General features: G+C 43.5%; 1 protein-coding gene and 1 long non-coding RNA gene across 2 annotated transcripts; one reads left to right on the top strand and one right to left on the bottom strand.

The window, feature by feature from the left end:
* Positions 1 to 1,021: 1,021 nt before the first annotated feature.
* LOC309836266 lies at positions 1,022 to 23,188 on the bottom strand. The gene is made up of 3 exons (XR_014298135.1): positions 23,171 to 23,188; positions 5,605 to 5,665; positions 1,022 to 1,183 (listed from the first exon to the last, which is right to left on the bottom strand). It is a non-coding gene; the product is annotated as an uncharacterized lncRNA (long non-coding RNA).
* A 20,618-nt stretch (positions 23,189 to 43,806) lies between these two features.
* On the top strand, positions 43,807 to 92,052 carry N4BP1 (NEDD4 binding protein 1). The gene is made up of 7 exons (XM_082676259.1): positions 43,807 to 44,203; positions 70,666 to 72,359; positions 79,625 to 79,755; positions 81,325 to 81,421; positions 83,560 to 83,667; positions 85,339 to 85,446; positions 87,273 to 92,052. Exons 1-7 carry the CDS (start codon positions 44,006 to 44,008, stop codon positions 87,628 to 87,630), a joined length of 2,694 nt encoding a protein of 897 aa, XP_082532385.1. The 5' UTR covers positions 43,807 to 44,005; the 3' UTR covers positions 87,631 to 92,052.
* The last annotated feature ends 52,127 nt before the right edge of the window (positions 92,053 to 144,179 follow it).

Genomic DNA, 144,179 nt, shown 5'->3' with positions numbered 1-144,179 from the left:
TTTCCCACGTCACCATATAACTACCATATACCTAGATAAAGGAACGACCGAAGAGACACTGAGCCACTGAGTACCCACCACAAGACAAGCACAGTGCCAGGAGTTCAGAAATATTAGGGAACAACAGAGAAAAAGATTTCTGCCTTATGGAGCTTCCGTTCATGTGTGTAGCCATGGGAAGCAAACTACAGATGTAAGGTGAATTCTCAAAGCCCACCATGAAATCTGCCTCTTTATCCTGCCACTGCAGCATTTCAGGCCTTGTACATAATTATTAAATACACACACATGCAGCCTTATTTATTTATACACATAATTGCTATGACTGTGAGTTAGGTGAGCCACTTCACCACTCTGAACTCCAGTCATCCTACCTACAGAATGGAGTGCAGTAACATCCACGTCTTTTGGTTTGCTATGAGAATTCAGTGGTGTGCTGCACTTAGCACTGTGACTGACACACAGTAAACACTGAATAAGCAATACCCAACTGCTGTCCTATCATCATCGTTGTTGTTACCTCTGAACTCCAGTGGGTGACAGCCAAGCAGATTTAATTTTGAAAATATGCAGATTTTATTAGGAAAATAAAAAGCGTGGCCTGTTATGTCATTAGTATTTCCTATTTGCCCCCAGTTCTGATATGGCAACTGTGAGGAATGTTTGACCCATGTGAGATGTTCATTGCAATTTTTAATTTAATTAATTAATATGTTGCCTTGAATTAATTAATCAATATTCAAGGTCCCTTTCCCCATGCCACCTTCTTCCTCACTTGCCCAGGAAGAAGGAATCTCCATGGACTGGTCAGATCTGTGAACACTAATGGGCTGAAGGGTAGAGACACCCTGTAGTAGGAGGTGAGAGGGGTAAGGAGACTGGAGCTGAGATCCAGCCCCTCTCCTCACCTCCTGCCTCCTCTCCCACATGGCACCAGCCCTGGTACAGGACTAAGCCAGCCTGGTACCAGGCACTGTCTTTCTACACCAGATCTTCTTGTAAGTCTTCTGGCTCTGGAGGGATGGAATGAATCAGCCTTCCTTCTCGACGATAAGAACTCAGCCTTCAGTCTTCACACTGAGGGACCACGTAGGCAAAGCAGGACCCATACTCCACTCCATTTCCATAGTAGTCTGTGTAAAAGGGTTGGTCCACGTTGCCCAGGTCAGCTTGCCAGAGTGTTCTGCATTGGGAGACAAGGGTCAATTCCCATTTACCACTGCTCATTTCCCTCAGGGTTCTGGTGGGAAAAAACAGGCAGAATTTGGTTTTCCTCACTTCTTGGCCAAACTTCACCTTCACACTATCTCTCACTAGGATGTCTCACAGAATGAACAAATAGATGAATATGCATTTATTTATCACAGTCCCTACCTCAGGGAACTTATGCTCTGCTTACGGGAGCAGAGCTGGCTTCTACAACACTCTCCAGTGCTCTCTTTTCCCTTAGAGACTGAGAGGACCATGGGGTCCAGGTGATGCCGCTACAAGAAGATGGTCACTCTGGTTCCCTGAGTGTCTATGTGGAGAAGAGCCCCTTGCCAGCCCACATGGCCCAGGGCTGTTTGTTAACACAGCATAACTTAAACCATCCCGACTCTGTGGTTTAGGTGTGAACTGCAGCATGGCTTAATTTCAAAGACATGCTGCAGGTTGAGTATCAATAAAATCTCCTGAGAATCTGTCTAGTCTGTCTTAATTTCTTAAATTATATTATTCCAGGATCCTAGGGGCCATGGTGAAGAGACAGGTCCTAGTAATCAATACAAAGCAGCCAGGAGGGAAAAAAAAAAAAAGTCACCAAAACAGCAACATAATGAAAGTCACCAGAAAAGCAACATAATGAAAATTACATTCTTGGAAGACCCTCTTGTTCTGGTACAAAGATATATCGGTGGAGGTAGGGACTAGAGGGGTATAGAACAAATTCAGCTAGGAATGATAAAGATACAGGAAAAAACAGGCCATAAAATGATGCTAGAGGAACCATGAGAATCATGGAAGATGGTGGGAAGAGGGGCCTGGAGACTCCAGGCAGCCATGTGAACTTTGATCCTTCCTTTGCCCATACTCCTAGAGTCCCCAAATCATTTAGCTTCTCTGTATCTGCCCTTTCCTTGCCATCCCCACAAACATGACCAAGCCTAATCATTTTAGGCAAAGCACTATCTTCCTCAGCTGATAAAACAAACTTGCAACTCATCATAGCTGCTACTATCCACATGGTCTTGGATCATATCTCCTTTTCTTTATTGGAGATTCCGAGAGCTTTCAACTTTCTGTTTTGGCAGATTCTGCTAACAGAGGTGAACAATAGTAGCAAAGGAAAGCTTCCTTCTGAGGAGAAAATTTCCAACATAGAAAAATACCTGTCCATTCCCCCATTTTTCCTTGTACCCAGGTGGGAATAATATATTGAGTCTGCATAATAGGTCTAGCTAACTTCAATAAAGAGAAGAGGACTTTTAGAATTGAAGCCATTTGTTAGGATGGTGGAGGAAAAGGGGGTAAGGAGTGGTTCCCTCATGACTTTGTGAAGCCTGCATGTTTACCTTCAGATTTAATTTACATAAGAAAGAAATTTCTACCTGTTCAAAATATTCTTATCTTGGGTTTTCAGTTGTACATGGTTAAATCTAATTCCTACTGGTACCATGGGGCTTCCTACTTCCTCCATTCTTTATTGGAGAAGGAAGTAAAATATATGCACTGACCTTTCATATCACAGCTAGTAGGCAGCAAAAAAGCGCCAACCAAGATCTCTCTGACTCTGAAAACTAAGCTTTCCAGAGTTGCCACAGAGCTGCTCTGACTAGCATTTTGATAAGCAAAGAATGGCACACCTGATGTCAGCACAAAGTACCAAAAGCAAGGAAAGGTACCAAAAGTGAGTAGCTTTCCTAAAGCTACATTTTATTATATAAACAAAGGGGAACTGTCTTAAACAGAATTCTTTCAGATGTAAAAGAATCTCCACTCAAACTAGATTAAACAAGGAAAAATTTAATTAGTTCAAAGAACTGGGAAGTATGCGGATTTGCTATCTTCATGCACATATGAATCAAGGGACTTAATGTTGTTCTCTGTCATATATTCTCTATCTTTATCTCTGTCTCTTTGTCCTTCACCCAGTGTGTTGATCTCATTCTCTTCTATAGCAGTAAATCTTTCTCTATTAGGCAAAGGGAGATGGTCCTTGACAGTCCCAAATTTACATTCTCCCAGCCTAACACACTCAGCCAAAAGAGCATCCCTTTGTCTCAATGTCCCTATATCAGTCCCAGAGAAGACCATGATTGACACTATCTACCCCTGGAACAATCACTATTGCTATGAAATGAGGTACCAAGATTGGCTAGGCAGGGTGGGGTGTATAGGATTGGGGCAAGGGATGGAGATTGACATTTCCATTAGAATGTAATGGGGGAAGGATGGCTCCCAAAGGAAAGGACAAAAGAGTAGGAAAAACATTGTATATTCACTCCAGGAGTCACTAAATATTTTTGAGCAAGGGAGTAACAAAATGAAACAAGAAAGAAACAAAATAAAAATAAACATGGGGACTTCCCTGGTGGTGCAGTGGTTAAGAATCCGCCTGCCAGTGCAGGGGACACAGGTTCAAGCCCTGGTCTTCAAGCCACATGCCACGGAGCAACTAAGCCCGTGTACCACAACTACTGAGCCCACGTGCCACAACTACTGAAGCCTGCATACTCTAGGGTCCACGTCCCGCAACTACGGAGCCCACGTGCTGCACCTACTGAAGCCCACGTGCCTATAGCCCATGCTCTGCAACAAGAGAAGCCACCACAATGAGAAGCCACACACTTCAGCAAAGAGTAGCCCCTGCTTGCCACAACTAGAGAAAGCCCACGTGCAGCAGTGAAGACCCAACACAGCCAAAAATTTTAAAAATTAAAAAAAATATAAAAACATGAATGCCCTGGGCAGATGGGTTGGTGGGTAAAAGGAGACAGCTTTTAGAATAATCAGGAAGCGAGTAATGAAGGGCTTAACCTGAGGAATGGTAATACACAACAAAAGAAAAGAAGGGTCAAAAATGCCAGCCGCATGTCTACTTCCAGCCATGAGGAAATAACAGTGTCTAGACTAACCCCTCTAGGGAATTGGGAAACTGTACAAAATATATTTCCAAATATTGGGCAACAGGCAACAAAAGACTGTGATCCCTGAGAGAAGAGAAATAAACAAAGTGAATTCCATGATCACCCCAAATTTCTGCCTGGAGTCAATTTCCAGATTGTGGCAAAGAGAAGGGGAACCTGAATAGAGCACAGTGGGTATTGTTGAATTGAGGAGTCAGAGATCAAGAGTTTTAGGGAGCTGAGTTAGCTAAAATTTGTGGGGCAGAATGTCAAGAAGGAGAGAGCTTTTATAAAATGAGCTCCAAATACCTGCACAGGGACTGCCTTTATTCTTTGTTCAAATAACAAGCTCTGTATGGTGAAACTACATAAAGCTGGGCAAAGGACAAACTCTGGAGAAAGAACAATTACTAAAGAGCTGTAGACTAGATAATTCCCAGAGTTCACCCTGGACCTGGAATCATTCAAGTTCCCACCAGCAATAATGGAGAGACCTTACTGAATCACACAGTCTTTAGTAAAAGGCAAAAAAAAACCAGTGTCTTAGTAGTGAAGCTAAACTAATCCCAGGGGAAAATTACTCTAAAGTCACCCTTAAAGAGCTTAAAAACGAGTCTCAAAAGAAACAAGCCACCTTGAAGCGATCAATGCAACACTCAATGATGCAAAATATACAATGCCCAACTTCAATAAAAAATTACTAGACATCTGTAGAAGCATGAAAATGTGATCCATAAGAATTTTAAAAATCAATAGGAACAGAGGTAGAAATGACAAAAACTATGTAATTAACAAGGGTCCTAAAACATCTCTTACAAATACATTCAAAATGCTTAACTAGTGAAAGGAAAGCATTAACATAATAAGGACAGAAGTGGAGGTCATAAAAAAGAATCAAATGGAACTACCAAAGATGAAAAAATACAATATTTCAAGAAAAAACTTCACTGGATAGGAATAACTACATAGTAGACACTGCCAAAGAAAAAAACTATAAAATTGAAGACATAACAACAGAAACTATACAAAATAAGGCACAGAACAACAAAAGAAGATTGAAAAAATGAACAGAGCCTCAGTAACCTATGGAACAACATCAAATTTTTTTTTTTTTTTTTTGCGGTACGCGGGCCTCTCACTGCCGTGGCCTCTCCCGTTGCGGAGCACAGGCTCCGGATGTGCAGGCCCAGCAGCCATGGCTCACGGGCCCAGCTGCTCCGCGACACGTGGGATCCTCCTGGACCGGGGCACGAACCCACGTCCCCTGCGTCGGCAGGCGGACTCCCAACCACTGCGCCACCAGGGAAGCCCCAAACATTTTAATGTATGTAAAATTAAAGTCCCAGGGAAGAGGAGAGATAAAGGAGCAAAGAAAAAATGTCTGAGAAAATCACAACAACAACGAAAAAATATCTGATATGGGAACAACCCAAATGACCATCAACAAATGAATGGATAAAAAAGATGTAGTATATATACACAATGGAATATAACTCACCTTGAGAAAGGAGGATATCCTGCCACTTGCAACAACATGGATGGACCTTCAGTACATTATACTAAGTGATATAAGCAGACAGAGAAAGACAAGTACTGTAAATCACATATATTTGGAATCTAAAACAACAACAATGTTTTAAAAAAACAAAATAGGGACTTCCCTGTTGGTCCAGTGGCTAAGACTCCACGCTCCCAATGCAGGGGGCCTGGGTTCAATCCCTGGTCAGGAACTAGATCTCACATGCCGCAACTAAGAGTTCTCATGCCACAACTAAAGACCCTGCATACTGCAACTAAAGACCCTGCATGTCACAACTAAAGATCCCACATGCCACAACAAAGATCCCACATGTGGCAATGAAGATCCCACATGCTGCAACTAAGACCCAGCACAGCCAAATAAATAAATATTTTAAAAAATAAATAATGTAAAAAATAAAAAAAAAAAACAGAGTTAAACAGTGGTTACTAGGAGATGGGGGGTGGATTGATGGTGTTTAAAGGTACAAACTTGTAACAAGTTCTAAAATAGCAATAGATATTTAATGTACAGTTTATTGTACTACAAGTATGTAATGTGATCAATATCATTACAACTGCAACCATATTACAATATAGAAATGTATCAAAATAACATGACGTACACCTTAAATTTATACAGTGTTACATGTCAACTTTATCCAATAAATAAATAAATAAATTTTAAAATGATAAACTTGATGAAAATTGCAAACTGACAGATCCAAGAAGCTCAACAAGACTCAAACAGGATAAACATAAAGCAAAGTATACCAAGACACGTTTTAATCAGATTCCTGAGAACCAGAGGAAAAAGACACATTACATACTGAGGAACAAAGAGGAAAATAATTTCAGACCTCTCCTCAGAAACCCAGAAAACAATGGTAAATGAAAATGCTGAAAGAAAAAAATTATCAACTTAGAATTTTATACACAGTAAAACTATATCTCAAAAATGAAGGCAAATAAAGATATTTTCAGGAAAAAACTGAAATAATTCATCACTAGCATATCTGCACTGTAAGAAATGTTAAAGAAAGTACTTCAGGCAAAAGGAAAATTATGCCAACTAGAAGCTTACATATAAACAAAAGACTGAAGAGACAGAAATGGTGAATATAAAAGTCTTTTTTCTAATTTTTAAATTTCTTTAAAGATAATGGTTTGAAGAAAAAATAATATATTCGGGGATTTATGACATATATAGAGGTAATATATATGTGCAAAGTATGAGAGGGGGATATGGAAGTATACTACTGTAAGATTCTTATATTGTACATGAAGTGGCATAATATTATTTTAAGGTAGTCTGCAATGTTAATTATGTATATTTTAAATCCTAGAGCAACCATTTAGAAAAATATTTAAAAGGTGTTTAACTAATTAGCCAATAGTGGAAATAAAATGGAATACCAGAAGACACTCAACCCAAAAGAAGGCAAGAAAGAAGGGGAGAGGGAATAAAGAGCAGATGAGACAAATAGAAAGCGAATATCAAGCTGATAGACTGAAATCCAACTTTTTAAATTATTATATTAAATTTAAGTGGTCTAAACATTTCAATTAAAAGGCAGATTGCCAAAATAGATTTAAAAAACAAAACAAAAAAAAACATGATCCACCTATATGCTGAATCCAAGAAACTCAACTTAAATATTAAAATACAAACAAGTGTAAAAGTATAGAAAAAGATACATGATGCAAATAATAATAATAATAAAGTTGGAATGGCTATGTTAATATCAAACAGAGTAAACATCAGAACAAGGTCTATTGCCAGGGATTAAAAGGAATTTTTCATAATGATAAAGAGTCAATCTAGCAAGAATATGTAACAATACTAAATTTTAGTACAAATGATAATAGAGCTTCAAAATATGTGTAGCAATAACTAATAGAATTGAAAAACAAAATAGAATAATCTACAATTACAGTTGGATATTTCAACACTCTTCTCTCAATAATTAATAGAACAGTAGACAGTACATCAATAGAGGTACAGAACACTTAACACTTTCAATCAACTTGACATAGTTGACATGTATAGACTACTCCACCCAACGACTGTGGAATACACATTCTTTTTAAGGGCATATGGAACTTTCAACAGACAAACTATATACTAGACCATAAAACAAGTCCCAATAAATGTAAATGGATTGAAATTATACAAAATATGGTCTTTAACCACAATGGAATTAAATAAGAAATCAATAACAATATGTGGAAAATTCTTGAAATATTTAAAAATTAAAGAACACATTTCTAAATAACATATAAGTAAAAAAAGAAATCACAATAGTAATAAGAAAATTTTGGACCTAATGAAAATGAAGCCACAACATGTGAAAATGTGGGGAGCACAGCTAAAACAGTGCTGAGAAGGAAATTTATGGTTCCAAATGCTTTAAAATTAATGATCTAAGGTTCCACCTTAAGAATCTGGAACTCCACTTCTTATTTGCTACAGGACTTAAAAGACAAATGCATTAAAAAAATTATAAATCTATGTGATTGGTACACAATATATAAAGATATAATTTGTGACATCAATAATATAAAGTAGCAAGCACAAGTGTAAAGGAGTAGAGTCTTTGTATACAACTGGTATTAAATTGGTACCAATTTAAAATAGATTGTTATAAATTTAGGATGTTATATATAATATCCACAATAATCCAAAGAACATATCTATAGAATATACACAAAGGAAATGAGAAGAAAATCAAATGTTTCATTACCAAAAAAAAATAAAATAAACAAAAAAGAAGGCAGTAATGGAAGAAATGAGGGATTAAAAGTCACAAGACATACAGAAAGCATAACAAAATGGCAAAAGTAAGTCCTTTCCTATCAGCAATTACTTTAGATATAGACGAATTAAACTCTTTAGTCAAAAGGCATAGAGTGGACCAGGGGGCAGACAGCAGAAGCAAGAAGAAGTAAAATCCTGTAGCCTGTGGAACATAAACCACATTCACAGAAAGACAGACAAGATGAAAAGGCAGAGGGCTATGTACCAGATGAAGGAACAAGATAAAACCCCAGAAAAACAACTAAATGAAGTGGAGATAGGCAACCTTCCAGAAAAAGAATTCAGAATAATGATAGTGAAGATAATCCAGGACCTCAGAGAAAGAATGGAGGCAAAGATTGAGAAGATGCAAGAAATCTTTAAAAAAGACCTAGAAGAATTAAAGAACAAATGAACAGAGTTGAACAATACAGTAACTGAAATGAAAACTACACTAGAAGGAATCAATAGCAGAATAACTGAGGCAGAAGAACGGATAAGTGACCTGGAAGACAGAATGGTGGAATTCACAGCTGTGGAACAGAATAAAGAAAAAAGAGTGAAAAGAAAGGAAGACAGCCTAAGAGACCTCTGGGACAACATTAAGTGCAACAAAATTCGCATTATAGGGGTCCCAGGAAGAGAAAAGAGAGAGAAAGGACCGGAGAAATATTTGAAGAGATTATAGTCGAAAAGTTCCCTAACATGGGAAAGGAAATAGCCACCCAAGTCCAGGAAGCGCAGTGAGTCCCATACAGGATAAACCCAAAGAGAAACACGCTGAGACACATAGTAATCAAATTGGCAAAAATTAAAGACAAAGAAAAATTATTGAAAGCAGGAAGGGGAAAATGACAAATAATATAGAAGGGAACTCCCATAAGGTTAACAGTTGATTTCTCAGCAGAAACTCTACAAGCCAGAAGGGAGTGGCATAATATACTTAAAGTGATGAAAGGGAAGAACCTACAACCAAGATTACTCTACACGGCAAGGATCTCATTCAGATTTAATGGAGAAATCAAAACCTTTACAGACAAGCAAAAGCTAACAGAATTCAGCACAACCAAACGAGCTCTACAACAAATGCTAAAGGAACTTCTTTAAGTGGGAAACACAAGAGAAGAAAAGGACCTACAAAAACAAACCCAAAACAATTAAGAAAATGGTCATAGGAACATACATATTGATAATTACCTTAAACGTGAGTGGATTAAATGCTCCAACCAAAAGACACAGGCTTGCTGAATGGATACAAAAACAAGACCCATATATATGCTGTCTACAAGAGACCCACTTCAGACCTAGGGACACATACAGACTGAAATTGAGGGGATGGAAAAATATATTCCATGCAAATGGAAATCAAAAGAAAGCTGGAGTAGCAATACTCATCAGATAAAATAGACTTTAAAATAAAAAATGTTACAAGAGACAAGGAAAGACACTACATAATGATCAAGGGATCAATCCAAGAAGAAGATATAACAATTATAAATATATATGCACCCAACAAGGGGGAGCACCTCAATATATAAGGCAACTGCTAACAGCTGTAAAAGAGGAAATCAACAGTAACACAATAACAGTGGGGGACTTTAACACCTCACTTACACCAATGGACAGATCATCCAAAATGAAAATAAATAAGGAAAGCGAAGCTTTAAATGACAGAATATACCAGATAGATTTAATTGATATTTATAGGACATTCCATTCAAAAACAGCAGATTACACTTTCTTCTCAAGTGCGCATGGAACATTCTCCAGGATAGATCACATCTTGGGTCACAAATCAAGCCTCAGTAAATCTAAGAAAATAGAAATCATATCAAGCATCTTTTCTGACCACAACGTTATGAGATTAGAAATGAATTACAGGGAAAAAAATGTAAAAAACACAAACACATGGAGTCTAAACAAAATGCTACTAAATAACCACGATATCACTGAAGAAATCAAAGAGTAAATCAAAAAATACCTAGAGACAAATGACAATGAAAACACAATGATCCAAAACCTATGGAATGCAGCAAAAGCTGTTCTAAGAGGGAAGCTTATAGCCATACAAGCCTACCTAAAGAAACAAGAAAAATCTCAAATAAACAATCTAACCTCACACCTAAAGGAACTAGAGAAAGAAGACAAAATAAGCCCAAAGTTAGCAGAAGGAAAGAAATTATAAAGATCAGAGCAGAAATAAATGAAATAGAAACAAAGAAAACAATAGCAAAGATCAATAAAACTAAAAGTTGGTTCTTTGAGAAGATAAACAAAATTGATAAACCATTAGCAAGACTCATCAAGAAAAAGAGAGAGGGGCTTCCCTGGTGGCGCAGTGGTTGGGAGTCTGCCTGCCGATGCAGGGGACACGGGTTCATGCCCCAGTCCAGGAAGATCCTGGGAAGAGGCTGGGCCCGTGAGCCATGGCTGCTGGGCCTGCGCGTCCAGAGCATGTGCTCCGCAGCGGGAGAGGCCACAGCAGTGACAGGCCCGTGTACCACCAAAAAAAAAAAAAAAAAGAGGGAGAGGACTCAAATCAATAAAATTAGAAATGAAAAAGGAGAAGTTACAACAGATACCACAGAAATACATGCACAAATTCTTATAAAGGTATAACCTTCCAAGACTGAACCTGGAAGAAATAGAAAGTCTGAACAGACCAGTCACAAGGAATGAAATTGAAACTGTGATTAAACATCTTCAAAGCAACAAAAGTCCAGGACCAGAGGGCTTCAGAGGAGAATTCTATCAAACATTTAGAGAAGAGCTAACACCCATCCTTCTCGAACTCTTCCAAAAAATTGCAGAGGAAGGAACACTCCTAAACTCATTCTATGAGGCAACCATCACCCTGATACCAAAACCAGACAAAGATACTACAAAAAAAGAAAATTACAGGCCAATATCACTGATGAATATAGATGCAAAATTCCTCAACAAAATACTAGCAAACAGAATCCAACAACACATTAAAAGGATCATACACCATAATCAAGTGGGCTTTATGCCAGGGATGCAAGGATTCTTCAATATACGCAAATCAATCAATGTGATACACCATATTAACAAACTGAAGAATAAAAGCCATATGATCATCTCAATAGAGGCAGAAAAAGCTTTTGACAAAATTCAACACCCATTTATGATAAAAACTCTCCAGAAAGTGGGCATAGAGGGAACCTACCTCAACATAATAAAGGCCATATATAATAAACCCACAGCCAACATCGTCCTCAATGGTGAAAAACTGAAACCATTTCCACTAAGATCAGGAAGAAGACAAGGTTGCCCACTCTCACCACTCTTATTCAACATAGTTTTGGAAGTAGTAGCCACAGCAATCAGAGAAGAAAAAGAAATAAAAGGAATACAAATAGGAAAAGAAGAATAAAGCTGTCATTGTTTGCAGATGACATGATACTATACATAGAGAATCCTAAATATGCCACCAGAAAACTACTACAGCTAATCAATGAATTTGGTAAAGTAGAAAGATACAAAATTAATGCACAGAAATCTCTGGCATTCTTATACACTAATGATGAAAAATATGAAAGTGAAATTAAGGAAACACTCCCATTTACCATTGCAACAAAAAGAATAAAATATCTAGGAATAAACCTACCTAAGGAGACAAAAGACCAGTATGCAGAAAATTACAAGACACTGATGAAAGAAATTAAAATGATACAAATAGATGGAGAGATATACCATGTTCTTGGATTGGAGGATTCAACATTGTGAAAATGACTCTACTACCCAAAGCAATCTACAGATTCAATGCAATCCCTATCAAACTACCACTGGCACTTTTCACAGAACTAGAACTAAAAATTTCACAATTTGTATGGAAATACAAAAGACCCCAAATAGCCAAAGCAATCTTGAGAACGAAAAATGGAACTGGAGGAATCAGGCACCCTGACTTCAGGCTATACTACAAAGCTACAGTAATCAAGAAGTGTGGTACTGGCACAAAAACAGAAATATAGATCAATGGAACAGGATAGAAAGCCCAGAGATAAACACACACTCATATGGTCACCTTATCTTTGATAAAGGAGGCAAGAATATACAGTGGAGAAAAGATAGCCTCTTCAATAAGTGGTGCTGGGAAAGTATGAAATTAGAACACTCCCTAACACCATACACAAAAATAAACTCAAAATGGATTAAAGACCTAAATGTAAGGCCAGATACTATCAAACTCTTAGAGGAAAACATAGGCAGAACACTCTATGACATAAATCACAGCAAGATTCTTTTTGACCCACCTCCTAGAGAAATGGAAATAAAAACAAAAATAAACAAATAGGACCTAATGAAATTTCAAAGCTTTTACACAGCAAAGGAAACCATAAACAAGACCAAAAGACAACCCTCAGAATGGGAGAAAATATTTGCAAATGAAGCAACTGACAAAAGATTAATCTCCAAAATTTATGAGCAGCTCACGCAGCTCAATAACAAACAACCCAATCCAAAAATGGGCAGAAGTTCTAAACAGACATTTCTCCAAAGAAGATATACAGATTGCCAATAAACACATGAAAGAATGCTCAACATCATTAATCATTAGAGAAGTGCAAATCAAAACTACAATGAGATATCATCTCAACCCGGTCAGAATGGCCATCTTCAAAAAATCTAGAAACAATAAATGCTGGAGAGGGTGTGGAGAAAAGGGAACACTCTTGCACTGTTGGTGGGAATGTGAATTGATACAGCTACTATGGAGAACAGTATGGAGGTTCCTTAAAAAACTACAAATAGAACTACCATATGACCCAGCAATCCCACAACTGGGCATATACCCTGAGAAAACCATAATTCAAAAATAGTCATGTACCAAAATGTTCATTGCAGCTCTATTTACAATAGCCAGGAGATGGAAGCAACCTAATTGTCCATCAACAGATGAATGGAAAAAGAAGATGTGGTACATATATACAATGGAATATTACTCAGCCATAAAAAGAAACGACGTTGAGTTATTTGTAGTGAGGTGGATAGACCTCGAGTCTGTCATACAGAGTAAAGTAAGTCAGAAAGAGAAAAAATACCGTATGCTAACAAATATATATGGAATCTAAGAAAAAGAAAAAAAAAAGGTCATGAAATACCTAGGGGTAAGACGGGAATAAAGACACAGACCTACTAGAGCATGGACTTGAGGATGTGGGGAGGGTGAAGGGTAAGCTGTGACAAAGTGAGAGAGTGGCATGGACATATATACACTACCAAACGTGAAATAGATAGCTAGTGGGAAGCAGCCACATAGCACAGGGAGATCAGCTCAGTGCATTGTTACCACCTAGATGGGTGGGATAGGGAGCATGGGAGGGAGGGAGACGCAAGAGGGAAGAGATATGGGAACATATGTGTATGTATAACTAATTCACTTTATCATAAAGCAGAAACTAACACACCATTGTAAAGCAATTATACTCCAATAACGATGTTAACGAAAAAAGAAAAAACACCATTAGAAACTGTTCATTTAATATCTTAACATATATTCAAATTTATACAAAATACAATTTACTTTTATAAATATGTGATATTTAAAGCAATAGAACATAGGAAAAATCCTCATTGTAACGTTAATTTTTTAAATTGTGTAGAATATATGATAAAAATATAAAGATTCTAATATCAAAAAAAAAGAACTAAGTAAAATCAGCCACTTAAAAAAAAAAAAAACTATGGGATGCAGCAAATGCAGTTCTAAGAGGGAAGTTTATAGCCATACAAGCCTACCTAAAGAAACAAGAAAAATCTCAAATAAACAATTTAACCTTACACGTAAAGGACCTAGAGAAAGAAGAACAAACAAAACCCAAAGTTAGTACAATGAAAGAAATCATAAAGATCAGAGCAGAAATAAATGAAATAGAAACAAAGAAAACAATAGCAAAGATCAATAAAACTAAAAGCTGTTTCTTTGAGAAGATAAAATTGATAAACCATTAGCCAGACTCACCAAGAAAAGAGGGAGAGGACTCAAATCAATAAAATTATAAATGAAAAAGAAGTTACAACAGACACCGCAGAAATACAAAGCATCCTAAGAGAGTACCACAAGCAACTCTATGCGAAGAAAATGGACAACCTGGAAGAAATGGACAAATTCTTAGAAAGGTATAACCTTCCAAGACTGAACCAGGAAAAAATAGAAAGTCTGAACAGACCAATCACAAGGAATGAAATTGAAACTGTGATTAAAAATCTTCCAAGCAACAAAAGTCCAGGACCAGATGGCTTCAGAGGTGAATTCTATCAAATATTTATAGAAGAGCTAACACCCATCCTTTTCAAACTCTTCCAAAAAATTGCAGAGGAAGGAATACTCCTAAACTCATTCTATGAGGCAACCATCACCCTGATACCAAAACCAGACAAAGATATTACAAAAAAAGAAAATTACAGACCAATATCACTGATGAATATAGATGCAAAAATCCTCAACAAAATACTAGCAAACAGAATCCAACAACACATTAAAAGGATCATACACCATGATCAAGTGGGATTTATGCCAGGCATGCAAGGATTCTTCAATATACGCAAATCAATCAATGTGATACACCATATTAACAAACTGAAGAATAAAAACCATATGATCATCTCAATAGAGGCAGAAAAAGCTTTTGACAAAATTCAACACTCATTTATGATAAAAACTCTCCAGAAAGTGGGCATAGAGGGAACCTACCTCAACATAATAAAGGCCATGTATGACAAACCCACAGCCAACATCATTCTCAATGGTGAAAAACTGAAACCATTTCCTCTAATATCAGGAACAAGACAAGGATATCCACTCTCACCACTTTTATTCAACATAGTTTTGGAAGTAGTAGTCACAGCAATCAGAGAAGAAAAAGAAATAAAAGGAATACAAATTGGAAAAGAAGTAAAACTGTCACTGTTTGCAGATGACATGATACTATACATAGAAAATTCTAAATATGCCATCAGAAAACTACTAGAGCTAATCAATGAATTTGGTAAAGTTGCAGGATACAAAATTAATGCACAGAAATCTCGTGCATTCCTATACACTAATGATGAAAAATCTGAAAGTGAAATTAAGGAAACACTCCCATTTACCATTGCAACAAAAAGAATAAAATACCTAGGAATAAACCTACCTAAGGAGACAAAAGACCTGTATGCAGAAAACTATAAGACACTGATGAAAAAAATTAAAGATGATACCAACAGATGGACATACCATGTTCTTGGATTGGAAGAATCAATATTATGAAAATGACTATACTACCCAAAGCAATCTACAGATTCAATGCAATCCGTATCAAATTACCAATGGCATTTTTAAAGAACTGGAACAAAAAATCTTAAAATTTGTATGGAGACAAAAAAGACCCCAAATAGTCAAAGCAGTCTTGAGGGGAAAAAACGGAGTGGAAGGAATCAGACTCTCTGACTTCAGAATATACTACAAAGCTACAGTAATCAAGACAGTGTGGTACTGGCACAAAAACAGCAACATACATCAATGGGACAAGATAGAAAGCCCAGAGATAAACCCACATACCTATGGTCAACTAATCTATCACAAAAGAGGCAAGGATATACAATGGAGAAAAGACAGTCTCTTCAATAAGTGGTGCTGGGAAAACTGGACAGCTACATGTGAAAGAATGAAATTAGAACACTCCTTAACACCATACACAAAAATGAACTCAAAATGGATTTGAGACCTAAATGTAAGACTGGACACTATAAAACTCTTAGAGGAAAAGATAGGAAGAACACTCTTTGACATAAATCACAGCAAGATCTTTTTTGATCCACCTCCTAGAGTAATGGAAATAAAAACAAAAATTAACAAATAGGGCCTAATGAAACTTAAAAGCTTTTGCACAGTAAGGGAAACCATAAACAAGACAAAAAGACAACCCTCAGAATGGGAGAAAATATTTGCAAATGAGTCAACGGACAAAGCATTAATCTCCAAAATATATAAACAGCTCATGCAGCTCAATATTAAAGAAACAAACAACCCAATCCAAAAATAGGCAGAAGATCTAAATAGACATTTCTCCAAAGAAGACATACAGATGGCCAAGAAGCACATGATAAGCTGCTCAACATCACTAATTATTAGAGAAATGCAAATCAAAACTACAATGAGGTATCATCTCACACCAGTTAGAATGGGCATCATCTGAAAATCTGCAAACAACAAATGCTGGAGAGGGTGTGGAGAAAAGGGAACCCTCTTGTACTGTTGGTGGGAATGTAAATTGATAGAGCCACTATGGAGAACAGTATGGAGGTTCCTTAAGAAACTAAAAATAGAATTATCATATGATCCAGCAATCCCACTACTGGTCATGTACTCAGGGAAAACCATAATTCAAAAAGACACATATACCCCAATGTTCATTGCAGCACTATTTACAATAGCCAGGTCATGGAAGCAACCTAAATGCCCATCGACAGACGAATTTATAAAGAAGATGTGGTATATATATACAATGGAATATTACTCAACCTTAAAAAGGAACAAAATTGGGTCATTTGTTGAGATGTGGATGGATCTAGAGACTGTCATACAGAGTGAAGTAAGTCAGAAAGAGAAAAAGAAATATCGTATATTAACACATGCATGTGGAACCTAGAAAAATGGTACAGATGAACTGGTTTGCAGGGCAGAAGTTGAGACACAGATGTAGAGAACAAATGTATGGACACAAAGAGGGGAAAGCCGCAGGGGGTGGGGGTGGGGATGGTGGTTTGATGAATTGGGCAATTGGGATTGACATGTATACACTGATGTGTATAAAATTGATGACTAATAAGAACCTGTTGTATAAAAAAAATTATATTTAAAAAATTTTTTTAAAAGGCATAGAGTGAATAATTGAAAAAAAAAAGTTCCAACTATATGACATCTACAAGAGGTTCATTTTAGACCTAAGAAATACATAGATTGAAAGTAAAAAGATGTAAAAAGATAATTCATACGACTAATAACTAAAAGAGAGCAGGGATGGCCACACTAATATCAGGCAAAATAGACCTTAAGTTAAAAAGAAAAGTTGCAAGAATCAATGAAAAGCATTCTTTATTGATAAAGGGGTCAATTATTCAAGAAGATATAACAATTACCAAATATTAGAGCTCAAAAATATATGAAGCAAACATTAACAGAATTGAAGAGAGAAATATACAGTTTTACAATAATAGTAAGAGATTTCAATACCCCCACTCTCAATAACAGATATAACAGCTGACAGAAAATGAAGAAATAGAGGACTTAAACAACATTATAAACCAATTGGACCTAACAGTCATATACAGGACACTCTACCCAATAATAGAAGAATACATATTTTTCTCAAGTATACATGGAACATTCTCCAGAAGAGATCATGTATTATGCCAAAAATTTTTAATAAAATTTAAAAGATTAAAATGATATCAAGTATCTTTACCAATCACAATGGAATGAATCTAGAAATCAATAGCAGAAGGAAAACTGGAAAATTCACAAATATGCAGAAATTAAATGACACATTCTTAAACAACCAATTGTCTAAAAAGGAAATCAAAAGGCAAATTAGAAAATATCTTGACAGAAACGAACATGATAACACAACATACCAAAACATAGGATGCAATGAAAGCAGTACTAAGGGGAATATTTATAGCTGTACAAAAGAGAAAAGGATCCCAAATAAACAATCTAAGTTTATACCTTGAGGAACAGATAAATAAATAAACTATAACCAAAACTAGCAGAAGAAAGGAAATAATAAAGATTAGAGCAGAGATAAATAAAATAGAGAATAGAAAAACAATAAAGAAAATCAATGATACCAAAAGTTGGTTCTTCTAAAATGACAACAAAATTGACAAACCTTTAGCTAGATTAAAAAGAAACAGAGAGGTCTCAAATTACTAAAATCATAAGTTTAAAATGGGAACATTATTATCAATTCTACAGAAATAAAAGGACCATAAAAGAGTAGTATGAAAAATTGTATACCAAAATAATTGGATAACCTAAGTGTAATGGACAAATTCCTAGAAACACACACCCTACCAAAACTGAGTAATAGAGAAGTAGAAAATCTGAACAGATCTACACTTACTAAGGAAGTTTAATTCTGTAAGTTAAAACTTCTCAACAAAGAAAAGCCGTGAACCAAATGGCTTTAATTCTATGAAACCTTTAAAGAACTAACACCAATCCTTCTCAAATTCTTCCAAAAAATTGAAGAGGAGGGAACACTTCCTCAATCATTCTACAAGTTCAGCACTACCATGATACCAAAGCCACACAAAGATACTACCATATATGTGTGTGTGTGTGTGTATATATATATATATATATATATATATATATATATATATATACACACAGACCAGTATTGTTTATAAATATTGGTATAAAAATCCTCAACAAAATACTAGCAAACCAAATTCATCAGCATGTTAAAATGATTACAAAACATGACCAAGTGGGATTTATTCCTTGAACGCTAGGATGGTTCAACATATGAAAAACAATATGATACACTACATTAAGAGAATGAGTGAGAAAAAAATCACATGATCCCCTCAATAGAGACAGATAAAGCATTTGGCAAATCTATACCCTTTCATGATAAAAAAAAATGAATTCAATAAACTCAGAATAGAAGGAAACTACCTCAACATCAGAAAAATCATATATGAAAAAACTACATCATATTCAATGGTTAAAGTTGAAAAGCTTTTCTTCTAAGATCAGAAACAAAACAAGGATAACTTTCATAATTTCTATTTAACATAGTGTTGGAAATGCTAGCCAGAGCAATCACATAAGGAAAAGAAGTGCAAGGTATCCAAATTAGGAAGGAAGAAGTAAAATTATCTCTGTTCACAGATGATATAACCTTATATGTGGAAAACCCTAAAAATTCCACACAAAAAAAAAAAACTGTTTGATCTTATACACAAATCCAGCAAAGTTGCAGGATACAAAATCAATACACAAAATTAGTTGCATTTTTATACACTAACAGTGGACAATATAAAAGGAAAATTAAGAAAACAGTCCCATTTACAACAGCACCAAAAAGAATAAAATACTTAGAAATAAACTTAACCAAGAAGGTGAAGGTACACTGAAAACTACAGAACACTGTGGAAAGAAATTAAAGAATATACAAACAAATGAAAATGCATATTCATAGACTGGAAAACTTAATACTTTTCAAATATCCATACTACCCAAAGAAATCTAGAGATTCAATGCAATCTCTATCAAAATCCTAACAACCTTTTTGCAAAAATAGAAAAGTCCATCCAAAGTTTCAAGAAACCCCAAGTAGTCAAAACAATCTTTGAAAAAAGAACAAACTTAGAGGTCTTATACTTCCTGATTTCAAAATATATTACAGCTACAGTAATCAAAACTGTATTACCAGCATAATGGCAGACCAACGGAATATAATAGAGAGCCCAGAAATAAACCCTCACTTATGTGGTCAAATGAGTCAAAAAGGGAGCCAGGACTACACAATGGGGAATGAACAGTCTCTTCAACAAACAGTCCTGGGAAATATGAACATCCACATGCAAGTGAACAAAAATTGACCCTTACTTTATACCATAGACAAAAATGAACTCAAAGTGGATCAAACCTAAACATAAGAGCTAAAATCATAAAACCCTTCTTAGAAAACATAAGGGTAAAACTTCATGACATTTGGCAGTGATTTATGGATATGACACCAAAAGTACTGACAATAAAAGAAAAAATAGATAAGTTGGACTTCATCAAAATTAAAAATTTTGTGCCTCAAAGGGTACTATCAACAGAGTGAAAAAGCAACTCATGGAATGAGAGAAAATATTTGCAAATCATATACCTTATAAGTGGTTAGTATCCAGAACATATAAAGAACTACAACTCAACAACAACAAAATATCCCATTAAAAATTGGGGAAAGGAGATTTCCAGTGTCCAATTCCATAAGAAAGGAGCTGAATAGACTGAAAAATTAACAACTCTTTTTGGATCCATAAGAGAGGTAAGACCAAAGGGCAAATCAATGTTGAAATTGTTACCTCTAAAATCAAGAACAAGATGGAGATGTCCACTCTCACCACTTTTATTCAACATAGTACTGGAAGTCCTAGCCAGAACAGTTAGGCTAGAAAAAGAAATAAAAGTCATTAAAATCAAAAAGGGGGAAATAAAACTGTCTCTATTTGCAGATGATATGACATAGAAAACCCTAACGACTCCACCAAAAAATTTGTTAGAACTAATAAAAGAATTCAGTAAAGTTGCAGGATACAAAATCAATATACAAAACTCAGTTGTGGGCTTCCCTGGTGGCACAGTGGTTGAGAGTCCGCCTGCCGATGCAGGGGACACGGGTTCGTGCCCCAGTCCAGGAAGATCCCACATGTCACGGAGCAGCTGGGCCCGTGAGCCATGGCCACTGAGCCTGCGCATCCAGAGCCTGTGCTCCACAATGGGAGAGGCCACAACAGTGAGAGGCCTGCGTACCACAAAAAAAAATCAGTTGTATTTCTATATACTAACTACAAACTATTAGAAAGATAAATTAAGAAAACAATCTCATTTATAATTTCATCAAAAGAATAAATTTATAGGAATAAATTTAACCAAGGCGGTGAAAGACTTGTACACTGGGCTTCCCTGGTGGTGCAGCGGTTGAGAGTCTGCCTGCCAATGCAGGGGACGCGGGTTCGTGCCCTAGTCAGGGAGGATCCCACATGCTGCGGAGCGGCTGGGCCTGTGAGCAATGGCTGTTGAGCCTGTGCGTCCGGAGCCTGTGCTCCACAACGGGAGAGGCCACAGCAGTGAGAGGCCCACAAATCACAAAAAAAAAGACTTGTACACTGAAAAGTATAGGACATTAATGAAAGAAACTGAAGACACAATAAATAGAAAAATATTCCATGCTCATGAATTGGAAGAATTAAAATGTTGTTAAAATGTCCATACTACCCAAAGCAATCTACAGATTCAATGCAATCCCTATCAAAATTCCAAGGGTATTTTTCACAGAAAAAAAATGTCCTAAAATTCAAATGAAACCACAGAAGACCCTGAATAGCCAAAGCCATCTAGAGAAAGAAGAACAAAGCTGGGGGTATCCAATTTCCTGCTTTCAAACTATATTACAAAGCTATACTAATCAAAAGAGTATGGTACTAGCATAAAAACAGACACATAAATCAGTGGAATAGAGAGTCCAGAAATAAACGCATGCATATATGGTCAACTAATTTATGACAAAGGAGCCAAAATTAACAATGGGGAAAAGATAGTCTATGCAATAAATGGTGTTAAGAAACTAGATATCCACATTCAAAAGAATGAAATTGGACCCTTATATTATACCATACATAAAAATTAACTCAAAATAGTTTAAAGACTTAACTGTAAGACCTGAACCCATAAAACTCCCAGAAGAATACAGGGGAAAATCTCCTTGACATTGGTCTTGTCAATGATTTCTTGGTATGGCACCAAAAGCACAGCCAACAAAAGCAAAAATAAACAAGTGAGACTACATCAAACTAAAAAGCCTCTGTAAGCAAAAGAATAAATCAGCAAAATGAAAAGGCAACTTCATGGCATTCACAAAGATTAACCTGAAATGAATCATAGGCCTAAATGTAATCGTTAGCTCTCAAAGAAATCATAGACTATTTTGAAGTAAGAGTAGGCAAAATTTTTTCCAATAGGATACAAAAAGCACAAATCATAAAAGAAAAAATATGATAAAGTTGGATTTCATCAAAATTAAAAACTCCTCCAGGATTATGTAAAAACTCCTTAGATGTGCCTTCACTTCCCATACCTTAAGCTCTTTGGGGTTACTGGAGGTTAACCCACCCAGAAAGCCTAAGTCTCAGCCCTGGGCATTTGAGGTGAAATTTGAAGCTGACACATGCACTGTAATAGATGGCAATGAATTTTAAGGAAGTTTATAATGCATGCAAGAACTGCTATTTAATAGGTTGCTTTGAAAACAATAAAGATACTTTTGGAATTTGTATAGTTATCCATGTTTACGTTTATTGTCCTTACAGTTGAATTTGTCTCCTGGTGAGTCTTTGAGGTCTTCCTCACATCTTACAGCTGGAAAGAGGGAAGTGGGGAGGAGGAGGGGGCAGGAAAGGACCCCAGAAGAAAGATGGAAAGAAGAGAGGGGACAGAAGACAGGAGGAAGGAGCAAATAGTGTGATGAGACCCTTCATCACCTAACAGACCAGTAGGGGATCCACAGGGGGAAGAGGGTAAAGCTGAAAACAAGTGTTTCCTAAGGTGAGGACCCCAGGCACATGGCTGAGAGGTGGGATTCTCCCAGCCTCCTGCCCATAGACCACAAGCACTTTTGCCCTGGTCTAGGGATGGAGAACCATGAGGGACACTTCTCAGCCACAAGTTAGAACTCCTTGTGGACCCTGAGAATGGGAACTGTCTGCCTTCTTCCCACAGTGCTGGGCAAGTAGGGCTCTGAAAGCCACTAATATTCTGCAAATTCTTGGACATAAAAACAGACAAGGTCCCTGTCCTCAGAGACAGTCAAGTGGGAAAGACAGATAAATGAACCCACCAAGATAAGATTACAAGCCAACATAAGTGCTACAGAGAAAAAAAGAGGATATTTGTATTTAGATTCACAGTGTCAGATGTTGCAAAGGTAGGGCCCCAGCAAGGACAGAAGCCTACCCGGCTTACCTGGGATTTAGCTCTGGCCCCTCTGCTTGGCAGCCTCCAGCTGAGATGTCAGGGCCAAGGCACTTCCTAGCTGGCATTACTGACTGGGAGCAAGTCAGGGAGACAGATGGATTCCTCCCATGCAGTGTGCTTGGCCAGAGGAACACTGGGGACTAAGGCATGTTATGTGAACAAATAAATAGCCTTCCCACTTCTCAGCACCAAAATAAATTTTGAAAATTAAATCTTGAAAATCCACTTGGCAGAAGAAAAACTAAATTTAACTCCTGCTCTCCTAAAGATATCATTTTAAAAGATGAAAGAGCAAGCCACAGAGGGGGAGAAAATATAACACATATAGTTGAAAAAGGATTGGTGTCCAGATAAATTTTTTAAAAAACAACTCTTACAACTCAATAATAAGACAATGCCCAATAAAAAATGAGCAAAAAATGTGAGTAGACACTTAGCAAAAGAAGACTTACATAAATGGCCAATAAGTCCATGAAAAGATACTCAACATCATTAGTCATCAAGAAAGTCCAAGTTAAAATCAAAATGAAGAGATGCCACTGCACACTCGATAAAATAGCTAATATTAAAAAGACCAACATTGGGACTTCCCTGGTGGTCCAGTGGTTAAGAATCCACCTTCCAATACAGGGGACACGGGTTCAAACCCTAGGTGGGGAATTAAGATCCCACAGGCCGTGGGGCAACTAAGTCCGCACACCACAACTACTGAGCCCACATGCCACAACTAGAGAGCCTGAGTGCTGCAATTACAGAGCCCATGTACTCTGGAGCCCATGTGCTACAACTACGGAGCCCACATGCCCTGGAGCCCACACACCACAACTAGAGAGAAGCCCGAAAATCGCAACAAAAGATCCTGCGTGCTGCAACTAAGACCTGATGCAGCCAAAAATAAAAATAAATAAATAAATATTTTTAAAAAAACAACAAAACCAAACCAAAACAACAACAAAAAACCCACAGTGCTAAAAATAAGAAAACAGTCAGGTTTAAAAAAAAAAATCAAAAGATCGATATTATCAAGCATTGGTATAGACACGGAGCAACCCAACCCAAGACCCTTATACATTGCTAAAGGGAATGTAAAATGGCAAAATCGCTTTGAAAAATAATTTGGCATTTTCCTTTTAAAGGCTACCCATTATAGTATGACTCAGCAATCCCACTCCTAGGTATCTACCTAAGAGAAATGGAAGTATACCTCCACACAAAATCTTAAGGAATGTTCATGGCAGCTTCACTCATATTAGACAAAAACTGGAAACAACTCAAATGTCCACCAAGAGATAAATGAATGAAAAAATTAGGGTATATACATACAATGGAAACTAGTCAGAAAAAAAAAATTAATACACGTGACTTGGATGAGTCTCAAAACATGCTGAGAGAGCCGGACATGAAAGAATACTTACTGCATGTTTCTATTTACAGGAAGCTCTAGAAATGGCAAATCTAATCTTTCGTGGCAGAACAGAGGTCCGTGGGTACAAGGAAACGTGGAGTGACAGCACTGTTCTATATTTGAATGTGGTGGACACCTGGGTGCAAACATTTATCAACACTCGTGGAACTGCACACAAAAAGGGGATGCATGTTATTGTACGTATATTATACCTCAGTAAAGTTGTTTTTTAAAAATCTCAGGCCTGGAGACTTTAAGCATGACACCACTGAAACAAGGAAGTCAGGAGAATTTTCTTGGTGAGATAACAGAGCTGAAACTTGCCTCTGGCCTTACCCTCTCCTACCAGCTCCACCCTCTGCTGACATCTTCTCCCACTGAGGCCCAGATTTACTCTTAAGCTGCCCAGACAGAGTAGTGTCACATCCATACAACAGTCCTGCAAACAGGTAAAGAAAGGGAAATACTAGGTCGTAACAAGCCCTAGAGTGAGGAACAAAAAGCTCCTCAGCTTTGCCCCCCACCAGCTGGACAGCCTTAGTCAAGGAAGTGGCTTCACTTTGGTGGCCCTTGGCTCCTTGTCTGCAAAACTGGGGTGATCATCAAGAGCCCTGGTGACTTTGAGGGGTCTGCTTGCTGGAGTGATGAAGCAGGAGCCAGGCCAAGGGGACTGGGAAGGGAGGTGCAGGAGAACACAGTGTTTAAGAGTTCCCCATGTCCCACCCAGCTTGACTACAGAATATCATTGAATCCAGTCAAGAAAACAGGCCTGTAAGACCTTTGCCAATTGCTAAGGGCTAAGCAATTGTAAGCGACTGGCATTTTGTCCCACTCCTCCTGCATTTTCTCTCTTCTCTCATTTCCTCAACGGATCTTGACAGGACAGTTTTCCCTTCTCTCGATGTGTGTGCTGAACATGGAGCAGGCACCTTATTCCATAGGAATTCCCTTTTATTTATTTATTTATTTGTTTGTTTGTTTGTTTATTTATATCTTTGGCTGCGTTGGGTCTTCGTTGCAGTGCATGGGCTTTCTCTAGTTGCGGCGAGCCAGGACTACTCTTCCTTGCGGTGCACGAACTTCTCATTGCGGTGGCTTCTCCTGTTGTACAGCATGGGCTCTAAGCATATGGGCTTCAGTAGTTGAGGCTCATGGGCTATAGAGCACAGGATCAGTAGTAGGGCTTAGCTGCTCTGCAGCATGTAGGATCTTCCTGGGCTAGGGATCGAACCCGTGTCCCCTTCATTGGCAGGCGGATTCCTTTTTTCTTTTTAAGGTTTATTTTTATTTTTTTATTTTTTTAAACATCTTTTTTGGAGTATAATTGCTTTACAATGGTGTGTTAGTTTCTGCTGTATAACAAAGTGAATCAGCTATGCATATACATATATCCCCATATCTCCTCCCTCTTGCGTCTCCCCCCCACCCTCCCTATCCCACCCCTCTAGGTGATCACAAAGCACATAGCTGATCTCCCTGTGCTATGCAGCTGCTTCCCACTAGCTGTCTATTTTACATTTGGTAGTGTATAATATGTCCATGCCACTCTCTCACTTCGTCCCAGCTTACACTTCCCCCTCCCCGTGTCCTAAAGTCCATTCTCTACCTCTGCATCTTTGTTCCTTTCCTGCCCCTAGGCTCTTCAGAACCTTTTTTTTTCTTTTAGATTCTATATACATATGTTAGCATATGGTATTTGTTTTTCTCTTTCTGACTTATTTCACTCTGTATGAGTCTGTAGGTCCATCCACCTCACTACAAATAACTCAATTTCGTTTCTTTTTATGGCTGAGTAATATTCCATTGTATATATGTGCCACATCTTCTTTATCCATTCATCTGTCTATAGACACTTAGGTTGCTTCCATGTCCTGGCTACTGTAAATAGAGCTGCAAAAACATTGTGGTACATGACTCTTTTGAATTATCGTTTTCTCAGGGTATATGCCCAGTAGTGGGATTGCTGGGTCTTATGGTAGTTCTATTTTTAGTTTTTTAAGGAACCTCCATAGTGGCTGTATCAATTCACATTCCCACCAACAGTGCAACAGGGTCCCCTTTTCTCCACACCCTCTCCAGCATTTATTGTCTGTAGATTTTTTGATGATGGCCATTCTGACTGGTGTGAGGTGATACCTAATTGTAGTTTTCATTTGCATTTCTCTAATGATTAGTGATATTGAGCATCCTTTCATGTGTTTGTTGGCAATCTGTATATCTTCTTTGGAGAAATGTCTATTTAGATCTTCTGCCCATTTTTGGATTGGGTTGTTTGTTCTTTTTTGATATTGAGCTGCATAAGCTCCCTGTATATTTTGGAGATTAATCCTTTGTCAGTTGCTCCATTTGCAAATATTTTCTACCATTCTGAGGGTTGTCTTTTCCTCTTGTTTATGGTTTGCTTTGCTGTGCAAAAGCTTTTAAGTTTCACTAGGTCCCATTTGTTTATTTTTGTTTTTATTTCCATTTCTTACATTTAGGTCTTTAATCCATTTTGAGTTTATTTTTGTGTATGGTGTTAGGGAGTGTTCTAATTTCATTCTTTTACATGTAGCTGTCCAGTTTTCCCAGCACCACTTATTAAAGAGGCTGTCTTTTCTCCACTGTATATTCTTGCCTCCTTTATCAAAGATAAGGTGACCATATGTGCATGGGTTTATCTCTGGGCTTTCTATCCTGTTCCATAGATCTATGTTTCTGTTTTTGTGCCAGTACCATATTGTCTTGATTACTGTAGCTTTGTAGTATAGTCTGAAGTCTGGAAGCCTGATTCCTCCAGCTCCATTTTTCTTTCTAAAGATTGCTTTGGCTCATCAGGGTCTTTTATGTTTCCATACAAATTGTGAAATTTTTTGTTATAGTTCTGTGAAAAATGTCATTGGTAGTTTGATAGGGGTTGCATTGAATCTGTAGATTGCTTTGGGTAGTATAGTCATTTTCACAATGTTGATTCTTCCAATCCAAAAACATGGTATTTCCCTCCATCTGTTTGTTATCGTCTTTACTTTCTTTCAACAGTGTCTTATAGTTTTCTGCATACGCGTCTTTTGTCTCCTTAGGTAGGTTTATTCCTAGGTATTTTATTCTTTTTGTTGCAATGGTAAATGGGAGTGTTTCCTTAATTTCTCTTTCAGGTTTTTCATTATTAGTGTATGCAAGAGATTTCTGTGCATTAACTTTATATCCTGCTGCTTTACCAAATTCATTGATTCACTCTAGTAGTTTTCTGGTAGCATCTTTGAGACTCTCTATGTATAGTATCATGTCATCTGCAAATAGTGACAGTTTTACTTCTTTTCTGATTTTGGATTCCTTTTATTTCTTTTTCTTCTCTGATTGCTGTGGCTAAAACTTCCAAAACTATGTTGAATAAGAGTGATGAGAGTGGGCAAACTTGTCTTGTTCCTGATCTTAGTGGAAATGGTTTCAGTTTTTCACCATTGAGAATGATGTTATGTTGGCTGTGGGTTTGTCATATATGGCCTTTATTATGTTGAGGAAAGTTCCCTTTATGCCTACTTTCTGGAGAGTTTTTATCATAAATGGGTGTTGAATTGTGTTGAAAGCTTTTTCTGCATCTATTGAGATGATCATATGGTTTTTCTCTTTCAATTTGTTAACATGGTTTATCACATTGATTGATTTGCATATATTGAAGAATCCTTGCATTCCTGCAATAAACCCCACTTGATCACGGTGTATGATCCTTTTAATGTGCTGTTGGATTCTGTTTGCTAGTATTTTGTTGAGGAATTTTGCATCTATGTTCATCAATGATACTGGTCTGTAATTTTCTTTCTTTGTGACATCTTTGTCTGGTTTTGGTATCAGGGTGATGGTGGCCTTGTAGAATGAGTTTGGGAGTGTTCCTCCCTCTGTTATATTTTGGAAGAGTTTGAGAAGGATATGTGTTAGCTGGCAGGTGGATTCTTAACCACTGCACTACCAGGGAAGTCGGAATTCCCTTTCTTACAGTCCAAGTCCTTTTCCCCAGCTCCGTTCCCTCTTTTCTGTGTAATTCAATCTATGGTGGACTTAGCAGTTTGGAGCAGCTATGTTGTACTGAATCATTTTAAAATTCAAGCTCATTCAGATCCATAAACAGAGGTGTAGCACTTTGTGGGGGAATGCACATGGCAGCAGCCTTTCTCAACACACAGCCATCTTCCCAGAAATACAGTCAGTCCTCAGCTCAGCATTTCCCCCAATGGCAGTCATGTGAATACACCTTCATTATTCTGCCAACATTGTTATATTCACTTATCACCCAACTAATCTAATTTTCTTTAAATCAACTTCAAATCAGTTTTTTTTTGTTTTTTTTTTTTGTTTTTGTGGTACATGGGCCTCTAACTGCTGTGGCCTCTCCCGTTGCGAAGCACAGGCTCCGGACGCGCAGGCTAAGCGGCCACGGCTCACAGGCCCAGCCGCTCCACGGCGTGTGGGATCTTCCCGGACTGGGGCAGGAACCCGTGTCCCCTGCATCGACAGGCGGACTCTCAACCACTGCACCACCAGGGAAGCCTCAGTTTATTATTTTTTAACTTAGCTCACTCTAAACAATAATAACCATGAAGTCATGAGTATGATATGTTAATATTTTCCTAATTTAAAAAATTATATATATAGAATTACATTCATCCATATAACCTCTAACATCATTTCATGTACCACCATGTTCCACATACCACACTCTGGGAAACACCACCTGAAGTCACCACTGTGACCCAAGACCAGGCCTCAACATGATAGTAACAGTAGTCAACCCAAACCCCCTTTTTATTTTTAATTTTAATTTTTTTATTGAAGTATAGTTGATTTACAATGTTGTGTTAGTTTCAATTGTACAGCAAAATGATTCAGTTATACACACATATATATCATTTTTTTTCAGATTCTTTTCCCTTATAGGTTATTACAAAATATTCAGTATACAGTAGGTCCTTGTTGGTTATCTATTTTACATATAGTAGTGTGTATATGTTAATCCCAAACTCCTAATTTATCCCTTCCTGCCTTTTCCCCTTTGGTAACCATAAGTTTGTCTTCTATGTCTGTAAGTCTATTTCTGTTTTGTAAGTAAGTTCATCTGTATCACTTTTTTTAGATTTCACATATAAGCTATATCATATGATATTTATCTTTCTCTGTCTGGTTTACTTCACTTAGTATGATAATCTCTAGGTCCATCCATGTTCCTGCAAAATAACATTATTTCATTCTTTTTTATGGCTGAGTAATATTCCATTGCACATATATACTACATCTTCTTTAACCATTCATCTGTTGATGGACACTTGGGTTGCTTCCATGTCTTGGTTGTTGTAAATAGTGCTTCAATGAACATTGGGGTGCATGCATCTTTTCAAATCATAGTTTTCTCTGTATGTATGCCCAGAGTGGGATTGCTAGATCATATGGTAGTTCTATTTTTAGTTTTTTAAGGAACCTCCATACTGTTCTCCATAGGGAGACCCCATTTTTTAAACAGAGCTTCCACTGTATATGCTCTGTCTGGATTGAGGTTATTGCTTTTGGGGGCTTATATTAGTCTGCTAGGGCTGCCACAACAAATTATCACAGACTGGAAGGCTTAAACAACAGAAATGTATTTCCTCACAGTTCTGGAGTCTGTAAGTCTGAGATCAAGTTGTTGGCAGCGTTGATTTCTCCAGAGGTCTCTCTCCTTGGCTTGTAGATGCTGCCTTCTTGCAGAGCATGCAGAGATGCTATAATGTAAACAGCTCAAATAGTATTACCCCCTCTTCTACAAACTCAGAAAGATTAGGTGAATGACTTACCTGCAACTCCCTGGGTAGAAGAGAGGGGCGCTCATGCCAGAACCCAGGTCTCTGACTGCCCGGCTCCAGTAAACAAAATAGCACAGGTCTAAAAATAGTCGAAAATTTGGGGGTCCACACCAGAAAGGCCTCCTTCTTTTGCTACAGAGGAAATATATCAAAACTGTTATAATTGTTTGCTCTAGAGCCAGGCTGCCCTGAGTTCCCTCCCAGCTCCAGCCTTCACCTCTGAGGGAGCCTGATCAAATCACCTCATCCCTCTCTACCTCTGCAACATGGGGGTAACAATAGTACCTGCTTCAAATAAACTAATCCATGAGGAAGACTTGGCACAGTGCCCGACATATAAGAAAGGCTCAGTAGGATGTAGCTATCAACATCCTGTTACCACAGACAGAAGTCACTCAGTTCTTATCCTCACCAGCGGCTTTCTGGATGGTAATGCCAGGCTCTTGCCACAGGGTGGCACTCTTGTCTCTGACCTCCTTTCTTGCGTGAGTCACTAAAGCTTCATTTCTCAAAATTCCAGGTTGGGCAAGGATGAAAGACAGACCCAGAAAAAGATTAAAAAGTTTGGGCACTACAGCCAAAAGAGTGTCTACCCTGTCACATCAAAAGTGCAGAAACTGGGCTTCCCTTGTGGTGCAGTGGTTGAGAGTCCACCTGCCGATGCAGGGGACACGGGTTCGTGCCCCAGTCCGGGAGGATCCCACATGCCTCGGAGCGGCTGGACCCGTGAGCCATGGCTGCTGGGCCTGCGCGTCCGGAGCCTGTGCTCCGCAACGGGAGAGGCCACAACAATGAGAGGCCCACGTACCATAAAAAAAAAAAGAAAAGAAAAAAAAGTGCAGAAACTGCTTCATTCACTCACCTCTGCTGGCTCTTAGAGCTGGGTTCCCAAGCCTGGCTGGTCCCCAACCTTCAGAAGAGGCTGAAGGAGCTGATAAAACTGGATGGTCCAGCCTCACCCCCGCACACCATGCAGGGTTTCAGGAGTCAGGCCTGGGATTCTGAGGGAGAAGGGGGATTGAAAGTCATTGCTACAGAGCAGAGCTCTCTCAGACTTTAATGCACTTGCAAATCACCTAGGGACCTTGCTAAAATGCAGATTCTGTTTCAGCTGGTCTGGGGAGGGGCCTGGGATTCTGCGTTTCTAACAAGCTCTCAGGTGATGCCCATGCTGCCTTGAGTACCAAGAGCCTAAAGGACCTGGCCCATTGCCTAGCAGCATACACTCTTTGAATGCTTACTCTGTGTAAGCTCCTCATATGTCCTAATTCACTGAACCCTCACGATAGCCACATGCACTCAGTACTATTGTCCCTGCTTTATGGATGAGAAACAAAAACATTAACTAACTGTCTCAAGGTCAAAACAGCTAATTAGTAGCAGAGCGAGGCTCACAATACACTTTTGCTAAAGCAAGTATTAAAGTTAACACGATCCAGCTTTCCTCCCTCACTTTCCAGGACAAAGAGGAAAGGTCACGGAGGCAGCAGAGCAGTGAAGAGGACAGATTCTGGAGCCAAACCTCCCAGACTCACAATCTCAACTCTGCCACTTAGGAGCTGTGTGACTTTGACAGGTAGCCTGACCTCTCTGTGCCTCATTTTCTTCATCTCAAAACTGAGAATAACAATAGCACCTACTTCAGGGAGTTGTTACCAGGATTAAGTGAGGCAATTGAATAAGGTGCTGAGCAGGCCCCTGGCACGTGGTCAACACCCAGCGTTGCCTGTGCCCCAGTCATACTTTCAAGGCTGTGAGAATGGCAAGGAACAACGAGGTCTCCACTTTGGGTTTTCAGGAGCTCACGGTTTAATGAGGGACAGTGGGAGAAAGCGCTAATGGAAGGGCCATCAGAGCACCTATGGAGAGTGACCACTACCATGCAGCACAGCAAGAGGTGGCACCCCAGCACCCTCGTGTGCAACTTACATTAATTCATTTGTATGCATCTTCCCACCTACCCCCCAAAAGAAGTTTAATATCTTGAGTGACTCCACCCACCACTCCACCCAACAAGCCCAGAGAGGGCATGAGATGGGGGCTGTGAATCTGCTGGGCCCTGTATGCCAAAAGTCTCTCACGGTGTGAGCTGACCACAACGTGGGTGACTGCAGTGTGTAAAGACACTTGATTTGGACCCCAAGGCCCCTAAATGCACACCTGCTACTCCATATGGCACGTTATCCATTCCAGCACTGGAGGAAAAACAGCCTGGGATTTACTGAGGCAAGGGGCCGAGTCTTGAACATGGGCTGTCGGTTTTCAAGGGTGAGTCTAAGCCATACATTTTATTTTGAGGTCATGGTTTAAACTCTAGGTAAGTTGAACGGGCTCCTCTGGGTGCTAGTTACCAATATGTCTTCAAGAGACTGGAAAATATCTTAAGGCCCATCAGCAGGGGAGTGGTGAGCAGAAACTATGGTCTCTGTACAATGAGCTACCCTAGCAGCTAACAGAAGCAATGAGCTGCGGCATTATTTACAATAGCCGAGATGTGGAAACAACTTAAGTATCCATGGGTGAATGGATAAAGGAGATGTGATGTATATGTATATACACAATGGAATACCATTCAATCATTAAAAAATAAAAAAGAAGGAAATCCTGCCATGTGCAACAACATGGGTGGGCCTTGAGGGTATTATGCTAGGCGAAGCAAGTCAGAGAAAGACAAATACCATATGATCTCACTTATATGTGAAATGTAAAAAACAAGCAAACGAAAACCACACCCATAGCTACAGAGGAGGGGGTGGGAGGATGGAGAATATGGGCAAAGGGGGTTAAAAGGTACAAACTTCCAGTTAGAAAAGAGATGTCATGGGGATGTAATGTACAGCATGGCGACTCTAGTTAATAATACTGTACTGAATATCTGAAAGTTGCTAATAGATATTAAAAGTCATCATCACAAGAAAAAGTTTCTGTTAACTAGACTTATTGTAGTTAAGGTATAAGATGTTGAATCATTAGGTTGTACACCTGAAACTAATATAATGTTACGTTGATTATACCTCAATTTAAAATTTTTAATTATTAATTAATTTTAAAAAGGAATGAGGGGCTCTTGAAGTTCTGATATAGAAAGTTCTCCAAGATATAGTGTCCTATGACAATAATAAGATGCAGATTGGTACGGACAGTTTGTTACTCTTTGTGCAAAAAAGGAAGGGGGGGGGGATGTATTTGTATGTATTCGTGTGTACTTTAAAAAGGAAAGATCCATATAAAACTAATAGCGATGGTTACCCATGGTGAGGGGTCACCAGACAGACAGGGGACAAAGGCAAGAGAGAATCCTCCTACTGAACGCCTCTTTTTAAAAATTGTGGTTAAAAAAAAAACACATAACATAAAAGTCACCATCTTTAAATTTTCAAGCGCAGTTGTCAGGAATGTTAAGTGTATTCACATTGCTTTGCAATGGTACTGAATATATTTTAGTACTTTGAAAAATTTTTGAACCACATACCTGTATTGCCTATTTTAAAAATTAACTCTAAAATCGTTATACCCAAATAACGTGAAAAAAGAGAATTGTTGTACTGGGAAAAGTTAGGGAAAAAGTGCTTTGAAATCAGAATGAATTGAATTCCAATCCTGTCCCTGCCATTTACTGGACTGGGGCAAGTCAAGTAATCCTCTAAGCTTTAGTCTCCCCTTTCTTTAAAATGTACAGAAAGACGGTGCCCCCTCAAAGGGCAGTGGTGAGCATTAAATGAGAATTCTCATGAAGCCCAGGTGCAGTACCTCGCAGGAAGTAAGTTCCCCATCCACAATCAATTATTTTTTCACTGCGCCTGGAAGAAGCCTGGACAAAGGAGTGCCTTTCAGGCCAGTGCAGTGGTGTACAACCCTTGAAGGACAAGAATCGCGGGGGGGAGGGGCGGGGGAGACTGCCTCCCAGGACTCCACTCCAAACCTACTGCCCCAGAATCTACTGGTGAGACCAGAGTACTCCGATTCTAACACCCCCCCTCCCCACCACCAACTCAGACCAAAGCGAGAGAACACCTTAGGTGGAGAGCCTGTGCTCCTGGTTGCACCCCGGCATCCAGCTGCAAAACCTACCTGGACTTTGAGCTGTTTGCTCAAGCGTCCACCAGGCGAAGGAGGGCGGGCGCTGGCGGTGGGGGCGGGAGGTGGCAGGCCCAGGCGGACGGACATGGAGATGTCATTCTGGACGCAGAGGAGTTCCAACCTCCTCGCTGAGACTGCTGAGAAAGAGAGCTTTGGGGAGCAATTTCCGTGTGTGTTGCGGGGCGGCGGGGGGAGGAGGTGCCTTTTCTGTACCTTGAATCTTGCATCGCTTTCCTTTCCACTTAAAGCAGCGAAAAAGAATGCACTGTCCCAATTAAATTGATTCATCATCCATTTATTGAGATTCTGATGCAGCTCCCCAGCTGCTCTCTCCACACCCGGGGATGCGGTGGGGAGCAGACCCAGTGCCCCTTGGTCGCCTGGAGGTGCCAGTGGTAAGCGTTTATCCCAGAGAAAAGCACGGCGAGACGCGGCGGCGGCGGCTGCCCACTTTCCTTCGGTTCTCTCCGGGCCCCTCCATCCGTGGGAGGCTTTTCTTCCAATTGCCCACATCCATTCACTTTGCATCCCCTTTCGGCCTTCCCAACTGCTCGCAAAAGACCTGCGTCCCCGGATTTCCCGGGGATTCTCATCCTCTCCCTCCGGATGAAGGGGGCTCGAAATCGGAGGCTGCACTGGCTCCATGGGGACAGCAGGTGGCGCCCTGGGCTTTGGTGGCCGAGACAAGACGGCCTTAAGTAACGACTTTCCTAGAGAGAGCAGAGGTGCCCGGTGCACAGAGGGGCGCAAGGAGTATTTGATAAGGAAGCGAGTGTGCATGTGAAACATGAAATCGTTTCCCCTTACACTGTCTCCTGGTCTAAGCTCCAGAGCTGGCAGGAGGGTGAAAGAAGGAGAAGGCGCCGGCTGGAAGGGCAGCAACCTCCTCAATTGCAGAAAAGGGGAACTCGGCCCAGAGCCAGGAGGCTCACGCAGGCCCCCAGGGGGAATGGCACAGCCAAGACTCCTGTCCTTCCAGCTCCTGGGCCGGCCTAGAGCCAGCCCTTAGACTCACCGACGGGGCTCTTCCAAAAAATTTGCCGGTATTCGCACAGCCCTTCTTAAGAGATGGTGTACTGGGCTCTGAACTAAGATGAGTATTTCCCACGCTCGAGCCCTTTACATCCTTGTTTGTGATTCTGGCCGTATCTCCACACCACCGGAGTTGTTAACCGGTTAACACTTTTCTTAAAATCAACTCACGTTTTAAATTTAATTATGAGGGAAATATTTGATTGTTGTAATAACTGGAAGCCCGGTATTTCTTGCCAAAAACAGGACTGTAGAAAGACATACATAACAATTACGATTCCTTAGAAGTCTGGCTGTTTCCCAGTGAAGATCGTTTGCCATACCAGCAGGGACGAGTTTTCCACACTTTAGGAAAAACTGGAATTCCAGTACAAGCTCTCCCAGTTATTCTGAATGAGAGGAGACAAGAGGTGGTGATGGGAGAGAAGGGAGCGGAGCTGGAGAGAGAGGCAGCTACATTTTTTACCGCAGTTGCAGAACAAAGGGAGCCTTGACTAATATTCCATGTCCTTCCTGCAGTATGCACATACTTCCGGGAACAGCAAGTTATTTTTTACTCTGGGAAGCCGGAGGCAAAGGGTGGTGACCCAGCTTCCTGTGAGCCTGCCCCACCCTTTCTATGGAAAGAAAGACAGCATCTCAGGGTGACGAGGCCCTTAGATGTTGACCAGCCAGAGAGTTGGAGGGGAACCGAGGTAGGCCTCTACCCTTTCTGCTTCTGCGGAGAAGTCTTCAATACTGAAGAACTGCTGTGCCAGTCCTGCCTCTATCACTTCCTGGTGGCGGGGACTTCAGACAAGTTCCTTAACCCCCCTAAGTCTCAGTTTCTTCATCTGTAAAATGGGCATGATGCCTACTTCATAGAGTTGTGTGTAGGCGCTAAACAGGATCATCTGTGTAGAGTCAGCCAATCAATAATTTGCAGAACACCTACTGTTGTAAGTGCTGGGTGCATAGCCCAGTTCCTCACGTAGGGTTAAGCCTGCAAGGAGTATTTGGAAAAGCAGTGTATATAATATACTCGTAAGTTTGTATAGCATATCTTCCATGCCACAGCAACTTCAGCCAATCCCCTTCTCGTATGTGGTCTCTGCATCTTCTGAGGGCCCTCAGCACTCCCTGTGGTGGTGACAGCATTCTCCCTTTCATTATGGAGACATCACCTTCCTTCTCCTTCTCCAGGAAGACAAGCAGAGCCCACTGTAGTCATCGCTGCCCCTCCGTCCCACCCAGTGTCTGTAGAATGCCCTGAACATTACATAGGCACTCACGTGAAGTTTGGTATCTGAAATTCCACTGCCCATGTGGCTCAGACCGGAAGTCTTGCAAAGCAAACACCTTTTGTTTGGCCATTTTGTTCTGAAAGTGCCTGTAACCAGCCAGGTGTTGGACCCGATCGCAGTGCACGTGACTGAGCACCTGGAGTCTCCACCCCTCCAGCTTGGTGGCCTCACCAACACACAGGAGCCCTGCAGCCCCTTCTTCCTGGCTCAGCCACACCTCCAACAAACAGGAAACCTAACTACCAGGACACTGAAGCCCTTGCCTTTGTGACTTGGAGACCCCACTTATCAAGGAACATTGATCACCTTCTGGTGACTTCCCATCACATGTAAAATAAAGTCTGACATCCTTCCCAGGTGCACTTGGCCCCCATGCTCTGGCCTCTGCCCACCTCTAAACCTCAATCCCTTCTCCTCTTCTCATGCCCCGCCCCCAGCTTCAGGCACACGGGCCTCCCTGCTGCTCTGCAAACACACTAACCACTGTCTCTGCCTAGAAGCTCTTCTCCAGATGTCCCCACGGCCCCCCATCCAGATCACTGCTCAAATGTCAACCCCTCAAAGAGGTCTTCCCTGTCCAGCCTGTGTTGAGTAGCACAAACACAGCTTCTCCTTGGCAGAGCCCTTGTCACTGCTGGGACACTCTTTTTCTCATATTCGTCATATTTCCACGTGGAGGAAGACCAGTCAGACCATCTCTGTTGGCCTGTCTCCCTACCCATCACTCCCTGTTCTCTGTGGGAGGACTGAGTTGTCTGATGGATGAGTCTGGGGGAAGACACTGAGCATGCTCAGCTTGGCCGCCTTCTTCGGGGAGCCAGCCTTTCTGCCGAGAGCAAGTTCTCGTCTGCTCTCTGTCTCACAGAAGGGGCCTCCCCACCTGCCCAGGAGGGAGGGGGAAGAAGAGAAGGCCTGAGGGTATCCAGTTGTGCCAGTCACTGGACTCTGTCTAGTTCATGAGTAAAGCATTAACTAGCTATATCCTCCAGTCAGCGTTACCAATTATAAGTTTAAATATCTGTTGGGCTCTTATGCTGGCCTGTCAGTGGTTATGGATTTAGATGTGTCTCTTTTATCTATCACTGCATAACAAATCGTCCCAAACTCGATAGCTTAAGTTAACAATTTACTATTTCTCAAGAGTCTGTGGGTTGACCAGATAGTTCTTTTGCTTCCCAGGTTGTCAGCTGGAATGCTGGACCGGCTGGAAGGTCTCAAATGGCCTCACTCACATGGCTGGTGTTTGGTGCTGGCCACTAGCTGGGAGCTCATCTGGGGCTGTCTGCTGGGGGGGTGGGGGTGGGTGGGCGGGGCTTGGCTCTCCTCCACATAGCTGCTTGGGCTTGGGCTTCCTCCTGGCATGGCAACTAGGTTCCAAGTGGGACTGTTCCAAAAGCAAGTGTTCCAAGAGGAAGGAAGTAGGCGCCAACAGTCTTCTTAAGTCTTCTTCTTGGTCATAGAAGCCCTGGAATATCACTCCTACTGAATCCTATTGGTCGATGCAGTCACAGAGCCATCCCAGCATCTTGATGTAAAGAGCAGTCTGCACATACAGGGAGGGAAGGGCCTTCTTTGGAAACTACCTACCACACATGGGGGATAGACTATTGATCCGTCCAAACCCCTACAGTTACACCCCCACACTACATCATTCATTCATTCATTCATTCATTCATTGTCTCTTCCCTTCTAGTAAGTTCATGAGAGTAGACACTTTGCTTTGTTGATTGCTGTATTCCCAGGACTCAGAACAATGCCCGACACATAGTAGGGGCTCAGTAAATATTTGTTGAATGAATGAATTAAACAGTCATTCAACTGCCCCTACCAGCCACAGGAAGTTGAACAGGCCAACAAGGATTCATGGAAGAAGTGAGACTTAAGCTTGGCTTTAAAGACAGCTAGTCCTGGCAAGAACATGTTCTGCAGATAGGCTGAGGAGAAGCAGTGATGGGTAAGGAGTGATGGGAGTTGTGTTGTTCAGTCACTTGCCTGGTGGACACACGACTGACCAGGACTCTCTTAAGCCATGTTGTTCCACATTCAATACAGACAGGACAACAAGTCAAAGGGAACTCAGAGAGCTTTCATTATACTAGACGTGTGTGTGTGTGTGTGTGTGTGTGTGTGTGTGTGTATGTGTGTCCCACAGGGAGTATGCAGAAGGGAGTAGGAGATGGAATCTGAATTCCCATTAGCTCAGCCCCAGGGACAGGGCTTTCCCTGAACTTGTAGAGACCAGTGGTTCTCACTGGGGGTAATGGTGGGGGTTAGTCTCTCCCCACTTCCCCAGGGGATATTAGACAATACCTGGAGACATTTTTGTTGTGGGCACAATTGGGGTGGGAGGGCATTAATGGCATCCAGTGAGTGAGGCCAGGGATGCTGCCAAACATCGTATAATTCACAGGACAGGCCCCCACAACAAAGAATTATCTGCCCCAAATGTTGACTGTGCCATTGTTGAGAACTCCTGCTGTAAAGGGTGATGGGAAAATACTGAGAATTAGGAGCATCAGGGAGCTGGCAGGCAGGCAATCTTTGTAGTAGAATTTGGTCCAGAAACTGCGTCCCACTTAAGATGACTGAATTTTATAAATAACTCCCCTCAATGCTGTAGTAGTAGTAGCAGGTGGAATTAATGTTAGGGGAGTTTCAACAGCACGGATAATGAAAATGCAAAGGAATTATAAAGGGAGAAAAATACATGATGAGAAGCAGCAGAAGCAGCAAGTTTTTTCTGCAGCGAAGGAAAAACAAGTCCCTTGCACTTTAATGTCAAGATTCTACCACCAAAATCCCTCTCAAATTCCCCCTCTTTGTCTCCACTCCAAAGTCCCTAGTCCAAGCCACCATCATCTCCCTCCCAGACCAATATCCCCTAAGTGCTCTTCCCAGGTTCACCCCGCCCCCCTCCCCCCCCAGGCTTCCTCCCCCGGGGAAAGGAGAAAGATCTTGGAACATAAAATAAATGGTGCACTTGCTGTTTAAAAACATGGGAAAGGCCTTCCCTGGTGGCGCAGTGGTTAAGAATCTGCCTGCCAATGCAGGGGACACAGGTTCGAGCCCTGGTCCGGGAAGATCCCACATGCTGTGGAGCAACTAAGCCCATACGCCACAACTACTGAGCCTGTGCTCTAGAGCCCGTGAGCCACACTACTGAGCCCGCATACTGCAACGTCTGAAGCCCACGTGCCTAGAGCCCGTGCTCCGCAACAAGAGAAGCCACCGCAATGAGAAGCCTGCACACCGCAAGGAAGAGTAGCCCTCGCTCGCCGCAACTAGAGAAAGCCCACAAGCAGCAACAAAGACCCAACGCAGCCAAAAGTAGTTGGCCCACCAGGTTCTGGAGGATCCAACCCTATTTTATCTGCGGGTGCCCCGCTGCCTCAGCACATTCCAGCCATGAAGGGCTGCTCTCCATTCCTGGAATACTTCTAGCTCAATCCAGGCTCAGATCACTGGCCCCCTGGAGCTGAAGTTCTGATGACATCTGGAGATGGACATGCACCAGTCATATCACACAAATGCCTGTAAAACTGGCCCTAGTGCTGTGAGTGAGAGGGCCACAGTGCCCCACGAGCCTGGGACCAGGGGACTTGACTCATCAGAGAGACCAGTGAATGAATTCTTGAACAAGTCACTCCCAGAACTGAGATCTGACGGCTGAGCAGGAGTTAAGTCAGTGAAAAGAAAGCTAGAGGAAGCAACAGCTTGTGCAAATACCCTTGGGCAGTATAACCTGGGCCAGGTGGAGGGAGGAGGAGAAGAAAGCAGGGGGTGGGTCTTGCAAGTGCTGCAAGCCAAGTTAGAGTTTGAATTTTATTCTGAGCATAATGCGAAGCTCTTGTAAGGTCTTAAGCAAGAGATTAACTGATGAAATTTGTAACTTGAGAAGATTACTCTGGCCACAGAGTAATTTCTCCCAACCTTCCAGCAGTTGTAGTTCCTGAAATTTAGAGAGAGGCCAGGAAGAATGTGGGAGAGACCCCACAGCTGTCAAAGGGAGAGATGACGGTAACTTGGACTAGTGACAAGGGAGATAAGAGACATTGAACAGTTTGCCAATGTATTAAATTTTCTGTGAGGCTGAAGCGCAGTTGTATTCCTGTTCCTTACTCTAAGCCCTAGGTGTTATTACACCAAAAACAAAGAACCCAGGGAAACACTCCATCTTGAGTCTGTTTATTAGACTGGTTGGTGAGCCAAGCAATATGACAGGTTCAAGTCTGTCTGGTTTTGAGAGCATCCCAAGGCAAGGAGGGTCCAAACATTAAGGGGTTAGTCATGAGAACATATTATTTCCTCTTGCTTTTGTACAAGGGCAGAAAAGGGAGCCAGTTGCGTATATAACACCCAGTACAGAGTCAAACTGCCAGGATTCAAATGCCTATTCCTAGCACTTCACTTACCAGCTCTGTGGAACGTTCCAGAACCTATCTATGCTTCTCTTTCCTCATCTTTAAAATAGGAATGATAAAAATATCAACCACTGCTGGAGTTTTAGGAAGCCAGTCAACACTCTTCCTGACCCTCCTGCATTCAGGACTGAGAAATAAAAGCAGGTGTCAGACAGTTAGAGATCAAAGTGTCATCTTTATTACTGACAAAGCTGGACTGGAGGATGTGGTTGAGTGAAAATACTTCACACAGTCACTGACACCGTGGGCAACCGCAGACAGCAGATAATAACACACCCTCTCTGGGGGCAGGGCGGCCCAACCCAGCACTGATCCTTCTCAGAAAGTCAGCCGTCAGTGGGGTCAGAGAAGTTCTTCTCCTGCCCTGGGGGAGACTGGGCGAGGGGCACTGCATGTGTTCTTCCACAGTCAGCCCTGCTGGAGAAAAGGGTAGGAATCCACCGCCTGCCCTCACAATGAAAATATGAGAAGGGGAAATAAGTGATTCCCTCAACACCCTCTCATGGGTTGTTATGGAGATTAGAGAAAACAAACAGCTACAGTATCTGGAATATAGACTCCGTGAAGGTCTTATCCCTGGTGCTAACTGTCCTGGGTGGTGAGGCCAGCCAGGTAGGCAAGACCGGCCAAGTGACGGAAGTTGTGGTTCAGAAACTACAGGAAGCAAGGGAGTTTCCTAAAAGGGGATTTCTCTCTCTCCCTCTCTCTCCTTGTTCCCTACACTCAGGAAACCTTGAGAGTTCCCTAAAGGGAAATGCTGACCAGATATGAACTGGCAAGTGTTCTAAACAGAGGGAAAAAATCCCAAAGCTGTGTCTCTGGCGATACACCAACCCAGTGCCTTCTGAACACAGTCTAAAGGCCCAATTTTCTTCTGTGGTTGTGTGTATGAACTACTAGTGTTGTTTTAGGGCAGGTTTCTTGGGGGAAAGGGGAAGGAGCTGTAGAGTGTTTTTCAAAGCAGCCTCTTCTCAGCCCTAATAATTAAGCAATTAAGACTCACCAGCAGGGAAGTTGCTGGGAGCAAACAGGAACTGCCCTGGGGAAAGCCCTGTCCAATCACCGAACGACAGCAATTCCATTTAAGGTGAGTGCACCAGGAAGACAGGAAATAACACGTTGTGCTGACTCCTGCTCTGGGTGCAGTCTATCTGCAAGGCCACACTCTCCACCTGACCAGCCAATCTCAGGTCATCTACCTCATGGAGGAAGGCTGCTGGCTGTGTGGACACCCAGGGAAAAGCCCAGGGGAGCAGGAAGTTGTCAGTCCGTGAGCCTAGTGGCTCTCTTCCCTGTGCTGAGTCATCCTTTGGTGGGGCACCAGGGGACCACACCTGTCTGAATTTCTGAGGCATATGGAAAACCCCAGGAGCCCGGATCCTTGAGAGGTTTTACCTTGGGTAATCCCTCTTACCAAGACCATTCCCACTTGGCCTTTCCAACAGCAACATCTTTAGTTCCCCTTCTTTCTCCTCAAGGGGGAATCTATACAGCGGGAGGGGGCTCCCAGGCCCATTAAGTTCAGTATGGTTGCATAATCCACACAAAGCTTTTCTGTGAAAATGGAGCCTTAACTATATTGCTAATTTAACGATAATAATAGCTAGTATTTAATGATCATTTACTGTGTCCAGGTACAATCTTAATTTTCTCAGTAGGAAGTACTATTGTTACCCACATTTCCAGATGAGAAATTACGACTTAGACAAGTTAAGTAATACGCCCATGGTCCCTAACTATCTACTATACCCACAATATTTAGCCCAGAGAAAGGAAACCACTATCTTCCACAATCTGTTTTCATGGACACAGAGAACATAATATCTGGAAAAGAACTGGAGATAACTAGAGCAACCCTTGAATTTACAGATGGGAAAACAGACCTGGAGAGGGCTTAGGGTGTACTTGCCCAAGTACCCCACTAAAATCACGGAGAAGCCCCTAGTCCCACACTTCTTGTACCTCTTCTATAACACATTCTCCTCCTCCCTTCCCAGAAGAAAACACTCTCTTGACCTTTCCTTAATCATTTCGTTGCTTTTCAATTCTCCATACACATTATTCCCATTTTCTTCTCTTCCTGTTACCATTTTTACTGAAAAAACAACGGAAAGCAAAGGAAAGGGAGAGAAAGACAGAGACAGAGAGAGAGATAGAGAGAGGTGGGGGAGGGATCGAGGGAGGAAGAGAAAAAAACATCTATCAATAAATGAGAAGCTGGATAACTCAGTTTGCTAGAGTGCTATATTGGGCTTCAAGCTGTCTGAAAGCAAGCCAAATCCCTTGTGTGACACTGGGTCAGTCCCGCCTACTGGCTCGGAGCCTCAATTTCCCCATCTGTAAAACCATAAATTCATCATCCACCAGGCCACGCAAAAGCGTCGTGGCCTAACCAAAGGCCACCCAGGCCCCCCTCCACAGCCATCGTTGGGCCCTCAACAAACATGGCGACTGTGCGTGACGTACACTTTCGTCGCCTCCGCGCCCCCCCCAGGGGGTGGCGACACTCAATGACGGCGGCGGGCGGGGCGCATGCGCGGCGGCTGGGCCCGGCCCGCGGCGGCGGCGGGGGTGGCGGCGGCGGCGAAGGGGCTTTTTACCCGCAGTTGCCCAGCTGCGGCTGCCGCTGCGGGATGGTGTAGCTGGGCGTCCGGCCAGGCGGCAGGGCGCGGGCCGGGCCAAGGCGGCCTGGAGGGCCGACGCCGCCTGACGAGCTCGGGTACAGGGGCAGCACGCTGAGGGGGCGTCGCCGCCGCCGGCCCCCGGCGCCGCCGCGGGAGGCCGCGCCCGCCATGGCGGCCCGGGCGGTACTGGACGAGTTCACGGCGCCCGCCGAGAAGGCGGCGCTGCTGGAACGGAGACGCGGCCGCATCGAGGGCCTGTTCGGCGTGAGCCTGGCCGTGCTTGGCGCGCTCGGGGCTGAGGAACCGCTCCCTGCGCGCATCTGGCTGCAGCTTCGCGGGGCGCAAGAGGCGGTGCACAGCGCTAAGGTGAGTCCGGCCGCCGACCCCGCGCGATCGCCTTTCCCAGCCCGGCCCCCGCGGCCTTCTGTCGATCGGGGTCCCTGGGCGTCCCCACCCCCTTCTTTCCTGCCCTTCCTGCGCTGACCGAGCCAGGCGCGGTGGTGAAAGCGCGGTCTCCCGAGCCTCCGCTCTAGAGCCATGTGACCTTGGGCTAGCGGTTTCATCCCGGGCGCCTCAGTTTCCCCATTTGTAAAGTGGCGCTGACGAAAGCAGCTGACTCGGAAGGCCGTCGCGAGGATTGGAGTAGGTGATGTGCGTAGAGCGCAGAGTGCAGTGGCTGGCAGGCACGGAGTGAACGCGTTGAGAGTGTTGCCTGTTGTTATCTTTCCCCCCAGCCCGCGGGCTGGTGCGCAGGGCCTGATGGCTGGGCCCGCAGCCTCCTGGCCTACCACCTCAGCCACTTATCTCTTCCCAGGTCTCCGCTACAGGGATTCTGAACCTCTTGGGGATGTCAGACCCCTCTGAGAATCTGACAAAATCATCACAGTAGTACAGTACTCAGAGAATATCAAGAAGAGATAAGGATGATTAATAATAGTATTAAAAATAGCATTATTCCATGTATTGATTTTGTGTACCACTAGCATTTATCGAACGGTTGTAGCACATCAGACGTTATGTTCAATACTTCGGAAGGATTATCGAATTCAGTCCTTAAAAAAATCCAGTGAGGTAGATTTTATTATCTTCCTGTTTTTAACAGCTGGGGAAACTGAAACTTTCGAAGAGGTGACTCACCTTCTCTCTAAATCAGCATTTCACACTTAGACTTACTTCGGGCACCTTCAGCTACTCCCTTCCCTCCCCAAGCCCAAATACTGCAAGAGTACATCCTCCCCCTCCCGGGGAGCCAAGTTTCTCCAGGTTTTCCCATCGAGTAAGTGGGAGAGCCAGGATTCAGACCGAGGGAGTTTGTTTCCAGAGACCTTGCTCTTGATACCTACCTCCCAGATGCTGAGCACTGGGGGTGGGGATCCATTTTTGGCATCGTACTTCAGAAATTTCACAGTGCCCTTGAAGAATCTGATTAGCTGTGACTCTTGACTTTCTTAGATTAAAAAAGAAGGCTGTATGCTTGCTTTTAACGTGCTTAGAGGAGATAGGACACTTAACTGTATGATTCTTCTCCACAGCTTAACTTAAAGCACAGCAGATGTTGAATCAAGTTTGCTTTCCTGTTCTTGATTTTTTTGAACCAGTTGTCTGGTCTAACTCCTTCCCAGTCCCCTCCTTGTTTTCTCCCCAGCTACCCAATTTCTTCCCACTCCCCAGGGCTAAAAAGTTTGACATGACTAAGTCCTATTATGGCTTCTGAAAGTCTCTTACATGCATTCATTCCTTCCTTTTCCATTATTTTTGCAGCAGTTAAGACCTTCTTTCTTGGTATGTGCCCTCTCCCTTATTTCATTGCCTTCCCTCCCTCCCCAGTACAACTTGCCTTAGACTAATCCTCCCACAAAAAGTCATTCTCCTGCCCTGGGATCTAGTAGAGCCTCCTGTTGCCTATCTCATTCACTCTAAACTTTTCTGATTTACAAAACACTTATTTATTCAACCCCACTTTGTTTTCCTAATTCTCTGCCTTAGCAGGTCTCAGCTTAAATCTCCACTGTAGCCTGACTAGTCTCACTGCTTTTATTGTGTACTCTGCCTGATCCCAGTTCAGCTTTACTCAAGGCTCACTGCAAGCATGGCAAGTGCTTCTTTTGCTCTACAGAAAAACCCTGCTGGACCCTCCCAACTCCAGTTGCCTCGCTTGTCCCTGCCATGCAGTTCAGCATAAGCTAATTGGAAAAGGTGTGTCTTACAGTATATTGGTAGTATGTGTCACCTGCCCATTTATCTTTTTGATGTGTGCTACTCATAATCTAACTCTCCCACTTATAAGAAATCCTTTTTTTCCCTTTGAGATGTATGGGGAAAAGTTGAATGCCATACTCAAGGGGTTTTTGTTCTTGTTAATTCATTTTGGAGTGTGTTTTAATTTCTTTAAGAGAAAACCATTAACTTGATTTTTAAAAATTAAAAACAGAGGGAAAGGGCTTCCCAGGTGGCACAGTGGTTAAGAATCCGCCTGCCAATGCAGGGGACACGGGTTCGAGCCCTGGTCCGGGAAGATCCCACATGCCTCGCAGCAACTAAGCCCGTGCACCACAACTACTGAACCTGCGCTCTAGAGCCCACAAGCCACAACTACTGAAGCCCGTGCGCCTAGAGCCCGTTCTCTGCAACAAGAGAAGCCACCGCAATGAGAAGCCCGCACACCGCACCAAAGAGTAGCCCCCGCTCGCCGCAACTAGAGAAAGGCCACACGCAGCAACGAAGACCCAACAGAGACAAAAAAAATAAATTAATTAAATAAATTAATTGAAAAAAAAAAACAGAAGGGAATTCCCTGGCCGTCCAGCGGTTAGGACTCTGTGCTTCCACTGCAGGGGGCACGGCTTCGATCCCTGGTCGGGGAACTAAGATCCCGCATGTCCCGTAGTGTGGCTAAAAAAATTAAGAACAGGAGAACAATCTTCAGCGTATACAATATTTTAAGTTAAGCTGTGGAGGAGAAGAAGGTTTGGGGGAAGGAAGATTTAGAGTAAGGACTTTTTTAAACTAGCTGGTAGAGTCTCCAAGCAGCTTTGTGGGTCCCATCAAGTGGTTCGTGTCGTTTTCCTCCTTTAAAAATGTTAATTCACTACCCTTTAGAAAATGCTTGAGTAGAGGAGAATGTGGAGCTTTAGTTAGTTAGGGCTCCATTCACTGGAGAGAGGTGAGATGGGGCTACTGGTAGAAAGTGATAATGTCCTGGGAAGTTTTTGTTTTTTTAAAAAAGGCACATGCTCTTGAGTGACCACTTTTGTCAAAGGGGAAATTTGTTGGAGGAAGCAGTACTTGAGCTGGGCTTTGAAGATCTGGGAAGATTCCCAGGTAGAGGTGGTTGCAAGCAAGGGCCTCGAAGCCAGAACAACATGGAGTGTCTGGGTAGGAAGAGTCATGCTGCCCTGTGAGAGATGAAGCCTCCAGGGACCCAAATGCTGTGCTAAGGCCACTGGGCCTTATCAGTAGGGAGTCAGTGAGGCTTTGGGAGAGGAAGGATTTGCTTGAAACTCTGTATTTGAAGACAGGCAGACCCAACTGTGGAAGGAACTTTGTTCCAGTTTAGAACTGGACATGGGTGGGGTGACACGGTTTTCACTGGGACTTGGCAACTGAGTGGATGCAGGGATTGAGGGAGAGGTTTGAAGCCCTGGTGTCAGGAAGGATGGTGGATACGTTGTTTGACCTGTAGGTTGGTGGGACCGGGTAGCCGATACTTAAAGACAACTTCTGTGCCAGGAAATACACTAGCTGTTGCCTCTGGACCTCAAGGAACCCACAGCCTAGTAGGGGAGAAAGTTGGAAACAACATTTAAGAGTTGAAGTATGTGCAAGTAATATAGGAGAGGAAGGGTTGTTCTGCCCAGTGGGATGCTGGAGGATGAATGAGAGTTTTCCAGAAGGAAGAGCATGTGCAAAATCACAGGGATATGAAGTAGTCCCGTTTTTTCATGGATTCCTCAAGTGAAGGACAGGAATGGGGGAAGGTGCCAGCTCACAAAGCACGTGCGACCTGCTAAAGAACATGGATTTTACCAAGCAGGGAGGCAGCGGAGAGTAATGGAAGGTTGTAAGAACAGCAGTGATGCTGTCAGATTTACATTTCAATGCCTCCATCATCAGGTCCATTGTTGGCTACTGATGATATAAGTATAGAAATTGGGGATAAGTGTTTAGAACTTTTATAGCAATGTGACATTACTACAAGGGCTAGAGAAGCAATGTCTGAAAGTGAGAGGGAAACCAAAAGCGGGCATTGTCCATAGGGGCCCAGTGGGAGGGGACTGAAGTCCAAGGTGGCAGACGTCATGGAAACAAAGGAAGTTGAGGATTGAACGTCAGAGAAGAAGTGGAGGCACTGACCGAGCTGCCTCATTCACAAAGAAATCGAAGATTCAAAGCAGGGGTGGGATCTTGGAGTCTGGCCTGGGTGAGGAGAGATGAGGCTGAAGAGATCTCTGTCCTGGGGAGTGCAAAGAGTTAGATCCTTCCCTTAGATCAAAGAGCCCCTGGGACTAGGTGGGGGACTGCATAGGGAAGTGGCTGGCTGGTCGGAAGGAACGGGTGAACCGAGATGCTCATGCCCTGTGGGAGAGGGCAGACGCTCATGCTCAGTATCCGCTGGTTACACATATGGGCCTAGTGATGTCTGATCTTCTCACCCAAGGGAAGCCAGTAGTCTGCATTTTGTAATGGGAAATCTGTTTTGTTTTAAGAGGCAGCTAATTTATGTTTTAAAAGCCATGTATGCTATGAATTACATCTCAGTAAAAGTTTTGCACTAATACATTCTTTTTAAAGTACATATTCTAAAAAAAGAAATATAGGAAGCAACCACATATGCTAAACAAAACATGGCAGTAGACCAGATTCAGCTTTTGGACTGCCTTTTTAGGACCTCTGCTTTAGGTAGTAGGAGACAAGATAAGTGAGGATACACATTTTTTTTCCTATTTGGTGAAGTGGGTAATTGAAGGCCTTAATGGCCTATAGTACTGTCTTAGTAAAGTGGGATGCCAGTTTATGCCCAGAGAGGGAGGGTGAGACCTTGAAGACAGTGCAGTATGTCAACACAGATACAGTGGAACTGTTGGAAGTGCATTAGAAAAAAACAAAAAAGGACTGTGGACTTGAAGTGAGGGCCAGGGAAGGTTAGGTGGTTTGAATTTATAGTATCACTTGATCCAGAAATTCTCAAGTAGGTGATGATTTCCCCCACTCAGGATGTTGGTGAAGCCAGCACATAAAGACTAAAGGAATCTGAAGTGCAATTGAGCAAGGCAAAACGGGGCCCAGGAACTGTTTCTGAATGGTCAGCCTTATTTGAGCTAGGACAGTCCAAAAATATGCAAGACTTACCTTCTACTGTTAGTGAACTAATAGCTTGAGAGGTTCAGACTGGAGAGGAGGCAGGTGAAGGCAGAAGGGCATAATGAACTGTAAGAATAAAGGGAGGGACAGGACCTTAGACCGTGTCCCCTCCTAGACTCAGGGAATCATGCAGGCAGAGGACAGTTTCAGTAAGTGTTGGAGAATTCTAGAGGTGGTAGTTAAAGAAGCATTTCATAGATCAGAATCTTGGATCTGGAGGAATTCTGAGAACCAAGGGGTGGTACCTCAGTGGTCATGGGTGAAGTGGAAGCGTTCCTTTTAACTTAGAGAAGTGAGAGGCTAAAGGATGGACGTGTGAGCCATCTGGAGATAATGCAGTGCTGAGATCATGGAGGTCCATAGCAGGGAATTGGGTGCTAAAGTTAGTTGGTAAGCTAGGAGCCTGTCCTGGAGGTTAACAAACAAAAGAGGAGTAATTGGAAGTAAACAGCATGGCTACTTGTTGTATGGTTTCTCCCTGAACCTTTAGGGTACTGAATTTGCTACCTTCAGCTGCCCATCAGGTGGTGTTATTTCAGGCATTACTTCATGGCAGTGAATAGCCACTGTGAAGCATAGCCAGTGACCTACCAAGAACACCAATCTGGAGGACTTATAAGGAGAGTAATTTGGAGGACTCATCAGTCTTAAACATTGAAATTACAATGCACCTGAGAAACTGTGGTAAGGTAGGCTAACATCCAGTCTGCTTTTTATTTGAGAGGAAAAGAAGAGAGGGTCTTATGAAGAGTTGATGATTGTCCTTTACCTGAGTTTTTGCTTGCATATTTGTGGAGTAAGAGAGGAGAAAGATAAGGGTAAAGAAAATGCAATTCCAGTAGAAGTGGCCTGTTACTTCATTGACTTCAGAGGGTTAAGATGGACCCTATATTGTTTTATTTCCTTTTCCGTTAGGAGAACTTGGTACCTGGTTTCATGAATGAATTCTTGAACAGTAGATTTGTTCATGGAGGAAATAATTCATAGATGTAATACTGGGTAGTGACAGAGTTTTTTGTTTTGATTTTACCAGAAAGGAGGTTGGAGGCCTTTTTGCTTTTTCTAGAATGATAGTTTTTAACTCACCATGGTTGTAAATCATCTTCTCAAGAAACAGAGGTTTGTTCAGTCTCTTTTATGGTTAATATTTTGGGGTTATACCAGAATGTTGAAATAAGGGATACTCACGCTGATTGTACTAGGGTCAAAGTGATTGCTCATGACTGTAGCTTCCTCTTCCCTATTTGTTTACCAGCTAGTATTACAGGGTTTTAATTAAATCAGGGACAACATCTTGTTCTATGTTGACTTTTTACTAAATTAATATAATTGTATGAAGTTAGAAGGCTTGCATTTCAGAAACAGAATTATAGGGGGGAAATCCTTACAGTAATTAATTAAAGAACTGTTTTTTATAAAAATAAGTTATGTCATATGGAAACAACATAGGAAAATCCTTTTGTTTAAAGAAACTGAATTATTTCTTTTAATTGTTAATTTAAGAGGTTCCTTTGAACTTAGAGAAAGTTTTGTTCAGTCTTAGTGCTTACAGAATTACTTACTTTAATTGATGAATAAGAACTGTGTGGATTCACATCTGAATTTTCTATGTAAAAGTCAGTTGTGATTATGACACCTTTTCATCGAAAATCCCTATCTACCAGTCATCTGGGATCTTTATCCATTCTTGAACCTACGTGTTTAGTTCACTGTATGTTTCATTATTAACCCTGGTATTTTTTAAATTAAGATAATAAAGTCATTACTTTGTTATAATAGGTTAATGCAGATGATATATCTCTAACAGTTAGACTGATAGATAGATCAGGATTTGGCTGCAGTGATAGCAATTATACAAAATGGTTTAGTTTTCTTTCACTCAATAAAAAATCTTAAGATAAACAACAGTCCAAGGCTGAGCAGTGGTTAGGAGCTGTCAGGGTGAAGGTCTCTGCAGTTCTTTTGGCCTTTCCCTCATGGTCACAGAATACCTACTGCAGCTCCAGCCATCAAGTCTCTATTTCAAGAAGGAAGGAAGAAGCCACAACACCTTTCTACAACACCCCAGCAGACTTTTCCTTATCTCTTTCTGGACAGAACTATGTCATATGGCCAATACTTGCAGGAAAGAGAGCTAGGAAATGTTCAGTTTTAACTAGACACATTGCTGCCCTGAACAAAATCTGGGTTCTGTTTGTTAAAGAAGCAGAACGTGGATATTGGTAGACAATAGGAACGACTGCCACATCATATTATCTACTTCTCAAAATATGCCTTGAATCCTCACCATTTTTTTAGTTTTGTTTTTGTAAATAGGAATTTTTTAAATGAGCACTTTATTTTTGGTTGTTTTTTGTTTTTAATTAAAATGTAATTCCTAAAGATACAAGGTGAGCACATGCCAAGCATTTATTTATAACTCATTTTTGAGGGAACTAGCTGGATAGGAAAACTGGTTCAAGGAACAGTACAGGAAATGAATATAGGTACTGAAAAAGAATGTTGAAATAAGACTGCTAGATTGGATACAAAACTTGTTCATGTCCTACAGGATAATGAAACAGTAATTTGGGGGTTGTCACAGAAATCATCTGTGTCTTTACTGGACAAAAATATGCAAGTTAAATGTGTAATTTCACAGATTCTGGGCCTTTTTCAATATAAATAGTATGTCAAACAAAAAACACATTCCACTAGAGCATACAAACATGGGCGAGCTTTTTCTGTAAAGGGCCAGGCGATAAATAGTTTCAGACTTTATGAACCATACAGGGTCTCTGTCTCATATTCTTCTTTGTTTTTGCTTTTTACAACCCTTTAAAAGGTAAAAACAATTCTTAGGGCCCGTACAAAAATAGTTTGAAGGCTGGATTTACACTGTCCAGTGTATTGCCACTACCACATGTGGCTGTTTAATTAAAATTCAGTGAAATTAAATATTCATTTCCTCAGTTGTATTTCACATGCTCAGTGGCCATAATGTAGCTATTGGATACCAATTTGTACAGTGCAGATACAGAACATATGTCGTTACAGAAAGTTCTATTGGACAGTGCTGCCCTAGCTATGAAATAATCCTTGGTCGGGCCTGCTAGACAGTTCTCTAGTATGACACTGAGAGAGCATGCAGCTATTCTTTTACCTTACTTCCAGAGTTTCTGTAATTTGTGTTAATTGTGCCCTTGTAGTTATAAATGGCTTCAAAGATTACTCTTGATCACATACACACACACACACACACACACACACACACACACACACACACACACACACACACACACACACATGCATGCATGTAGACTAGCCTGATTGTATATAGAGTATGGCAGGAGGTATTAGCAATTACTGACACTAGAGAATTATCCTCTCTGGAAATTTCATAAGGAACCTTAGGTTACCTTTTCAGTAGCTGGGTGGTTTTCATTTGTTTTTGGTTTTAGTTGTCTCTTTTGTCTCTTCTATTTTAAAGCTAGGAAGCAAATCTCCAAAAAAAATCAAGAAAATCATCTCTACATATTTCACCTGTAGCATTTATACATTTGGATGAATGCTTCTCTCCTCAAGATTCCCAAAATATGCTAAAATTTCTTGCCTGCCAGGAAGGGACTTTCTTTATACTGCATGCCACAGAGTAGGTACCAGAGCAGTATCCTGAGTTGGTTCCATAGATGAACTACAATCCTTGTTTTTTAATAGTAACCTTGCCATACCTGATTAAGTGAGGTTTATTCTTAAATATGACATTCTAATTATGGTCTGTGTTGCACAATGAATTTGTCTGATTTTGTCCTAGTAAAAGGGAGGACAGATTCTTAATGATCCTGTGCAAGTAACTACATTGCCATGAAAAGTAAAGAGACTCAGTAGAAGTAGACCAAGCTTCCCTTTTGATTTGACACAGTTAGTAAGTGTGATTTAAGAAATTCAGAGTAACCCAATGAAATTAATAGTTTTAGCATCCTTATAAGGTGAAAGACAAATCTTTGTGATTGATTGCCTGGGGACCTTTGCGAAACATCGAAGATAGTTTAGGTGTAAAAGACATTCAGAGTGGTATACTACATAGCAATAGAAAAGAGCAAATTACTGAGACATGCAGTAATGTGGATGAATCTCAAAAATAGTATGCCAAGTGAAAAAAGCCATACACAAAAAGAGTGCATACTGGGCTTCCCTGGTGGCGCAGTGGTTGAGAGTCTGCCTGCCGATGCAGGGGACACAGGTTCGTGCCCCGGTCCGGGAAGATCCCACATGCCGCGGAGCGGCTGGGCCCGTGAGCCATGGCCGCTGAGCCTGCGCGTCTGGAGCGTGTGCTCCGCAACGGGAGAGGCCACAACAGTGAGAGGCCCACGTACCGCAAAAAAAAAAAAAAAAAAAAAAGAGTGCATACTAATTCTATATGTGACATACTAAGCAAGACAAGAATTGTGTAATTATGGTGGGGAAAAAAATCAGAATAATTAGAACAGAGAAACTGGAAAAACACATTAAATACAGACTGGGTATTAGATGATACTAAGGAATTACTGTTCATTTTCTTGGGTGCAGTAATGACATTGTGGTTATACTAAAAAGAAAACGTGTAATGTGTGTGTTTATGCTTGGCGACTCTCACTTGGAAATTAGCCATGTATCCAAAGAGTGTCCATTAGTTAACCATTTACTGTTGGTCCAACCAAGGTCTTAAAGTTAACTAAGGATGTTGGAAATTATGCTTAAGCTGACAATTACTGAGCAACATAACTTCTGATATCAAAAAATGTAGCAGTGTTATAATTCAATTTAGTTTAATGTATAAATTTTTATTTTTCATAATCAGTCTCTTCATGAAAGAAAACTTTTAAGTTAAAAAAATCTTATGATGCATTGTACTCTGCACTGATAAAATCAGAGAAAGGCCATCTATTTTTAAGTTAGTATTAAAATTATCAAGTCAGATTGATTTGTCCAAGGATTTTTTTTTTTTTTTTTTTTTTTGTGGCCATGTCTTACGGCCTGCAGGATCTTAGTTCTCCAACCAGGGGACCAGGGATTGAACCTGGGCCACAGCAGTGAATGCACTGCTTCCTAACCACTGGACTGCCAGGGAATTCCCTAAGGATTATTTTTATTACATGAATTTGGATTCTAAATACAGATGCCTTTGAATTTTCAGCTTCTGTGCATTTTGCATTGTTTCTCTTTTGTCCTTAAAAAGCTAACACATTATAAGTTTGGATGTTTAGTTTCTTTATTTTCTAAGAGTTCTAGATATATAGATTTATGTAAAAGCTTGTTCTCTATAAACCAATTCGAACAGAAATTCTTTTTTTTTTTTTTTTTTGCGGTACGTGGGCCTCTCACTGTTGTGGCCTCTCCCGTTGCGGAGCACAGGCTCCAGACGTGCAGGCTCAGCGGCCATGGCTCATGGGCCCAGCCGCTCCGTGGCATGTGGGATCTTCCCGGACCGGGGCACGAACCCATGTCCCCTGCATCTGCAGGCGGACTCTCAACCACTGCGCAACCAGGGAAGCCCCGAAGAGAAATTCTTTAAGAAACTTTATTATCTACTTCATTAATAACCCCTGGAGATAGGAATATATTTCACATTCACACCATGAAGAAGTAAAGGCTTTTTCTCATTTATAGAGACAGACACACAGAGAGCTTTCAGCTTTGGTTCCGTAATTGTAGCCACAGGTCGAAAGTAATCCAAAAACACAAAACTGGCCCAGATTTCATAAGGGCTGTTCTTCTGTTAGTAGTCCTGAGACATGTTCTTGCACAAACAGAAGAACAGAAAAGACTAAAACCAGATTTTCCTGTAGTCTCTCATGCCACAGAAAGTGGATCCCTGTTATCTGGTGACAGATTGCCACATGGTCAGACACCTAAAACTCAGATTCCTGCAGACTAGATTCATGTGTGAGACTGACCTGGTAGTCTGTAGCCACTTGGTCCCTGAGGCAGTGTGGAAACGGACATGTGGCGAAGAACCATAAAGTGAAAACACAAAATCAGAAGGGAAAAGAACAGGGTAACAGCATTAGTAAAATTCACTTCCTGCTTGGGATTCACTCTAGGAGCCAAAATTAGGTAAACCTGGGCTCCCAGAGCCAATGAGGTACCCTTCTTGGGCCACTCAGTTTAATAGCTCCAAGCAGGTGAGCTCACTTGGACATCTCCATTGGTCCTACAAGACTGCCAAAGTGAAAATTTATTTTAAAAGTTATAAACATGACTTTCAGACAGTCAGGTATCTCATAAATGAGGGAACCAACAGGAACGGAAAGGTGTTTCAAAGAGCTTTTGAGGATCTGATTATTTGAGGCTCTGAGTATCCGCACCAAAAAAAAAGAAATGATGGAATAAAATTGCATGTAGATATAAACTGGCTAATATCTTACAAAGCAGTGAAGTTATAACTGTTTCTACCAGATGGAGATAATTGGCATCTCGGCTGGACAGAAATCTACATTTTGACATGTAGCATCACAGTCCGGGCCCTAATCAATAATAAATGGTGTGTAAGACAAAGGTACATTTCCCAGAGAAGTAAATCATCTTTGGGTGGGCGAAAGAGAGTGCTCCGTTGTGATTGAGAGGCCATCCTTTTGCCATATTTAGAAGTGTTTGATAATTTTTCTTAATGTTATGCAATCTATTAAAATGAACACCCTCCCCCACTTTTTCGTCATTTGGCCACACTCTCTCTTCAACAATGTTACACACATCATTGATACTACTAGGCTGGATGTCAGCCTGTGTTCCCAAACTTCCTAATTCCTGTTTTGATATGTATTTGTTAGACATTTATTGATTGATTTCAGGTTTTCTCAACAGTGGCACTATTGACATTTTGGTCAGCTAATACTTTGGTTGTAGGGGGTTGTAATGTACGCTGCAGGATGTTTAGCAGCATCTCTGGCCTCTACCCCCAAGGTGCCAGGAGCACCTCTTCAGTTGTGACAACCAGAATTGTGTCCTGACATTGCTAGTTCCCCCAGGAAGAGCAGAAACACCTCTGGTTAAAACCAAGGCCAGTACCCGCACTGTCTAGTAGAGTTATGATAAATGCTGTTGTTTAAATAATAAGATACTGTTGTGTGTAGAAAACAGATTAACATCCTCCCACCCCATTTTTGCCAATTCTTGAAGGAAGGGTTAAATTAGGCTCCAAAAATAAGAAACCATGCTGAAGTCCAAACCAACAAAGACTTTGAGTATAATTCTGAGGATCTTGAACATTAATCCTTCTCAGTGAGGAGCTTTAGAAAGTATTTGAGTAAGGAGGTGAAGGGTGTGTTTTCAGGCATAGCTTTTATACTGTTACAAGGCAGTGGAGTGGGACAAGACTGGCAACAGAAAGAAGAGGTTAGTGTTGGTTGTAGTGTTCACATGCAACTAGGTTTGTGAAGGATTGCAAGTGAAGGAAGAGGAAAGAAAGCTTTGAATCTAGGCATCTACGTTTCATAGAAAGGAACTTGGACCAAAGATGGAGTGGAGGAGAGCTGAGAGCTCTGATTCAGACCTGTAAAGTTTGAGGCACTTGTGGGATAGGTAGAAATACCCAGGGGATAGTCTGCAGCCTAACAGTATTAAAGGCTAGAGGTGGACATTTGGAGTTACCATCAGAGAAATAAAAGTTACAGTTGGAACTTGAAAAGCCTATTAGAGTATAATTGAGGGAGAGGACCAAGACAGAACCTCACGGAATATCTACATTTAATGTACGGTAGGAAAAGGCAGCAAAGGATTTGGGAGGATAGTCAGAAAGATAGGAAGTAAGGACAGCTAGTGGTATCTCAGAAGTGTGGAAGGGCAAGAACTTGTCAAGAAGTTGGTCAACGGTAGATATCGTGCTACCTACCAAGTAAGTAGAGAGCCCAAGTAGGAGAGTACAGAGAAAAGGGCCTTTGGGTTTGGCATTAGTTGTCATTCAGGAAAGTGGTTTCAGCTTGAATGGGGGCAGAATCCAGATTTCAAGGGGTTGACAGGGAAAGGGCTTTAGGCTACTTTTTCAAAAAGTGTGAAGATGAAAAGACCGAGTGGTTGCATGCATAGGCAGTCGGGCTGAGGGAAGTGTTCTGGGGGATCAGGAAGGCTCACGCATGTTTGTAGACAGAGGGGCGGGGTAGGTGGCTAAAGGGGGAGGGATGAATCAAGGTCTGGGAAAATGGCATGGCTTTGAAGCAGAAGCAAGGAGAAGAATTTGTGAAAGGTAGAATTTTTAGATGAAAACAGAGAGGCAGTCAAAGGAATTCATATCTGTTGGCCTCCAGGCTCTGGTAAAATCACATCTTTTACGAAAAATGAGAAAATTGACAGAAATGAGGTTGGGGACCTGAAGACATTATTTGGGTAAGAGTGAAGATAAGTTGCTCAGGAGAGCTGAAAGTTTTGGAAGCTGTAGAATTTCAGAGATTTACAGATGTAATGGGGATGAGGTCTAGGGTAGAGTGTGGCCCCTGGTGTGTCTCCAGAAGTAGACTCAGAGTGAGCATGCAGGGAAGTCCCTGTGGGGCAGTTAAGGTGCTCCTCCTGGGGAAGAACTCGGTCGGCATTTTGGAAATAAGATTGAGGAGGAAGATGGAACAGAAAGCAAATGTTGGAAATGCATTGGAAAAATGACTAAAATGGTTATTTTTATTTTATAGTGATATTATTAATGTAGGTGACCAGATAGAGACATGTTATCTTAACAGGTTAAAATGGACCTGTTACAGATATGTAGGTAATGATATTAAAAGTTTGTTTTATCTAAGGCACTATGGTGCTTCTAATTTATGTACGTTCTGTAGGACTCATATGTCAAAGTCTAAAAATCATATTAATCCTCCTACTTTCTTTTCTCTTAGAGATAACATATATCACCATTTATGCGAGAGTATCTTAAGTTATAAGAAATCTTTAGAATCCTGAAGTGTGCAGCCAAAGCAGAGAACTGCCGGTCCGAACAGTTTTAGAAATCTATCTGTAATGTATTAGGAGCCTCCTTGCCTTTGTAGTTTCTCCCTCCTCCTTGATTTGTGGTGGACTTGAGTATCTTCGGTTATATTTGTGCCAGGGTGCAGTTATGCTCCTGGCAGCTGCCAGAGCGTGTCAGTTCTACACTCATGATAGATGATCTCAAGTTGCTATGTTTTTTAACCATTATGTCTTCCTTATTTTTGCACCTGTGCTGTCAATTATCATTTGCTGTTGCGTGCTCTGCAGGTAGCACCCTATGCTGTTCCTTTTGTATTTTCATTCAGCTGCTTCAAACCATGTGCAATCTGGGAGACAATCTGATAAAGTCCCTGAAGTGTGTGCCCATAAATAAGAGGTGGTAGATAGTGAAGAGTGGTGCCAAGAACCCTTTCCCCAGGTCAAACCTGCAGACTCTTGAATAGCCACTTTGATCCTTTCAGGTTTTAGCTATGTTCTGAATGGCAGGGGTTGCCAGGAGCTTCTCTCTGATTCGTGAATTGTTATATAGTTGAGAAGAACTGAATTTGTAGAAAGTAGAATAACAGAAATTCATTTTGCCATACGAAAGGGAAGTTACTGTTGTGTATATTATATGCTCCCCCCCTTTTTTCTTAAAATCCTGAGTAAAGTAAAACAATATATGAATGCTGCAGGATGGAGGGGAAACAATTTTGACTAACATTCAAATGTTCAGGTACCAAATCCAGCCAAATGCAAATGATGACTACTTAGATCCACAGAATCTTTCTTACCAATACAACTGATGGCCAGACATTTTTGTAACACTGTATGCCTGTACACTTTATTGCTCACTCCTGAACTGGAGTATAGAAATCAATTGTTGCTATTAGTAATTTCCCAAGAGTAAATTGTTAATGAAAAAACTGAATCTGAATCTCAAGGGATAATTACTCATTCCTCTTAGGGGACACACAAAAAGGAGTTTTGGGTATGTGAAGCTATAACAAGCTCCTAGCACAGCTCTTCCTCAAATCTATGCAGTTAATCTTGCATTAATAGTTTTGGTTACTTGGGGGTAATGTCAGACAGCTGTGCTTGTATTGGGCACTTCTCTGCCAGTCTTCCTAGTGCTTACACAATAGGAGCTCTCCTGAGGCCCTCTGTAATCTTGTCATACAGCATCACAGCATGTTATGCATCCACTTTTAAACTTTTTTATTAAAATTAGGAAGTAGGGAATGTAATAAAATAATATATGCACATGGTTAAAACAAATCAAGTACTAGAGTTTTTATTAAGAATAGCAGTCCCTTTGCTTCTACCAAACACCCTAGCTTCCTGAAGGTAACTACTTCGCATTGTTTTTAGCTGTTTGTTCTGATGTTTACCTAAATAATTATAAATAATATACTGCTATTTCTTATCAATATTAGGCATTATGCACTTTCTTTACGGTAAATGATGAGGCAAAAACTAGGCCCATTTTCTCAATTGCTATGGTCTGGATATTTGTATCTCCTCAAAATTAATGAATGTTGAAATCCTCATGCCCAATGTGATGGTATTAGGAGAATGGGGCCTTTGGGGGGTGATTAGGTCATGAGGACAGAACCCCCATGGATGAGATTAATACCCTTAGAAGAGAGGCTTGAGAGAGCTCCATTGCCCCTTCCACCATGTGAGGACACAACAAGAAGTCCGCAGTCTGGAAGAGGGCCCTCACCCGACCGTGCTGTCGCTCTGATTTTGGACTTCGAGCCTCCAGAGCTGAAAGAAATATCTGTTGTTTATAAGCCACTCAGTATGGCATTTTGTTACAGTAGCCCAAACAGACTAAGACACCAACATAGTTTTTCGTTTGTTTGGTTTTTGGTTTTTTTAGTTAAAGCAAGAAACAGGTTTATATAATTATGACATATAAATACTAGTTGTTGCAAGGCCAAGTACTTTATTATATTACATTATGTTCTCTTTCTGGTATAGCTTTTAATTTTTCCTGGGATTTTTATCTTCCCTTTTCTTACCTACTTATGAAATTTGCTTTAAACATCCCTAATATTTTACAAATATTCTTTTCATCTTAAGATATAAATATTCCTTTATATCTTAACTATTCTTTAAGCCTCTTTTTCTGGGAGAACACCCCTGGAGTCCTCTTCCCTCCTCCAGTCAGCTGGTTGCTCAGCTTATCTGCCGCATGGCTAAAATCTGTGGACTTCTATTTGCCACTCTTGGATGGAATTTAGTAATTACTTTATCTCTCATGTTTTTGGTGGCCTTCATCTTAAAATAGTTTCTCAAGAAAAGAATCCATGGGAGTAATTTTCTCAGCCTTTGGCATGCTAGAAATGTCTTTATTCTGCTTTATATTTGGTATGTAATGTGGATGTTATAGAATTATAGATTGAAGATCATTTTCCCTTAGCATTTTGAATGCATTGCTACCCTGTTTTCCCTGACTATCCAGACTTGCTACTGAGAATTTGATATTCTGATTATCATTCCTTTATGTGTGCCCTATTCCCACCCCGCCCACAGGGTTTTTCTCTAGTGGGCCTTTAAAAAGTAATCATGCTTGGATATTCTGTGGACCCTTTCAAGGTGGGATCTGGGTGCACTGGCTCCCAAACAAGATCTAATGTAACTTTTTTCACTAATGCATGGGGTCTTATGCATTTTAGTTCCAGGAAATGATTTGTGTTATTTCTTAAGTGCCATTCTGTCTTTTTGGAATGCCAGTTATTTGGACTTAGGATATCCTAGATGGACGTTTAAAGTTTCTTTTCTTTCATTTCTTTCTTTTTCTGATACTTTTGGAGGAATTTCTTCCACTTTGTCTTTTGGTTCTTCTATTGACTCTGTTTTGGCCATCATGTTCGTAATTTGCTAGTGCTCTTATTCTAATTATTTTTTTCTTAGCATTTTGATATCTGTTTTATGAATTCATTATCATCTTATATCTGTTTGAAAGCAGTAATTAAAATTTTGCTTTAGTTTTCTTTTCTACCCTGCATTACCTACTTTCCTCCAGTTTTTCTCTATTTTGCGTTCTGCTTTATTGGTTTCTGTCTTCATATTTGCCAGACTTTCTTCTGACATGGTTTTTTTTTTTAATGTTTCATACTAAATCTGAAAAGCCAGTTGGAAACCTTGTGTCTGGGCAGAATCTGTTGATAAGTGGCCTTTATCTTGGATCAATTAGAGAATTAGCGGTTGTTTGAGAGGATATTTTTTTTTTGGAAGTCTGTTATCTGGAGAAGAAAGCTCTTCTTCCCAGGCTGGCTCACTGTTGCTGGCATTCCACTGAGTGGATGTAATCCACTTTTTCTTATCCAGTGGCTGCATAGTAGTCAGCAGTATTTGACTCCTGTGAATTCAACCATACACTTACTTAAGCTAAACAGGCAGCCTCATTTACATATTAGCAGGCAGCAGGGAGCAGCTCCAGTTCTGAGTAAGATGGACTCTACCCTGCCAGTCCTGTGACTATAGTGATAAAACCTGGACAGAATGCATGGAACAGGTATTTAAGGACTCTGAAAAGTAAACAGTAGCAGGCAGATTGGGAAAGAAAACCAGAATTCACAGTACCACCAAACCAGTGGTGAGTTTACCATTTTTTCCATTGTTATCTCTCAGCCTGAACTCAATACAGCCTAATCTGGAAGTGGAAATGGGCACTAGGGCACAAAAGGAGCACCTGGAGAAGCCCTCTAGTTTAACTCAAGGGGCAGAAAATGGAGCATGTAATACTGTGCAAAAATCCGTTTTTGTTTTTCTTCATTCCATTGCACACCAGTTTCCAAACAGTCCTATGATGGTGGCAGTGGGAGCTTGCAGGACTCAAAATTCTGAAGGAGGAGAACCTTCCTCTCTGATTGGTGGGGTTGTGGTTCCAGGAGGATGGGGCTAGTCTCATTGCTTTCTCTCCCTCTCTGTCCTTTGGATGGACCAGGCACAGTTGCAGAAATGTAAGGCAAAGTGGGGTAACCAAAGCCCCATCTTTCTGACTGGAGGACTGAAAAGAAGAGCGCAGGGAATCAGAAAACACTAGAAAGATGGCAGAGAGGGAGGAGCTCAGGAAAATGACTCCATCAAAGTTGTGTGTGATCTCCTAGGTTCATCCCCAAGCTACACACATGCATGGATCTACTCCTTATCAGCAAAACAAAGACTTTTGAGAACAATAGAAAAACCACCATCCAGGTCCCAGATTGGCCACTGGGTATTGCACATGTGGGACAGATACAAATAGCACTGCAGAGGCTTTAAAAACTGAACTGATATTGGAACCACAGCTCACAGAAGACTGGGTACAGCTTGCAACCTGAATCTAACTAGGTCAATTACCTGCTAGAACAGAAATGTTGACATTCATCATGGGTTTAAACAAGACACAGAACTCATAATATTCAAAATGGATACAATACAGAATTACTTGGCATATGAAGACCGAGGAAAATACCAAATCTCATGAGAAAAAACAGTGGACACCAGTGCCAGGATGACACAGGTGTTGGAATTATTTAACAAAGAATTTAAGACATGTATTATAAAAATGCTCCAACAAGCAATCACAAGTACTCTTAAAGCTAATAGTAAAAGAGAAAGTTTCAGCGAAGAAATAGAAGACATAAAGAACCAAATGGAAAGGTTAGAACTGAAAACTACAGTAACCTAAATAACACCTCTCTGGATGAACTCAGTTTTTATTTTTTTAAAGATTAATTAATTTTTGGCTGCGTGAGGTCTTAGTTGCAGCACACAGGATCTTTCATTGCAGCGTGAGGGCTCTTCGTTGTGGCACACGGGTTTCTCTCTAGTTGTGGAGTGCAGGTTTTCTCTTCTCTAGTTGTGGCGTGCAGGCTCTAGAGTGTGTGGGCTCTGTATTTGTGGTGCGTGGGCTCTGTAGTTTGCAACATGCAGGCTCTCTAGTTAAGGCGTGCGAGCTTAGTAGTTGTGGCGCGAGGGCTTAGTTGCCCTGTGGCACGTGGGATCTTAGTTCCCTGACGAGGGCTCGAACCTGAATCCGCTGCACTGGAAGGCATATTGTTTACCACTGGACCATCAGGAAGTCCCTGAACTCAGTTTTTAAATGGAGATGACGGAGTAGTCAGTGAACTTGAAGATAGAACAATGGAAGTTATCTAATCTGAACAAGGTGAGTAGAGGAGAAAGTGTGGTGCTAAACAAAATATTTGGAGAAATAATAGCTGAAGACTTCCCAAGTTTGGCAGAAGATGTAAACATAATGATTCAAGAAACTGTGAACTCAAGCATAATAAACTCAAAGAATTCCACACCAAGCATGTCATAACCACACTGCTGAAAACTGAAGACACATTAAAAATCATGAAAGTATCAAGACAAAAACACAGTTCAGGGAACAGCAACTACAGTGAGTACAGATTTCTCATCAGAAACCATGGAGACCAGAGAAGTGACACAATATTATTTAAGTGGTGAAAGAAAAGGACTTTTAACCAAGAATTTTCTGTCAAGTGAAATGAAAGTGAAATAAAGCATGATAAAGCATTCTCGGTTGAAGAAAACACTAAAATCATTGCCAGTAGCCTGCTGGAAAAGAATTGCTGAAGGAAGTTCTTCAGACAGAAATGATATACTATATCTGGGTAAATACAATAGATTACTTTCTCCTGTTGAGTTCTTTAAAGTGAGTTAATGGTTGAAAGTAAAATTTATGACATCATCTGATAGGATTTCAAATGTATGTACGTGGAATTGATGAGATAGCTGTAACATACAAGAGAGAGCAGGGAGGGTAGAGACTGAGGGTAAAGGAACCCATATGATGGTGGTGGTCTAAAATTTATACCCACAGGAGTTTAAATTATGGAGGTGACTGAGTGATGGCACGGAGAAGTCAATGCCATTGAAAGAAGAGTTTAACATTTCCCAAGACAAGAGGGCATGCCTCACCTTGCAGGGCCATCAGGTTTTTGGCAGGAGGCAGAAGCAGGAGTAAGGGGAAAGGCATAGCAGGGTAAACAGTTTAGGACTGGCTAGTTTGGATAATCCCTGCCAGCTTTGGGGCATAGGGGATGCCCTTAGTTGTTTGGTACCTGGTCCTGGCTTGATACAGGACTTGATTTGTGAATTAGATAAGGAGAAGGGGTGGGGGCACAGCACTGTACTCGAAAGGCATGCTGTAAGCAGGCTGGCCACAACTCCTAGGAATTAGCTAGCTGGGCGGGTGAGTCTCTCCCCAGGTCTGAAAGGCCTCCCAAGATGTCAAAGCATCATAAGATATAGAAAATAAAAAACACGAATAGTATGGGTGGTAAGGTTTATACATTCCTATTGAAGTGATAGACTACTGATTTTAAGTGGACTGTGAAAATTAAATATGTAATTGATCGCATGACTACTTTAAAAACTACATAAAGAGATACAGTAAAAATGCAATAAATTACATTGTAATACTAAAAAATGTTTGCATAATGCACAAGAAGGCCAGATAGGGAAAAAAGGAATTAAAAATAGGGAACAGGCAGAAAACAAACAAATGGTAGACTTAAATCCAAACTTACTGATACTTTCATTGAAATTAAACAGTCTAAACACACCAATTTAAAAGAGATTATCAGAATGGATTTAAAAAACAACCAAACTGTGTGTTGTCTTCAAGAGACTTATTTCAAATATAATGATACAGGTAAGTTAAAATTAAAAGGAGGGGAAAATATACTGTGTAAACATTAACCAAAAGGAAGCTTGGAGTGGCAATATTACTGTCAGACAAAATAGCCTTCAGAGCAAAGAGAGGGTCAATTTACTGAAAAGATATAACATTGCTAAATGTGTATATTCCTAATAATAGAGCTGCAAAATAGTTAAAAACTGGTAGAACTGAAAGGAGAAATTGACATACCTACAGTAATAGTTGGAGGCTTCAACATGTTTCTCTCAACAGTTGATAGAACCATGAGACAGAAAATCCGCAAGGATATAAGAGAACTCAACACCGCCAACCAACCAGGTTCTAATTGATGTTTATAGAACACTCTGTCCAGCAACAGCAGAATACACATTCTTTTCAATGCCCACGGAATGTATATCATGATAGATTATAACCTGGGCATAAAACGAATCTCAACAAATTCAAAAGAACTGAAATCATATAGAGTGTGTTCTCTGACCACAAAGGAATCAAACTAGAAATCAGTAACAGAAAGATAACAAGAAAATATCCAAATACTTGGAAACTCAACAACAGACCTCTGAATATTAGATAATTTGAAGAGAAATTTTAAAATACATTGAGCTGAAGGAAAATGAAAATAATATATATTAAAATTTGTGAGATGTAGCTAAAGCAGTGATGAAAGAGAAATATTTTTAAATTTTAAAAATATATTTATTTTTGGCTGCATTGGGTCTTCGTTGCTGCGCATGGGCTTTTCTCTAGTTGCGGTGAGCAGGGGCTACTTTTCGTTTTGGTGCGTGGGCTTCTTATTGCGGTGGCTTCTCTTTGTTGCGGAGCACGGGCTCTAGGCACATGGGCTTCAGTAGTTGTGGCACACGGGCTCAGTGGTTGTGGCTTGCGGGCTCTAAAGCGCAGGCTCAGTAGTTGTGGCGAACGGGCTAAGTTGCTCCGTGGCATGTGGGATCTTCCCGGACCAGGGATTGAACCCCTGTCCCCTGTATTGGCAGGTGGATTCCTAACCACTGCGCCACCAGGGAAGTCCCCTGAAAGAGAAATTTATAACACATATTACATTAAAAAAGAAGAAAAGTCTCAAATCAATAATCTAAGCTTTCACCTCTAGGAACTAGAAAAAGATGAGTAAAATAAACTCAAAGTAAGCAAGGGGAAGGAAATAAAGAGCAGAGGTCAGTGAAGTTGAAAATACAGAAATAATAAACTCGATGAAACAACAAGCTTGTTCTTTAGGGGAAAAAGTCAGTGAAATTGACAAACTTCAGCAACACTGAAGAAGACATAAATTACTAATAATCAGGATATCAGCTACAGACCCTGCAGACATCAAAAAGATAAGGAAATCCTACAACTTTACACACGTAAATTTGACAACTTAGATGAAATTAGCCAATTCCTCAAAAAGTGGAGACTACCATAACTTACCCAATATGAAATAGATAATTTGAATAAGACCTACAGCTGTTAGGGAAATTGAATTAATAATTTTAAAATTCTCAAATCACAGCAAGATCCTTTTTGACTCACCTCCTAGAGAAATTGAAATAAAAACAAAAATAAACAAATGGGACCTAACGAAACTTAAAAGCTTTTGCACAGCAAAGGAAACCATAAACAAGACAAAAAGGCAACCCTCAGAGTGGGAGAAAATGTTTGCAAACGAAGCAACTGACAAAGGATTAATCTCCAAAATATACAAGCAGCTCATGCACCTCAATATCAAAAAAACAAACAACTCAATCCAAAAATGGGCGGAAGACCTAAATAGACATTTCTTCAAAGAAGACATACAGATGGCCAATAAACACATGAAAGGATGCTCAGCATCACTAATCATTAGAGAAAGGCAAATCAAAACTACAATGAGGTATCATCTCACACCGGTCAGAATGTCCATCATCAAAAAACCTACAAACAATAAATGCTGGAGAGAGTAATGTAGATTGATACAGCCACTTTGGAGAACAGTATGGAGGTTCCTTAAAAAAGTAAAAATAGAACTACCATATGACCCAGCAGTGCCACTACTGGGCATATACCCTAAGAAAACCATAATTCAAAAAGAGTCGTGTACCACAATGATCATTGCAGCACTATTTAGAATAGCCAGGACATGGAAGCAACCTAAGTGTCCATTGACAGATGAATAGATAAAGAAGATGTGGCACATATATACAATGGAATATTACTCAGCCATAAAAAGAAATGAAATTGAGTTATTTGTAGTGAGGTGGATGGACCGAGCGACTGTCATACAGAGTGAAGTAAGTCAGAAAGAGAACAACAAATACTGTATGCTAACACATATATATGGAATCTTTTTAAAAAAATGGTTCTGAAGAACCTAGGGGCAGGACAGGAATAAAGATGCAGATGCAGGGAATGGACTTGAGAACACGGGGAGGGGGAAGGGTAAGCTGGGACAAAGTGAGAGAGTAGCTTTGAGATATATACACTACCAAATGTAAAATAGATGGCTAGTGGGAAGCAGCCTCATAGCACAGGGAGATCAGCTCAATGTTTTGTGACCACCTAGATGGCGGTGGGGGATAGGGAGGGTGGGAGGGAGACGCAAGAGGGAAGGGATATGGGGATATATGTATACATATAGCTGGTTCACTTTGTTATACAGCAGAAACTAACACAACATTGTAAAGCAGTTATACTCCAATAAAGATGTTAAAAAAAAATAAAATAAAATTCTCATAAAAGGGACTTCCCTGGTCATCCAGTGGTTAAGACTTTGCGCTCCCAATGCAGGCGGCCTGGGTTCGATCCCTGGTCGGGGAAACTAGATTCCGCATGCTGCAATGAAGCTCCTGCGTGCGACAATAAAGACCCTATGTGCTGCAACTGAAACTCGGCACAGCCAAATAAATAAATACTAAAAAAAAAATTCTCAAGAAAGAAATTGCTGGGCCAAGCTGTTTCACTGGAGAAGTCTACAAAGTGTTTAAAAGAGTTAACACCAATTCTGCACAATCTCTTCTAGAAAATACAAGAGCAGAGAACACTCCTATATTCATTCGTAATCAGTATTTTCCCGATGCTAAAACCAGACAAAGCAGTACAAAATATAGCAAATAGAATCCATCAATGTATAAAAAAATTATACATCATGACCAAGCGGTGATTATTCCAGGGATAGAAGGCTGGTTAAATATTGAAAAATCAGTTAATGTAATCTATCATACGAACAGGCTGAAGAAGTGAAATCATAACATGATTACATCAGTTGATTTAGTAAGGCATTTAACAAGTTTCAACACTCATGTTTCATGTTCATGCTCCTAGAAAAGTAGGAATATAGGGTAACTTCCTTAATTTGATGAAGAATATCTACAAAAAGTTTAACTTAATGGTGAAAGATTGAATGTTTTCTCCAAAGACTGAACGAAAGCAAGCATGTCAGCTCTCACCACTGCTTTTCAGCACAGTGCTGGAAGTTCTACCAGTACAATAAGGCAAGAAAGTAAAAGGCATATAGATCAGAAAAAAAAAACAAAAGGAAATGACATAATTGTCTGCATAGAAAATCCCAGGGTATCTAGAAGAAAAAAATCCTAGAATTAGAAATATGATCAGCAGGGTCACAGGATATATGACCAATATACAAAAATCAATTGTATTTCTATTTATTAGCAATGAACACATAGGAACCAAAATTAAAATGCAGTGCCATGTTCAGTTGCTCAAAAAAATGAAATACTTGGGCGTAAACCTCATAAAATGTGTATAGGACTCAAAACTATAAAACAGTGATGAAAGAAAGCAGAGATCTGGAGAACTGGAGAGACATACCATGTTCATGCATCAGAAGAGTCAGCAGATGTCACTTGTCCTCAAATCAATGTGCAAGTTTAACATAATTGCTAAATAAGATTATGCTAAAATTTGATTTGGAAAGGCAAAGAAACTAAAATAGCTAAAAATAATTTTTAAAAGAAGAATAAAGTGGGAGCAGTCATTGTCCAATTTTAAGACATTAGATAATTATAATAGTCAAGACTGGTATTGGTGAAGGGATAAATTCATAAGTTGATGGGACAGAATAGGAAACCCAGATATAGACCCACACAAGTTTGGCCAACTGATTTTTGACAAACAGGCAAAAGCAATTCAATAGAGAAAAGATAGTCTTTTCAGGAAATGATGCTAGAGCAACTAGATATCCATAAGCAAAAAATGAACCTCGAACAAAGCCTCACATTTGATAACAAAAATGAACTCAAAATGGATTATAGATTTAAATGTAAAACTTTTAGATGCTAACACATGAGAAATCTTTGGGACCTAAGTCTTGATGAAGAAAAAACCAATAAATGGGCTTCCTTAAAATCAAAAACTTTTTCTGTCACAAAAGAGGATGAAAAGACAAACTATAGATAAGGGGAAAATATTTGCAAGCCACTTACTTGACAAAGGATTCATTCATACCACCAAGCCCATAGATATTCCACGTTTATCCAAAAGAACATAAGAGAGTAAAGAATTCATGACTGAACATTATTATAGTGCGTGGGTTGAGCTTTTCCCCTTGATGTTTTCCTTGTATTTCTGGTGTTCCATTTCCTTGTAGGAATCTTGTAGTTCATGTGTAAACAAGGAATATGTACACATTTGTATATAAATTCTAGTGGAGGACATGTGGCCATTATAACAGCAAGTGTACATAGTACGTGCAAGTTTGTAAAGCCTCATTGTAACCGGTTGCACAGGTTGAACTTTTTAAAATAGCACCATTTTGGATAACGCCATTCTGATTTTAGTGTAAAGTATAGATCAGATATCGCCAGGCTCATTTCTTACAGATGTCTGTCCAGAAAGCTCTCACTGATAATTTGAAGTAACAGTGTTTATTATTTAGTAAGCACGTGTGAGACACTATTGTCAGAACTTTACATTTATTATTTCTTTGAATTTCCTCAAAACACCTGAGATTGCACTAGCCTCTCTCTCTTTCACTGTTGCAGAAACTGGGCTCAGAAGGGTTAGGTAACTTGAGCAAGGTCACCAGTTGCATGGCTGGAATTTGAGCCTAGGAACTGGCTCCAGTGCCCAGGTTATTAACAAGTATGCTCCATTGTTTGTGGGAGTGCTTTTTGCATGTTTACTTGATTCACACTTCAGCCTCCAGTGGCAACCTAATTGCTTAAGAACCCAGTTCCCTTTTTTACCTCCTTCAGGCCTCTTTCAATATCAAATTTCACTGGAAACCGTAGCTTTATATCTGAGAAAGGCAGTACTATTCAGCATTCTGTGGTTCTTTATATTTAGATCTACATTTAAATAGTCTGGTCTTCTTGGAAAACAGATGTAAAAGTATATAGGGTATATACATTGTTCCAGCCAGCTAGAAGAATTTTTTTGTTAAACTGATCTTGTTATTAAATGCCTTCAAAAAAATCAGTCTGTTTCATCTGGAAACAATAGTAGCAAAACAAAAGTCAAGGTTTGTTCTAGAGTAAATCATTTGATTTGATTATCTTCTCTCTTAATTATGTCATAGTAGTAATAAATGACTAGTAACAAGCAAAGATGTTTATTCTTTATAGACATAAATAAATCCAGTCTTGTCATTGTCCACTGTGCAGCTGGGCAAACTCCTAAGATCACATTGCAAGATACACTATTGAAAATGTTATACATACCTACCTTTTAGACTTAGATGCAAAGTTTTCAGTTCCCTGAAAACAATTAAGTGACTTATATCTGTTATTTTAAATATTTCAGTTAAAACGTGGTATTTTTTCCAAGGATGTTAGCATGCTTTTGACTTTTGTGCAGCTTGATATTGGTAATTTCATGTGTAACATAGTAATGTGCTGTAAGGAGCTTTTGAAAATTGATCTAATTTCTTATTTTCTCTTTACAGGAATATATTAAAGGAATCTGTGAACCCGAACTAGAAGAAAGAGAATGTTACCCCAAGGCCATGCACTGCATTTTTGTTGGGGCACAGAGCCTGTTTCTGAAGAGCTTGATTCAGGACACCTGTGCCGATCTCTGCATTCTCGACATCGGTCTTCTTGGCATCAGAGGAAGTGCCGAAGCTGTGGTCATGGCTAGGAGTCACATTCAGCAGTTTGTAAAGCTCTTCGAGAATAATGAGAACCTACCCAACAGCCAAAAAGAATCAGAGGTAAAAAGGGAATTTAAACAATTTGTTGAAGCTCGTGCAGACAGTTACACAATGGACTTGTTGATTTTACCCACTTCCTTGAAAAAAGAACTTTTGGCACTCACCCAAGGTGAGGAGAATCTATTTGAAACAGGAGATGATGACGTAATTGAAATTAGAGATTCTAAACAAACAGAGTTTACACAGAATGCTGCCACAGGGCTGAATATTTCCAGAGATGAAATTGTTTTGCAGGAAGAGGCAAGAAATAAAGCTGGGACTCCTGTTTCTGAGCTTACAAAACAAATGGACACAGTCTTTTCTAGTTCACAGGATGTACTTTTTGTTCCAATAAATGGTGTAATGCCAGATGAAGAGGCGCTTTCCAAAGACAGAGTGTGTCACAAAAGGAGGTTTTCTGATTCTGAAGAAAGGCATACCAAGAAACAGTTTTCTTTGGAAAATGTTCAAGAGGGAGAGCTTTTACATGATGGTAAGACATTAGCTGGAAGTGTCATCATTGACCTATCTGATTCTTCTACTGATGCTGAAAATTTAAGTCCAGATGTAAAAGACACTACTGAGGAAATGGAATACAACATCCTTGTAAACTTTTTTAAAACCATGGGCTATTCCCAAGAAATTGTAGAAAAGGTCATTAGGGAGTATGGGCCGTCTACTGAACCATTATTACTCTTGGAGGAAATTGAAAAGGAAAATAAAAGAGTCCAAGAAGACAGAGAATTTCCACCTGGTACTGTGTATCCAGAGACCAAGAGAACCAAAAATAAAGGTGTTTGTAGCAGCATAAATGAGCTTACAGCAGATTCCACTCCAAAGAAAACACAGACTCACACACAGCAAAATATGGTAGAAAATTTTTCTCAGTTACCATTCAAAGTAGAATCGAAACCATGTACCTCAAATTGCAAAATTAATAGTTTCAGAACAGTGCCAATAGAACAGAAACAAGAAATCTGGAGTTCAAATCAGAGCTACCTTTGTAATATGGACCTTGAAACTGATGGCCTTTTACCCTCTCTAGCCCCTTCAAGTCCCAAAGAAATTGTCAGTTTTGTTTCAAGAGGAGCTTCAAGTCACCAGCCCAGAATTCCAGTTTTTCCTGAAAATGGTGTGCAGCAGCAAGCAGAACCCTTGCTTCCAAATAATATGAAGTCTGCCTGTGAAAACCGCTCGAGGTGTTGTGCCTCTCCTCAGTCTAAGCCAAATTGTCCACCCCTTTCTCCACCAATGCCGCTGCCCCAACTGTTACCTTCAGTTACTGATGCAAGGTTGGCAGGACCTTCTGAGCACATCGATTCCTCAGTTACTGGGGTTCAAAGATTTCGAGATACTCTGAAAGTGCCCTACAAGCTGGAATTAAAAAATGAACCAGGGAGGACGGATTTGAAGCACATTGTTATAGATGGGAGCAATGTTGCAATTACGTAAGTCCACTCTCTTCAAATTATCGTTTTCAGTAGGCCTCTTAGCCATGTCTCAGAATTGCATGTGTTTGTAGGAACTATCCTGTGTGTCTGTGTAGTTGACCTATAGCCTTACCTGACAAAAAGAAAGAAGAAAACAGCTGATTGGGAAAGTTTTGTTATTCCACCCTCTGGCATCGTATAAACTCTTTCTTCACTCTGCTGAACCTGTATTTCTGAGAGCAAGGAATGATAGAAAACTTGCCTTTTCACATTGCGTTTCCCAGTGATAAGCAGTAAAGAGACTTTTAAATCCTTAGGTTCTTAATGCCATGAACACCATTCGGTTTTGAATACGAGGATGAAGCTTAAGACAAAAAAGAGATTTTTTCTTTTTATGTACAGCATGCCAGGTCTTTAGCCATGTATGTGCAGGGATAATAGGTGTGATGTACTCCTGTTATACTTTTGTTGATAGAGTGATAGCAATTTCCTTTCTAAGGAAATTCTTCAGTTTGGGCTTCTTTATGGGCCTCTGCTCCTACTAAAAGTTTGTATATTTGTTTTTAGTAAAAGGAGTTAAATGATCGTTTCCATTTAGCCTGTCTTGGAACCCTCTTAGGATTCTGATTTTATACTTCCAGTGTGGGATTGGATTTGTTCTCTAAGGGGCGGTTTGATATAGTGACTAAGGAGAGTTTGGGGGTCAGAGAGTCTCCACCTCACTGTGGACCAGCTGTTTGACATCAGGCAGGTTTCGGCCTCCTGAGTTTCACTTGCTACAGCCTTTTGCCCCGTCCTAAAGGACATCTTTATCACGCCATTTCAACAACTGCTAGGTAGTCTCCCTCCGGTTTTCAAAACCAGTTACTCCACTGATTTTGAAGAAGTCTTCAAGGTGTAGCATTTAAGTAGCTGCAGTTCAAGAAATGGGGCATGGAAGGTTGGCAGGACCTTCTGACATGGAGTGAAGTCGTTGAAATACAATTGGCCCTTTAACGATGGACATTGGACATGGAATGAAGTCGTTGAAATACAACTGGCCCTTTAACGATGTGAGGTTAGGGGGCACCGACCCTCTGCCCAGGCAAAATAACTTTACTATTCGGCCCTCCATAAAGCTGTTCTGAGTCCTTGGATCATACAGTACTGTAGTATTTACTACTGGAAAAAATAATTCACGTTTAAGTGGACCTTGAAGTTCAGACCTTGTGTTGTTCAAGGGTCAGCTGTACTTTTCTGAATTGCTGAATGTTTATGTGACCTCTTTCCTAGGAGTTCTAAAAGATCAGTTAATCCCCTGATTTTTCAGGAATACTTGATAAAATTGAAAAATAAAGTGAATTTTATTATTAAAATACACATTTATTATGTATTCATTATTTTTTGTTTTGTTGATTTTTTTTTTGGTTAGAATTTTCAAAGAAATTCACAAGAAGATAATAGGATGAATTCCATGTGGGATTCGCATGTGCGAAATTCCATTTGGGATTCGCATGTGCCCATCACATACATGGCCCATCTTGTTTCATCATTTCAAACATTGTTTCACCTATACCCCCACCTGCTGCCTTTCACCCATTTTGAAGGAATTCTCAGATATTTCATTTCCATCTATAAATATTTTAGTATCTATTTTTTAAAATGCAGGGATTCTTTTGATTTTTATTTTTTTGAATGGTGCTGTACTTTGCTGTCAAAAAAAGAAGAAAATGCCAGCATTTCATATGTTAAAGTTTGAATATAGGCAGTAAAAATGTGTAATATACTTGTCTTCATTTCCAAATAATACTGTTTATTGTCATTTCACTTTGTTTTTTGGCAGTTCTTTTGGGGGAAACCCAGCAAATGACCCACAGCTGCATAGCATTATCTAAGTAAAAATGTAAAGTGCAATTTCAATCACTCACAGTCCAAGCCCCACAGTAGTTCCTCCTTGTTACAATTTCTTGAGCCAAATGATGATATAAAATTTAGGTCACGATTATGAGTAATATTAATCCTTTCTCATTTTTCTGTGTATGGAGAGATTTCCCAAATTGGTGTTCAAAGACTAAGAAATGCAAATTAAGGTAGAATGAGCAGTGATAATGACACTTTTAAAAAACCTTTTTGTGGTAACTAGTATATTTCTCAAAGGGGTCACTATTGGAATTTAGCGTGGCACTGGCTATCCAGGACAGGGTGTTTTGCATATCTAGTCCCTCCTACTTTGCCCGTACTGCCCTCCGGCCATTGTGACACCCCAAAACAGTGTCACATATTTCCTAACACCCTTCAGTACAGTACCATTTCTTTTGAAAACCGCTGAATTAGTGCACTAAGGGAAACCATAAGCTGATTATTTGAGAGAGGATTTCGATTTTCTTTGAATTCACAGGTGTCTCAAAAGCAACTCTTTTACAAAGGATGTATTATCCTAAGAAGACAGACTTATACTTAATTTGATGTAGATTGATCTGAAAACATCAGTAATTAAAATTAACTCTTATTCTGGGAAGAAACTCTTTAATGGGTACAGGGTTTTATTTTGGAGTGATGGAAATGTTTTGGAATAAGATATAAATGGTGGTTGCACAACATTGTGAATGTACTAAATGCCACTGAATTGTTCACTTTAAAATGATTATTTTATGTTATGTGAATTTCACCTTAATTTTTTTAAGTCAGAAAAAATTATTATTCTAAATCAACTGCTTCAATATTATATGTGAATTATAGACTATAACTTCCATAAAAGAAGCGATGCGTGTCTGTTCTGTTCCCTCAACTACCCCCAAGGTCCATGGTGCCTGGCACATAGTAGCCAATTGGTGACGATGGCTTGAATGAATCAATGAATTAAAGACTAAGAAAGATTAGGATTGTTTAAATGATTTTTCACCACCCATTTATATTGCTATTCCAACTGCTATTCTACTAATCAATTTGGATTACATTTGAACAAATACTTGGAGTCTGTTTTTTTAAATAAATTTATTTATTTTATTTTTATTTATTTTTGGCTGCATTGGGTCTTTGTTGCTGCGCTCAGGCTTTCTGTAGTTGCGGCGAGCCGGGGCTACTCTTAGTTGCATTGCGCTGGCTTCTCATCACGGTGGCTTCTCTTCTTACGGAGCATGGGTTCCAGGCGCACGGGCTTCAGTAGTTGCAGCATGCGGGCTCAGTAGTTGTGGCTTGCGGGCTCTAGAGTGCAGGCTCAGTAGTTGTGGCGCATGGGCTTAGTTGCTCCGCGGCATGTGGGATCTTCCTGAATCAGGGCTCGAACCCGTGTCCCCTGCATTGGCAGGCGGATTCTTATCCACTGCGCCACCAGGGAAGCCCCCAAGTATTTGGAATCTTAAAACAAACACTTGTTATGTGTCAGGTGCTCAACTTTATCTTTTAAAATATCATCTTCACACCAGTTTTGTGAAGTAAAAATTAATCTGTAATGTATATAATATGATATGGCCTAAAAATCTTGTCCAAGATTATGCAGATATGAGATTTGGGCCCATGATATTACTCTCCAGAGCCATCACACACCCTGCCTCTTCCCACAGAAGCTGAGGTTGAACTTTTAGGCCTTGGCAACATTGGATACCTAAGTCTTGAGTTGCTCAGGCACTGCTGAGTAAACCTCGCTAATTTGACCCAGCTAGTTGAGGAAGTAGTTAAAAAGGAAATTTGAGTTCTTAAGCAATAGGTTTGAACCCCACCTTAGAGCCATTCAGGCCCACCCATCCCTGGGTTTCTGCAGAGCCTTGTTTATTTGTCTGTCCAGTGTGGTGTCTGCAGTTTATAACACACCGTGAGAAATTCCAAAATACCCTACTTAATGCTGCTGATTATGCATATCTCTACTTGGTTTTTCCCATTTGTCACCACGAGTGAGTCAAACGATGAGTAAATGGAAATTGTTTGTGTGTGGCTAGGCATCACCATGGAGGCCAGATAACACTCGGTCTCTGTCAGTTTGAAACTTCAGCATAAGAGCACCTGACTTATCTGTGTAGATAATTTTCCATGTAGATGAGGTTTGTCCCTTCACTTGCCTCTACATTTTAACCATTTTTCATGCTAGTCTTTCTATATCAGGGTTCCATGGCTATTTTTATTAAGTGGAAGCTATAGAAAGGGATTATTCTTTCCTGGGTAACTCAAAAGGTTTCTCACTCTTTTCCCACACTGCCCTGTCTTGGTTCTGTGATGGCCATGAGTGTTTATCAGGTATTTATCACCCACCTCCTCTCTGCTTTGGGCCCTCTTTCTAGTTGACTGTCTGCTACAATATGGAAAGCAACCAGATATTATAAGTTGTTCCCAAGTTTATGGAAACAGGAGTTTAAATCTCCCTTGAGAGCCTGCACATCTGGCTTCTCAGGCTTAATATCTGTTAATTCTATGTTTGGATCTGCGAACCCCAGAGCTTTGGCCTTCACAGATGTAGAGAGGTGTTATTGTACGTATACCCTTTGTCTCTGAGTCCGAAAAGACCACTGGTCTGAGTTTACCTGTCAGCAAGTTGCTCTGGTTTGATTGCAGGGAGGCTAGGAGACAGCACATTTTTTGCCTGGTCAGGGTGTGAGAGTAAAAGTAGGCAAGGTCAAGGACGCTTCGTATTATTTTAAGGTCAGTAATTTGGCTCCACTTGATTTTGTTTCTGTTGTTTTATGGATGAGTCCATTTGTTCTCTACCAGAATTTTGAACTGCTATTTATTCCTAAAACAGCGCTAGAGATTTTTCAGGGTATTAAAAATGATTTGATCTTATCACTGAGGATAACTAACCCTTTGGAAATTTGTTTTAGTGCTAATGATTCTAGAAACTCCACTTTCCCCCTCTAAGCTTGTGAGGGGTCCAGGGCAGCAGAATTTTATCTACTGTCATTTCCCTCCTTTTCTTTAGTGACCCGAGGTAATGGACTGGGGACTTTATTTCCACCCAGTTTCTACTGTTTCCATCAACAGAAGCATTTAAGGAAAGGAGGAGAAAAAGAGTTCATACACATTTGTGTCTGATGAATAAACTAAGAAGGCACTTTATAAGCTTTTTTAGTGCGTTTATCTCAAGGGTAAGACCCCCTGTACAAAAACTACCCCCCCTGCCCCAGTAATAAATGTCATATTGCTACATTCTTGCCATATTTAAATGCTTTTTTATAAATAAACCACTGCTAAGTTATTTCATCAAGAATGGGTTTGTTTACTTGCATACGTTTTCTGGGGTATAGCTGATGCCTGTGCAGTCTCTTATTTATGGTTCACTGAGAAGAGAGTGGGCTTTAGCCTCTAAAAGGAGGCATTTCTGAGCCACTCTTCTGGACTTTAGATGTTTCTTACAGGTCCAGCCCATTCCTGCTCCATGAGAATGTAGATTTAGTTGGGGACAGTACCACTGGGGGGATAGTTGAAAGGGCGCTGGCCCAGGAGTGAGGAAATGTCAGTCTAATCCCAGCTCATCCACCCTCTGACAGTGCAAGCTGGGCAAGTGGCTCTGTCTCTCGAGAGGTGTTTCATTCTTTTTATCTCTAATGTGACTTTTAAACGCATTCCTAAGTTCTGTGGTTCTGGTGCACAGTACAAGATAGCAAGTCAGAGAAAAGAAGAGGGATGGTTGAGGGCCTGTGTCTAGAGACAGCTTCATAGAAGAAGAGTGACTGGCCTTGGGTCCTGAGGGCATTCGGGGAGGAGGTTTAAGAGAGAAGAAAAAGCTCAGAATCCAGGAAGAGTCAAATGGCAAGACCACCTGGGCCAAAATCCAGAGTGTGATGACGGATGGTGGTGGAAGCAGAAGGTATGCTTTGGCCAGATCCCATCTGACTAGTCAGGTGTGGGGGCGCCCTGGAAGCCAGGCACTGGATTTGTGTAGAAGAATGATGCTGTAGAAGGCCCTGAGCAGAGTCAGAGACTGCATGGCTGCATTTCAGGGTCAGTCTGACTGGAGTCAGTGCAGGTGGGTTAGAATTAGCAGAGCCTGGGGGTGACTTGGGACACTTTGTGCCTGAGGAGGCAGAGCTCCAAATGAAGGAAGTACCTGCCAAGTGGTTTTGAGATGTGAGAAGACAGGACTGAAGATGCAGAATTTCCTGTCATTGCCTCATAGGCGATCATTGAAGCAGTGAGGACAGATTATGCTAATCTCAACTGTAACATCACAGGGATTTCTCCCTTTTTCTAATACTCATGAGTAGACAAATGGATTACTACCTGCAAAATTTCAAACTTTTAAAAACACTTTTTAAATAAAACCTTTACTTTTACTTAACTGCTGGAGAATAAATTTTAAATATTTTTCTTCTTTTCTTTTGAAATTTGTTACCAGGTTTTGGGGTGGGGAACAGCTTTTAATCCTCTATACCAGGGGTTACAAGTTAGGGGCCAAATCTGGCCACCACCTGTTTTTATAAACATGGAATTTAGCTACACCCCTTTACTTACGGTTGACAGTTCAACCGTGGCGCAGCAGACAGTGCCTGGCCTTTTGCAGAAAAAGTGTACTCAGTCATGTTCAGTACTGTCCCGTGTTTATTTTCTGCCTGCTTTCTGCTTCGTTCAACAAAATCACAGCCATGGCCCCCAGGTAGTTTCATTTGAGCCTTGCCCTCAACTTGTTTCCTGGAAGCTGTAAACTGAGTCACTTTCACAGTTCTCCAGAAAAGGGGATGCAGCCCTCCTGGAGCCACAGGCATTCGCGAAGCCTTTGGAAGTTGTGGTGGTGAGGACCCTGTCATGGAATAGTTCTGATCGCAGCTGCTTCTGCTTCAGCAACAAATTCCTTCATAAAATTCATAGAACATTCTTAGAGGCCCGTGGACTAGGTCTCTTTATCTGAAAACAAAAATAAAAGGTGTCATAAGGGCTTCCCTGGTGGCGCAGTGGTTGAGAGTCCGCCTGCCGATGCAGGGAACACGGGTTCGTGCCCCGGTCCAGGAAGATCCCACATGCCGCGGAGCGGCTGGGCCCGTGAGCCATGGCCACTGAGCCTGTGCGTCCGGAGCCTGTGTTTTTTACTGCAGGAAAAAAAAAAAAAAGGTGTAATAAACAAGTATTCCCCTAAAGCTAAAACTGCCTTCTACCACAAAAGGGCACTCAATTAAATCAGCTGAATAAAATACAACAGAAATCACAGAGCTATTAAGAATCCTACCTCCTATCATGGGTCCTCTCTTGGCTTTGCAGAGCAGCAGACTATTAAAGGAAATTATTAAATTAAATAATTAATTATTAAAGTTATCATGGTGAAACTTAACATACTTTAAACATGCTTTAAACTGAAATAAATTTTACTTTTTCTCATATAGCCATGGTCTGAAAAAGTTCTTTTCTTGTCGTGGAATTGCGATTGCGGTTGAATATTTTTGGAAGCTTGGCAACAGAAACATCACTGTATTTGTCCCGCAGTGGAGAACAAGGCGTGATCCTAATGTCACAGGTGAGGCAAACTGATTTTTCCAGATTACTAATTAGGTATTTAATGAGTTGGCTTGTAATTGCAACACACACTACTTAGAATAGAGTCATGTGCAGCAACTTTAAAAACAAAACTGTAAATTCTTTGCACCCAGTAAAAAAAAATCAGTTGAAGAGTATTACAGCATAAGAAATACTTGGGGGAAGGATGGAAAGTTAAATAGCTGTTTATATAGAAAGTTATATTAGACTTCATTATATATCACAAAAATTTTCTTTGACTTTCTAAAAAGTTGATTAAATATGTCTTTCTAGTAGCCTGGGTTTCTTACTCTTTAAACAGTATTTTTGAAAATGGCCATTTGATAAATTTGGAACCCTCAAAGAGAATGCCTTTTTAACAGCCTGTTTAATAGCTTAATATGAGTCATTTATGTTAATTGTATGGTACTGCGTGGCTGACCTGCAGGCCACACACAAAAGATTTGAACTTACTATAAATCCTTAAATATTCCAGAGAAGCTTGAAGTTTTTTGTTTCTTGGGTCGTAATAGGAAAACCAGTGAAAGGGCTATGCCAGGCAGCTTAACACATCAGATTACCTGGAAATAAAAGGTAGATTGGGAGGAGGAAGCGTGAGAACAGGACTCCCCCAACACATTTACAGCAGGAAGTAAAACTTAGTCACTGTTGAGGTGGAAATGGTAAAACCACATTTCCCAAGTATCCCAGTTTGCCTCACTCAGGGGAATGTATTGGTCCTAACAGAAGGTACTTGAGAAATGAGGCAGACCCACTCATTTCAGTTACTTTTGCAGTAAGATCCCTGTAAGAGTCTTGTAAGCCTTGTGTGCTGTGCATTTCTAGAATCATAAAGACACCATGTTTGGGCACTTCAGCTTAAGTCAGTGGTGAGTACCATTGTAGGGAATGTAGGTGTGGGGATCTTAGATTCTGAGCTTTTAGCTTCATTTTTGCCCATTACTCGTTTGTGGCTTTGGCCCTCCTTTATCTTCTGTCACAACCCACTCCCATGAAAATCAGTAAATATTTGTACAGATAACAGAGAGAGATTAGATAGGATGCCAACCAGAGGGAGATTTGACAAACTCTTGGAATAGAGACCAAGCCTGCCTTTCCTGGGATCGGGACAGAGCAGTTTGTCTGCTTCTACTGCCGTCACTCTTCCTGTTCCCACCCCTGCCCTCCCTCCTAGGGACTCTTGCCCTTACTCTCTTTGTCCTCTACTGCTTGTAATGTGGCTGTGAAAAAGTTCTTAATGGTAAGATCCATTAAATATAAGTTTATGGTTTACTCTTCTTAATTTAAGAAGCAAATGAGTTGAACAGTTTTAAGTTTAAAAAATAGCTAAAGTCAGTTTTTATGTTATATTTGTCTTAGTATATGTCTTGCTTGATTTTTTTTTTTCCCTTCCGTCCCAGTAAGTTAGTAACATTGAGTCTTCTTGAGTCAATAGAAAAAGGGTTTCCCACAACTCTTCAGGTGAAACATTTGGGAGTGCTTTCATTTATTTAAATATCTGGGAAGATAGCCTTTTTCTGAATGTGTATTCAACTTATTCCATGAACAGAACAGCACTTCCTAACCCAGCTCCAGGAGCTCGGAATATTATCTTTAACTCCTGCACGGATGGTCTTTGGAGAAAGAATTGCTTCTCATGATGACAGGTATGAAAGGCTGGTTTCCTTTCTAAAGTGGGTGTGGGGTGGTGAGGGGCCAACCACCTCCTCCACCGGACGGTGGACACGCTTGGCTCGGGTTTGAGAATTTTAACATTTATGGTCATTAAGGTTATACATTCAGTGGTCTTTGCTGTACGGTTTAGGAGATTACCAAAGAAGCTGCTGAGTTAGAATTTTTAATAAAACATGACTGAGAATCTATAAGTAAAAGCAGATATTGAGTTTGTAGTCTTTTTGATACTTCCTAAAAGTAGTGTTTGTCTTGTCCTAGTGTGGCAGCCTCAAGAGTGGTTTTCAAACATCCCTCTGTCTCCTGCTGGTTATACTTGGCCAGTGACTTAGTCTGTCATTGTGATGCCTGAGCCCTCAGTATTTCTTCCACATCATAGAACATGGTCTCAGCTGCCCCTCATGTTATAGGAATAAGCTGCATTTCTTAGGTTGTTACATTGCTCAGAGAACAGGTGCTGAGATGACAAGTGTCTGGGAACCTAAACAGTGGCTGCCTGTTCTTTCCTCTCCTGCCCTCACCCTCTTTCTTTCTCTCTGGCCTCTAGCACTTAAGCCCCCTAGTGGTTTAGCCTCAGCGTTCTACCACAGTGCTCCCCCACATTGAAGACAGTGCTTAGCTTGTAACCCAAGGTAGTGAGTGATGGTCAGATGGGTGAGAGCTGAAAAGAGGGGCGTAGCAAGGGAAGGGGACTTGGGGTGACAGCGGACATTCAGCAGAACGTCCAAAGGGCCTTCTCACTGACAGCCCCTTACCCTTCACTAGGCTGGTATGAGAGACCAGATCTGATGGGGAGAGTCAGGGGTGGCATGAAGAAGAGTGTGGGAGGGGGCACCTTTGGGCCGGGGCGTGGGTGAGAAGGTACTGGGAGAGTGGGATGGAGGGCCCACCCTTGCTCCAGCTCTAAGATACTGGGTAGGGACCGTGGAGTGCTCAGGTGAAAAGGCAGGTCAGACCGCCAGGCTCGTGAAGAACCTTCAGATGCTCTAACGCTGCAGCTTCATTCTCACACCAGCAGAAATTGAATGCATACGCAAGTGTGTAGGCTAGGCCTTTGCTTAATTTATATGGCTCTCTGGGTTTTTAGCAGATGTGAATATGAGTCCTGATTCACAGTACATGCACGGAAGCCCTTACTACCTATTTTTGTTAATACGTCTGGGCAGATATTACCACTTACAGTTCATGCCAGTTAGAAATAATTTAAGATACTTATTAATAAATCCAAAATGCTAAATCATATTTACTTACCAAGGTTTCCTAAGATTTCTGAAACTAATGAGGCTTGTTTTTTAATCTTCTTTTAAGTACTCACTGCTATTAATAAAAGCAGTTGTTTGCACCTTTAATTCTAGTAGTGATTCTCTTACTTTATTGTTTCATTATCTTTGTCTACATTGCCTCAGGCAAATGCGGTTATCCTGATTAGGAGATAAAACTCATATTATCCTCACGAATCTCTCATTAAGAGGGCTTGAACATGAATAATCTCCAACAATGAAATAGAATTCTCCTTAATATTTAATTCTTAAACTTTTTGATTACCATGTATCTTTTCATAATTTGCATTTGAGTGGATCTATAACTTGGACTAAACTGAATGGCAGTTCCGGACATCTCTTCTTAAGTCAGAGCAGAAAATGTGAATTTAGGCATTGAAAAAAACATTGCGAGGCCAACTGTGTCAAGCAGCTACTCTTAGAACCAAAGTACCGTAGCTTATCAACTAAAACCCTAACAGTGATTTCACAGGCTTGTCAACCCTTATTCATTCTCTGCTCTAGTCCTCATGCATTATCTTATTACCACCCTTTATTGATAATACAACTTCTCTAGAAAGATGTATAAATTATGGTTGAGATTATTTTGAAAAAGAGTTAGATTGTATGAAAACCAGATCTTCATTTATAATTATTCTAGTAATTTCAGATGTTCAGTATTTCAGATTGATCTTCAGTTGACAAGGGCTTAACTTTCTGCTTCCCAGCCTTGGTTAAATTCTTTGGTGATTTTCCTGTGAAGAGGAAATCCTTTTGTTTTCTTATAACACAGCTTCTCTGAGCCAGGGATGCCTGCCTCCTTGCCCGTTTTAACCACTTTTATATTACCATAGGTTTCTACTACACTTAGCGGACAAAACTGGTGGCATAATTGTAACAAATGATAACTTCAGAGAATTTGTGACTGAGTCAGCCTCTTGGAGAGAAATAATTACAAAAAGGTAATATTTTCTTCTTTGTCTTTGGTCAGAGATGTCTTTTGTTGTTTATTATTTGTTTTGCGTCCACCTTGGAAGCAGTGTCGGGGGCCTAAAGTATAAGACTATGCTCCCAGTCCACAGGATGGCTGGCCCTTCTCCGTAAGTGGGAGGACTCAACACAAAGCAGTAGCTCCAGCAGGTGATGTGTGAGCATGCTCTGTGCCTACAGGTGTCTTCTGTAGATCAGTTTTCCCTGGCAGGAGGCAAGAGGCACATCTCTGTGGCACAGTTAACTCTCTGTTAACTGTGATGGAGCAGAAATGGCCACCTGACTTCACCTTGCCCTGATGCCGAGGGATACTTGAGCAAGTCATTGGGCCTCCTGACTTTACTCAGTTATGAAATATGAAGGTTGGGGTTCAATGACAACTATGAGTTCATCAAGAGGGTAGGACCAAAATCAACATACTGATTGGGCTTTCACTTTTGGGAGAGGAGAGAGTGTTTCTACTTTTTACTATCTGATGCTTTTCTTGAGCATTTTACCATCATTTTACCAAGTTTAGTCATCTGTATTGAAAACATGTTGAATATCATCCAAAATAACAAAGTCAGGAGTTTGCAGTCACTACTGTAAGTTTTTTGTTTGTAATGACACTCTGAATGTGTTCAGCTGCATTAAGATCAGTGAACACAAGCTTCCAGGACTTTCCATTAGCAAGCATCGTCTGACAAGTTACTTAACAAAAAGCAATATTCTTATGGTAGTGCCAGGGATGAGTCATAAATGCCACAAATCTAAAAAACATACCTCAAGGCTGTGTATATCTAGTATAACTATTCTATAACTAGTGTAACTACCTACTTACCTCTTTAGGGGTTTCACAGTTGCCACTTGTCTGATATTTATATTTTGTTGAATCATTGGAGGATTTTAGAAAATGATTCTTTGGTTCATCATTCTAGAAAATGATGCCCAGGTGAAAGTTAATTACTATATGCATTTTGACTGAAAAAACTGTTGTTGATAGCTGAGCTCAGAATTGGTCTTTGACCTGGGTACAGTATGTGCTTCTGTTGGATCTGTGCCCTGGGCTCATTGTCAGTATTGGACACTCATCTGTGTATGCATGGAAGGTTTAAATGAGTCAAGACTCAGTCACACACCAACCCATTGCCTTCAGAATTCATAAAACAAGGCAGAAACCAAAGTCCAAGCAGCAAACCAGCCATTTGGACTTTTTTCTTTTTTAAACATTTTTGTAGACTTGATAAATCATGCTCAACTGACCTTCAATATTCTTTCTTCATACACTGTTTCCCTTTTTTAAAAGAACATCAGTGGGTTTGCTTATGGACTCATTTATTCAAAAATTAAACCTTGGTTGAGCACCTGTTGTATCCTAAGCACCTGTTGTATCCTAAGACAGTCTTTCAGTCTTATTTTTCAAAGTTACATTGAAAGTCAGGAGAAGGAACTGCTTCCCAGGCCCAGATAAAAATCTGAAAGTCTTGCTAAGAAATGTGAGAGCCAATAGGGTAAAAGTTTCTTACTCTATTGTATTGACCAATATTTGTATCCAAAAGAGAAATTAAAATGGTTTAACTGGGGTGTATTTGTTTTTTGCTTTAGGCAGTTAAGCAGCCTTTAATTTTTTTCCTCCAGCACTGTAATTGTTCTCCATGTTGTAGATTGCTCCAGTATACCTTTGTGGGGGACATATTTATGGTCCCTGATGATCCTCTGGGAAGAAGTGGACCTCGATTAGAAGAATTTCTTCGGAAGGAAGTCTTCCTTAGGTATTTCCTTTTCCAGATTGTCTTGCATTTACAAGTTTGTTTCAGTTCTTTGTGCTTCAGGGTGAGTACTCTCTCTCTAAAGATTAAAAATGGTGTTTTATTTTTTAAAATAGCCTTAGATTTAGTGCTGGTGAAATATATGTGGAATGTCTCCCAAAGACCAAATCTTCATTTGTGGTCCTTTTGGTTTTAATCCCAGGAGAGGATGAGGAGCCAGATTTTCTGTAGGTCTAAGAAGACAAAGCAGATTTTGCTAGTGGTCACTTATTAGTGAATGCTGCTTGGGTTCATGGTGTGTGTCTGAATATCTTTTTTAAGTTGATTTTCCCAAATCATTTGCTTTGAATGTTTTATGCTTATATTAATTTATTTACTCTTCAGGAATCACTGCCTGGGGAAGTGTTACTTTCTACCTCACTTAATAGAGAAGCCAGTATTCTCTATTTATCCGAAATTGATTTGATAGCTTAGGTTTTCTTTGTTGTGGATTTGGGTTTTTTGTTGTTTGTGTTTAAAGACATGTTGCTAGTGGTGGTTGTTTCTGTTTTCAGAATTCTCAAGTAATGGACGCTGTTAACTAAAGTGTCCTGTGTGCCTGAGTGGCAGATCATATTCCCCAGTGATAGACCTTTTCCCTTTTTTAAAGTAAAACAGGCTACATTTCTGTGTATTTCTCAGCAGATGTTTGCACAGGGATGCTATGGAGGTCTAAACTGAAAGGAATCAGACGCACAGCTCCCCCAGCTTTTTAAGGCAGTGAGACTATAGCTGATCCTTTCCATTTATAACAGGATCCTTTGGGGGGACGGGTGGTTCACACAGAGCTGTCTTCTGCACACAAGACCAGCATGATTTCAGCTCCCAGGTCTTGTGAATCATTTCTCTTTTGAGCCTTTGGGTTTCATTACACAGATGAGGACTTAGTTCCCAAAGGTCCTGCTTCTCTACCGACACCAAGAGAACGGCAGCCATTTTTAACACCTGTTGAATGTCCACATGTCTCATTTTCTTTCAGAAGTCTGAACTTGGAAATCCTCTGCTAGGCTTTAAGACCTGAGGCCTGTGTGCAAGCATCAAGGCCCATGGGTCAAACAATGGAAGGAGAGTTCCGGCTCCTTCTACAGCCTCAGCAGCCTGGCAGCAGGGTCAGTCCTGCCTGCTCACCTAATGGCTCTTCACAAAAGTGTTAACTAATTGAATAAGAAGTTAGTAATAGCCCCCCCCCCCCCACAGAGGGACTGAGCTTTTGAAGTTGGGAGAAGTGTTCAGGCAGCCCCATTTCTCAGCTGCAAGGCAGAGTCAAGTGGGAGGCTTTTTCACAGTACGGACGCTGTATACACACTCACGTGCATTCAAGTTGTGGGCACCAATGTCTCACTCAGACTTGGGGGGCTGGGGAGGCAGCTTTTCTGCCCAAAGTGGTTTCCTTTTTCTCAGCCCTGTCAACCAGGCTCCACAGAGAATCAGAATCTGCAGGAGAGTAGGGCCCTGTTTCCAGTTCTTTTGAAAGCTTCCAGGTGATTCTGGTACACCCTGGTTTAGAGCCAAGCAGCTGGTTAGTCCTCACAGCAGCAGGCCAGGGAGGTGGAGTCGCTCATGAAGAGCTAGCATTCCCTGTCATGACTGATGGGGAATTGGTGTCATTGGCATCCTCACGGGCCCCACTGTGGACAGCTGCCATCCCTGCCTTGGCTGCAGTCTTCTATCTTGCCTTCAGAGGCCAGAGAGCAAGCAGCTCCTTGAGCCTTGGTGTCAGCAGCAGATGTTTAGACAGATTTCTTGTTTATCTCATAACTCAGCTCACCAGGACTTGCTTCCGTTCACAGAGATATGCAGCCCCTACTCAATGCCCTGCCAAATGTGGGCATGTTTGACCCCAACTTCAGAGTCCCTGGCACCCAGGCAGCCAGCACCGGCCACCAGCCTCCAGCCCGGATTCAGGGCACCCCACCCAGCCACTGGCTTCCTCAGCAGCCCCGCTTCCCACTTTTGCCAAACCTTCCCAACATCCAGCAGAATCTGCCCATGCCAGCACAGAGATCTTCTGCGGAAACCAGCGAGCTAAGGGAAGCCCTTCTGAAGATCTTCCCTGACTCAGAGCAAAGACTGAAAATCGACCAGATCTTGGCAGCTCATCCATACATGAAAGACCTGAACGCGCTTTCCGCCATGGTGTTGGACTGAAGGCCGTCGGGAACTGGGGCTCCGGGCTGAAGATGCACTCAGTCTAGTATCTGCACGTGGCAGCAGGAAGTGACAAAATGTGAAGAAACCAATTTCCCAGTGGAAATGCTGTTGTAGTGTATAGAAAAAAACATGTTTTGTGTATAAAAAAATCTGGGTTTTCAAAACCAGCTTTTTTCTATATATAAATTATGCTGCTATTACAGATTTAACATTTTCTGTAAAAGGAAAGTCTACATTTTCTGCCTGTTCAGAACTGTTTAATAGCAGTTACTCTTGAGTGTACTTACATTTTTATGTTTTTTAAACTATTTTCCTTAACGCTGAAAATATTGACAAATGGATATGATTAGCCTTTCTAAATAAAAAAAGAGTTGCTTTCTTAGGGAAGGCAAGACCTCTTATATTTTCTTGAGATGACTATGTCACATCCGCTAGCATGAAGTGTGCTCACCCCTCCCAGCTCCTCTGCCCTCAGCCCTGGCATTAGAGTCCCGAGGAGTTAATTTTGCTCCTCTGGAGTCTTTCATTGGAGCCATTTGTGAGAGTGAAAAGTGGCGCCGCTAGATGGCACCTTGTGCCTAGCCGCTGTTAATGACCAGGGCAAAGTTAGACGCACAGAACATCCAAGCCGAAGAAACTTGAGAGCTCACTTAGTCTAGCCCTTCCTCCCCTCCCACCCTGCAGAAGAGGGAACTGAGGCTCAGAGTGCCCTCTGTCTGGACGCGCCCAAGTCCGCAGCCGTGGACCGGATTCCTCGTCCTGGGCTCAGACACACTCACCAGCCAGTCCCTGACTGACTCTAGAAGTCACATATTAGCTTCTGAAGATACTAGTGGGATGTGAGAAAGTTTAGTGAAGAGCCCCATCATTAGAGTAATTTTGTGTCCACAGCCTTGGGAGACCACCCGCCATGTGAAGTTTGTGCAGCTTTGCCAAAAAAATGGTTTTCTATTCTCAAGAATGACCCAAGCCAGTAAACAGCATTAGTAGCTTCTGTGGGGACCCAGAGCCCCATATTTATTTTTCCTGTGTTTGTCTCTCTAGTGTCCTCCTAAGCTGCCCTTCCTGTCTGTGAGTCTTTCTCAGAACTGATATCTTAGTATTGTGTTTTCAGTGTTGCCTAAATTCTGTGTCAGTGAAATACTTTTTCTGGCTAATTAATTCCTAACATCTTTATTGTTCTCTGGACCTTCAAAGGGCTTCGTATTTTATACCTGTTCTCTCCGTAGGCTGCTCGTGGTCAGTCTCACGTCTGCCTTGTAGATCACATCTCTCCCGGTCCCCAGAAACAGCTGCCGAGGACTCGGTGCTGGTTCGTTCTTCACGGTGAAGGGACTTAGCTGGCCATGAGCACACCTAGGTGTCTCCCCCCAGTGCTCCCTCCAGGCGTGTCTGACCCCCGCATCCCTCGAGGGGTGAGTCCAGAGTCCTCCAGGTGGCCAAAGTCGTACTTCAATCATGTTTTCTCTTGGATGCCTTTAAGATGCATCCTACTGTGGAGCTGCTTGTCAGCAAGGGGGCAGGTTGCCCGAGTCACCCAGCTATGCACGTGGAGGTGGAAGACTCGAGGCAGGCCGGAAGGCGACATTAGTCCCAGCCCCTGTGCCTCAGCTTCACAACTGGTGGTTTTTAAAAATAACAGCAGAGGTGTGAGGGTTGGGTCTTGCAGTGACTCTGACCTTTGGGGTCAGGGTTTTGTCCAGCAGCCTTGCCAATCCAGCACTTCTCCTGTTTCAGAGAAGGACCTAGAGGGCATACCTTGATTGCCAGGACTTAGCCACAGGTCTTCCTGGAAGGGGGCTGAGCCTCCACTGATGCCAGGTAGAGCTGGCTAGGCCTAGAGGTCAGGAGTTTTCTGGGCTCTAGAAGTGACTTGACCTTTGACCTATGAATTGTGTAAGCCTCTGTGGTCTTAGTATTGTTTCTGAGAGCTCTACCTGCCCCTTTCCACTTTCTCGGCTGCAGGAAGGAAGAACATAGGAGACCAAGTGGGAGGAGTGTCAGAAAAGCATTACTTACTTACCTTGGTAAATGAAACAATTCATGGTTCGTTCTTAAATCTATCAAATTTAGTTAAATTTAATACTTTACAATTCAATTTTCAAACGATTATTAAAAGAAGTCCGTTACTTGTTCCCAGGCTCCTCTTAATACTAGGCTCAGTGTTGATGCTGTAAACTATTTCTTGATGGTCTGCCTCCCATGGGAGAGTTCTAAACCACCTTGGGAGTGTCAGCAGCAGTGCTTCCTGTAACGCCTTGGGGCTGTAGGGGGCTGTCGTGTGCGGTGGCTCTGCATCCCGTATTCCATGGCATTCCATGGAATGAATGAAGTAGGTGGCAGGGCAGAGGATGCCACAGAGGTTGTCCAGGGTTAAAGAATAAGTAGGTGGTGATGCGGAGTGATTCCTGGGCCTGCATTCTTCCCCAGGCCCCAGGCTGCCGCCTCTGGGAGAAGAAAGACTGGTTTGACCTTTCTGTCAAGTAGCCGGTGTTTGAGACCCTGTAGGCTGCCAGCTGGAAGAACGGTAAGAAGGCCTCTCAGCCATCCTGGATGAAGGGTCAGCATTGTTCTGGCAGGCGTAGCGGGCCATGGCTGTGTCTCCAGGGACTCTGGGGGCCTGTTGCAGCTTTTGGTGTCCGTGACAGGAGGGGTGGTTTTGCTTTATTGCCCGGGCTTATTGTGGCACGTGGGGAATATGATCCACGCATAGAAGCCCCTGAGGCTCTGAGCGCACCCCGCCACCGCCAGGTCCGTGCCCCTCCCCCCAGGCCCTGGGCCCGGGCACCACCCCCTCTCAGGCCCAGCCTGCCTCCCACACACCTCTGAGACACCGCGTCCTTTGGAGGTCCCTCCCCAGTTCCGCCTCCCCACCAGCCCTTCCACGTCCCCACCTGTCCTTCCTTCCGTCCGTCCATCCATCCCTGGGCCCATCTCCTCTCATCTCCCAACGGTAGTTTGTTTGGTTAGTTACTCAGACTCCATTTCTGCATTATCTACCTCTCCATCATTCCCCATGTCCTCCAGATCCTTGAGATTAAAATAACCTGAAAGGAACTCTGTTTGTCGCTACTTCCCCCCCACACGCTTGCCACTCTTCACTCCCCTGTCTGCAAACTTGGCCTGTACCCCACCACGTGGGAATAGTCTAGGAAAGTCATCGGAGACCGCCCAGTTGCCAAATTCAGAGGCCTTTTCCCAATCCTTAATCTCCGTGTCCACATTCAGTGACCGTAGCATGACATCGTTGACCTTATTTCCCTATTTTCTGAGATTTCCCTCACTCCTAAACGTCTTCATTCCTCTTCCTTCTTTTACCTAAAGGCCAGTTCAACAGGTGGTTCTCAAACCTTGGACCAGCTATGGGACTCACAGCAGGGAGGGCAGCTATTAGTAAAAATGCAGATTGCTGGGCACTACCCCCAGAGATGTTTATGCAGTAGCTCTGGAGTAAAGCCTGGGAATCTGCAGCTTCAGCAAGCTCCCTGGATGGTTCCCATGCGGGTGGCCCAGGGACCACATTTCGAGAAGCCCTCACCCTTAGGGGCCAGCACACTTCCCTGACTCCCACCGCCCCTCTTTGCAATGGCTTCCAGTCCCAGCTCCAGCCCTGCCCTTCACGAGTTCATTTCTAGCTCTACCTAGAAGCCCTGGGACATCTTCAGACCCACTGTCCCCCAGACACTGGGCCTGCGTCTGTTCCTTGCTCTCCTTTCCCGCCCCCCCCGCCACAAGATCTCCTTGCCCACTCTTGTCCCTTTTTGACCACTGCCCCCCAGTCACGCTCTCATGGCCTCCGTGTGGGCGTCAGCCTCTGACCAGTCAGCCCGCCTCTCAGCTTTCCCCCTCTCCCTCCCAGACTCCACAACCACTAGATTTATCTTCTAAGAACACATTTCTGCACACCCCTCTTCTTGTTCAGTGATCAGTGGCTCTCTTGACCAGAGCGTCAAGTTCAGACCTCCTTGAGCTTAGTATCCTTGGCTGTCCACCTCCCAGTTGTACCTGACTGCCCACTTTGTATAGCCCACCTGCCCACTCACTGCAGCCACCCAATTTCCTCTGTTACCTGTGAGCTCCCACCTCTGAGTGCATCTCTCCTCTGCTAGAAATGCCCTTTCTCCCAAATGGCTTCCCCGCTCAAAGGCCCAGCCCTGCGTCCTCTGTACCCTCACCTAAAGCTTCCGACAGAAGCAGCCTCATGGTGTTCTGTGACCCCATAGCATTTGTGTCTTGCTTTCGGCACTTGCCACTCTGGCTGGTGTCACCGCAGCTGATTGTGTACCGTGTCTTACCTCCTTTTCTAGACTGTGAGCTCCTCGTGGGCAGGGCTGTCTGTGTTCACTCTCTGTATTTCCCACAGTACCTAGCACAGTGCCTTGCACTTAATAGGTGCTGAATAAAGTCTGCTCAATTGAACTGGAGGATGGTGCCTTCTTGACAGCGGCTCTAGCAGCCAGCAAGGCCTTCGGAAATCAGATTCTCAGCAGTCACTCCTGGAACCCACTACTCTCCATTTTCCCTTCACGTCAAGGCTCTAACACCACCTGGTCCAGGGATGGGCACCTGCCCCAGGCTGAGCCAAGCAGTGTGCTCTGTCGTCCTGCCCACAGGTGGCCGGGACAGACACCTGGCCAAGCTAAGGCCAGTCAGGACCACTCCTTGGAATTGTCCCCTCTGGTAGTGGTGGGGGAGGCTACAGAGTGTCACACCCAGGTCTGTTGGAGGCTGCTTCCTGCCCTGGGTCAGGGGAGGAGCTGGTCTATAGTGGGAGAGAAGCAGAAGCATGACAGCATGATTCCTGGTGGCATGAGTTCCAGGTTCCTGTTGTCATGGAAACCTGAGGGCTCTCATGCCTTTCCTCAGATGTTGAGGTGCCTGTTATCCTGACACACTTCACTTTTTCCTTAAGTTGGGTTTACCAAGAGTCTTGAGTGACATACATATCACTGTCCTTACACTTGGCAGATCAAATGAGGGAATCTCATTGTATCGTTAGGAAGATCCCAAAGACCAGAGCGTCAGCACTGCAGGAGCGTCCCCCCAGTCAGTTTCCAAGTAACCTCAGGAGGCTCCACCCACACCCTCACGCAGGGTGGCTCCTCCCTGGAATCCTCCGTCCTCTTTTTTTTTTTTTTTTTTTGCAGTACACGGGCCTCTCACTATTGGGGCCTCTCCCGTTGCGGACGCGCAGGCTCAGCGGCCCAAACGCTCCGCGGCATGTGGGACCCTCCCGGACCGGGGCACAAACCCGTGTCCCCTGCATCGGCAGGCGGACTCTCAACCACTGCGCCACCAGGGAAGCCCATCCTCCGTCCTCTTGAGGTTGTGCCTTAACAAATGCCCTGATGTGAATTTCCTTGCTCCGTTGCCTAGCTGGGCAGAGACCAGGCCTGCTTCGTCAGAGTTAGACCTTCTGTACCCTTCCGCGTGCTCACCGGTAAGAGATCGGTGATGGGATCCTCTTTCCTAGCCCAGGGCTGTCGTGAGGAAGAAATGGGCCAGGAACTGCCTGACACAGAGCCCGCTCAGTGACTGTGGTGACTGGCTCTGCCCAGCAGCGCTGTGGGCACTTACGGAACTGTTCACACCCTTACAGATCATCCCAAAGGTAGAGATCTTGTGTCTCCAAAAGCTCAGCGATCTCGTGTTCTGGATTCTGAATGTTCTTCTCTGTCCCTGCTGGCTCACCCAGAGTGTGGTCCAGACCCTCCTCAGAGCCTCGTCAGGGCTGCAGAGAGGTCCTGCTGTGACCTGGAGAGGACATCGCTCCCCTTAACAGGCTCGGCTCCCTGGAGAGCCCGTTGGTGTCGCAGCAGAGAGGGAACCAGAGGGACACCAGCGGAGCCGCTGCTTGGCCACAGGATGCGCGGGAAAGCTGATCCCTGGCTGACACAGCACCCGCCAGGCCGGGTCTTGCCTCATCTGCTCCTTACGCCGCTGCTTTGAGGTCTCCATATTGCAGGAGACGAGACAAGGCCCGGCGATGCTGAGACTCGCACTGCTCAAAACCCGTGTGTCCAGGATGCAGGGTTTGAATTCCCGCAGCCATTCCACCTCCCCGAGAGGCAGGCTGTGCCAGGGCGACTTAGCAGCCAGAATGGCGCCCGAGATGGACCCCCTCCCCCACCCAGGGAGCAGAATGGAGGGCTCGTGACCCGGGTCAAGGTTGTCAGCCTGCTGGGCAGAGGGAGGCTGTGGAAGGAAGCTGCCTCCCACCTCCCACCTTCCTGAGTAGTGGGGCCCGTGTCCAGCCCTGTTCCTGTGGGAGGACGCCAGGAACACGTTATTTTTTTTACGTTGACCAGCACTGCAGAAGCGCCGTCCAGAGTATGCCTGTGTGCACGTCATACCCGCCTTCCTCTTCATTTAGGGGGATGCACAGCAGTAAAGTGACCTTTGATGGGTTTTGAAAACTGAAAGCAGCCTTTTTTACAGCTCAGTTTCCAGTCTTGTGACATCTGTAGTTCCAGGGCTGGTGACAGTCATCGGGGAAACTGAGGCTGGGCATGCAGGGATTTGCCCAGAAACTGGGCATCAGTGCCCACAGCCAGTGCTGGAGCTGCAGCCCAGGAGCCCCAGGGCTCCTGGAATCAGCCCCCTGCCACCTCTTCCCACACGACTCCCAGCCGCAGACTAGGGCCTTTGGGCCTTTCCCTCCCACCGCTCGCCCCACAAGTCCCCAGGGAGCCCTACTCGCCCCACAGTCTGAAACCCAGTCTGGGGTCAGGCCTGGGCAGGCCTGCCCTCCCCGCTCCCGGCTTCCAGAGAGAGAAGGAGGGGGCCTCCCCTGAAAAGAATGCGCTTGTCTGCCCGCCTGTCTGGCTCCGGGATCAGTCTAGGGTTTCAGCCACCAAAAAAGGCTGCAGGAAGGAGAGGGCCTCCCGCAGCTGGCCTCGAGGAGCTACAGAAGCTGCTTTGCTCACATGACCTCCCCAGACTAGAGGGTCTCTCAACGACAGCGGGTCCCTCTCCCCTTGCCAGCCCCTCCTGAGGGTACAACACGTGCCCCCTTCCCACCAAGGTGGGCAGGGCACTGGCGCTTCTTCCCATTTTAAGGCTGAGGAACCTGAGGCCCAGTGGTGAGTGGCGGGAGTAGAGCTGGAGCCCCAGTACCCGCATCCTCTGCGTGCTCTCTTGCCAGCCCCTCTGTGATGCCTCCCTCTCCCCTGTCCCTAAGCCGCCGCTGTGGGCCTGGGACAGTGCTGGGGGAGGCGAGAAACAGCCCTAAGGGGCCTTTGCAAAGCGCCCATGCTCCTCCCGCCCTGGCGATGAGGGCGTGGGCCCTTCTCTGGCACTTCCTGCTGTGTGACCTTGAGGAAGTTACGCAACCTCTCAGATGAGGCTGGTCCCCTCATCTGTGAATGAAGTGAGGATGTTGCCCTCACAGCTGGCGGCTTTCAATCCTGAGGCACATCAGAGTCATCTGGAGGAAGGGCTGTAAACATGCTTGTGCCCAGGCCGCACCCCAGACTAGGGAGATCAGCGTCTGGAACCCCCGGGGATCCCGGGGTGCCCTCAACACACCGACACCCTATGAAGAGTTGTTGCCACCAGGATAAAATCCTAAGACAAGGGCCTGGCACCTGCGAGTCCCTCCCTTTCCTGACACCCCCCTTCAGTGGCTCCAGGAAGGGCTTGTCCTCCAGGCTTCATCTGACCTTCAGTGTTTTCCAAATCCCAAGCCCCACAGAGGCGGAAGAGTGCAGAGCTGGGCAGCCAGGGGGCCCCTCCCTCCTGGGACAAGCGGCTGGGACTGGCTTGGTCTCCCCACCCCCAGCCCAGCTGTGCGTCCTCACTGCCGGGCAGAAGCTGGCTCTAATTACCTGGGACACTTCTGAACAAGGACAGAGGGAAGGGAGCGCCCGCCGCCCACCAGGCACACGGGCCTCTTTCCACCAAACCAGGGTCTTCCCGCAGCCCGTCGCTTGCCCCGCAGACCCCAGTCACTGCCCTGCATGGCACTGGTGGGCCCTGGGAGCCCAGCAGGATCGGCGCACGCCGTTGAGGACTGGAAGAGTCCGCCACGCGGAGACCTCCTGTTTCACAGGGCAGAGGCCGGCAGGCTTGGGCTCCGGGGACCTTCAGCCGTTAGGTGAGGCAAGCCTTGCGTCCAGATCTCATACACTGCCCCCCTGGGAGACGCGGGGTCTCCTCTCAGAGCGTTTCCAGCCGCCTGACACCTCCAGCTTTCTCGCCCCCGACCAGGAACGTGGGCATTGAGGACCAGCCTGAGCATCGCGCGCAGATGGAGGTCGTGCTGAGTGGGGACACTGGAGGGTGACTGCTGGCACAGCTGGTGGGAGGAGGCCCTCGTCTGCCACAGAGCTGGCGGCCGCAGAGGGGCTGCCTACCTCAGACGTCCCAACCCCCCCGCCCCCTGCCACCAGCTTGGGGCCATCTGCTGCTGCCATCTGAGTCTTAGCGGAATGATCGTCCCAGCCTAAACCACCCCTGGGGCTCTGCAGCCCCCGTCAGGGTCGTGGTGAGCCCCAGGAAAGTCTGCGGCCTGGGGCTGGCCCTGAGAACCCTCGCAACAGGAAGTGACTTGACAACACGAGCCTCGACCCCCTCCCTTCTCCACAGCCCCCTCCAGACTGAACCCAGACCTCATCTGTTTGGTCTTTCCAGGCGTCCGTCACAGTCCCAGCCACAGCGCCCCACCATCTTCCTCCTTGGATGAGTCTGCAGCTGCCCAGTGGGACAGGCAAGAATGATTCCCCCACTCTACAGATGTGGAAGCTGAGGCAGGCCCGCCCTGTGACCTGCAGAGCCAAGACTTGAACCCAGGCGTCCATACTCCGTCCCTCCACTGAATGACTCAGGAAGCCACAGCTGGGTGTCCATACATGCATTCATTGATGTCAACCTCTAGTCCCTTCTGAGTACTGCATTTCTGCTGGGATGGGCAACGGTGGGGGACCGACAGCCTATTTGGGCGAGGAGACCAGAGACAGAAGTGCGAATGGGGTAAATGGGATCAGCCACGAAGAGAGCGTGGGGCTGCGAATGGAAGAGTGTTCCTGGCAGAGGAACAGCACATGGAGAGGAAGGCCACAGCGGAGGCTGGAGAGGTCAGGGAAGAGGGTTTGCTGCGTCCTAAGGGATGTGTTCTGCCTTCTTTCCCTGAACTGGGGGCCCGCGGGGGGCCAGCCGGGGTGCACGCTCTGCTCTTTGGAAAAGCCCTTTCCAAGCCTGTTCCTGCACCTTGCAGACAACCCTCGCTCCAGCCCTCCCTGGCTCTTGGAACGGGAACGTGACCTAAGTTTCTGGCTAACCCAGCTCCATTCCTGCAGTGGGTAAAGGGAGTGGCGGAGGGAGGGCACTGCCTGAGGAATCCCTGCTGGGCTCCCCAGGGTGTCTCCTGGGAGGCCCACCAGTCAACAGCATGTGGTGGTCTGTCACCAAATGGTCACGACTAGATCTTCCCCAAGACTGAGCTGGGTCTCCTCTGCGGCAACACCTCTGGCCCTCCATTTGTCTCCTCCCTGAAGAGCCAGGACCAAGGAGTGATTCCGTCCTGCCGCCTGTGACCGCAGAGTTCCAGGGCTTTCCCTGGTATCAGGGAGACCCACTGGCTCCTCTTTGGGAAAGGGGCGAGGTGGCTTTTCTAGGGGCAGAGATTCGTTCCTAATCATGACAGCGTATGAACTCCTTAACTCCTCTGCGCCTCAGTTTCCCCTATCATACACTCCGTCACCCCCGTTTGGCAAGATAATGCCTGCTGTCTGCCCCTTATTAATTAAGCGGGCTTAGTTCCTTTGTCCTTTTTTCAACTTTTTGGGAAGAGCACACACATCATAAATAGACGGCTCACTGAGTGTTCCCAAACCCATCATACCATGTCACCAGCACCCAGACAAAGGAACGGAGCACGTGAGCTTCCGGGAGCCCCCTGTGCCCCCCCCCCCCACACCACCAAGGTAACCACGAGCTTGACTTCCCATGGGCTTTAAGAAGGCTTCACCCTCCTCCTTCTGTACAGAGCAGACCAGGACCCTTCAAAAAAGGGGGTGGGGGATGGGCTTCCCTGGTGGCGCAATGGTTAAGAATCCGCCTGCTGGCTTCGCTGGTGGCGCAGTGGTTGACAGTCCGCCTGCCGATTCAGGGGACACGGGTTCGTGCCCCGGTCCAGGAAGATCCCACATGCCGCGGAGCGGCTGGGCCCGTGAGCCATGGCCGCTGAGCCTGCGCGTCCGGAGCCTGTGCTCCGCAACGGGAGAGGCTACAGCAGTGAGAGGCCCGCGCACCGCAAAAAAAAGAAAGGGGGTGGGGGAGAGAAAGAGAGATCAGAAGGGCCGGTTTCCAGGACTCCTGTGCACACCTGAGCCCTGGAGCTGGGTGGGACCCTGTGTGCCCCGGGGCTTTACCAGCCAGCCCTGCCCAGGGGAACCCAGGAGACACCTCCGGAGAGCAAATCTACAGAGGAGCACTTGTCCATCACTTTCCAAGAAAAAGAACACTTTTTTCTTATCTTTAAAAATTGTATGAGGTCTTCAGAATCACATGCCCAATTGGTGGACCAGAGAAAAGTAGCGAAGTTTCATTTTTTTTAAGCTGGAACATTCAAGGAAGAGCCGTCCAGGTGGCCTGCATTCCAGGGCCTTTTTTTCAGTGCCCTGCCTTCCCTAGCCCCTCTCTGGAGGCAGCACCCCCCTTGCCTGCCTGTCCTCCTGCACTTGGTAATTGCAACCAGCTGTCCAGAGCGGAAACTCACGCTTCCAGGCCCATGCAGGCTGCTATCTGGGTGGCTGTAAGGGCAGAAGTCCCCATCTCTCTCGCCTCCAAGCCCATCTCCTCTCAGGTCAAGGACTGCCCCCCGCCAATTCTGGTCCCAGCTCTGCTGTGACCTCCCTCAGGCCCGTTCCTTCCCCTGTCGGGGTGTCAGTGTCCCAGTATGTAAAACCAGTGAGTGCCCACACTGCTACTGGTCTGGCCCCCTGTGAGACAGACCCATGGACATAAGAGCACTGAGAGATTTGGGAGGGATAGTTCTCCAGGCATCAGCTCCAAGGCCACTCCTCCAGGAAGTATCCCAGGAAGGCCCCCTGCCCCTCAGCACATCAGCCTCTGGCAGCTTGTACCGTCTGTTCATTTAGCAGCTTCTACTTGTGGCACAGGGAGCACACAGCTGTGAACAAGGTGGCGTAGCCTCTGCCCTCAGGGAGCCGTGGCCTGGGTCCCTTACCCAGCTGGCATCTCCCATTCCGTCTGGGGTGAGTCTATGTGGGTAGTACACAGGGGCTGAGATTGCACTTCTCTTATATGTTTCTGTCAAGAAACTTGGTTGCAAGAACAGACACCCCCTCAACCTGGCTGAAGCCAGGAGCAAGTTTATCGGGAGCCACCAGTCCCAGTTCTGGCTCTTCCAGGTCTCACAGGAGTTCCTTGAACAAACTTCACCCCTCCCCAGGCCTGGATCCCCATCTCAGGATGAGGGGTCGGAGGCTGACCTCTGAAGACTTGTACAGCTCCAATCTTTGCTGATTCTTGGAATCTCTTTTTCTCATCCAGAGAAAAGGAGGTCAAGACCAGGAAGAACGAACTGAGGCTTCCTTAGAAAACAAGCAGAAATTTCTTATAAAGTTAGATGAGTATCTACCCTATGGCCTAGCAGTTCTCTTCCTAGGTATTTACTGAAGAAAATGAAAACATATGTCCACACAAAGACTTGTACAAGAACATCTATAGCAGCCTTATTCTAATCGCCGAAACAGGAAGCAGCCCAAGTGTCCAAACTAATTGTGGAACATCCATATGGTGGAATATTACTCAGCAGATACTCAGACAATACTATTCTGGCTGTACAGATAATGCACGCAACAGTATGGATGAATCCCACAGTCGTTACATGGAGTGAGAAAAGCCAGACGAAAAGTACACGCTGCATGAATCGTGTATGGGAAGTTCTAGCACAGACAAAACTACCCTATGGGAACAGCAATCAGAAAGTGGTGGCAAGGGGAGGCCCAGAGGGAACTATGTGGGACGATAGAACTTGTCTTATATCTTGCTTTTTGTTGTTTTTTTTTAAAGAAGATGTTGGGGGTAGGAGTTAATTTATTTATTTATTTTTGCTGTGTTGGGTCTTCGTTTCTGTGCGAGGGCTTTCTCTAGTCGTGGCAAGTGGGGCCACTCTTCATCGCGGTGCGCAGGCCTCTCACTATCGTGGCCTCTCTTGTTGCAGAGCACAGGCTCCAGACGCGCAGGCTCAGTAGCTGTGGCTCACGGGCCCAGCCGCTCCGCGGCATGTGGGATCTTCCCGGACCGGGGCACGAACCCGTGTCCCCTGCATCGGCAGGCGGACTCTCAACCACTGCGTCACCAGGGAAGCCCTCAAACCTTCAAATTTTTAAATCACTTGTATCGATTCAGAGCAGTTCCAATCAAAATTCCAGCAGGATTTTTTGGTAAAAATTTGCAAACTGATTCTAAAACCTATGTTGAAAAGCTAAAGAACCTAGAATATCCAAAAACAATCTAGAAAAAGAGCAACAAAGTTGGAGGAATCGTACTACCAGATTTCCAGATTTAGTAGAAAGTTACAGAATCAGGACATTATGTTTCTGGCAAAGGATAGACACATAGATCAGTGGAACAGAAGAGTGTCCAAAAATAGAATCACACAAATACAGTCAATTGATTTTTCACAAAAGTGCAAAGACAAGTCGATGAAGAAATGATGTTCTTTTCATTAACTGGTATGTCCGTGTGACAGAAGGACTCTTAGGTGGCCCCGCATGACCCTTGCCTCCTGGTGTTCACACCTTGGTGTAAACCCATCCTCTTGAGTGTGGGTGGGACTTGTGACTTGCTTCTAACCGACGGAATATGGCAAAGTGACAAGGGATGTCATTCCCCTGATTACATTATGTTGCATGAGACTCCATCCTGTGGCAACTTGCTCCACAGCCTCTCCCTGCTGGCTTGATGGAGCAAGTAGCTGTGTTTAGAAAGCCCACATGACAAGGAACTGCAGGAGACCTCTAGGAACTGGGTGGCCTCTAGGAGCTGAAAGTCACCAGCAAGAAGCCAAGGCCCTCAGTCCTCCAGCTGCAAAGAAATGAATTCCACCAACAATTTGGATGAGCGTGGAAGCAGATTCTTTCCAGTCAAGCCTCCAGATGAGAAGACAGCCCAGCCAACACGCTGATTGAAGCCCAGTGAGACCCTAAGATGACCCAGCTAAGCTGTGCTCAGACTCCTGACCCACAGAAACTGTGAGATAATAAATGTGTTTCATTTTAAGCCGCTAAGGTTGTGATAATTTATGATGCAACGTAGAAAATCCATTCGCCAAAACATAAAACCTCTACCTATATCTCACATCATATACAAAAGAAGTTAACCCAAAGTGGACCATAGGTCTCAGTGTGAAACCATAAAACTTAGAGAAAAAAAACAAAAACACTGAACACAGATGTATTTGGTCAGACAGTGGCCAAGGTAGGAGCCGTGGGGCAGGGCGGAGGCAGTGTTGGAGGGAAGCTCAGTTGTGACCCATTAGGACTCGAGGTCCAGAGCTGCCCAAGGTGGCATGGGAACAGCAGCAGCTTCGACCCTGGGATCTCCCTGGCGGCATCTCTGGTCTCCTCTGGCTCTCAACTGCCCAGTCCTTCGGTATTCTCTAATCTGGTCCAAATCTGATTGGTTTGGCTAACGCCACCCCAACGGGTCAGAGTTCTTTGCCCCAGGCCCCTTCATCGTTGGCTGACCAACCTATGGATGCACAGTCCTGGCTCAGTGCCCACCCTAGTTCAGTTTCCTCCCCTGAGCACAGCCAGCCACTGCCACCTCCCAGTGGGGCCACAGGAGGGACACTGGATCATACAGATGCCGTGACTGACACATCAGAAAGGCACATCTCCGTGCCTCGATGCCTCTGCTGCCCACCAAGGCGCTAAGTCCCTTCTGTGCCCACGTTCTGAGGTTCCCTGGAGAGGGACACACCGCAGGCCAGGGATCCCGTGGCCCTCTGGCGCCTCCACGCCCACGCTGCTGCTGGGCTGCAAGCTCAGGCAAGCTGCAGCTGCCCGGAAGCCCCATCTGAGAAGGCTGGGAAGCCATTCCACCAAGACAGGTGTTAGAAGTTGCCAGGGCGGGGTTGGTGCAGAAAGCTACCTGGGAAGTGCCAGCCCATCCCTTTCTAAGAAGACGCTCCTCCAGGGAAATGGGCAGCGCGGCCCTGAGTCACCACTAACAACGGGCACCGAGGGGCCTCCAGGAAGAGCAAATTCACCAGCACTTCTGCGTGCCAGAGACCAGGAGACGGGGAGACTCTCAAGTAGCTGAACAGAGTGGCTTGTGAGCCAAGCAAGCGTCAGCATTTGCGGAGGGAGGAACAAAGGGGTCCTACAAAAGCAGAGTTAGGTGGAGGGTGCTGGGCCCCAGATGAAAGAGGGGCTGAGTTCTACGCTGCCTTGACTAACCCCCAGTCAGTCCCTGATGCAGTGCCCCCAACAGCCCCCTGCCGTGTAGTTTCATTCGTGCCCAGAGCCCGCAGCGTTCTCAGAGCACTCCGCCGTCCTCCCTCCCAGGCTGGTCCGTAGAGTTCAGTCATGTCTGCATAAGCACCGTCTTGGCAGGACACAGTACAAGGGTTAGCTGGCCTCCCAACAGGCAGTGGCTGGCGGCAGGGTGGGGTGGGGACCGTGACTCCTAGAGTGTCCCAAGGACACGAAAGCTGTTTCAAGAATCACAAAATACAAATCGTGGTTTGTTTCTTCCTATGGGCTCGTAAAGCCACCAACATCTTCATCAAGATAGAAAAGTAGAAGAAAGAAAACAGGGACTATGCAGGAGAAGGGGTCACCCAGCGGGCTCTCCCTGACCCCAAACAAGGTGCCAAGCAGGCATCCAACCAGTTCACGATGTGGGGAGAAGACCTCAGAGGTAAGAGACAGGGCGAAAACCTCCAAGGATGGGTGGAGGCGAAGGCCTGTGACTCCCGTGCCTCCTGCGATGTCTCTGTTGCTTGTCATGAGATGCAGGTTGCCATGGTGATGGGTAGAGGAAAGGTCCAACAGAGGAGATTGGGAAAAAGTCTCAAGGGAAGATGCTGGGGGCGTTTGCTTGTTCTGTTGTGTACCCCGTGAGCCTTTGTCAACTTATATTCATTTGAGGTGGTCTGAGGACTGTACATAGCCTCCCCCTAGCGCTGACCAAGGGCCACCGGGTAACGGAGCCTTCCTGTGTCAGGTGACAAGGGTGATCCAAAATATAAAGGGCTCCATCCTGGGAGGCTTCCTGGAGGAGACACATGTGGGAATGGGTCTGACAGGCTCTAACCGCCCTGGACCTTGGGAGCATGCAGCAGGACACAGCACTCCGGGTGGTGGGGGCCACCAAGGCCCCTGCAGGAATTAGCAAGTTGTGTCCAATGGCCTGGGAAGAGACCAAAGGATCCTCAGGCAGGGGGAGGAGCTGCCAAGTGGACCAGGGTCTGAAGTTCATCAGCTCCAGTGGCCGTCAGGATCTGCTGCCACCCACAAGGTCCCCAGCCATCCCGGTGCACCTCCTCACTCCCTGTCACCTGCTGGTGCCCAAGGGATTCCTGGAAGCATTGGAATTCTGCCCTGAGGTTGCTGCAGCCTCAGCCCTGAGGTTGCTGGCCCTTGCCTCTCACCAGCTTCGTTTGAGCCTCGTGGTTTGATCACAGAACTGGGCACACTGCTCACTGCCGGGACAAAACAGACACAGCAAGACAGGGTTCTGGCCCTCATGGAGCTTACATCCAGTGGGGAAATGAAACAGTACTCACATAAACTTGCAAATAGACATAATGACAGTGGAGACAGATGCAAAGAAGAAACACATAGGGTGCTGTGCGCATAAGGCAAGAGGGAGGACAGGAGCGGGGGTTGGTCAAGGGATCTGTTGCTACATAACAAACTACCCCCAAATGCAGTGGCTTAAACAACAATAATCTTTCCCTGTCTCTCACGGTTTCTGTGGATCAGAACTGTAGAAAGAAAGGACCCAGTGCAGATGGCCCATCTCTATGATGCCTGGGGACTCAGCTGGAGGACTTGAAGTCTGGGCGCTGGAACCATCTGAAAGCTCACTCACTCCCATGTGCACCTGTCTTGGCGGTTAGGACACTCATGCGGCCTCCATCTGAGGCCCGGGCTTCCTCACAACACGGTACCTACGTTCTAAGAGTAAGCAGTCCAAGAGAGAAAGAGCCGGAAGGAAGCCACGTTGCTTTGTAAGGGCTTCAGAAGTCATACGGTGTCACTTCTACGTTTTCTATTGGTTGAGGCAGTTATAAGGATGGAGCCAGGTCCAAGTGTAGGAAACAGAAACTCTCCCTCTTGGCAGAGGAGCATCAATGCCATCTTGTAAGAGCCTGAGAGATGGGATATATATATATACACACATACATAATATATATAGGTGCAGCCATCTTTGGAAAATAGTGAATACGGTCCCAGAAGCAAGCCTTGCGCGATGCTCTGGAGTGAGCCAGGTTCCAGGAGCCTTCCAGGCAGAGGGCAGATCGTAGGGACTCCTCTGCGGTGGGAAGGAGTCGGGTGTGTGTGAGCACTGAATAGAAGCCCTGTGTTCCTAGAAGGAGGGTTTGCGGGAACAGAAAGTGAGGCTGGAATGGTGGTGGGGGACCAGAGAGCACCAGGCTCTGGGGCCATGGGTGGGTTTAGGTTTTGAGCCTGAGGGCACTGTGAAGCTGGAAGTGACCTGATCAAACAGATGTTCTTTTTTTTTTTTTTAATATTTATTTATTTGGTTGAGCCAGGTCTTAGTTGTGGCAGGCAGTTTCCTCTTAATTGTGGCATGCGAAGTCTTAGTTGCTGCACGCATGTGGGATCTAGTTCCCTGGCCAGGGATCGAACCCAGGCCCCCTGCACTGGGAGCACGGAGTTTTAACCACTGTGCCACCAGGGAAGTCCCAAACAGATGTTCTAAATGCTTCATCTTCTGCTGGGTGGAGATGGGTTGGATGGGGTAAGAGTGGATGGAGAGAGAAGCGTCAGTGTCCCCTGAGTCTGAGAACCACCTGTCTGGGGGCAGAGGAGCGAAGACTCATCCCATTCAGGGGCATGAAAAAGGCCCCAGAGAAGGCGGGTGGGACTGACAGTGTGGTGCCAGGCAAAGAGGGAGAGGTGTCCCGGAAGGAGACTCGAGGCAGTGTGAGCTAAGAGCTGCCCCGAGAACCCCCTTGACCTGGTGACGAACCTTGTAAAATCTCTACGACGGATACAAATCCGCCCGAGGCACCCCAGGTAAAAGGAATGCTGTACTTCTAGTCATTCTCAATGACACTTCTTGGTCTTTCTAAATAAAGTGAAATCCTTTTGGAGCCCCCATTTGCCAGGGTTGCAGAGACCCGACACCCACGTCTTGGGGCTTCTTCCCCTGCCTGGAGTCGTGCGAATACTCCAGAACGTTGCCGTCTGGATCCACGGGGGCGAGGTCTGACTGCTCAGCTGAGGTGTCCCGTGCTGGGGCCCCTGGCTTAGGATGGTGAGGCCCAGCTGAAGACAGATGTCTCTAAACCCAGGTCTGCCGCGGGGTGTGGTTGAGACCGCCAGAGACAGGACGGCCCAACACCACGGCCACCAGAGGGCCAGCTGCTTCCCAGAGCTGTGTCTCCACCATGGGGAAAATGCCATCTTCTGGGAGTCCAGCTTCCAGTGTTGGGCCCCTCCCTCTTCCTCCTTCAAGGCCCACAGCCCATCCCCTCCCCACCTCCGCCGTCCAGCGCAGCCCTGCCAACGAGCCCCCTGTTCATCCACAAAGCCTCTCTGAGGCTTGGAAACCTGACGGGCCACTCATTTCCTCCCCTGGGCCTCAGGTGAGTCACACGCCTGACCTCCGCCTTCTGGGGATGCTTGGACATCCTGCAGTGTTGACAGCAGTGGAGGGTAGACCCCAGGTTACATGTTTAAGTACATCATCCTGCTGCATTGCCCTTAGGTGACACGTGGTGAGGCCTCATCTTCCCCAGCGGTGGAGGGAAGGGTTGGCCCAACTGATCTTGGAGGGCCCCTCCAGCCCTGCTGTTCTGAGATTTTGGGTGAAGAGAGCCAATTGCATCAGCAATGGCATCAGAGGGCGCCCCTCCCCCAGGCTGCTGGGCAGGACCCGACAGACAGCCTCTCCAGAGGCTCCCAAAACGGCAGATAGCCACCGCCCAGGGAGAGCTCGCCTCCCAAACAAAGGCTGCCTTTTCTTGTCTTCCCGCATGCGATCCAAACCAAAACCCAACACGCTCTTCCCAGCCGCCTGGCTGCCCCTGCGAATCGCCTGCACGGATGCCAGATGAAGCTGCCTTCCCTGGCGTCCTTAGGGATCCCAGCAGACCTGAATCCAGCCGGGAGCCAAGGACGGCTCTGGAGCGGGGAGCTGGGGAGGGGTGCTCCATGTCGCTGTCAGGGCTCCGAGCTGGTGGGAGTCTGGCCAGCACATGGCATCACTGAGGTTGGGTGAAGTTTGGCAGCAGGGCCCGCCCCATTTCCCTGCCCAAGATGGGGGCAGCTCAGTCTAGAGGCAGAAGCCGGGGCTTCCCTCCCAGGGCAGGGTCTGTCTTCAGCACGGCAGGCCCTGAGCTACAGCTCTGCTCTGGGCTCCTAGCCAAGCCTCAAGTGCCCGAACCGATTCCTGGGGCCCTGAGCATGCTCCGAGGTTGGGAACAGCCTCGACATTTAGAGCCCGAGCATCCTCTCTCCTCTTGACCTTTCAGTCGTCCTTGTCACCTCCTCTTTAGCGGACTGCTTGCCCCTCTATGTGACTCCCACTCCGCCCTCAACCAAAAGTCACCCCCCACCCACTGCTGCTGCCTGGGGCCCCTGGGGTCTTTCCACGGGGGGACCTTGTAAGTGCTCTTGGTTTTCAGGGCAATGCCAGCACACTCAGACTCTCTCCTGGGACCAAATAACAGCTCCCCACTTATCAGGTGCCTACCATGTGTCTTATGATCAACAAAGTGATGACCACATATGTCTTATGAATCCCCGTTTCACCAAGGAGGAAACCCGGGCTCAGGGGATTAAGTGTTTCACCCAGGAACACACAGTCGGGATTTAACTCAGGCCTGTCTGACCCCAGCGGCCATGCAGTCTCTCTACTGCACACCCTTTCCTAACTTCACTCCCACCCCTGAGCCTCAACTGAGTCATAGCCCTCTGCACCCCAGCTGGGCTACTGTGGTGGCCAGGTGCCTCCTCTGGAGAAAGCAGCACCCCCTATAGGTCAGGACAGGCCTCTGGGAAGAGCTGAGACAATCCACAACCACCAGGTCCAGCTGGCTTTCCGGTGACTTAGCCACCGTGTGCTCTGGTTCCCTCTGATGCTGCGCCCTGCCCTCCTGCCCCTTGGGAGAGCTGGCAGTGGGGAAACGGGACCCACTTTATTCCCTGCACATCATGAAGCTCTGTTCCTGACTTCCATTCCTCAGATCTGGAAACTGGTCTCCTGTCCAGGCCCCTGTTACTTCTTTTTCTATTTTTTTAAATTTAATTTTTTATTTTGTATTGGAATATAGTTGATTTACCATGTTGTGTTAGTTTCAGGTGTACAGCAAAACGATTCAGTTATACATATACATGTATCCATTCTTTTTCAGATTCTTTTCCTATATAGGTTATTACAGAATATTGAGTAGAGTTCCCTGTGCTATACAGTAGGTCCTTGTTGATTATCTATTTTATACATAGTCGTGTGTATATGTTAATCCCAAACACCTAATTTATCCCTCCCCACCACACTTCCCCTTTGGTAACCATAAGTTTGTTTTCCAAGTCTGTGATCCTGTCTCTGTTCTATAAATAAGTTCATTTGTATCATTACACCTGAGGAACTTTAAATACTGATGCTCGGGTCCCACCCCCAGAGATTCTGACCCAATTGTTCGGGAGTGTGGGTGTCGGCAACTTGAAAGCTCTTCATGCGACTAGAGTGTACAGCTTGGACTGAGAGCCGCTGCACCGCACTGGAGCTGATCCATACTTATCTCTGTCCCCGGGCGGGCACTTCGCTCTCATTCAGGGTTGGTTGAATGAATGAGGTGACCCCAGGTAGTCCAGGGAGCCGGGATGGCTGCTGCTAGTGCCCTGAGATGGGAGGAATACTGCCTGTTCTCTTCTCCTGTTCCCTCTCCCTCTCCCCCCTCCCTCCTTCTTCTTTTCCTCCTTCTTCTTTTATTAATAAGCTTTCTTAGAGCAGCTTAGGTTCACAGCAAAATTGAGCAGGAAGTACAGAGATTTCCCACATACTCCCTTTTCCTACACACATGCAATCTCCCTACTACCCACACCCCCACCAGAGAGGCACTTCCGTTACAATCAGTGAACCTACAGCATCACCCAAAGTCCACAGTTTACATTGGGGTTCTTTCTTGGTGTTGGACATTCTGTGGGTTTGGATAAATGTATAATGACATGTATCACACAGAATAGTTTCACTGCCCTAAAAATTCTCTGTGCTCTATTCATCCCTCCCTCTCCTCAACCACAGATCCTTTCACTGTCTCCATTTTTCCAGAATGTCAATATAGTTGGAATCATTTTCAGATTGGCTTCTTTGACATAGTAGTGGGCCTTTAAGTCCCCTCCATGTCTTTGCATTGCTTGGTAGCTCATTTCTTTAAGAGCTGAATAATATTCCATTGTCTGGATGCACCATAGTTTATGTATCCGCTCACCTACTGAAGGACATCTTAGTTGATTACAAGGTTTGACACCTAAGAATAAAGCTGCTATAGACATCCATGTGCAGGTTTTTATGTGGACATAAGTTTTCAGTTCATTTGGTTAAATACCAAGGGGTGTGATGCCTGTATCTTACGGTAAGAGCATGTTTCATTTTGTAGGAAGAGAAACTGTCTTCCAAAGTGACTGTACCATTTTGCATTCCCACCAGCAATGAATGCGAATTCTTGTTTCTCCAAGCGTTTGGTGTTGTCAGTGTTTTGGATTTTGGCCATTCTAATAGGTGTGTAGTGTTATCTCATTGCTTGTCTCATTGTTTGAATTTGCTGTTCCCTAATGACTATGATGTCCAGTACCTTTTCATATGCTTATTTGCCATCTGTATATCTTTTTTGATGAGGTGTCTGTTACGAACTTTTGCCCATTTTTTGATTGGATTGTTCACTTTTATTGTTGAATTTAAGAGTTCTTTCTATATTTTGGATAACCATCCTTTATCAATCAGGTATGTCTTTTGCAAATATTTTCTCCCAGTCTGTTGCTAGTCTTCTCATTCTCTTGGCAGTGTCTTTTGCATAGCAGAATTTTTAATTTCAATGAAGTCTAGATCATGAATTATTTCTTTCATGGATTGTGCCTTTGGTGTTGTATCTAAAAGCTCATTACCATAGCCAAGGTCATCTAGGTTTTCTCGTAGGTTATCTTCTAGGAGTTGATCCATTTTGAGTTAATTTTTGTGCAAGATATAAAGTCTGTGTCTAGATTACTATTTTGTTTTTTCATGGAGAGGTCCAGTTGTTTTAGCACCATTTGTTGAAAAGACAATATTTGCTCCATGGTATAACCTTTGCTCCTTTATCAAAGATCAGTTGACTATATTTATATGGGTCCATTTCTGGGACATTGATTCTGTTTCACTGAACTATTTGTCTTTTCTTTCACCATACCACACTGTCTTGATTACTGTAGCTTAATAGTAAGTTGGGTAGTGTCAATCATCCCACTTTCTTCTTCCCCTTCAACATGGTGTTGCTGTTCTCAGTTTTTGTCTCTCCAAAATTGTCATCTTGACAATATTGAGCCTTTCTTTCCATGACTATGGAGTATCTCTCCATGTACTTAGTTCTTCCTTGATTCCATTATTCAGAGTTTTGTAGTGCTCCTCATATAGATCTTGTACATATAATATTTTGCCAGATTTATATCTAAGTATTTTACTTTGGAGGGTGCTAATATAAATGGCAATTTGTTTTCAAATTTCACTTGTTCGTTGCTGGCGTATAGGAAAACAATTAACTTTTGTGCATTAACCTTGTATCCTGCAGCTTGTTATAATCACTTATTAATTTCAGGAATTGTTTTTGGCAATTCTTTCAGATTTTTCTATATAGTTCTTGACGTCATCTGTGAGCAAAAAGTTTTATATTTTCCTTCCCAATCTGTATACCTTTTATATCTTTTTTTCTTGTCTTATTGCATTAACTAGACCTTCCAGTGAAAGAAAATGAATTGTGTGGGGGACATCTTGGCCTTATTCTTGATCTTAGCAAAAAAGCTTTGAGTTTTTCATTATTAAGCATGATGTTAACTGTAGGTTTTTGTAGATTTTTTTTAATCAGGTAGAAGAAATTCCCCTTTACTCCTAATTTGCTGAGAGTTTTTATCATGAATGAATGCTGGATGTTTTCAAATGTTTTTCTGTATCAATTGATATGATCATTTGATTTTTCTTCTTTTAGACCATTGATGTAATAGATTACATTAATTGATATTCTAATGTTGAACCATTCTTGCACATGTGGAATAAATCTCACTTGGTCATGGTGTATACTTCTTATACATTGTTGGATTTGGTTTGCTATATTTTGTTGGAGATTTTTGCATCTATGTTATGAGAGACACTGTTTAGTGGAGGGTTTTTTGTGTATGTGTGTGTAATGTTTTTTCTGACTTTGACATCAGGGTAGTGCTGGCCTCATAGAATGACTTGTAAAGTATTCCCTCCGCTTCTATATTCTGGAAGAAATTATAGAGAATTGATATAATTTCTTCATTAAGTACTTGATAGAATTTACCAGTGAACACATCCGGGCCTGGTGTTTTCTGTTTTGAAAGGTTGTTAATTATTGATTCAATTTCTTTTAATAGATATTGACCTATTCGATTGTCTATTTCTTCTTGTGTGAGTTTTGGCAGATTGTCTCTTTAAAAGAATTGGTCCATTCCAACTAGGTTACCAAATTTGTGGTCATAGAGTTGTTCATAATAACATTCCTTTGTTATTGTTTTAATATCCAGGGGATCTGTAATGATGTTCCCGCTTTCATTTCTGATATTAGTAATTGTGACTCCTATTTTTCTTAGAAGAAATCAATGGCTAGAGGCTTACTGATTTTATTGATCTTTTCAAAGAAACAGCTTTTGGTTTCATTGACTTTTCTCTATTGATTTCATTCCTGTCTTCAATTTCATTGATTTCTGCTCTAATTTTTATTATTTATTTTCTTCTGCTTATTTTGGATTGAATTTGCTCTTCTTTCTCTAATTTTCTAAGGAGGAAACTTATCTTATTGATTTTAAATCTTTTGTCTTTTCTAATACCTGGATTCGATGCTATAAATTTTCCTTTAAGTACCACTTTTGCTGCATCCCAAAAATTTTGATAAGTTGTGTTTTCATTTTCATTTAGTCCAAAATATTTTGAAATTTCTCTTGAGATTTCTTTTTTCACCCATGTGTTATTTAGAAATGTGTTGTTTAATCTCCAAATACTTTGGGAGTTTCCAACTATCTTTCTGTTATTGATTTCTAGTTTAATTCTATTATGGTCTGAGAGCAGACATTGTATGATTTATATTCTTTTAAATTTGTTAAGTTGTGTTTTATGGCCCAGAATGTGGTCTATCTTGATGAATGTCCCATGTGACCTTGAAAAGAATGTAAAATCTGCTGTTGTTGGATGAAGTGGTCTATACATGTCAATTATATCCAGTTGACTGATGGTGCTGTTGAGTTCAACTATGTCCTTACTGATTTTCTTCCTACTGGATCTGCACATTTCCATTAGAGGGTGGTAATGTCTCCAACTATAAGAGTGGATGATCCATTGCTCCTTGTAATTCTATCAGTTTTTGCCTCACATATTTCAATGCCCTGTTGTTGGGTGCATATACAAAGATTGTTGTGTCTTCTTGGAGAACTGACCTCTTTATCATTATGTGATGCCCCTGTTTATCCATGATAACTTTCCCTGCTCTGAAGTCTGCTCTGTCTGAAATTAATAGAGTTACTCTTTCTTACTTTTGATTAGTGTTAGAAGGGTATAACTTTCTCCATTCCTTTACTTATAATTTGCATGTATTTTTATATTTAATGTGGGTTTCTTGTAGACAACATATAGTTGGGTCTTGCTGGTTTTTTTTTTTTTTACTCCACTCTGATAATTTCTGTCTCTTAATTGATGTATTTAAACCATTGATATTTAAGGTGATTATTGATATAATTGGATTAACATCTATAGTATTTGTTTTCTATTTGTTCCCCTTTTTTTTGTTCCTATTTTTGTCTTCTACACTTTTTCTATCTTTTTCTGGTTTTAAGTGAGCATTTTATATAATTCCTTTTTCTCTCCTTTCTTGGAATATCACACTTTTTTTTAAATGGTTGCCCTAGAGTTTATAATATATATTTACAATTAATCCAAGTCCACTTTCAAATAACACTATACCACTTCGCTATAGTGCAAGTACCTTATAATATTCTAAATTTCTCTCTCCCATCCGTCATATCGTTGCTGTTATATATATATATATATATATATATATACACAAATGCATTGTTGCTTTTGCTTTATGTGAGTCAGAGCTTCTGACCCATGTCACTTTCCTTCTTTCTGAAGAACTTCTTTTAACATTTCTTTCAAGACGGTTCTACTGATAACAAGTTCCCTCAATTTTTATTTGTCAGAGAAAGTCTTAATCTCTTTTTTACTTTTGAAGGATAACTTTGCAGGGCACAGAATTCTAGGTTGGTGATTTTTTTTCTCTCAACACTTTAAATATTTAACTCCACTCTCTTCTTGCTTGCATGCAGAGAAGTTAGATGTAATTGTTTTCATTGCTCCTCTATAAGTAAGATTTTTTCCTCTGGTATCTTTCAAGATTTTTTTCTCTATCTTTGATTTTCTGAAAATTAAATGTGATATGCCTAGGTGTAGTTTTTTTGTATTGTTTTGGCATTTATCCTGCTTGCTGTTTCTGAGCTTCCTGGATCTGTGGTTCAGTGTCTAACATTAATTTTGGAAAGTTCTCAGTCACTATTGTTTCAAATGTTGCTTCTGTTCCTTTCTCTCTTTCTTCTCCTGCTATTCCCATTACACCTTTTAAGTTGTTCCACAATTCTTGGATATTTTGTTCTGTGAGGGGTTTTTTGAGTCTTTTTTCTCTTTGCTTTTTAACTTGGAAGTTTCCATTGTCATACTTTCAAGCTCAGAGATTCTTTCCTCCGCTAATGAGCCCATCAAAGGCATTCCTCATTTCTGTTATGGGTTTTTTTCTTTTTTTTTTTAAAGCTCTACCATTTCTTTTAGGTTTTTTCTTAGAAACTACATGTTTCTGCTTACTTTATCCACCTGTTCTTTCATGTTGTCTACTTTTTACATATTAATCATATTTTTTAAAAAAATTCCTGGTCTGGTAATTCTAACATTCGTACCATATCTGACTCTGGTTCTAATGCTTGTTCAGTTTCTTCAAACTGTGGTTCTTTCCTGTTAGTGTGCCTTGTAATTTCTTTGTTGAAAGGCAGACATTATATATTGGGTAAAAGGAACTGTGGTAAATTGGCCTTTAGTAATGTAGTGGTGAGTTGTAGGAGGAGGGGAAGCATTCTATAGTCCTGTGATTAAGTCTCAGTGTTTCAGTGACCCTGTGCCCCTGAACTGCGAATTTCATCAGTGCTTCTCATTTGTCCCCCACTCCCCACCTTAGGTGGGGCAGGATGGCTGGAAGGGACTGGAGTTGTGTGTTTCCCTTCCCCCACATGCAAGACTAGAGTGGGCTGGAATTAGGTATTTCCCTTCCCCCAGGTTGGTTAGGCTCTGATAAAATCCCAATAGTTTAAGGTCTGGCAAAATAGATTCTCCTGGCCTGTTGAGAAGAACAGGGGGCTGTGGCATATTTCAAAATGATCCCTTTTCCCTTTTCCCTTCCCCCTGCCAGAAGCACAAGGGGATTTTTTTCTTCAGTGTTCACTTTGAGAACCTGGTAGAGCTCCTGGAGGTAAAACTCACAAAAGCATGGGAGACCGCCATGACAGGGTCCCCCTGGAGTTTTAAACTCTCAGAGTTGTTCACATTGAGCCTCCAGCAATTCACTGTTTACAGTTCTGGTTTCCCTACTCTGGCACTGGTTCTCAAAGAGGTTTCTGCTCCAGTAAGTTGTGATTCTCTGTATCCAACCTATCTGTGTCTCCAATTTTGCAACCTCACTTCTCTGATGGATTTAAGAAGAGTTGTTGATTTTTCAGGGTTTTTTTTTTTTTTTTGCGGTATGTGGGCCTCTCACTGTTGTGACCTCTCCTGTTGCAGAGCACAGGCTCCAGACGCGCAGGGTCAGCGGCCATGGCTCATGGGCCCAGCCGCTCTGCAGCATGTGGGATCTTCCCGGACCGGGGCACGAACCCGTGTCCCCTGCTTCGGCAGGCGGACTCTCAACCACTGCGCCACCAGGGAAGCCCTGATTTTTCAGTTTTTAAACTTGTTGTTAGGACATAGTGGCAAATTCCAAGCTCCCTACATGCCAGACTGGAAACCGGAAGTCCCTTCCTCTGCCATCTAATGCCTGCCCGCCAGCAGCTCCTCCCCAGTAATGGACAGGCCCATGCAGGTGACTCTCTGGGGCCCCAAGTGCAGAAGAGAAGAGCATATGCTGGGGAGGTTACATTTGACCAGTGGAACTGAACCAGCAGGTGGTACAGGGAACCAGCACCACCCCCAACTCCACTCCACTCTCCATCCTTGGGCCCCACTACCTTCCTCTGGGAGGCACCTAAGTTCTAGGTCCTGTACATGCTCAGCCTAAAGCACTCCCCCACCCACCCACCCCAGGCTCCCTCCTAACTTTCCTAATTAGTTCTGACTCAGCCTCCAGAATAACTCAGGCAACCTGACTCCAATCTAGTTTGGGATTTTCTGATATGCTGTCATGGAACAGAGCCTAACTTGTAGAAGGCCTTCAATAAATCTTTGTGACAGAAATGAGTGCATAGCACTGTGTTTCTTTCTGTTAGTGTGTGTGTTCCTGCTGTAATCAAACATTCACTGAGATGATTAGATATACTGTACATCTTTCCCTTTAGGCCATGAGGATTTAGTTTTTCATAACTGAATTCCCTACTTTTAGCACAATGTGGCATATGCTAGGTAATCAGCAAATATTTTGTGAATGGATGGATGTGTGGATGATGAGAGGTGAGTTGAGTCCCTCATTGAACAGAGAGCTTTAAATGTGTTTGGGAGCCCATGTCGCATACGTGGCGGCAAAGGTGGGAAAGCACTGTTCTGGGATGAACTCACTGGTGTTCTGGGGAGACTGTCAGCAAGACAAGCTTGCACCTGGAGGCCAAATACCTTGTGGAATTTGCAAAAGCATTCTTCAGTGGATGTGTTGGGGTGGCGGGGAAAGGAAGTGTTTCGCCCCAGTCAGCAGCTCATGTCAAAGGCAGGCAGGGAGAGAGCAGGCAGGCCCGTCTGGGAGGAGAGTTTGTTGGGACCAGACACCCAGAAACCAGTCAGCATTCCCAGCAGATACTGACTGATGGGCAGCCTCTAGGTGGTGGACAGAAATGGGTCCTCCAAACCCAGGGTCTGTGGCTCTGCATTGGCAGGGAGGTTGGGATCCTAGTTGGTGGGCTATAGGAAACTAACAGGATGATGAAAGCTCATGAGGGCCTTAGGGAAGGCGAAGGTAAGGGGACTGGTGAGGGAGGCTGATGTCAGAAGCGGGTCTTCCCTGGGTGGCAAGAGCCCTCAGTGGGAGGAATGGAGGCCAGGCTCTCATGTAGCTAATCTTAGACTTCCACCAGCCCACGGATAGAGCCTCATGCTGTGAACTGCAAGGTTCTGGCTCTTCCCATGTGTGAGACCTCAGATTTGTTGTGGCAATGCAGAAGGTCAGAGACCCACAGGCTTACTACACAGGTGGAGAAACAGGCCCAGAGTGGGTAAGATAATATCCAGGGCGCCACAGGAAGGTAAGAGGTGATCTGAATCTGGGGCTGATGTCCCAGGGCTCCAGGGCCACCCACTTACTATCTTCGGAAGGTTGCTGTAACCCCTCTGAGCCTTAGTGCACTCATCTATAAAATGGGGATAACAATATCTACCTTAGAGGATTGTTGTATTAAGTGAGATCCTTCCTCTAGTCCATAAATATTTATTGAGGGCTACGGCAGACACTGCTAGTTATCTTCCCTTCTTGGAAACAGAGCCCCCACAGTTAGCTGGGAACACAGCCACCTGGAATAGATTACATTGCCCCCATTGCCCTTGCAGGTGTGGTGATGAGACTTGGGACGTTCAGTGGAAATGGTATACGAAATTTTGAGAAGCCTGACAAAAGGAAGCATGATTTGTATTCCCTCCTCCTTGCTGGCTAGAATTTGGCAGTGACGGCTAGAGCAGCCATCATGGACCATGGCGCTGAAATCAAGGTAGAAGGTGCGTGAGTTCCTGATCATCATGGGGTCCCCATTTCATAATTGTGGGGTAAGAAATGGGACTCCTTACCACTGGCCTTTGTTCACATGAGACAAGGATGAATGTGTATTTCTTTAAGTCACCATTATTCCTGGTTTTCTGTCACTCACTGCTACACCCAATCCTAGTTGACACAAGAGCCATTCATGTGCCAGGCCCTGTACTCTACACGGGGGATAAAACAGAGAACAGAACCACATGCAGCCCCGTCCCTCCCGAAGCTTCCAGCCTGGTGGAGGCGAGAGACAATCAGAAAAGCACATGCAGAAGTGAAAAGTACAAATGTGCTGTCGTGAGGGTGGACAATACAGGGCCTTGACCTCCTCAACACGGAAGCAGCAATCTGAAGGTTGAGAGGATTTTCCAGGAGGTGGAGAAGTGAAGACGGTTGCAGGGTATAGGAGACACCTTGTGGCAGGAGGGACAGTGGCACAACGTGACAATAGAAGAGGGCCAGGGAGGCCATGGGCAGAGCTGGGACTGCATGGTGTGAGGCAAGGCAGGGGCCAGACCACACCAGCCACGGCAAGTGCAGCAATATAGACCACAACACCTGTAAAGCGCCTAGCAGGGTACCTGCTCGTCAGCAGCCAGGCTGTCTGCAGTATATTTTGAGAGGATTGGATAATAATAGGAGAACCGGGACTCAGGAGGGCCCCCAGGCCAGCAGAGTGAGGGGGAAGACATCGGAGCAGGAAAAAGACCGACGTGGATGTGGGGCAGGAGAGGAGCAGGGAGAGGATCAGTAAGGCCCTTGATCACTTTAAGGGCTTGGTGCGCGTCTCACGTGGGACCCTCTCCCTTGGTGCCTTGGACAAGCTCTCACTCCTGAAACCTGGGTAAGAACGGCTTTTTATCCTTTTGAATAGAAACTGACAAAGGACTTCTCCGGGGTTGACGAAGGGCTTCTCCAGGGTCCCCAAAGTGCAGAACAGAGACAGCACACACAGAAGACAGCACCAAGGCCAAAACCAAACACGAGAAAGTGAGGCCTCTGGCAATCTGCCCAAAACTCAGGAAGAACTTCGGACTCCCCAGAGCAGGGTGGGTTTGAGCCTAGCTTGTCTGGACCTCAGAGGCCAGATGCCCCCTCCGCTACACAGTCGGTGACACAGCTCTGAGCTGCCTGTCTAGGGCAGCGGTGGGTGGGGGGAGTCAGTGGCCAGGAGAGGGCTTTAGGGAAACTTGAAAAGCCCCGGGGCCAGGGCAATAGAATATTTTGTTCCTTCAGCACTCCTGAGTCATCCACCTCTGCTGGCCAGGTCCCAGCCCCCCGTGCACGGGGGCTGCAGCTTTCCCAGGGAAGGTGAAGGAGATGTCCAAGGTGCTGCTGTAGTTGCTATAGAGACGCTGGAGCTCGAGGCCTCATCAGACCCCTGAGCTAACCTGCACTGGGGTGTGAGAAGAGCCCAGGCCTCGGGGGATAGCTAAGGCACTCTGCACCTCTGAGGACTCATTTGGCAGGAAGGGACCCAGGCCTCCCTGTACCTCACCCGAGACAGCTGATGTCTGAGCTGGCTGGTGTTTGCTTGCCCCATTTGCTTTAGATTTCATTCTTCCCTTCCTTCCTTCCTTCCTTCCTTCCTTCCTTCCTTCCTTCCTTCCTTCCTTCCTTCCTTCCTCCCTCCTTCCCTCCCTTCCTCTCTCTCTCTTTTTCTCTCCTTCTCTGCCTCCCTCCCTCCCTCCCTTTCTTTCTTTAAATTTTAAAATTTTATTATAACAAATACCAAAAAATACTCAAAATAATAAGGAAGAAAATAAAAATATCTGAACTCCCACCCTCCCTGAGATAACTACCATTCTGGTGACAATCTTCTTATTCTTTTAAAAACCAGCATTTTTGGACTTCCCTGGTGGCGCAGTGGTGAAGAATCCACCTGCCAATGCAGGGGACACAGGTTCGCGCCCTGGTCTGGGAAGATCCCACATGCCGCGGAGCAACTAAGCCCGTGCACCACAACTACTGAAGCCCGCATGCTCTAGGGCCTATGTGCTGCGACTACTGAGCCCATGTGCCACAACTACCGAAGCCTGCGTGTCTAGAGCTCATGCTCTGCAACAAGAGAAGCCACCACAGTGAGAGGCCCGAGCACCACAACGAAGAGTAGCCTCCACTCACCACAACTAGCGAAAGTCCATGCACAGCAACAAAGACCCAATGCAGCCAAAAATAAATTTTAAAAAATAATAATAAAAATAAATTTTTAAAAACTGGCATTTTTAAAAGTAAATGATTTAAAAATGGATTTAGATATTCAGAAAGTTTGCAAGGGTAGTTCAGAGAGTCCCCGTACATTGCCCCTGTCTTAGTCAGTTTGGGCTGCAATAACAAAAATACCGTAGACCGGTGGCTTGAACAATAAACATTTATTTCTCACAGTTCTAGAAGCTGGAAAGTCCAAGATCAAGGTGCTGGCAGATCCAGTGTCTCGGCGAGGGCCCTCTTCCTGGTTGCAGACAATTAGTTGTCTTCCCCTTGTATCCACACCTGGAGGAGAGCAGGAACCATAAACAAGCTGTGTCTTCTTATAAGGCACTAATCCCATTCAGGAAGGCTCAACCCTCATGACCTAATGCCCCCCAAAGGCCCCACCTTCTAATATCATCCCATTTGAGGAGGACACAAATAGTCCGTCCATACACACCCACAAGCAATTTCTCCTGTTACTGTTAGCATCTTAAATATGTACGGCACATTTGTTACAACTAATGAACGGACACATATACCTAAAGCCTACACTGTACTCAGATTTCCTTAGTCTCTCCTAATGTCCTTTTTCATTCCAGGATCCCATCCAGGATTTACTTGCCATGTTTCCTTAGGCTCCTCTTGGCTATGACAGTTTCTCAGACTTCCCTTGTTTTTAACGACCTTGAGAGTTCTGAGAACAGGTCACGTATATTATACAATGACCATCAATTGGGATTTGCCTCTAGTTTTTCTCATGATTAAACTGAGGTTATGGGATGGGGGTTGGGCTCCTCTAGAAGTGGCAGCAGCTAGTAGGTGGGGAAAAAGCAAGAACTGGGCCTTCCCTTAAGGGAAGGAGCTTGTCTGGTTCCTACAGACCCTCCTGGTACTGGCTGATTTCCCAGACCAGCAGAGAAGAGGAAAAAGGATGCAGCCAGACTGGGGGGTCCCCCAGGACAATGTCCACCCCCAGGCTTCCTTCCTAAATGACTCAAGTTCATGGCCTTAAGTTGATTATTAATAACAATGACTGGCATGTGTGCAGCCCTTCAGAGCTTACAAAGGATTCTTATTAATAACAAAATGAATCACTAGAAAAGCTGCCCCAGTGCCGGGCATTGAGGTAAAGCACAATTTTTCGTAACCCTGGAGGAGGCTGATATCATGCCCATTTCACAGATGAGAAACAGGCTTACTGAGGCTAAGTGACTTGTCCAGTCATTAGGCTGAGAAGTGAGAAAATGGAGATTCAAACCCAGAGCAGACCTGACTCAGTTCCAGCCTTCCTCTATCACACTGCTGACCACCCACATTAACCTACAACCACTGTTCTCATTTATACAAATGAAGAAACCGAGTCTCACAGAGGAGAGGTGCCCAGCCCACAGTGGCCCAGCCCAGCATTACTGATGGACCTGGACAGAGCCCAGGTGTCCTGATCTACCCAGGGTCAGGGGTATGGCCTGAGGGGCACTTTGCACGCAGCCCAGCCGGGTGGCATTCATAGGGAAGGCATGTGTGGGCGGAGCCTTGCTGGGGCCCTGCTGGGTTGGTGGTCCTCACCTGGTGGAACACTCACTTCCCACTCTCAGGTCCTGTCCCTCTGCTCCCTGCAAGGCTGCCCAGGAGTGGCCGGTGTTCCCAGCCACTCCTGAGCAGGAAAGGGACCAGAAAGGACCTCCATGATCGCTCCTCCCTGGACCCCAGACAGCCTGGGAGCTTCAGTCCACAGCTGCTTCCTCAGCACAGCCAAACCTGGCACAGAGGAACACTCACACAATACTGAGGCCTGAATAAGTCCAGTGCCCACGGGCTGGAATGCCATCCTCACTGGCCCTGGTGTGCCACCGATGATCTTGCTTTCTTCCCAGAGATGGAACACTCACTTCCCACTCTCAGGGCACCTGCCTCTGTTTTTGGACGGTCCTATCTCTTAATTTACAGGTTTCCCTTTAACTGAACCAAAACATCCTCCCTTGGCTTTAGTTCAACCCTCTGCGGACACACACAACAAGAAAGCCTTTTTCTCTTCTTTTAACGCTCAGCTGGGTGCCCCAACTTCACCCCCAGCAGCCCCAGCTTCACCTCCAGCCCCGCCTTCCCCAGGGCCCCGCCTTCCCCCGTCCTCCCTCCCTAATGCACTGCCACCTCCCTCCTTTCCCTCCTGTTCCCCGTTCCAGGTTGAATTGCATCCCCCCACAATTGATATGGTGACTTCCTAACCGCCAGTACCTCAGAGTGTGATCTTATTTGGGAATAGGGTCATCACCAGATACAATTACTTAAGATGAAATCATTAGGGTGGGTTCTAATCCAATATGGCTGGTGCCGTTATAAAAAGAGGAAATTTGGACACAGAGGTGAACACACATAGAGGGAAGGTGATGTGAAGATTCACAAGGAGAGGACGCCAATCTGTGAGCCAAGGAGAGAGCCTGGAGCAGGTGCTTCCTCGCAGCCCTTAGAAGGAACCAACCCTGCTGACGCCTTGGTCTCAGACTTCCAGTCTCCAGAACTGGAATACATTTCTGTTGTTTAGGTACCCAGTCTGTGGTCCTTCGTTTTGGCAGCCCCAGAAAACAAGCACACCCCCTGTCATTCATCCATTCAAAAATACTGAGCCCCTGACAGCTGCTAGGGATAAAGCAGTGAAGATTAACAGAAGGGACAGAGGATAGGTAACAGGAAGGGGTTGCCTTCAAGAGGCTTACACTTCATGGGGCTTCCACAGGCCGGTAATAAATACCTTCAGATGAAATCATTCCACACTGATAAGAGCTCTGAAGGAAACAAAACGCGGGCTGTTCTGGCTCTTCGTCAACTCTCTCCCCATCGGCCTTTTCGTCTCTTCTGAGCAAAGAGCTCAGGCCTCTCTCGACCTACGAAGGCCTTTGCCCAACGCTGCCGTGCTCCCCCAGCCTGCCCAGCCATTCTCCAGCCCACCTCTGGAGAAACCCTTGAGAGCGTACTCCCCACTCCTGGCACCTCCAGCTCTCCTGCGCTCCCGAATCTCCAAGACTGCAGCGTCCTCCCACAGCCCACAGACTGCTCTTCAGCCGTCCCCACGTCCTTGCCACCGCCCACCTTCCCGCAGCCTCTGCTGCCTTCCTGGACTCACGTCCTCTCTCTCGGCTGCCAGGAGCCTGCCCTGTCCCCCTGCTCTTCTCCTTTGCTGCCTCCTCTCCCTGCTCCCACTTCTTTTCTTTAACTTTTCCATTTGGAAGACTTTCAAGCCTACAGAAAAGTTGCAAGAACAGTGCAGTGAATACCCTTATATCTTTCATCTATTGGTTTTCACCAATTGTTAACATTTTGCCACTTTGCTTTATCTCTACGTGTGTATACTTACTATTATTATTTGCTGAACCATTGGAGAGAAAGAGCCATCATGACTCATCACCCTGAAATACTTCAGCTGTATCTCCTAAGAGCAGGACGATCTCTTATGTAGTTACAATTTAAATATTAATTAAGGGAATTTTATATTGACACTTTATTATCAAATGTACAGTCGAATTTAAATTTCATCAATTGCTTTAATTCATGTCCTCTGAAGCATTTTTTTTTCCTGAACCAACAGCCAACCTAGAATCTCACATTGCACTGAGTTGTCATGTCCTTCTCTCCTTCAGAGAGCTACCAACTCCGAGGGCTGCCCGCTCTCAGCGAGAACTCTCCGACTTCAGTCATCACCTCTGTGTGGATGCCTCTGGGTTTGCATCTGCTCCATGATTTCCCGCCCTGCTTTGCCCCCCTTTTCTATCTCATGGTTGTTCACTGCTCCCTGCACTGCCAGCTCCCTGGGGCAGGGATCCAAGTTCATCGCGTTTTCCTTGGTGCCAGGCCCAAAGCTTGAGGAGCACATCAGGGAAGAATGGGAGAAACACCCACCCAGAGTCAGCCAGACCTGGATTTAAACTGGTGCCCCACCAGCCTCTGCTGTCGTGCCCTTCGTCAGGTTAACAGTTGCTCTGAGCAGATAATACAGCCTACCCTGCAGGGCTACTATGAGTACTTACTTAGGTACTGGCTCATAGTAGCTTGGAAGGAAGGCAGGAAGAAAAAACAGGGAGGGAGGATGGGAGGGGGTGGGGAAGACGAAGGATGTCCAGTAGAGCTCAAAACCCGGAAAGGCAATGGAGTGCCAACCTAGACTCCCGGACTCACCCCACCCCCCACCCCCAGGGCTCTAAGCAGCCTGACCCTCCCAAGCTTGCTGGACAGAGAGCCTCGCATGAAGGAAAGCACATTTAGTGACATAAGAAATCAAGCTGGGGGCTTCCCTGGTGGCGCAGTGGTTGAGAGTCCGCCTGCCAATGCAGGGGACACAGGTTCGTGCCCCGGTCTGGGAAGATCCCACATGCCGCGGAGCGGCTGGGCCCGTGAGCCATGGCCGCTGGGCCTGCGCGTCCGGAGCCTGTGCTCCGCAACGGGAGAGGCTACAGCAGTGAGAGGCTCGCGTACCGAAAAAAAAAAAAAAAATCAAGCTGGTCTGGAGCTGGCTCCCAAGATGAAGTGAGATTCAAGCACCTTTGAATTCTTGACCGAACACTTGACGAACGTGATAACCTGGCCATAAATCAGCACAGCTAGGGAACACTGCCTACCTGCACGCGGAAGAAACTAGCGACCTGGGATCCCATGGCCCAGGACCCTCCAAAACCTCCAAACCCTCCAAACCCGGGCTGCAGGCTCAGGGGCCAAGGCTTCCGGCGGTAGGAAGGACCAGCTGTCCCAGGAACGCGTTTGTTAATATCAGATTCCTGGGCAACAGCTGGACTGAATTTAGCTGCGGAACATTGACAACGAGGCCTGGCCGCCAGGCAGCACCCCGCAGGAGACCTGAGCCTGCCATTCCCTTTTCCACGGAGATAGAGTTGCTGAGGACTTGCCCTGGCCCACCCAGCCCCCTTGTGCCTTCCAAGCAGCCCAGGGAAGAAGAAGGAGCTACCAGCAGTTGCTGGGAGCCCAACCTTGGTCTCCTGCAGACTGGTCTCCTTGCCTGCCTCCCAGGTTTTCCCAAACACTGAAGTGATTGCCACAGCTCTCTGCATGGATTTGGGGGCTTCCGGGGGTAACACCTCCACCCAGTGCAAAGGGACACACATATACTCATGCTCCCCAAACACACACACACAGACAGGTGCACGTATGCACACCATGTTGCTCTCTGGCATTGGACTTCCAGCATGCCCTGCACCTGGAAGTCCCATTTTCTCAGAACAGGCAGATCATCTAGCCCAACCTTCGTTGTCCAGAGAGGGGAAGGAACTTGGCAAAGGTCAACCAGCAAAGCAGGTCCCCATGCCAGTGTACTCCACTGTAAATAAATAATATTTATTAACGATAATAGTAACATTATGTTTACTGGGTGCCTAAATCAACCAAATCTCCTGATGGGTATTTGAAATATAGTCATTCTTTTAAATTAATCCTCAAAATAACTGGAGGCTTGGTGAGGTTAAGTATTTCTCCCAAAGCCGCATACTTTTAAAAAGTGACAAAGCTGGGAATCAAATTCAGGGCTGCCTGACATCAAATGATAGGATTCCCTCCACTGCAGGTCTGATGTCTGGAATTCCACCAGTTAGCCTTCCCAGGCCCTGTGAATAAATGTAAATGGCCCTGGAAAGGTCCTGCCTTAAGCCATCTCCTGCCAGGAGGGGGCGCAGGAGGGAAGGACACCAGAATAGGGTGTGGCACCTCCCACAAGGAGGTGAAAGGGTGTAAGAGACACTTTCTAGCCTTCCCAGCTTGTCGGCCTCAGAGATGTAAGGTGGAGGTGGAGCCTCCTCAGAATGCCTTCCTGGGAAGAGATCTCTTCTGTGGGAGGAGAGTTTTCCAGCTGTGCTGCTCTGGGGCGGTGGGGAAGGGAAGTGGGGCTCTAGGCTCTGTGAGTGGAGTAGGTAGATGAAATCTTCCTGAGGCAGTTTGGTCATTTAGATCAAAAGTAAGTGTGCTTACTTTATGACCCAGTCTTACAGTCCCGACCTCCTTGCTAAGCTTAGAGCACTGGGTACACTGAATGCTCAATAAATAAGTCAAAAAGATATGTCGAGATTGCTCCCAAAAATGTATCTGTCTAGGGGTTATGAGGGACTTTCCTGTTCCCAGTATTTGTCCTCATCTTTTCTTCTTGTGGTTTTTTGTTCTTTAAGTAAACATATATAAAGCCATTGTTCTAGTCTCTCTGACATTCATCCCCCCTTTTTTCGATAGCTACAACCCTGGTTTCCCTTCCACTCAATCAGTCCATGTATTCCAGGCAGGGTGGGCACGTGACCTAGGCATGGCCAATCAGAATCCTCTCACTTGGCCACAGTGATTGGTACATGGATGAGCACATGACTCAAACCAGGCCAATGGGATTCAGTTCTGAGACTTTCCTTGGAACTATTGGGAAAGAGACACTCCTTTTCACGGTTGTTATGCAGCTAGCAGGAGGTGAGCCTGGTGCTGTCGGCAGCCATCCTGCTGCTCGTTCTGGTGGGGGGGTGCCCTCCTCCTCATTATGAGGGATGGTGTATGAAGTGGGAGCTGAATTCTTCCTGACTCAACCGTAGCATTGGAAGATCTACCATCATTGTTCCTTTGGCTCATATAGGCCTTCTAGACTCAAAATGGCAATGCCCTTGGGAAACATTATATGGGTTGGTAACTAAAATAGACCAGAATCGTCCCATTTGGGCCTGCTTACTGTGGGGCATGATGAAAATAACACCAAGGCAGTCAGTGAGGTCAGCAAGATCAGGGATCGATGGACAGCATCCAATTTCTTCTGTCCATCCCCTGTAACTCCTTGAGCATACGAAAAAATTCCCCTGGGTGGGAGGGGGTGGGAAGGTCACATGAGGCTCAGAATGCTTAAAGAAAGTAGAGAGAAAATGTGAGATTGTGGTATAAAAAGTGGGTTGAATGAGAAAAAAATCTTGCTGGGCCTGAAGAACTAAAAATACACCGACTGACTTCAAGAGAGTCTTCATCCATGTTAGGAGCCAGAGGTTTTGCTCCTTGCTGTAAGTGGGAAGTAGTTGTGCTTCTGCGTTGGGCAACCACCAGAAGTAAACAGGAGAAGCTAAATGTGCTTCTGAATCCATTTGCTTTAGGTTCTACTTATGGATGTGGCAAAAGTCACAGGGAGACAGAAACGGGGGTGGGGTTGGGGGGAAACACACCAGTTTCCATCCCCCTCCATGGTCACTCTCAGCCATCAAACCGTCAACCAGGGGCTTCCCTGGTGGCGCAGTGGTTAAGAATCCGCCTGCCAATGCAGGGGACACGGGTTCGATCCCTGGTCTGGGAAGATCCCACATGCCGCGGAGCAACTAAGCCCCTGCACCACGACTACTGAGCCTGCGCTCTAGACCCCAAGAGCCACAACTACTGAAGCCCGCGCACCTAGAGCTCGTGCTCCGCAACAAGAGAAGCCACCGCAATGAGAAGCCCGCGCACCACGACAAAGAGTAGCCCCCGCTCCCCGCTACTAGAGAAAGCCCAGTGAAGACCCAACACAGCCAAATATAAATAAAGAAAAAAACAAATTAATCTAAAAAAATGTAAAATAAAAAACAAAAAAAACAGTCAACCCGCTGCTGAAACCACAGGGCATCTAATGAAAGTGTGTCTGTTTTTTGGGTTTTTTTTTTTCCTTCTGAATTGGAGTTGCAGGTTGTAAGAAGTTGGGACTGTGGGTTCATTAAAAATCAATCTGTTAAAAGTCTTGCATTATAGGCCTTTCATAGTCCTTTGCAGAGGGAAAGTGCCTTCTTCAGGAAAATAGATTGCCCAGGAGCCTACATTTCTGCTCTGATATCTGCAAAGTTCTGTCTTTAATGACCACGTACATCAGTCCCACTGGTTTGGAGCTGAGATCTGAATTTATGAGACAGGTCTTTGCTGTTCAACATGCTCTTTTTTTATTCTTGTGCAAAGCTCTTAAAGGGATGTAGAGTTTATTTTTGAGTTAGGATACTCCTCACTTTTTCTCCATTATGAAAAACATTCTGCTAGTCATGGGCCTGAATAATTATAAATGTGTGACTTTAGTTAAGAATGTGCTTTTTATTTTTCTTAGAAGCTTTCTTACTTCGAAGCTAGTTCTCAGTGTCTGACACCAAGTTGGCAGAGATCAGCAGGAAAGGAAGGCCATTTAAATTGGCAACCTGCCTGGAAATGAGAGAGAGAAAAAGTTCTTCCTTACTAGAGTCGCTAGCTTAGCCAAGGCTACAAAGAAAGAAATATTCTTATGCCACTTTTTTTCCTTTTCTCTTACCAAAGTAACACGAACATATTAAAAAAAAATCAAGTGATACAGAAGGGCTAATAATGAAAAGCAATTGTTTCTTTGTTTTGCTCCTAAGAAGGAATCACTTTCAAGTCTGTCTTTCAGTGGATCCTTCCATATCTCCAATACTTCACTTACGTAGCTGTCTCTGTTCTTATTTTTGTTTTGTTTTTTATTGACGTATAATTCACATGGAACAAAATTCATCGTTTTAAATAGTGCAGTGCAGTGATTTTTTTTTTGTATATGTGCAACGTTGTGTGGCCATCACCACTATCTGACTCTAGAACATTTTTATCCCCCCACCCCCCCAAAAAAACCACCCGTATTCATTAGCAGTCATTCCCCCTTGCTCTTCCCCCCAACTCCTGACAATTACTTATCTATCTTATGTTTCTCCGGATTTGACTCATCTGGACATTTCATATAAGGAGAATCACACAATATGTGACCTTTTGTTATCTGACTTCTTTCACTTAGCAAAATGTTTTCAAGGTTCATCCATATTGTAATATGTATAAGTATTTCATTCTTTTTTATGGCTGAATAATATTCCCTTGTATGGACATACCATTCTTTGTTTATCAGTTAATCAGTCGATGATGAACGTTTGGTTTGTTTCCTCTTTGGGACTATTATGAATAATGTTGCTATGAACATTCAAGTACAAGGGTTTGTATGGACATATGTTTTCAATTCTTTTGGGTATATATAACTATTTTTGATTTATCCCTTTAGACTTCCTGTTATGAGAGATGAGTATTTAGCTTGTTTATACCACTCTCTCTCCTCCCCTGCCCCATCTCACCAGTATAGTATTATACATTTTTACTTTCTCTCTTCATTACATTTGTAACTCTAGCAGTTGTGATTGCTCTTCCCTCAAATAATAGAAACCTGACTACAGTGGCTTAAACACATAGGGAGATATTTTTCTCACTTAATCAATCCAGTTTATTGCTAGTTCAGCTGCCAAAAACCACCCGCAAGGGCCCAGGTTCTCTTTTGCTTTCCTCTCTGCTGTCCTTAATAGACTAGTCGTCTCCTTTTGAATACAAGATGGCTGCTGCAACTCCAGACCTCACATCTGCATACAAAGAAGGAATAAGACAATGGGCAAGAAACAGAAGCTGTGTTGGTTGCCCTTTATCTAGAAAGCATAAGATTTCTTAGACCTCCTCTCACCAGCAAACTCCTACTTAAATCTCATTGGCCAGAACTATGCCACAAGGTCACATCTAGCTGCCAGGGAGCTGGAGAAACCTGTAAGAAATAGGATTGACATCACTGGCTTAGATCAGTGGTTCTTAAACCTGGTTGCATATTAGAATCTTCTAGGGATATTTTAAGATATAGTGATGTGTATGTGATCTTACCCTAGTCCAGTGTTTCTCCATCAGCTGTGATTTTGTCCCCCACAGGACTTTTGGCAATGTCTGGAGATATTTCTTATTGTCACGAATAGGGGTGGGGTGTTCCTGGCATTTTGTGGGTAAAGGCTAGGATACTGCCAAATATCCTACAATGCATAGGACAGCCCCTCACAGCAAAGACTTATCCAGTCCAAAATGTCAATAGTGTCAAGACTGAGAAACGGTGCCCGTTCTGTTACTAAGAGGCAGAGAGGAGTGGATATTGGTTAGGTATTATGTCTGCCCCAGTAACTTTTAGTCATATACTGACATCTTTACTTCTAATTCCATTAATTATGCAGTGTCTTTTGGCTCCTTTTTGGTTTGTTCCTTTCTTTTAATATTTATTTATTTATTTTGGCTGTGCTGGGTCTTAGCTACGGCACGTGGGATCATTTTTAATTGCGGCATGCGGACTTCTTAGCTGTGGCATGCATGAGGGATCTACCTGATCAGGAATCAAACCTGGGCCCCCTGCCCTGGGAACGAGGAGCTTTACCCGCTGCACCACCAGGGAAGTCCTTTTTGGCTCCTACTTTTTTTTTTTGTTGTTTTCTTTGCGGTACACGGGCCTCTCACTGTTGTGGCCTCTCCCGTTGCGGAACACAGGCTCCGGACGCGCAGGCTCAGCGGCCGTGGCTCACGGGCCCAGCCGCTCCGCGGCATGTGGGATCCTCCCGGACCGGGGCACGAACCCGCGTCCACTGCATCAGCAGGCGGACTCTCAACCACTAGCGCCACCAGGGAAGCCCCTTGGCTCCTTCTTTGTGAGATGAAGTTAGCCCCCTCACTTTGAATTCTTCTCCCTTCTGCCTTTCACCTTCTACAATCTGAACTTTTACACTGACAAAATTAACAGTATTTATTTTCTTTCTTACAGTCAAAGTTATATCTGTATGTTGTCTAACTATAGATTCTAAACATTGAAATTTAATAAACAGGATAAATATTTTGACAATATGAAAGTTTAATGCAGAGCCAAGAAATGTTTTATAATAACTTTTTTCCTGTATCAGATTTTTGTTTTCCTGGAATATGTAGTTTCACTTTTTCCCCTTGCACTATCTAACTTAGGCCATTTTAAAGGGTTGTTCATATCACCCCATTTCTATCTGGTATAAAAAATGAGCAAGAAAGAGATAAGCACTAAAACTGACCAAATTCCTTGAGAACTGAAAGCTTTCACAATCACCCTCAACTTCCAATTCGATAAAAAAATGAGAAATCTATTTAATGTGAACTTGGGGATACAGAATTGAATGCTAATATTATAATCCTATGTACCTTACATTTAATAAGTATTTGGTGAATGTTGTTAAATATTTGCTTCTGTTTGGAATAGTGTTACTGGATGCTTCTAATTGAAATAGAAGAAAAATAGAAGAAAAATCTCTCAGTGATGCATTTGTCAGGTACAATAACACATGATTTTTTATATTGTGCAAGGGTGACCTAAGGATATAGCAATGGATTAGCTAGCAATGTAACAACTGTAAACATTTTTATCTGCAATGGATATTTGTCAATATTGACTGCTGTACAGCTGAAGAACTTTCAAGTGAAATTACGTTCAGACTCCTGTGACCAGGAAGCAAACTGCTTACTGTTGTGAGCGTCTGCAACAGGCACATGCTGTGACCTCCAGGCTGCTGAACATCTACCCTGATTGCAATTCCACATGGGATTTCCTTCTAGATTTCAGTGGTAATTGAAATAACTTTACGATATGCTTCCAAGAGCCCTACAGGGGAGTGTAGGTGAATACTTGGATTCCTGGAAGCTGTGTAATTCAACCTACCCTATAGGTAGTACAATATCACATTTCCACAGATTAGTTTTGTATGTAGTACAGTTGTATTTTTTGTTACTATTGGTTGGCTAATTTTTATTAGGATAAAATTTACATACAGTGAAACACACAAATGTTAAGTACCATTCAAGGGGTTTTGACAAATGCATACATCCGTGTAATCAACATCTTAATTGGTTAATTTTCCCTTTGGGGAATTTAGGGTAAATATTACTTTGAGATAACGCCCAAAAAGCTCTGAAAAAGATTTTTTTTTCCTTTTGCTTTCTAGGAAAGTTTTTTTAATTGTGGTAAAATATACAGAATATAAATATTAGTGACATTTATTACATTCATAATGTTGTGCAATCATCACCACTATATATTTCTAGATCATTTGCATCACCAAGAAGAAAAACTGATACACGTTAAGCAGTTACTTCTTATTTCCCCCTCCCCCGGGCCCTTGGCAACCACTAATCTACTTTCTGTCTCTGTGGATTTCCCTATTCTGTATGTTTCATATAAATTGAATCACACAGTATATAGTCTTTTTTATCTGGCATCTTTTTAAACAATTAACATAAGGGGAATTCTCTGGCAGTCCAGTGGTTAGAACTCCACGTTTTAACTGCCAAGGGCCCGGGGTGCAATCCCTGGTCAAGGAACTAGCATCCCACAAGCCTCGTAGCGTGGGCAAATACTATTACTACTATTACTACTACTACTAATAATAATAAAATGAAATTTGCGTTTTGGTTTCTAAGGTCATCCATTTTGTAACATGTATCAGCATTTCATTTCTTTTTATGCCCGAATAATATTCCATTGTGTATATATACACCACAATTTGTTTACCCATCCATGTGTTGATGGACATCTGGGCTATTAACACACTTTGGCTATTATGAATAGGGCTGCCATGAGCATTTGTGTACAAAGTTTGTTTGAACACTTGTTTTCAATTCTGAAAAAAATATTTTACTTGTCCCCCAAATAGCCCAGATCTGATAAATATGAGTCGCGCTGGGACGATGCTACTTTGTTCTCTCACTGCCTGTTACTTCCACTCAAATGAAAGACAATGAAACAAAGGGCTTCCCTGGTGGCGCAGGGGTTGAGAGTCCACCTGCCAACGCAGGGGACACGGGTTCGAGCCCTGGTCTGGGAAGATCCCACGTGCCGCGGAGCAACTAAGCCTGTGCGCCACAACTACTGAGACTGCGCTCTAGAGCCTGCGAGCCACAACTACTGAAGCCCACGAACCTAGAGCCCGTGCTCCGCAACAAGAGAAGCCACCGTGATGACAAGCCTGCACACCACAAAGAAGAGTAGCCCCTGCTCGTTGCAATCAGAGAAAGCCCGCGCACAGCAACGAAGCCCCAACGCAGCCAAAAAGAAAATTAAATAAATAAATTTTAAAAACACAAATGTTAAAATAAAAAGAAAGCAAAAAGAGCAAGTCAGTGGTGAAACCACCAGGAAGAAAAGTTCAAGAGTGGTCATGCTGTTTGGTGTGATTTTGGACAACACCCTTGGCCAGTGCACAGGAATATGAAAGTGACAGAAATGGAGAACAGAAAGGAGGCACTGGTGTGTTTTTAGTTATCAAAATCACAAGCTTTTCTAACATTTTGTGTGAAAGGTTTTGATTCCCACGCCTGTGTCCAAAGGGGATTGTTGTTTGAACCACATGACTTCTTAGGAAAAACGGTAAAAGTGATCGTTACTCAGCAAGCAGTCCTGAAAGTGGTTAAGCTTGTACTGCAGTGTGCAGACATTAGGAAAGAGCCATGGAATGGGAGTGAAAATTTGACCAACCCAGTAATAGTGTTACCCAACGTGTGTGTACCCTGCAAGTTGAGAAGCCCACAAAGTTCCCACTGCCCTCTAGCCTTCCAACCCAAAGTGATTCCCCCACCCTTGGCACCCAAGCAATTCTAGAGCTCTGAGATCGGGGAAATCCCGAGCACAATGCCCCCGTCTGGCCAGTACAAACAGTGGTGGGAGCTGGGCACTAGCTGAAGACCAGCAGCAGATCAGCCCAGCGTGCCCCAGGGCGAAAGGCCCCAGGAACGTGGTGCAGACTCGGCCAGGCGTTTTCTTCCGTTCCTGTACGCCCAGCTCACCAGAAACGGTGTGCTTTCACCTGTGACTGCCTCGGGATAAACCAATTCCTCTACAATCTGCTACTGACTGTGATCTTGGTCGAGTTAGTTAATACATCTCAGCTTACGTTTCCTCTGTAAAATGGTGTTCATCAAAGGGCCTACCATTTAGGATTCAGAGAATTGAGTTAGTCCATATAAAGCACTTAGTAGAGTTTCAGGAAGATCAGCAGTGAAAAAAAATAATAGCAAGTATTATTCTGCTGACAGAACGAGGAGAGCACAGCAGCACTACAGATGTGATATACACTGCCCGGGCACCTGAGCCTCCCCTAAGGGCCTGCGCATGGGGGCAGGGTGGTGAGAAGGAAAAGTGTATCCATATCCCCAGACACCATGGACCAAGCGAAGCCATCTCTGCACCTTGGCTGCTAGCTATACACCCACACTCTGTCCTGAAAACCACTGTGGTTCAGCCTGGGTAAAAGTGTTCCAGCTGATTAAAGGCCTTGTGATTGTACTAATTCTGCAGGTATGTTTAAATATTTGAAACTTTCTCTTGTATCCTCATTCATTCATTCAATAACCATTTACTGATCACCTCCTGTGTGCCAGCAATTGCTCTAGAACATGGAGATACAGCAACAAATAAGACAGAAAAGGATTTATGCTCTCGTGGAGCTCTCGTTCCGAAGGGCTTTGCCACATAATGCCTGAGTCCTTAACTTTTTGTCACTGAACTTTTCTATGCTTCGGTTTCCTAATCTATAAAATGGAGATAATAATTGCTACTTCATAAAGTTGTCATGAGGCTTTTTTCTTTTTGGTTTGATTGTTTGTTTTTTTTGAGGTATACTTGACATATAATATTATGGACACTTAGATGGTTCCCATATCTTGGTTATTGTAAATAATGCTGCAGTGAACACAGGGGTACAGATATGTCTTGAGTTAGTGTTTTGTTTTCTTTGTATAAATACCCAGAAGTGGAATTCCTGGATCACATGGTAGTTCTATTTTTGAGTTTTTGAGGACCCTCCATACTGTTGTCCATAGTGGCTGCACCAATTTACAATCTCACCAACAGTGCACAAGTGTTCCCTTTTCTCCACGTCCTCGCCAACACTTGTCATTCCTTGTCTTTTTGATAATAGCCGTTCTAACAGGTGGTATCTTATTGTGGGTTTTTTTGTTTTTTGTGGTATGCGGGCCTCTTGCTGTTGTGGCCTCTCCCGTTGTGTAGCACAGGCTCCGGACGCACAGGCTCAGCAGCCATGGCTCACGGGCCCAGCCGCTCCACGGCATGTGGGATCTTCCCGGACCGGGGCACGAACCAGCGTCCCCTGCATCAGCAGGCGGACTCTCAACCACTGCGCCACCAGGGAAGCCCTCATTGTGGTTTTGATTTGCACTTCCCTGATGATTAGTGATGCTGAACATCTTTTCACGTAGTTGTTGGCCATTTGTATGCCATCTTTAGAAATACGCTTATTTAGATCCGCTGCCCAGTTTTTAATCAGGTCGTTTGTTTTTCTTAATGAGTTAATATCATAAAACATTTAGAACAGTGCAAAGCACAGAGTAAGCACTGGGTTAAGTGCTAGCTATTACTATTTGGGGGAAGACTGAATGAAAAGCAGGTTTGGGAGAAGATCAGCAGTTTCTTTTGGGTGCATGTTAACTCTGAGATGTCCGTTAAACATCCAAGGGAAGATTGTTGTTAGGAGCTCAGTTATAATACAAGTCTAGATGTCAAGGACAGGTCTGAGTTAGAGATGTAAATCTGGAGGTAACTGGCATAAGAGTTGGTAATTAAAGTCATGAAATTGATTGAGATCACCAAAGGAGTGGAGTTGGGATAGACACATCCTGAGGACTGAGCCCCAGGGCACCCAAAGTTTAGGAGTTGAGGATCTGAGGAGGAATAAACAAAGACGCCTGAAAAGGGGCAGCCAGAGCAGTAGGAGGAAAATTTGGAGAGTGCAGAGTCCTGGAGGCTAAGTGAAGCGAGCTTTGCCAGGAAAAGGGAAGGTCCACTGGGTATGCTCCTGGTGGGTCAGGTGAGATGAGAACTGAGAGGTAGTCATTGAATGTGGCCACAGGAAGGTCACTGGTAACCTTGCAGCAGTTCTGGAATAGTGGAGGCAGATATCATTTTGGAGTATGTTTCAGAGAGGATGGTAGGACATGAATTGAAGACCATGAATATAGCATCACTTCTGAAGATATTTCTGTAAAGGGGAACAAAGAAATGAGAGGCAGAAGGGAATATAAAGTCAAGAAACTTCTCTTGTTTGTTTGCCTTTATTTTTGTAATATGGGCTTTGTTTCAGCATATTTGCAGTGATATGCAAATATATTTGAAGTATTCCTTTATGAGATTTTTTTTGGCCACACAGCTCAGCTTGTGGGATCCTTAGTTCCCCAACCAGGAATCAAACCTGGGCACCATAAGTGAAAGCACCGAGTCCTAACCACTGGACTGCCAGGGAATTCTCTATGAGATTTTAATAAGATAGTTTTATCAATGAAAGGCACAGAACCCTAGGAGAAATTGTCACTGTTCTAGTTATACTGTTCCATGCATTTCTAATACATTGAATAAAGTAGGGAAGTTAACTCAAGGGCTCGATAATATGGGCCTTTTTTGTTTAATAGCTGATGCTACAGAATCATTGGAGAGCCTTGTAACTGATACGTTACATATGTGCAGTTCGATGTGACATATACCATGGTATCTAAAGAGAAGAAGAAAGCTGGTAACCCAGAAGGAAGAGTTAAAAATTGAAAAGTTCTGGGCTTCCCTGGTGGCGCGGTGGTTGAGAGTCCGCCTGCTGATGCAGGGGACGCGGGTTTGTGCCCCGGTCCGGGAAGATCCCACATGCCGCAGAGCGGCTGGGCCCGTGAGCCATGGCCGCTGGGCCTGTGCATCCAGAGCCTGTGCTCCGCAACGGGAGAGGCCACAGCAGTGAGAGGCCCGCGTACCGCAAAAAAAAAAAAAATTGAAAAGTTCTTATATAAATGATGGGCTTTAGTGAAGCCCATCATTTATATAAGGGCTTTAGTGAAGCTCCTGTACCGTCGATGAAATAAAACTGTGTGGTGTCCATGGAGTCACCCAGTGAGAGCAGGTAACATAACATGGTGTTCACCCCCAGGACCCAGAAATCTAGGCCTCTGGACAAAAAAATGTTGTGGTCATCAAGCCATCAGCCACTGCAGCTGTCTCCCACAGTGTGCCCTGAGGGGATTCAGGATGGAGAAAAACAGGATGCTGGCCCAAAATAGTACGGTGCATATCAAAGGAATAATGAGCCTGGACCCTTGCATCTTCATATACAGAAAAGCACTAAAGTCATTAACTTGAGATGTCTGTTTATTGTGATTAACAGTAATCTTTTGATGTTCAGCTACATGGTTTTTTGTTTGTTTGTTTTTGTTGTTGTTTTGTTTTTTCAGAAAAACTATGTATCCTAGCTCCTCTCTTATCTGGTTGGAACAGTTTCTCAGGGCTCTCTGAGAGGCTGATTCCCAGACTATAGTCCTCAGTAAGATCCCGAATAAAACATAACTCTCAAATTTTAGGTTGTCCATCTTTTTTAAAGTCCACAGGTTTCTGCTGCCATCTTTTACCAAAAGGAACCAGAGCCCTCCTAATGGGGTGGGGGTGGGGAGTGGAGGGGACTTGGGGTAAGACAGTAGCAAGGCTTGTGACATCTTGTAGTAAGGAAACAAGGATGCTTTCAAAGATTTGAGGGTTCTGTGGAGCTAGGAAAGGAGGCCAGCCTGTGGGGAGGACCCCCACTTGGAAGCATAACCATGGAATGAGGAGCTCAGAAGGAAAATTCATAATCTCAGCCTTTTTGAAGAGGCTGAGTCTGTAAAAACTCTCAAGTCCTGAAAAGGAAATGTTAACATGGTATGTTTTATAAGGTAGTTATAATGCCCATGTGAACTGTCAGCATTGTTTATTAGAGAAAATATTATATATTGATTGAACCAAAGTATGGCCAAAAGAAAACTACTCTATTGAGATCTTGTTCAACAAGGAAGGTGCCGGAGTAACTTATTTCCCCCTGTATCTTAATCAGTTTGGACTGCTGTAATGAAAGCACCATAGACCGGGTGACTTCTAAACAATAGAATTTATTTCTCATAGTTCTGGAGGTTGGGAAGTCTGAGATCCGGGTGCCAGAAGATTGAATGTCTGGTGAGGCCCGCTTCCTAGTTCATAAACGGCTGTTTTCTCTCTGTGTCCTCACATGGTGGAAGGGGCAAGAGAGCTCTCTGAGGTCCCCATTTTAAGGACACTGCTGACAGAAAAAAAATGCACAACCTAAAAGTTAAGAGTTATGTTTTATTCTGCGGACTTTCTGAGGACTTCAAGCCCTACACACAGCATCTCAGATAACTCTGAGCGACTGTTCCGAACAGGCAACGGGGAGTAGCCAAGATATATAGGAGTTTTGCAGCTAAGACTAGGTAGTAGAAACATCAAAAGATTGCTGTTAAAAAAAATAAAAACAGATATCTCAAGTTAAGGAACTTAGTGCTTTTCTATGTATGTGAAGATGCAAGAATCTGGGCTCATTGAAATCATTCCTTTGATATGCACATCAGCTATCTGGGGCCAGTATCTTGTATTTTCTCATCCTCAGTTTCCTCAGGGCGCACCGTTGGGGGTGGCTGTAATGGCGGGCATTCTGTTTCTTTCCTGAGCTCACCGTTGGCAAGGCTCTAATGTGATGGCTTGATGGCTGCAAAGTCCTTTGTTTACTGATATGGCAGGCAATATTTTTCATTCACAGCACTAATCCTATTCATGAGGGCTCTGCTGTGATGAGCTAATCACCGCCCAAAGGCCTCACTTCCACACACCATCACGGTGGGATTAGGTTTCAACATATGACTTTGGAGGAGACACACACATTCAGTTCATAGTGCCCTGCAAGACTTTTGATCTGTTCAAGTTTGGTTAGGCAGATACTCATAATTTCTGAGCTTGTCTGCTCCAAGTGGTTTTTGACTGGGAGGTAGTGTTGATCAACCTGTTAAACAAAAGGTGTGATTGACAGTCTGCAAGAACTGTTTTAAACTCAACGTACACACAAGCTTGCCACCTGCCAGTATAGAAACTCAGGGTAACATATCCACCTGCCTTTGTCATGAAGAAAGTAGGTCTTGTTCTTAGTCTAAAGAAATATTTCAACTAGAGACCAAGGACAGAGATGCCTTGTTCCCCCGGTCCACTTGTGTCTTTTATTTGAAACTTTCATTTTAATCACCTACTCCCTGTGCCTGCTTCTGGTCTCAACCTACATTGCAGAAGCCAAGCTCTACTTGTACATCCTTCCTGCTGTCTGATTCCCACAAAAATTGACTTTGCCACCCACTTCATACTTGCTGCAATTAGAGAGAAATTACTCTCACACTTGGACTGACCAATAAGTCACAGGAGGCATTTCTGGAGAATCTAGGAGACTGACACAGATAGAGAAGCATAAGGCAGCTGGGGTCAAGGACCGAAGCTGCCCAAAGCATCTCTCACTCTCAGAACCCCAGCTTCTGCTGCCCTTTTTGACTGGCTGGGGGAATCCAGCTGTGATGTCATAAAAAATAAGTATTGGCCTTTGTCCCTGGTTCCTGCCAACAGCTCCTAACACCCTTGGAAAGTCCAGAGTGATCAATGCCTTTTGTATGCTAATGATATGACTAGTGGCTGGGGGGATGGGGGCTGGTCACCAGAAAGACCAGGCATGATTAGAGCCTTGGAACTTTCAGCCCCACCTCCAGGCCTCCTGGAAGGGGAGAGGGGCTGGAGATTGAGTTAATCACCAATGGTCAATGATTTAATCAATCATGCCTACATGATGGAACCTCCATACAAACCCTAAATAGCAGGGTTTGGAGAGCTTCCACGTTGATGAACACGTCGGAGTGCTAGGAGGGTGGTGCACACCCCCATACCTTGCCCTATGCATCTCTTCCAACTGGCTGTTTCTGAGTTGAATCCTTTCTGATAAACTTCTAATCATAAGTGTTTTCCTGAGTTCTGTGAGTTGGACTAGCGAATTACCAAACTTGAAGAGGGGGTTGTGGGAACCCTCTAAATTTATAACTAGTTGGTCAAAAGTACCAGTGACAACCTGGGACTTGTAACTGGCATCTGAAGTGGGAGCAGTCTTGTGGGACTGAGCCCTTCACTTGTGGGATCTGATGCTGGTTCCAGGTAGATGGTGTCAGAATTGAACTGAATTGTAGGACCCACAGCTGGAAGAATGGTGTGGACAAGACACCACACATTTGGTGTCAGAAGTGTGGTAAGTAAAAATAGCTCAGAGGCCTGAAGCAAGAAGAGGAAAGGGAGGAGGAGCAAGGGGAGACCTGGGCAGGACACACGGCGTGGACCGGCGTAGTGTTCAAGTTCAACAGGCAATCTTTCTGTTTAAAAATCCCATACTTAAGAGACAAAGATTGACAATTACTATTTTTACTTTCTGTAAACTCAGAGAGGGAAAGCCAAGCCATACCTTCAGGAGGGGATAGCAATTAAGCAAACATGAAGGCTGGATCCAATCATAGAGCAACCAGGCCCAGGACTGGCCCAGGAGTACAAAATAATGGTGACCTTGCCGAACTGGGGGGAGGAGGAAATGAGGTCACGTGTACAAAACTCCTAGCACAATGCCTGGAACACACAGATTTGTCTATAGTCATCACAGGCACAGGGAAGAAACCTAGTTTCATTTTTCTTTTCTGTTGGAAATGAATGAAACTATTCAATTTTCCTTTCATTTTGCTGTCTGAAAACTGGTTCATTTGAATGAAACCCTGGGCCTAGAATCCAGCAAACAGGGAAGGAGCTGCTTCAGGATAATGAGACACAGATGGAGAAATAGAAAATGATAAAATTTCAACCCACTACTTGGAAATGCAAACACATTTCATGTATTCATGGTCACTGATGTCTTTATTGGAGCTGGAATGTCTAACACATCCAAACAACACATGATTAGTCTCCATAATAGGAACGAAACAAGCTCCCATTGAAGTAATCAGCTGATCACATTGCAGAGGGTGTTCAGTGCTTTTCAACACACGTGGCACTGGGTTGGTCCCCTGGTGCCTTGCGCTAATGCGCACATGGGGCGTCATCCGTCCTGGCACCTGCTGAGTTCAGATGCTTCAGCATCCTCGGTCACCATAGCCTGACACCTCCAGCTACTGGGCTCAGCTCCAGGCCCTTGGGGGATCGGACCTAATTCCCGACTAGGAGAGATAATGGTGAGACTGAAGTGTGTTGGCTGCTTGTTTATTTGATTAAAAAGAAGAAAAAACTCCACTGTTACAGAACAAAGAGTGCAAAGCAAGCCCCTAGACCTGGACCTGTTCCTGGCTCCGTTATTTCACTTACATATTTATAAAGCTTGGCCAATGTGGAAAATCGCACTATTGCTTAGCAACCCAAATTATAGAGAAAATTAGATCTGAAAGAACCATGACAATAAGCAGGATTCTAAAGGGAGATACAGTAAATAGAAGGATCCAGAATGACTAAGCTCAAGACTGACTCCCCTCTGAGCCTACACTTGGCCCCTAATAATAATCATAGTTAACATGAGTTAAGCATTCTGTGGGTGAGGCACTATACAAAGTATTACACATTCATTATCTCGTTTATTCCTCACAACAACCCCTGGGGTGGGTATAATGATTACCTCCACTTTCTCACAAGAAAACAGAGGCATAGAGAAATAGGTATTGGTCAAGATCACTCAGCCAGAAAGAGTGGGTCCAGAATTGGAACAACAGACCCCCAGTTTTTTGGCATCATGCATACTAACCCAAGAGTGCAGCTCCCTGTGCCTCAAACATCCAAAAATGCAATTTATAGGAAAAGATGTAATTCGGAGGGCTAAATAATCCAGATGGTAAACTCGATTTTTCCCTTCACTGAGACATAGTCATAGATCATTGGAACAAAAATGTTTTTTTCTGCTATTTTTACAAAATGGAGAAAGTATCATTGTTTTTTTTACTGATTATAAAATAAAATACATGCTTATTATAAAATATGCAAATGGTACAGGACTGTAGAAAATGGAACCCCCCTAAATACATGTATATATATAATCCCATTTGTCACAGATGTCAGAGATAATCACTGTTAATCACTTTCTCTCTCTCTCTCTTCCTCTCTCTCTCTCTCTCTCTCTCTCTCTCTCTCTATATATATATATATATATGTACTTTTTTTTTTTTTTAAGAAATGCAGCAGACTTAAGAAGCAGCCACAACAAATTAGCTTTCACTGAGAAGAAATGGAAACACTGGTTTAATCAAAACAAAAGTAAAAATCTGTTCGAGGGACAAATCTTCCATACAGAAGAATTTCAAGTTAGGCAAGTAAACACTTTTCCCTAATTCTCCATGAATGTGGACCTTAATGCTCCATGAGTGTGGGCTGTTCTTAGAGACCCACTTCCAACGAATATAGTACAGAAAGGGAAAAACACTAACCTTACAGTTGAGAAATCTGACAGACACTACTTTAACTAAATGATCACAGTTAACATCACCAGTAATAATCACGTTGACATCATGTACTGTCTTAATTCAGGCTGTTGTACAAAAACAAAAACAGAAACACAGACTGTGTGGCTTAAACAGACATTTATTTCTCACAGTTCTGGAGGCTGGAAGTCCAAGATCAAGGTGATGGCAGATGCAGTTCCTGGTGAGAGCTCTCTTCCTAGCTTGCAGACGACCACCTTCTCAATTTGTTCTCACATGGTAGAGAGAGGGTGAGGAAACAAGCTCTCTGTTGTTTAGTCTTACACAGGCACTAATCTCATCATAAGGGCACCTCCCTCATCTAAACCTAATTCCCTCCCAAAGGCCTCACCTCCAAATACCGTCACATTGGCGGTTAGGGCTTCAACACATGAATTTGGTGGGGGGGGGCGGGGGGTGATACAAGCATTTAGTTCATAACACGTACCCCCTGATATGATGTAATGAGAATGGTACTTTGTGGTCTATTCATGAGAAAACACCAGACAAACCCAAACTGAGAGATCCTTTACAAAATGCCTGACTAGTACTCTTCAAAACTATCAAGGTTGTGAAAAACAAATAATAAAGACTGATAAAATGGTTACAGATGGTGTTACAGACATGACAACTAAACACAATGCAGTACGTGGATTGGGTATTAGAGCAGAGAAAGGACATCCTGAAAAACCTGAAGAAATCTGAATAAAGTCTGTAGATCACTTAATAGCATTATTTCAATGTTAACTTATTGGTTTTGACAAATGTAAAAAGGTTAGGCAAGATGTAATCAACAGGGGAAACTGGATGAAGGATACATGGGAACTCTATACTATTTTGCAAACTTCTGTAATTAAAAAATTATTTCAAAATAAAAAGTTTACTTAAACATTTTTGTTGTTGTCTGAAGACAGTTAGGACTTAAAGAGCCTGAAAGTGCTCGCTTTGACAGCACATATACTAAAATTGAAATGATACAAAGAAGATTAGCATGGCCCCTGTGCAAGGATGACACGCAAATTTGTGAAGCATTCCATATTTTTGTACATATATACAATGGAATATTACTCAGCCATAAAAAGAAACGAAATTGAGTTATTTGTAGCGAGGTGGATGGACCTAGAATCTGTCATACAAACTGAAGTAAGTCAGAAAGAGAAAAACAAATACCGTATGCTAACACATAAATATGGAATCTAAAAAAAAAAAAAAATGGTTATGAAGAACCTAGAGGCAGAACAGGAATAAAGATGCAGATGTAGAGAATGGACCTGAGGACACGGGGACGGGGAAGCGTAAGCTGGGATGAAGTGAGAGAGTGGCATAGACTAATATATACTACCAAATGTAAAATAGATAGCTAGTGGGAAGCAGCCGCATAGCACAGGGAGATCAGCTCTGTGCTTTGTGACCACCTAGAGGGGTGGGATTGGGAGGGTGGGAGGGAGACGCAAGAGGGAGGAGATATGAGAATAGATGTAGAGGTATAGCTGATTCACTTTGTTATACAGCAGAAACTAACCCAACGTTGTAAAGCAATTATACTCCAATAAAGATGTTTTTTTTTAAAAAAAAGAGAGCCTGAGAAAAGAGCGTGCATTGAAGTGAGCCCGGCATTATGCCCAGCTCCACTTTGAGGCATTAACCATAGGGCTAACTAGTGCCATAGGGCTAAGAGGCTCAGGAGCTTCCCCTTGGCTCTTTACCGATTCATAAGCACTATTGGGCTCCAATTAGCATCCCAGAAGAGCCACACCCTAGGAATAAAGGTGAAATGGAAATAGCCTGATTCTTCAAAAGACTAAAACTCACTTTCAAACCAACTCAGACTCAGACTGGATTAAGGTAATCTGCATTTATTCAAACTAACTGCTAGAGGCAAACGTAAATCCTCTCTGAAGGAAACTAATACCATGAGAGCCTCAAATTATCTATACAATATTTTTATACACAATGCCTAGCATCCAGTAAAAATTTAAGCGATATGGGGTCTTCCCTGGTGGCGCAGTGGTTGAGAGTCCGCCTGCCGATGCAGGGGACACGGGTTCGTGCCCCGGTCCGGGAAGGTCCCACATGCTGTGGAGTGGCTGGACCCGTGAGCCATGGCTGCTGAGCCTGTGCTCCGCAATGGGAGAGGCCACAACAGTGAGAGGCCCGCATACGCAAAAAAAAAAAAAAAAAAAATTTAAGGGATATGGTAAAAAGGCCAAACGTATATAAAATTGGAATTTCAGAATGAGACAAAAAGATAGAGAGGGAAAGCAGCAGTATTTGAAGAGAAAATGTCTGAGTGATAAAAGATACCATGTCATAGATCCAAGAAGCTCTATGAATGCCATGAAGAATAAACATAAAGAAAAACACATTTAATTACACCATATTAAAACTGCTGAAAATCAAGGACAAAGGAAACTCTTAAAAGCAGCCAGAGGATAAAAGACACATTACTTTCAAAAGAACAACAGGACTGGCAATTTTTCAGCAGAAATTATGGTAGCCTAGAGGACAATCCAATTGAATCTTTATGGAGCACAAACGAAATCACTGCCACCCTAGAATTCTATTCTCAATGAAAATATCTTTCCAAAATGAAGGTAAAATGAAAATATTTTCAGTCGAACAAAAACTTAGAGCATGCATTTCTAGCATATGGGAATAAAAGAAACACTAAAGGAGTTTTTTTTAAACAGAAGGAAAATTATTAAAGATGGAGGTGCAGTAATGCAAGAAGGAATGATGAACAGTAGAAGGGTAAGTGTAGCATTAACTCTAAACGAAAACAGATCAAATAAGATAATAATTATGTCTCTTGGTGTTTAAAGTATATGTGGAATTAAAATATAGAAAGAAGCCCTTTCAAAACAGTGGAGTGAGGATCTCCAAAAAATCCACTCCTCTAAAACAGCAATAAAGACACTGAGGAAAAATGTAAAAAAACCAAAAAAACACACTTTTTCAGAACTTAAGAAACCACCAGCTTTCAGCAATAAAGGAGTTTTTATATAAGGAAAAAGTCTGAATATTAGAAAGAGGAATGAATTGTGTAGCATTTTAACTTGTCCTATTCTCATGCTGTCTCCCCAGCTCCATGATTGGTTTGGAAACCAGAAGACTCACAGCCATGATAGCTGTTAAAACCAGTAGCCTAGTAACCACTGGAGAGGTTAGAACAGGTTTGAAGCTCCCAACAAAGCCCACCTGAGATTTGTAACTCTTTGACTTGACAGTTTTCTGGAAAAGCCCCATTGTAAAGCTTGTCTTATTTGACCTGACTCATAGATCATTCAGTAAGAAAAACCCTATCCTCAGGGCCTTTGTCAAAAGCAATCAACAGCAACTGTTTAACGTCATAGCTTCCTGAGGAGGTAATACCAGAAAGGGCAAACAAAAAGCTTGTCCAAAAATGTAAAAGGAAAATCTGGAGAGTTAGATGTCCATCAGGGGCTTTGAAAAACTCCAGCATATTTCTGTGGATCTAGAAGGCCATGTGCATGTGCAGGGCTAAGAAGATTAGGGCCTGAGAAGATACTAATCTCTCACCTTGGGCTGATCTTGAGGCTTTGGCTGAGTGTTGAAGGTGTGCCCCAACACAAACACACAGCCCCTTTGCAAAGATAGGGAGATTTGGGGTGGGGGTGGGGTCCAAGAATGTAAGAAAATCTCTCAGATCACTAGCTGAGCACTAGGTTAATGGAACAGAGATTTCAATGCCCACACATGACAAAGAATACAGAATTAGTTCAGAAAAGTCACTAAGGAAGCAATCAGCAGAAACAACAAACCCTGG

The sequence above is a fragment of the Grampus griseus genome (assembly GCF_964374135.1).
Source record: "Grampus griseus genome assembly, chromosome: 19".
In the NCBI taxonomy this organism is placed as follows: Eukaryota; Metazoa; Chordata; class Mammalia; order Artiodactyla; family Delphinidae; genus Grampus; species Grampus griseus.
Note: the sequence above shows the minus strand (reverse complement) of the source record. Positions and strands in the feature narration are given on the sequence as shown.

Excerpts from the sequence above, each read along its gene's own strand:
- N4BP1 (XM_082676259.1), top strand. The coding sequence starts at position 44,006 with ATGGCGGCCCGGGCGGTACTGGACGAGTTCACGGCGCCCGCCGAGAAG. Across the intron at positions 44,204-70,665 it reads AGGCGGTGCACAGCGCTAAG|GAATATATTAAAGGAATCTG; the intron begins GTGAGTCCGGCC and ends TTCTCTTTACAG. Across the intron at positions 83,668-85,338 it reads AGAGAAATAATTACAAAAAG|ATTGCTCCAGTATACCTTTG; the intron begins GTAATATTTTCT and ends TCCATGTTGTAG.